The 137,660-nt window shown below is 40.2% G+C and overlaps 5 protein-coding genes across 8 annotated transcripts; 3 read left to right on the top strand and 2 right to left on the bottom strand.

Annotated features, from left to right (window-relative positions):
• Positions 1-11,634: 11,634 nt before the first annotated feature.
• Positions 11,635-21,864, bottom strand: LOC309716384 (transmembrane protein 47-like). Its single transcript, XM_082550153.1, has 3 exons — positions 21,525-21,864; positions 18,652-18,792; positions 11,635-12,443 (listed from the first exon to the last, which is right to left on the bottom strand). The coding sequence occupies exons 1-3, from the start codon at positions 21,739-21,741 to the stop codon at positions 12,262-12,264; spliced, it is 540 nt and encodes a 179-aa protein (XP_082406279.1). The 5' UTR covers positions 21,742-21,864; the 3' UTR covers positions 11,635-12,261.
• Positions 21,865-31,158: 9,294 nt separating this feature from the next.
• On the top strand, positions 31,159-56,613 carry LOC309716383 (neuronal migration protein doublecortin-like). The gene is made up of 7 exons (XM_082550152.1): positions 31,159-31,357; positions 35,121-35,546; positions 37,851-38,191; positions 48,318-48,420; positions 51,013-51,102; positions 53,342-53,439; positions 53,572-56,613. The coding sequence occupies exons 2-7, from the start codon at positions 35,183-35,185 to the stop codon at positions 53,626-53,628; spliced, it is 1,053 nt and encodes a 350-aa protein (XP_082406278.1). The 5' UTR covers positions 31,159-31,357; positions 35,121-35,182; the 3' UTR covers positions 53,629-56,613.
• A 4,238-nt stretch (positions 56,614-60,851) lies between these two features.
• On the top strand, positions 60,852-72,358 carry LOC309715075 (calpain-5-like). 2 transcript variants are annotated; one of them, XM_082547891.1, is made up of 13 exons: positions 60,852-61,107; positions 62,915-63,097; positions 63,245-63,376; positions 64,290-64,498; positions 64,621-64,813; positions 64,898-65,088; positions 66,508-66,585; positions 66,679-66,874; positions 66,969-67,091; positions 69,031-69,233; positions 69,658-69,779; positions 69,876-70,012; positions 70,500-72,358. In XM_082547891.1, the coding sequence occupies exons 2-13, from the start codon at positions 62,933-62,935 to the stop codon at positions 70,668-70,670; spliced, it is 1,920 nt and encodes a 639-aa protein (XP_082404017.1). In that variant the 5' UTR covers positions 60,852-61,107; positions 62,915-62,932; the 3' UTR covers positions 70,671-72,358. The 2 variants fall into 2 exon arrangements, with proteins under 2 accessions (XP_082404017.1, XP_082404018.1); XM_082547892.1 differs by lacking the exon at positions 60,852-61,107 and adding an exon at positions 61,916-61,949.
• LOC309715076 (serine/threonine-protein kinase PAK 3) lies at positions 71,265-121,680 on the bottom strand. 3 transcript variants are annotated; one of them, XM_082547894.1, is made up of 16 exons: positions 121,273-121,680; positions 86,957-87,150; positions 86,718-86,818; positions 84,214-84,367; positions 84,053-84,090; positions 81,136-81,198; positions 79,631-79,786; positions 79,375-79,549; positions 78,678-78,741; positions 77,617-77,665; positions 76,456-76,568; positions 75,572-75,689; positions 75,291-75,390; positions 74,912-75,108; positions 74,641-74,778; positions 71,265-73,972 (listed from the first exon to the last, which is right to left on the bottom strand). In XM_082547894.1, exons 2-16 carry the CDS (start codon positions 87,126-87,128, stop codon positions 73,883-73,885), a joined length of 1,728 nt encoding a protein of 575 aa, XP_082404020.1. In that variant the 5' UTR covers positions 87,129-87,150; positions 121,273-121,680; the 3' UTR covers positions 71,265-73,882. The 3 variants fall into 3 exon arrangements, with proteins under 3 accessions (XP_082404020.1, XP_082404019.1, XP_082404021.1); XM_082547893.1 differs by lacking the exon at positions 121,273-121,680 and adding an exon at positions 103,945-104,179; XM_082547895.1 differs by lacking the exons at positions 81,136-81,198; positions 121,273-121,680 and adding an exon at positions 103,945-104,179.
• A 740-nt stretch (positions 121,681-122,420) lies between these two features.
• On the top strand, positions 122,421-131,789 carry mepcea (methylphosphate capping enzyme a). The gene is made up of 4 exons (XM_082547890.1): positions 122,421-124,358; positions 126,939-127,157; positions 127,290-127,413; positions 127,524-131,789. The coding sequence occupies exons 1-4, from the start codon at positions 122,508-122,510 to the stop codon at positions 127,556-127,558; spliced, it is 2,229 nt and encodes a 742-aa protein (XP_082404016.1). The 5' UTR covers positions 122,421-122,507; the 3' UTR covers positions 127,559-131,789.
• The last annotated feature ends 5,871 nt before the right edge of the window (positions 131,790-137,660 follow it).

Below are 137,660 nucleotides of genomic sequence, written 5' to 3'. Positions count from 1 at the left end.
ACAAGGGTGAGGCTTCAGCTGAAACTGATAACATCAGCTCAACTTTCTGAACCTCATTCAACTTATCATGGGCCTCCCAGCAACGCCAAAGAACAAACAAGCATTCAGGTAGAACAATAAAATACTGTATGAACATTAATACAGTATACAGATAACCTTGTCTTTCCATCATCTGTGTCATCATGCATTCTTGGATATTCATTCATTTTTTAACTGCTTATCATGGGGGATAGATGGTGGTGGTGGTAATCCAACAGAAATAATGATAATAATCAATGTCGCATGTTTTGTACATGCTTGTGCAGTGTACTCTGTAAGCCAACCTCAGCATAGTCAACAACATACCACTCTTGTAATATAAATTATGAATATCTTAATTTTTTCATCATGTATCCATCACAGTTGTATCTGGAAAACAAAATAGGATTTGGGCAATAGGATGTAAGGTGGGTAAAATCTCCTGAGGGACCTGACGGAAAAGAATCATCGGAATGGTTTATACAACACATACCTTGTTATTTTTGTTTTAAACACTAAGGCAAATCTGTACCAGAAGAGCATTTTCCCCCAGCAAGCTTGCTGTGCAAAGAGTCTTTAGATTTGGTTTGAGTGGGTTTGTGTGGATGTAACAGTGGGAAAAGCACTGTAGAAAAATAAATAACCACACACTTCTAACTTTACCTCTATTTCTAGAAATGCTCTAATCATTTCTGTGCAAAAGGTATTTATTTGGATTTGATTGTTTTTTAACTTGAAATATTAATTTCAAGTCATAACTCATTCACTGTGCTTGTCAGTACTGTCATCTGTCTGTAGCTATTAGGACATTCCTGATGTTCTGAATGACTTGGCTGGTCGTGGTACTTCATTCCCACTCAGCTGAATCTGATTGATGTGTTAAAGTCAAGCAGGACACCAAATAGAGCAAAACCACTAAAATACCTCAAGATCATTGACGTGGCAACCTACACAAAACATAAAGGCGGGGGAATATTTTATTTCTGACATTTTACTTCCAGATGCTCCTCGTTACAGCTGTATAAAAAAAATAAACTAACTTGTTTGTTTTAGCTGTGCATGCACATAAAGTGCGTATACATAAAGCATATGTTTATGCATGAGGACTGCCCGGCCTGCTCAGACTGCCTATACTCCCCCAGCTCCCACATTGTGTTTTGATCTTTTGTTTGTTTTCATTTTCCTGTTTGTTCATGCGCCAATCTGATTTAATTTTATTTTTTTACCCATCCAAACAAAAAAAGGGCCTGGAGCCTATCCCAGCTGGGAAAGGGACTGGTCTACTGGAAGCTTTTGTTTAGTTAACAGAAATTATGATAGTGATCATGATGACTGAAAATTATTGCTGCAAGTTTTATAAACCACTTCTGCAGTGTAGTTGTTAAGTGAACCTCAGCAAACTCCACTTTTGTAATATTCCTATTTTGTAATATGAAAGTGCTGATGTGATTTTATCATCATATAATTATATGGCCCTTTCAAGAACAAAAGTCAGAAAGTGTTTCATAATCAAAACTAAACCAAAATCTTGGGAGGGCAGAATCTCAAAAGCTTAATCTCCTTTTTCTTTAACCTGGACCAAGATACAACCACCAAGTACTGAGCAGATGATTTCAGAGACGTAGTGATTACGAATTGATATAGTACTTTACTAATATAGGGAAACAGCTGACCTTGAATAGCCCTAAAATGATCAACGAAATCTTGAATTGAACACTGAACCTTATGGAGAGGCAGTGTCAGTTCAATTCATATTGTGGTAAATCACAACATGAGTCACCTCAAGGCGCTTTACACTGTAAACAAACCCTACAATAATACAAGAAATCCCCGACAGTCTATGACTCACTATGAGCAAGGACTTAGTGACAGTGAGAAGGAAGAAACCTGTTATGTGGGACCTTTCAGAAGACTGGGTGAGAAGCATTTGCAAGTGATCTGGGGATGATTTGCTCAGACAACAGAATAAAAAAATTAAAATAATGATGGTGGGATGAAGTGTAAGCATGTATTATGTTATGACCCAAGATCATGTGGGTTGTGTGTGCGCGTGTTTATGTGGCATGGAAGATTGGATAATGGATTGATCAATCAGTACTTAACCACCAAATGAGAGCCACCTGGCCCCTCTCTCATGGCCTCCACCACCCAACAGCCTGTGCTCGGGATTGTTATGCTGTGTGTCTCTGACACAAATTGGTATGTTATTAAGTATAAAATCATATGTAAACATTACTGTGTTAGGGTTGGTGTTAGTGTTAACCCTACAAACATAATGCATAAAAAAAAAAAAGCATACCTAAACTGTGAACACTGGGGATAGAGACACTGGATCTGGGAGAGCCGGAGGGAAGGTGACTCAGCATCCTGGCAATGAACAGGTGTAATTAGGGAAGTGGATACAGCTGGGAACACAACAGGGATAAATCAGGAATAACACTTAACAGAATGCAATGAGATGAAGTACTCTCACAATAAAACAATGGGTGACAGAACACGGAAACCATAAATAAGACAAGACTGACTAAACACAGACTTGACAGGAGAGGATGAAACACTGGGGGGAACTAAACTCTAAAGTAATTTGGAACATGGATGAGTACACAAAATAATACAGACATTACACAACCCAAATATCTCACATTAAATAAACAAAAAACTGGAAAGCCCGTAAAACTCAAGACTGGGTCAGCTGACCCGGGACCACGACAGCCTTCAGATGAACCATCGATCCAGGTGACAGACGTTACTATAAACGAGCGACTCAGGCGCATTTACAGTGTCCCAATCTTTAAAAATCCTCAGTCAAAAGAAAGGAATTAGCTTCTCACTCTAAATGAGCAAATCAAAATAGTCTTCCATCACTTCTGGACACTAGTGTGACTCACTGAGTTGAGCAACTCATATTCTAAAGGTCCACTGCAGAGGCCAAGTTTGAATCAGGCATTTCCTCTCTTTCCCCTGATCTTTCAGTCTGAATTTAATCTGGATCTTTTTATGGTTAAAGTTCTTGCCCTTTATTATTCACAAATATAACCATTGTCAGCAGGTACTTCGTGCATCACAGTAGACCTAATATTTCCTTCCCTTCTAGTCTCATTGACACAGCAACCTTGGACCCAGAGTAAGCATTTCTAAGAGCTTATCAAAAACAGGAGCGTTGGAATATACTGAATATAATGGGGAGGCATTTGTAGCAAAGCACAACATTAGCACAAGGTGTATGTGACAAATATGAAATCAGCGATAAGAAGTTTGGATTGACTGCCAAAAGGTTAACAGTACAAGAGTACATAACCCAGAATAAATATCAAAATATTGAAAAGCCCAAATAAATGCACTGAACATCAACCTGAAAATGGAAAAAGGTCTAAATAGGTGAGGAACAAGCACAGGAGCAAAGCACAAAAGACTTTTTATGCTGTCAGATTCCTCCCAGCAAACAGAGACCAGATATATTCAGCATCAGCTTTCAGCAGAAGCAGAAGTGTTACCAAAAAGAACCAAAATGTTACCAGTGATACATTTCAGCAATACAGGCATTCCCAGTGTTGCCTAAACCTTTATATTAATGAGACAAGGCTTTTGGTGCTTTTGCAAACTCACATTTACACAGACTAAATGTGACTTTGCTAATCTGTCAAATGCTGCCTGCACTCTCTTCAGGGGGCCTGACCATGTGCCCATGTTCACCACCATGCCATCCTAATAAAATGCAGCCCACACACCACTTTGTTCTCGGGCTGCATTACACTGTCTAACCAGCATGATGCTGTAAGAATATATGTTTTGACAGGGTTACAAAAACACAGATGCTGCTCTTCTTCTTGAAAGGGCAACCTGCCAAGAGCAAAACCACAATTTTTACCATCCCTATTTAGTCAACACAATCTTCCTTCCTTGGTAGGGGAAAAGAATCTGGTTTTGTTAATATTTTTTGCCTTAGATGCCCTGTACTGATTTTACTAAGTGAACACATGTTTAAATTCTAAAAATACAAGGGAAGGCCCAATTAGAGGAAGTACCCACAGCAATACTAATTTAAACATATATGCTACCTGCTTCAAGTAAGACCATATTCTTACACATTTGTGTGAGTTTGCATGTCTAAAAAGAACAAGTTGTTTACATTTTTCCCATCTAAATCCCCCAGTGTTTTATTTAGCATTTCTATAAGTTTATTCTCACCTTCCTCCAATGTTTCCTTACGTGGAATTACACACATGATAAGGTTTAGGCAATCTACCATGGGAGCTTTTAGAAGACTTCCATTTATCTGGTATTTTGACCGTGTCTCGGTCACTCAGAGCAGATGAATTGGCTCATGGCCTTGACTCCAGATGTTGCAATGATAGAACACAGCTGGATATCTATTTGACTGGTGCATCAGTGTTAACAAATAAGAGCACAACACAATTTATAATGAGAAAGAGGACTCATACGGTCAGTAATTGGATGTTCAAACTGCTTGAGGGAGGTACTAGATAGATATGAGTAGCAGTTATATTGTTATTGAGGTTTGTTATAATCTGGGCAACTTGGCCAATCTTTACGTGTGCAGAGAAATCTGCGTTTTAAGGAGAAGCACAGATTTCAGAAGACATTTTTTTTATAAAACTGCAATAAAGAAGCAATTCTGTAGAAAATAACCTCGTCTAACTTCCTACCTAAGATGCAAGCAATACTAAGCCATCTGTGTCTTCCTATATCAGACCAAGACGCAGACAGATCAGCTGGAACTGACAATGGAAACGTTTTTTGGACATACACCAGTCTCACCAGCCACAAAACACAAACTTTTATGCATAGGCACATGTTTGCAGACCCATTCCTCTGACTTGTACACAGCTTTCAGGTTTGAAAGTATGGGATGCTCCTGAATCCTGTAAAAATTGTGCTGGAACTTTCTCCTCAGTATCAAGTACCACAAATATGACAAATATGAGAATGAAGCATAACTCAAACTGATCTAAGATGTTTCTACTGGTTCAGCCAAATTAGCAAAATGCACATCTTTCCCTTTTCTTTTTGCAATTGATTTTTTTTTTCACTTACCTTTCTTATGGCAATAATTATAGATATCTGGATCATTACCTTCATAAGATTTCTGATCTGGTGACTAAGATTCTAATTTCAGTGCCATGTCTTTATATTTCTCACTAAAGACGTCATCAGTGAGAACAGCATCCTCAATGGGACATGTGCTCATTAATACAGTGAGATACAATAACAAAGAAAATCAAGATAAATGAATTGTTTAAAAGTTATGAATTAATTTGCATTTTCAGTAAGAAAATAAGTATTTGATCTCCTATCAATCAGCAAGATTGTTGGCTCCCAGGTGTACTTTATACAGGTAATGAGCTGACATTGAGCCTTCTCAACTTGTTACCTGTATAAAAGACAGCTGTGCATAGAAGCAATAAATCCATCTAGATTCCAAACTCTACACCAGGGGTCCCCAACTACAGGCCTCGAGGGCCAGTGTCCTGCAGGTTTTAGATCTCACCCTGGATCCACACACCTGAATCAAATGATTAGTTCATTGCCAAGCCTCTGGAGAACTGCAAGACATGTTAAGGAGGTAATTTAGCCATTTGAATCAGCTGTGTTGGATCAAGGACACATCTAAAAACTGCAGGACACCAGCCCTTGAGGCCTGGAGTTGGGGACCCCTGCTCTACACCATGGTCAAGACCGAAGAGTTGTCCAAGGATGTCAGGGACAAGACTGTGGACCTACACGAGGCTGGAATGGGCTACAGGACCATTGCCAAGCAGCTGGGTGAGAAAGTGACAACAGTTGGTGCAATAATTCACAAAAGAACCATAAAATAACTGCCAATCTCTCTCCTTCTGGAGCTCCACGCAAGATCTCACCTTGTGGTGTTTCAGTGATAATTACAATGCTGAGGAACCAGCCCAGAACTACTCAGGAGGAACTTGTCAATGTTCTCAAGGCAGCTGGGACCATAGTCATCAAGAAAACAGTTAGTAACACACTACCCCGTGAAATCCTGCAGTGCCTGCAAGGTCACTCTGCTCACGAACGCACATGTACAGGCCCGTTTGAAGTTTGCCACTGAACATATCAATGATTCAGAGGTAGACAGGCTGAAAGTGTTGTCAGACAAGATCAAAATTGAGCTATTTGGCATCAACTCAACTTGCCGTGTTTGGAGTAGGAGGAATGCTGCCTGTGACTCCAAGAACACCGTCAACATGGAGGTGGAGACATTATGCTTTGGGGGTGTTTTTCTGCCAAGAAGACAGGACAACTGCACCACATCAAAAGGAGGATGGATGAGCATTGAAAATGAGTCGTGAGCATGACAGTGATCCAAAACGCACAGCTAAGCCAAAAGATTGGCTCAAGAAGAAGCACATTACGGTCTTGGAGTGGCCAAGCCAGTCTCCAGATCCTAGTGTGTGTGTGTGTTTTGCCACCAAGTACTAAAACTCGTTTTGCAAAAGGGATCAAATACTTATTTTCTTCATGAAAATGTAAATTTATAACTTTTTAAAAATGCATTTTTCTGGATTTCTTTGTTTGTCCTGTCTCTCGCTGTTCAGATAAATCTACCATTGAAGTTATAGACTGATCATTTCTTTGTTAGTGGGCAAATGTACAAAATCAGCGGCGGTTCAAATATTTTTTTCCCTGACTGTAAAAGTTGAGGAGTGTATGAATAAATCCAGTGCAAGTTCCACATATTTGTCTGCCAATCCCCCTACATGAACTAACTCATATACCTGCATGAAAGCTGCCTTTCTGCTGATCTTTACAGTCCTCAGCTGATAAAGGAGAATAAGCCTGTTGTGCTTTACCTGTAAAGACAGGCTAAAGGATTAAAGTCTGTGCCTTTTGACCTTAAAAGAAACAAATGCATTGTTAAATGCAGCCTGCCTTTTCGACTCTTCTTAGCCTTTTTCCCTGACTTTTCTAAATGTGGAGTGCAGAGTGGAAGCGTGGCTAGTCAGTGTAATACTCCCTCAGCTCCCACATGGGTGTCTGATTTGTTTGTGTTTGCTTTAGTGGTTCACGTTGATAATCTGTCATATGCTAATCTCAGTGATTTTATTTATTATTTCTCTTACAGCTCATTAACTGGTGTTGGGAAGCGGTTTGATTTGATATATCAATGTCTTGATCTTTATTCATCTCTGTCACCCTCGTTATTTATCACATGAAAATGGTCTTTGTACTGTATCTGTAGCATGTGGCTCAACACCAAAACCCATTATGAAATAATCTCTTATGAAGTTCACCCAGCTCCCTCATGCGTTCAAGAGTACTGTATATGCTTTATGGTCTGATGGATCCTCAGCTCTTGTTGCCCTCTACTGCCCAGATAATCTGTAGCATATGCATTTCATAAATAAAATAAGTCTTTTTGGATGTTTCTCAGCTGACTCTCCTGTGAAACGTGGATAGACTGATTGTAAACAAATAGCTGAATTAAACTCTGTTAAGATTACGTGAGCATGGCATGTTTCTTGCCATACACTCGTGCAGATTTGCCTGAGAAAGACTGGAGTTGTGTTGAAAAACATGTCAAACATCTTAACACGCTCTGTTTAAATGATTACACCATTTTCTTGAATGTGTATACTATAGAACCCCAAAACGAATGAGTCTATAGCAGAAACTCAATTAAACGGAGAGCTTCAGCTGCAAGATATTTGCTTTCTTGTTGGGAAAATAACCATCTGGCTCCGGGCTGACCGCAGCTTTCAGTGTTTGATCCAACATTCAGTGACATCCACAAGGTCAGGTAGGCAGCTGGCTGCTTCCCATGGATAGCTGTGTCTCTGTTGTTTACTTACTTAGCTTGGTGGTAAAGTTCGGACTTCTTACACAGTCACAGTCTTAATGAGAGAATTAATACCGGTAGAGGAAAATATATTAAAGTGTGTCCATATGAAACATGTCTTTATTTTTGTGTACATGTGCACTGAAAGTGTGGACAACTACAAATGACATAACAGATGGTTTTCAGATACTTGAGCAATTGTTAAAGTTTGCCCCCATCCACAGTGACTGTTTATTTATTTACTATAGTCCTGGTGTTCTGTTGGCTTGTCTGCACCAGATTGTGTAATCATGTTTAGTGTTGGTTTTTGTGTTTTTCTGTGTCTTCTTATGTGATAGCAGGTGTTTCTCTTTGTTACTTGCTGATCCTACTTTTTTTTTTTTGTTGCTTTTCACATTTGCTCTTGTTTTCATTTCCTGTCTTGTTCACGGTGCTGTGATTGTTTTCACCTGTTCTTAAGTGTTTTCAGCTGATTCCAACTGTATCGTCTTATTCAATCAACCCTGTGCATGTTTCACATGCTGTTACTTTGTAGACTTTGCATTTGTCTTTTGCATCAAGCAATAAAACGCTTGAATTTTGCTCCCCGTTAACACCCTGCTGTGTCCTTTGCATCTGGGTTCAATGGGACCCAAAGAAGTTGCAGGGCAGCAGTGATAACAAGGAAAGATGAGAAATGCTCTTGGGTTAATGTGTAATTTTGGTGGAGCCAGTCTTAACAGAGGACTTGGAGGAGGGTAATGTATAGCCCGGCTGTTACAGTCCAGTCCATTTATCTGACTTACTAGTGCGCTGACCCTTGTTCACAAGGACTTCCACTGTTAAGGAACACATAAGCTGGACAACTTCAGGTTTGGATTTAAAATGTTCTCAGCTTTTTAGAACATCTGTGCATAATCAGTCGTATCAGTAAAACAAATTTCTTCCACAGGTACCAGGGGTGAATTTTTCATCTGTCCCCCAGGCTCAGTAACTGGAATCTGTCCCTGCGTGGTAAAAGTGTGCAGGGCCTGGCTGGTTACTGCACCGAGGGGCCAGGCTACTCTCCGCAGCCAGATTATCGTCAAGCAGATGCAAACAAATTCACACAAATAACAGTGATTTATGTCCCAATGGCTTTCATAAAGGACGTTTGCATGTGGGTATTTCTTGTTTTATTCATTTATTGGACTTTTTCCTTTTTTTTTTTTCTTTTTTTTTTATAAAAAAAAAGGAAAAACACTGTAAAATCTACTGCTATTTTTAAAAGCTTTGTAGCACATAGAGAAAATGGGGGGGGGGGGGGGGAGCTCACTATTACACCAGAATGTGCCTGAATGTGACCCTCCTCACTCTGCAGCACCTGACATGTTCGGCATGACCACTAGGTGGGGCAAGATGATTACTATTGAGGTGCTGGTTAAACATAATCCTCAAGAAAATGCAGCAAATATAGAGGAGACTTTGGTATCTGGCACTTACTCTTATTCTTGATATTTTTGGTTTCTTTTTTAGTGAAAATGTCAATTTACTTTGCAGAAACGTTTTATGCGAGAACAGCAACTGTGTGGGTGGAGTGCAAAGCATAAAGATCTACTGGCATTTCAACTTGAGACCTCTAACACGAGTGGGCAAACATTTCAGAACCTCCTCCTGCCAAAGAGATAGACGTGCATATTATGTGAAACAGCTGGGATATTGTGGGTGCATATCTAACATTAATGCTTAAAAGCATTCTTGTACCATAGAATTTTTTTTTTTTTTTTTTAGTGTCCTGAGTAAATATTTCACTTGCTCAGTGTCAAGAGTCTCTTTGCTCTGCTGGCTCTACAGCCAAAGGACTTTTCTTTAGTTAAAATTTACTTTTTAGCTAAAGAAAAAAAAAGAAAAAGGTTTTACATGCATCAGGGACATTAAACTAAAACTGGATCACACCTGACAGATATTTTGGTAAAACTTGGCGTGTCCCCTTTTAGCCTGACACATGACGCCTCACCTTTTAACCTGTGTAGCATATTTCAAAGATTCCTGGGAGGTAATGAGACGAGGAAAAATCTTCCACCCGTCACAGCTTACAGGGGCAAAATATCAGCTTCACACAATGCAATGATTTGAACCCTTTCCCCTTTAGAGTTGTTGATTCTTGTGTACACGCTGTCCACAGCTGGGGAGTTTTCACGCTTCTGCAGCTGTGGAAAAAATATTTATCAACTTTTCCGGAGTCCTTAGCAGCTGTTGCATTTTGTAATCTGTAGGGTAAACGAAGACTTCAGCAGGATGTTCCAAGTGTGGCAATACCTTCTGTTCCCAAACACCCTGAGAAATAACAGGACTTCTTAAACGTGCTTTTCATTAGCACTAATAAACATCTATGACTCGTGCACTGTCAGACACGTCGAATTAAAAATGTAAAAGATCAAAATATTAAGGTTTTAAGCACAAAAACACAGCTGAAAGCTTATTATTGTCCATTATAAGTAAAATAACAGAGCAGTGCAAAAGTCTCTTGCAAATGTATAGAAAATGCATGTCATGAATACAAATACAGGAGGACGTGCTGCCCATGTCTGCACCAGCACATAATGTCTTTACATACATGCAACCTGGTGTGAGGTTATTATAGTTAAAATAAAACTAAAAACCCAAACTAGATGTGGAAAAAACATTTCAACTAATTACAATAAAAACTAGAATTTTGTGATCTTGCAGACATCTTGCTTGATGAGGCATTCATGGGTTCACTGAGACAGTCAGCTGCCTTTAAAAAGTGTTTTTACTCTAATCTATGTGCTGATTTTCTTGAATTTGCACTCAGAAAAATCCCATTTGTGACCCTATATAACCACAAAGCAGCAATTGTGAGAAAAATGCAATTGAAATATATTTTTAAAAAGGGTTATTTATTCAAATAATTAATCATTAAGTTTATACCAAGTATATTTCCATTAATCTACCAATCAAGTACATTTCATTTGACCAGATTCCATTACATGTAACAGTTTACAATGGATACAATTAAATGGAAAATTTATATATTTTTAAATTAGTTCAATTTAGCAATTTTTTTGAGTACAAGTAACAAAGGAGACCATCCAGTACTCTGTCTTCTTTATTAGATTTCCTCCTGATTCTCCCAGTTTCTTTTTTCTGACTTTTGTGTTTTTCCTGCCTTTCAGCTTTGACATGATTATTTTAGCCACTGTGAGTAATAATAAAAATAACAATAATGAGAATGAATAAATAAATAAACAGTAAACATGAACAAGAGGAGCCCATAGAGAATTTATAGAGCTCGTCTTGTAAAAGCAAATGTGTTTGTCACAGCAGTGCATTCGGTTCTTAATTCTGATTCTGATTGCAGAAGCTGCCAGACAAGACATTAAGAAGGCTATTAAGAAACTAAATATTAGAAGAAATGTGAATGTTCGCTCTGAGATATCGCCTCCGTTCAATAATCACCGGAAAGACTAAAACAAACACAGAAACTAATAAAAACAAAACATTGAAACAATGAAAACTAAACTAAACAAGAAAATCTGCTCTGGGAACTAACTGAAACTAAACGGACTTAAAAACTAAAAACATAAAAATAAAAAAAATAAAAAACCCATCATAACTCTGAGCTGGTGCTGCCTCTTTAAACAGCCTGGGATGTTTTCCTTTGAGGAATGTGTCCTCTCGATAATGAAAGTGGTTTGCATTTTTGTCTCCCTGCTGTCCAGTCTAAAAAGGGGCGGTAAAAAAAGTGAGTCAAAGGTCAGCGTGTAAGCAGAGAGTGTCCGCATGTCACCTTTGATACTGAAAGCAACAATTTACACTCCAAATGCTCCCAAAACTACAATTATTTATTCAGAATTCTTCATGTAGAAATACTTTATACACATTTACATTTTTCCATTTGAGACAAACTGGTGTCATTAAAAGAAAAAAAAAATCAAAAGTATGAACACTCAATAGCATACGTCAAAGCTGAGTAATTTACAGTTACTAGATATGTTTCGGCTAACACACGAGAGGAAGTGAGGTTTTCACTGTTCCTATAAAGTGGGAAATCATGCCACAAATAAACTGACAACTAGCTTTTTATCCTCATGAAAAGCTACAAAAATAAAAGGAAACGTGATCAGTCAGTCCTATTAAATATTCACTGCACATCCAGGCCTGTGCTGAGAATCTGCTTTCCTCTCTAACAATAGAGATTCAGTGGAAACGTCCAGCGTTGGTGGCTCGAGCGTGTCCAGAAAGCTCTCTGCGCTTTAGCTTTACCACCTCGCCCCCGATACCGGTAGGGCTGGGGCAGTGTGGTGCAGGGGGGGGGGAGGGCAGTCTACTCCTACAGCCCTGGCCTATCTAAAAATAACGGCGAGAATAACACAGCAAGGGAAATGGACACGTAGGGTCTGTATTCTCCTCTTAAGTATTTCCAGCAGAGCAGAGAGGGCTGACAAAGTTCAGTACATTGCATCCTCGTATATGTCCGTCCGCAGGCAGAAGAGGATTCCTCCACCCAGCATGAAGATGGTGGCCCCCCAGCCGAGCCCATAGCCCCAGTTGAACTCGTGATAAGTCTGCAGGACCGTTCCATCGATGAACTTGATCGGGTAGAGAACCAGAGCACAGGCCTGCAGAACCACTGAAACCAGAGACAATCATGAGACACTGTTTGTTTAAAATCAAAATCGTCCATTTGTCCTTTGTCCAAGCAATTAATCAACAAACCCAGTAACTCCAACACCATTAAAATAATCACTGCTACAAGTAAAGCCTTTCAGATTAATCATCCATTTAATGTTTTCTACATCATTTTATAACATAACTAGCTCGTGCTTTCAGAAGGTGAAAGCCATTTAGTTCTCCCAAAATTCATGATTCAAGTCAAAAACGTGACATTAAAGGGCCTCCTCGAGGCGAAACACAAATCTGACAGCAAACAGATGGCTGTAAAGGCAAAAAGTTACTTGTGAAAAGAGGCTTAAGTGTAAGAAGTGAGGAGGCAGCTGGTATAGGTAAGCAGAGAATGGTTATATAAAGCGATTTTCTTCTCTGCCTTTCTGTTCCGTGAGGTGATCTCGTCACAATGAGCTGCCTAAGATTTAGCACGAACAACTATAAATGAATGTCTCCTGAGGAGCCATAGATGAAAACAATTATATGCAAACACATTCTGATTATTCCCCAATAAGCCTCGTCCTGTTTATAGACGAGGACGGAATTATCATAAAGCATAAATTTGTTCTGTCTGCACTCTATAACAGTATTATTTCACACACAAAAGCATCCTGAGGAAAAAAAATAACTTTTTACTGAGTCAAAGTCAGAGCTTGTTTTCTTTCAGTACAGTATAAAAACTTCAGCAAGGGTTTGAGCTGCCAGTGGAGAAAGCATCATGCCAAAAACAAAAGAAATCAATTTAGACTTGGGAAAAAGAATTGCTGATGTTCCCAAAGCAGGAGATGTATACACTAAGTTATCACAGAATGTCAAAAACTGGAGTGAGAAGCATCATCAAGAAATTCAAAGCGAGCTACAAAGTACCAAACAAGCCTAGCAGCCTAGGGAAAGAAAACTAGCGAGAGACGTGTCTAAAGACCCCAGAACAACTGCAAAGACATGTGAATGACTGAGCCAAATCAGGAAGTGTAGTCTTAAAGTAAAGACTGTTAGGCAGCAGACCAAGAAAATTCCTATTTTGCAAATTCAGGCTAGACTTAAATATGCCAAGGACAACCTGGAGAAAGATTAGATGAGATGGATGAGACAAAACTAGTGTTCTCTGGCCACAGAGATGGAAGGAAGAGGTGTACAACCCACACCATACTCTGTGGTGCAAGTATTATGCTAAGAGAGTGCTTCAGTGCATCTGGAATTGGGAATCTCATCAAGGTGGAAGGAATAAAAAAGGAGGATATGTGAAGATTTGGACAGAAAACCTCAAGCAGTCAGCAGCTAAACGGGGTCTGGGTGATCGCTTTGTTTTCTAACGCAACGACCCAAAACACACTTCACACTCCTGGTGAAGGACGACTTCCAGAAGATCAACATCAGAAGTCAAAGCCCTGACTTGAATCCTACTGAAAATCTGTGGAGTGAACTGAAGACCAAGGTCCATGACAGGACACCATCACATCTGGAGGAGAGATTCCCCAAAGAAGAATGGACTGGGATTGCTCAGCAGACGCGTGAGAGACACGCTGAAAACTACAGCTAACAACTGCAGGCTGTTATCCAGCAAAAAGGACACACAACTGACTGTTAGCATCAGGAGTGCTAATAATTTTGACCTTGGTAATGTTCGTTTATTTTAAGTGAAATTATTATTTTTTTCTTATGTGCAAAGTAAAATGATTTAAGCATCCACAGTAAAAGTAGGTTGTTTGGAAAAGCTGTTTTACTCTAATAATTCTGTCCTTTGTTTAAATGATTTGGCTGACGCGCAATCTAAGGAAAATATATCTAGCCTCAATCCGTGCATAACAAGAATTAGCTTTTTATAGCATTCACTTATCTTGCGAGGACCAAAAAGCGCTTTAAGAGAGGGGAAAAAAAGTGTGTTACAGCATTCATGGGCTTCTGTGTTTTCTATCTAGTTTGTCATCTCCATAAATAGACGCTTTTGAAGAGAACAATCTTTGTGTGACACCCCTCCCTGTGGGTTTCTTGCTCGCTGGAAGCTGGAAGCTTTTTGAAGTGGCCTGTCTTTAATTCCCCCAGAGTGATTGACGTTAACAGCAGATTCTGGCTTTTAAACTAAAACCAGTCTCCCAGCTCTCTCTCACACTCTCTCGTCTTTTTGGTGAAGCGTGGAACAATCATCTTTATTCTTTTCATCTCAATGACACACGAGGTATCACACGAGGAAACAGCTTCCAGGGCTGTGAATCATTTTTCCTTTGCATCGCGCAGGATGCAGAAGTCCAGGCGTCGGTGTTCAAAAGGGTACTGTGGCCTTCTCTCACAAACGACTCCAGTTCGTTTTCACGCATGCTAGGTGACGCCTGAGGAACGGTCTTTGTGCAAGTATGACTCCGCCTTTCCTTCCTATGGGAAGAAGCAATGGGTGTGAAGGAGGAATGGCTGTAGCCTGAGACTGCGGTGCTGCTGATGGAGCCCAGGCTGAGCTTGTTCCCTGCTGAGGTCATATTTCTGGACAGAAAGTAAATACCTCACAGTCACAGTCAAGCCAAGGGGTATTTAACAGTCCAGCCCTTCTGCTGTTGCTCCGTCGAGGACTGCGTGCCTGTGTGGCGGCCGTATTCTTGCAAGGCTCTTAAAGTAATTACACATAGGAAAGGATAACACAGCATTCCCCTGCTTTTCCGTCAGTGGCTAACAGTCAAAACCACAGCCATTAAGTCGACCACAGTGGTCCTTTGTGAGTGAGGTTTCAGATACAGAGCAAGACAAAGATCCCTTACAGTTTCCCTTCAGCAGCACACTGTTATCTAATGCTGTATTTAAAAGGCAATGCATACTGTTTGTACTTGCAACAGAAACCAGAAAACTTGCAACAGAAATACTTTAACAAATAAAGAAACACTTTCATTCAGAGTGTGTGACTTTGAAAGATGATACAAGTCTTGTTTCTACACTGAACATGAATCTGCTCCAGGCTCGGTTAGCTAATCACACAGACTGTAACAAGAGGAAACTGGTAACAGAATCCACCTACCAGCTCATTCGACACCCACACAGCAGCATACCTTACTGTTTCATGAAAGAAATGAACTCATTTTAAAATTGATGGCAGCAACAAGTCTCAAAAACGTTGGGACAGGAGCAACAAAAGCCTGGAAAAATAAGTGGAACTAAAAAAAGAAAAAGAAAAAAGGATGGGGTCCACCAATCTATAAGTGATGGAACAAATTTAGAAGAATATTCCTTAATCTACAACTGTTAAGAGTTTCAATACCTCTATGTCCACAGTACATTATTTCAAAAGATTCAAGAATCTGGGAAATCTCCATGCACAAGGGCAAATTCCAAAAAATTACTGGATGCCCGTAATAGTCGGGCCCACAGGCAGCACTGCATTAAAACAGGAATCATTCTGTCACGGAAATCACCGTCTGTTAACACAGTTCATCGTGCTATCCACAAAAGTAAAGAAGAAGCCATGTGAGCACGATCCAGAAACTCTGCCGTCTTCTCTGGGCCTAAGCTCATCTAAAACATACTGAGGCAAAGTGGAAAACTGATCTGAGATCAGACGAATCGGAAACTGGAATTCTTTTTGGAAAACTACAGGGAGTGCAGAATTATTAGGCAAGTTGTATTTTTGAGGAATAATTGTATTATTGAACAACAACCATGTTCTCAATGAACCCAAAAAACTCATTAATATCAAAGCTGAATGTTTTTGGAAGTAGTTTTTAGTTTGTTTTTAGTTTTAGCTATTTTAGGGGGATATCTGTGTGTGCAGGTGACTATTACTGTGCAGAATTATTAGGCAACTTAACAAAAAACAAATATATACCCATTTCAATTATTTATTTTTACCAGTGAAACCAATATAACATCTCCACATTCACAAATATACATTTCTGACATTCAAAAACAAAACAAAAACAAATCAGCGACCAATATAGCCACCTTTCTTTGCAAGGACACTCAAAAGCCTGCCATCCATGGATTCTGTCAGTGTTTTGATCTGTTCACCATCAACATTGCGTGCAGCAGCAACCACAGCCTCCCAGACACTGTTCAGAGAGGTGTACTGTTTTCCCTCCATGTAAATCTCACATTTGATGATGGACCACAGGTTCTCAATGGGGTTCAGATCAGGTGAACAAGGTGGCCATGTCATTAGTTTTTCTTCTTTTATACCCTTTCTTGCCAGCCACGCTGTGGAGTACTTGGACGCGTGTGATGGAGCATTGTCCTGCATGAAAATCATGTTTTTCTTGAAGGATGCAGACTTCTTCCTGTACCGCTGCTTGAAGAAGGTGTCTTCCAGAAACTGGCAGTAGGACTGGGAGTTGAGCTCGACTCCATCCTCAACCCGAAAAGGCTCCACAAGCTCATCTTTGATGATACCAGCCCAAACCAGTAATCCACCTCCACCTTGCTGGCGTCTGAGTCGGACTGGAGCTCTCTGCCCTTTACCAATCCAGCCATGGGCCCATCCATCTGGCCCATCAAGACTCACTCTCATTTCATCAGTCCATAAAACCTTAGAAAAACCAGTCTTGAGATATTTCTTGGCCCAGTCTTGACGTTTCAGCTTGTGTGTCTTGTTCAGTGGTGGTCGTCTTTCAGCCTTTCTTACCTTGGCCATGTCTCTGAGTATTGCACACCTTGTGCTTTTGGGCACTCCAGTGATGTTGCAGCTCTGAAATATGGCCAAACTGGTGGCAAGTGGCATCTTGGCAGCTGCACGCTTGACTTTTCTCAGTTCATGGGCAGTTATTTTGCGCCTTGGTTTTTCCACATGCTTCTTGCGACCCTGTTGACTATTTTGAATGAAACGCTTGATTGTTCGATGATCACGCTTCAGAAGCTTTGCAATTTTGAGACTGCTGCATCCCTCTGCAAGATATCTCACTATTTTTGACTTTTCTGAGCCTGTCAAGTCCTTCTTTTGACCCATTTTGCCAAAGGAAAGGACGTTGCCTAATAATTATGCACACCTGATATAGGGTGTTGATGTCATTAGACCACACCCCTTCTCATTACAGAGATGCACATCACCTAATATGCTTGATTGGTAGTAGGCTTTCGAGCCTATACAGCTTGGAGTAAGACAACATGCATGAAGAGGATGATGTGGACAAAATACTCATTTGCCTAATAATTCTGCACTCCCTGTATGGAGAAGAGATCTTGTCCATCTTGTTGACAGCAATCAGTCCAAAAGCATCTCTGATGGTATGGCTGCGTACATATTTAGAAAGACACCGTCGGCACTCAAAGCTCCCAGAATCCAATTTCAGACATGACCGGGACATCATTCCACTCAGCAGCGATAAACATAGCATTGTTCCAACTTTTTACAGACATATTGCCGCCATTACACTTAATTTTTCCTTTTTTTTTTTTTAAAAAAGGGACACTTTCTCAAATACGTTTCCTTTATTAAATAAAATAAAATAAAGATTTATGCTGTTTGCAAAACATAATTTTCTGTTTTTATTTACATTTACATTTTACAGCATCCAAGCTTTTTAGAATTGGGGTTGTAGATTTCTTAAAATGTGACAGTTATTACTTCAGGTTTGGTCTACAGGCACAGTGTAAAACTGTCTGCTCCTTATATAATTTTATTTCGCAAACTGGAAAACTTGAACTTGGCACGAGTGAAGTAGCAGAAAGTGGTTTGCGCTTCATCACCGTTTTGAAAGTAAAGTGAGCACAATCTTTGAGTCAGTCACTTTGGTGCCGTATACCATTTGGAGCAATATGCTCTGACCGCTCGTTTTAATTATACGCTTTTAATTTATATTCATTCTCATCAGTGTCACAGTTTATTTTTACCCTAAGGGCAATTCTTACAAAGCACGCAAGAAGCAGCAGTCCAACTACGAGGCAGTTATGGGCGAGGAGTCTGTGGTGGCTTTTTTTTGTTTTTTTCCTCTCAGTGACTTCACTTTGTTGGTAAGTCTGCAAATTCTGTGGCTGCCTTTTCTTGGCACATCAGCCTGCAGGTCTCCAGAGGCAATACCACAGAGAAAACAAGCTCAGCCTGCTAGGCTCACTCGCCTGTGTCTTTTGCATGCTTCTATTTAATGTGAGCAGTGGAGCACAAACACAGGCATATATGGAAACTGCTGAAACACTGGGTTATTAGCCAAACATTATAAAAAGTGAATGAATGAATAAATAAATATATGGGAAAGGTGACATACCTGCAGTGAAGAGGAATATTGCCACAGTGCGGTAGTGTTGTCTTTGCGTGCCCCTGCACAGGGAAATAACGGCCACCAAAAAGGCCACCAGAGTCGTGGCTGCACCGACACCTAGCAACACCAGGGTGGCGATCTGCCAGTCTGCAAGAACAGGACACATGCAGGTTAAAGAGGAGCATCCTACTCATCAACAAAAGCTCGATTCACAGTTGAGCACGGCTGAATTGAACCGCTGTGTTGACAAACACGAAACAAGAGCTAATCCTGCAGCGAGAACTGAATGACGCAGAGAGCCATCAGGCCCGCATCAGGAATGCAACCGTCAAGAACATAATTAGTGACTCAAAGTCCCTGTAATGAGAACAGATGCAAAAATCCAAGGCTGAATCTCATGTTAATGCACGTTATTTAATCTTAGTTGTCCTGCTGGTTGGCTACATTTTTGCCCTACTTTTCTAGCTGTTCATATTTGTGCATGTCATGTGGCAACCTCTGGAATTAAAAAAAAAAAATCAGGCCTGTGCAGAAATGTCAAGAACTGCATACAAATGGAGACAAATCAGCAGCCCTATGTTCAAATGTTAAACTTTGCAAGAAAAATAAAACTTTTTTTTTTTTTTTTGCAATCTGGTAAAAAAAAGAACACAAACACATCTGTTTTTTAAAACTAATATACAGCTTTGTGACAATTCTGCCATTTATTTTCTTTAATGCTCGTTTAACTTGCATTAAGGCTTCAAAGCAGGAGGTTGGCAGGTAGATGCTGTTACCTCCACCTGTCTGCAAACTCAGTCAGTGAAATGCATGGTTAATTCCATTCCAGGCACGTCCAGCTCCAGTTTTGATGGGTGAAATTCTAGTTTTCAATTGGTCTCTTTTTATGCCCAGTCATGTTACCGACCTGCTCCTAAGTAGCTGCAAAATGCCTGTGCTCCAACTTTCTTGAGATGTGCTGTTGATGTATCCATCATATAATAGTAAAATGTCTCAGTTTAAACATTCAATATGTTTATTATGGTCTACTGCAAATACAAATATGGGTTTCTGAAATCTGCAAACCATTACACTCATTTTTATTTATATTTTATGCAGGGTTCCAACTTTCTTGGAACTGAGTTTGTAATCAAAATTTTCCAAATACAGTCTATGGTTATGTATTATGTATATGTCTCCTTGGTCCTTGGAGGCTTTGGGTTATGAAACAGGAGTTTGTGATTGTGAATGCCAGCTTCTTCCAAATTCTTGCAGCCACAGTGGCTTTTTTAATGCCACATTTACTTAACATATTCCAAACAAACTGCTCCTGTTGGAAAAGTAAAACTAAAATCTTCCTGCGCGTCACATTCTTTCCTGGAAAGACCTCTACAGCACCAGGCTTTTAAAAGCAGCACGTGGCCTTTTTTGAATGGAGCTTAACTCTGTTCAAGCAAGTGTTGGTACAGAGACTGAAACCAGCAACACATTCAGGAGAAAATCTTTTGTCTGCTCGACCTTGATTGCGCATCCTCTCTTTGATCTCCCGCCCTACCTTAAACGACTTGGCTCGGAAAGAGAATTTGCATTTGGTTAACAAGCTCACCGCACAATTTTCGCTGGGTGTGTCTCTCCCTGAGCTTCTGGTTATTTGTCATAATGATGGTAAAAAGCTATGGTGAATTTTTCTATCAGGAACTGCCACTGTAGATGAAATTCAAGAACAAGGGTGAGAACCTTTGTACGTGCCTAATTAGTCTCTTTCGCCACTGGATGAACTGCACCTTTAACCTCAACACACCCATCCGCTCTTGTTTTAATGAGCTCTGCAGACACTCAGAGCAACAAACCCGCCTCCTATTCACCCCAACACATTCCACAATATCAAAGAGAGGTCAATCACACCAAGGGTGCATGTGCAAAGTCCTGTGAAAAATGATCAACAGCTAAAAATTTTAAATATTTTAAACATTTAAGCTACAAAATGAGGAAACTTAAATGGAACGGTCCAATTTTATCCTTGAAGTCTTCCTTTATTTATTTCAATAGTAACAGTGAGCGACTGTGTGTTTAATAAAGATGAAAGCTCCTGCTAATAGCCTTACTGTACAGGACAAAAGTCAACTGTTCCCAAATCTAGTAAATTTAATGCGGATTTGCTTCCCTGGGGGGAAAGGATGGGGGTCGGGGGACGTGGCTTTTCTGCCTGACAAAAGGCGACTTAGGGGGTCCTGGCTTGGTGAGGTCGATGAAGGGGAAGATGCTGAATGTGTCTCTCCAAATCCACTAAAAGCCTTCTGCTTGCTGGGGTGGGTTAACTCTTTGTGTGCCAGAGGGATTATGCATAGCTTTCTTGCATATAAACACTTTACCTAAGCACAGAGTTAAAGCATTAGAAAACAATGAGCACCAGCCCTTTGTTAAATAGTTCTCATCCAGCTGTCACAAAAATCAACAGTTAAAGCTTGGTCAGGTGTGGCTTTGTCACTGAGCATCACTGTGAGGCTGTCACGGTGAAACCACGTCATCGATCTGGAATGTAGAGAGGAAATTTATCAGCTGCGCGAGAAGTCTGAATGCCTCATCTATTGACCAGCAGCCAACTAAAACAAAGTCTGCCCAGGGGATGGTGGTCAGAGCTTGTAGTCAGACTGTTTGCGCAGTCCAGTATCCTCTTTGTTTATTTCAAAACAGGATATATCCTGTGCGCTATGACATAATTACAAACACCACATCACTAAAACCACCCTTCAGATCGAAAACGTGTTTATAGGATCAATCTGAGCTGTAAACAACAAAAAACTTGGTCGTGGGTTTTCAACCTCTTCAACAAACAAAACAGCATTCGGGCTCCAAGAGCAACAGCGCACTGTTAAACAAACAAAACACACTGTTCCTACCAGATGTGAGGGTGGAGAAGCAGCTCCACTGGGGCTCGTCCGTGGGATGCCGAGCCACCGATTGGGAGCACGACTCCCACAGAGACAGGGAGAAATGCTCCGCGGTGACCCAGGCTGGACTGAGTAGAGCCACCACGTCCAGACACAGCGCCAGGAAGACGCACAGCAGAGCGATGAGCTTGAAGGGTCGGAACACGTACACCTCGTTCACGGACATCTTCTCCTCACAGGGTACACGGCAGCACGTCGGTCACAGTTACTAAACTCGCTGGAAGTCTGCGTGCTTCCTCTCCCACCATAGCCCACACTGCTCCACGCGTGTCCAGCTGGAACAGTTTAACAGGAGACATCCGGTTGAATCCGTTTTTCAAAATAATCCATTTTATGGGTTTATATTATATTATATTATATTATATTATATTATATTATATTATATTATATTATATTATATTATATTATATTATATTATATTATATTATATTATTGGCAGTATTTTTGGTATAGTGATAACATTACATTATTATTTTCAGGTTACATTTACTGCTTTGTTAACTTTCTTTGTATAAATTAGGGGTGTCAAACATTAGGCCAAGGGCCCAGAATCGGCCCAGAAAAGACTCCATCCCGATCATCCGGAGTTTTGACTAAATTTTCGTATGTTTTACATATAAAAACATATAATAAAGACTCCACCAACTCATTGCCATTCATACTAAAAAACAAAGTAAGTAATGAACAATTAAATGACGAAAAAAATTGTTTTCTACTATCTACTCTAACATTTTTTTAAATTGAATTTCTATTTGTTTTGCTTTTATAGTTCATAGTAAAGAATATTCTCTGTGAATTAATTCATGGAAACAGCCCGAGCAATGAATCACCAAAATGTTTTTCTGTGATTTTAGACATTTATCATAGTTTTACTGGTCTGGCCCATGTAAGATCAAAGTTAGCTGCATATGGACTCAATCTAAAACAATTTTGGCATCCCTGGTGTAAATGATCGCAAAGAAAAAAGGTTGCAGTGTAAAGTGGAATGCCATTTATTTATTTGTCTTTTTAGCTATGAAAAAAATTAAGTAAAATAAAATAAAATCTCTAAATAAACAGACACACAAAGACAAAACCACATTTAACTGTTATTTGTTATTTGTCAGTTCGTGAACTCAGTACATAAATCCTATAGTATTCCTCCTGAGATACACGAGTGTCAGTGTCTGTGCTTTTATTTTGAAATGCAAGTCATCGTATTCAGACTTGTTTTAGATCTTTGTGGATTGGTTTGTTGTCAGGCGCCCAACAAGTTTGTAAAAATAAAGAAATTCTCAAAAGCAGTGGTCGAAAAAAGTATTTTCTTCTGTGTACACAATAGAAGGATTTAAATGCTGAAAAACACATTATACATATTATACAGCAAGGCGGAAGAAACGACATTATTAAAGCTCAGCTAAACTCAGTGAACACAGTAGGATAAAGTAGGTTTGTGTATAGAGTGACTAAACAGACTAAACAGTAACACAATGACACCTTCAAAGGGGCAGATTCTGATAAACATGCAGAGATTTCCTCCGCCTGAGTTTAGACAATAGTTGGGATTTAAAATAGTTTTTTAAATTATTTTTATTATTTTATAAATGTTTGTGTATATCTGCATTAGCTTTCGTGAATGGAAAGTACCTCAGATCACATTGCGAGCTGCCCCTTTTGGCATCGCCCATAAACCAAAGCAAATATTGTGATGTTTTAATAATCCAGCAGAGGGCACACATGCGACATTCTCTAGCAAAAACTATTTCTGCTCTCACCACTTTCATACACTTTGTGTTGTTGATTTTAGAAAGACCAACAGAGGGATTTTTATGCACAGGCTGACCACAGAAATCCTGTGTTTGTTGGGAATTGTTGTGACAGTGCAACAGAGGAACTGACTGTCAGCTTCTTTTTTTTTTGTTAATCCTGATTTGGCCTCTTCTAACACTCAGTGTGTAGGCTGAGCTCTCTGAAATTTTTTTAACCTCTTTTGTAAAACAATCCCTCAATGATCCATGTCTAAACGCATACGTTGTATATCGTCCATAAACAGCAGCAGATAAAAAAACAAACACCTAATAAATCCTTAAATTAAATGACAAGGGTAAAATGAGATTTAACTATACAGTATTAGAGAGGAACAAAACTCCCACACTCACAAATAAACAAAGAAACGAATGCAATGCAATGCAAAAAATAAGTACACATTTAAACAGTAAAAGATATCAGTGTGTGTTTGGTTTTAGAAATTAATGCCTGTATTTATTTTTGATATTATGTTTGATGTATTTAAGGCAATATTGTTTTACTGAGGCATTTATTTTCTCTGAAAGAAAAAGGATTGCTCCTCTATGCAGCATGATCATGTTGAGGTTCTTCTTCAGTCCATATGCCTTGTGATATATTTCCATCTTCTGGTGAACTGCATAACTGCAGGGTATGAACTCCAAGGTGAGGCCGTGCTTGCAGGAAGTTTTTCGGAATTAATAAGTTGAATAGTTCCAAAAGTTTGTCTAAAGATGGAGGTAAGACAGTGGAGGTGAGAGTGTTTTCACATATTGCCACTGTTACAGTGCTGGAGCAGGGTGCAATTATTCTAACAACTGCTTCCACTGTCACACCAACAAGAACAAGAACAAGAGATGCTTACTATCCTTACATGGTGCAGATAGCAAGTTAAAGTGACCGATTTACTTGATTCCACAAAAAATGCAAAAAAAGATAAAAGGAAAGGGAGTAGATGTGATTGAATTTTGTTGGACCTTCACACAGTTTTGGTTGAGCAAATTATTGACCAAAAAACTGTCAAACATCTGCCTCACATGATATCAGCAGTGCTAAACCAGTTGTTTTGACCTACTTTGGCAGCTTATACTTCCATTTCCTCTTTCTTTTTTCCACCTTGAATGTGACCTGCTCCATGAGAAAAATTGCAAGAAAAATGCAAAAAAAAAAAGCAAGAAAAATAGTTTTCTTGCAGCACTGATTACATTTGTGTATATATATTATCATGATAATTATTATCATTATTTTTGGTTTTTAACAGTTTTGCCACTTGAAGAAATGCATTACACACTTTCAACATCCAAGCCTGATTATTTATTTTGTACAAAAGACATAATGGATGTACAAATATTTTAAGTACATGATTTTTTTTCTCTAACTAAAGTTGCCTTGTGTAAAGTACAAACAAAACGGAGTACTTTGAATTACACCTCTGCTGCCTTCCTGCCCATTTGGGTTTAATTCTACCCCTATCATTTGTTGCCTGGATTACAGGTTTTCAGTGTATCTGACATAATGAGAGTTTCAGACTAATGCCACCCTTCTCAGTCCTAATGGCACTGCCAAGCTGCCAGCAGGGCATCTGAGTAGGGGGGATCTAGTATTAGGCATATCCATGGACAGAGCGTTGCTCGTTTCCTTTAAACGCCCCTCCTCCCCGACTGAACAGGCAGAGTGCTCTGTCATCCTCCTCCAAAAGCCCCTCATTAGAAAATCTGCCGAGCAGACAAAGCTACTTGAGACAGCACAATGGTGACTCCCCACATGGTGATTTAAATGAGCATAAAGGGAATCCAGGTCATGCATTTCTTTTTTGGATCCTCTCCCTAATTGTAACTTGTCCACCCAGCCACCCACCTATAAAAAAAATGTCTGTTTGGTCTAAATCCCGTTTTAAACCTTTAGGTATATTATATACACTCCCACAACATGGATGCACATCACATGGCTGTTCAACAGCCATGATAAAAATACACAAATCTAATAAATAAATGTTTAGATAAAATGAAAATTAGAAAAGGGGCAGACAGAGCATGGAGAAAAGAACACCCATGTCTCATTCAGCATGCTATATAAGTTATATTCATAACAATGTTAAAAGTGACTTTGAGTCTTAGAAAAAAATGCTTCTTTAACTGTTTGTCCCATGATGTCATCCTCTATTGCTCATCACTGTCTTCGTGGAGTGGCTGCAGCTGATTAGACTCAGAATAAGCCTCTCAGAGTTTTGCTGGGTATGAATAAGCTTCTATGGTAACTGACGAGGTCTCGTTTAATGATGCTGCCATTACTAAAGAAGTGCGTCCTGCTCATCTCTTTACCGTAACACCACCATTAAATCATCAGGAGTCCTGTTGGAGTCAGACCGTGGAAGCAGATGTGTATAAATTACTTCCCTTTAAATCGTCACGGGTCAGGGATTTTAACTCGGATACAGTCATTAGTTTATTCCTTTATTGTGTAGAGGATTTTCATTATGTTTGATTAAAATAATGCAGCAACAAATGAGATGAAGCAAAAAAAAAAAATTAAAAATTAAAATCTAAAAAACAAAAAAGGATAGAAAAAGTCAGGAGATCATCTGTGTCATAGTGATTCATCCTCCTGGAAACATGAATGTACACTTTTGTAGCAATTCAATCTACAGTTGTTCAGATTTGTCACTTTCAACCAAAATGAGGACTGGGATTTTTTACCTTCAGCATTTTTCATTCATCATTCAACTGCCTAAGTTCTTCATTTATAGGTCCAGGTGTTTATCCTGTGGCTAATCCCCCATGGATTATTCATCCCCTTTGGATTGTTTTCCTATTTCACTCATCACTGTCACTCCTGGTTAAATCTCAAGACTAATGACACATGGCAGCACACTAACGATTTCTGCCCATCACAACTATAAGAGCAGCAGGATTTCCTGAAAAGTACCCTGAACCCCAAACTCCTCAACTTGCATTTCCTCCTTTTTTTTTCTTTTTCTTTTCTGTCATCACAGTCAGATCCAGTTCATTTCAGAGCAGCTGGGTTTGAAGTGCCTTGCTCAAGGTCATGTTGACAGTTAATGCTGAGGGAGTCGACAGCATGTCTCCTTTACTTTATGCACTCAGATTTAGAAGCTTATCAGGGGATTTAAACTGATGGCTTTCCAGTTTCAAGTCTATAGTCAAGTCTGTTACTGTGAGTCAGCAAAACACTGTGAATGATTTATGAATAGGAAAGTTATAGATTAGTTAAATGTGCTGAACTGAGAAATGCACTGTCATCACTGTTGCATCACTGCAAGACATCAATCTACAATAAAGGTGGAGAGAGGACAAATGGGATCAATAAGATAAGAAGGATGTTTTTGCTTGATTAGTGTCATCGGTTGTCATCAGATGGGTGAAAATTTTGACTCGAGATCATCTCAGTAATTACTTTGCTGTAGTGTGTTACACCAGATGGAGTCATGCGGTGTCAGTGAATACTGCATTTCTTCTAAATGAAAGAGAAATCCAGTAACAGTAAGATCTGAGTCTAGTTTATGTTGTTGCTTGATGGCAGATTTATTCCTGGACACTACACTGTTTCTGTTCTGCATTCTGCATTCACCCTCAAGCTGTAGCCCCCCTGTGTTTTCTGGATACCCACCTGTCTCTCAGTGACTTGACCACTTTGGGCCTGGTCTGCCAGCTTGTGGACATCTGTTTACTTCCTCCTCCATCAGTCGTCATGGTTGCAACCCCCCCACTATCACCACCACACACCCCCACCCTTGCCATCGGCCCTTCTCCGCCCTTCTCTCGTGTTTCCCCCAGACACCAGCTGTGAACCACTTATGCTTATCCTGCAGTCAACCTCGTTCAGCCTTGTGATAAGGACAGCAAGGACAGGAGTGCTTCTGGCCAGTGTGCTTTGCTCTATGTTTGCTGACCCAGAAATATCTAAATAAGCACACTAAAATTCAATGTGACCATGTAGATGTATAAAAACAAATTAGATATCGGAAATTGTACCTGTGGTTAAATAGTAAAGAGATAAATATAGTCTTGAATTCTTCCTTGTTATTTGTTTACTACACTGGTGACCAACTAGAATGACCTTCAGAACTTTCTAGTTGCCATCCATATATCCTTTTTTTATGGATGCCATTTCATCTTTTTTTTTTTATTGTGTTGGGAGGTTTTGATCTCCATTTCTCTCCGGGAAAAACACTGATAAAATATGAGCAGACAACAAGAGAGAAGCTGTCAGATGTATTCAATGTGAAACACTTCCTCTTAACACTGGATTTAGTCATGTCACAGCAGCTTAAAACTCTTAAAACACTTAACACAATGCAGTGAAAAGGGAACCAAAGTGATTTGATTGTCAAAAAACAAATAACTGGATGGGATTTTCAATTCGATCTTCCCAATCAGCTAGTAAGTTGCATATGACCTATTAGGAGTAAAGGGAGAACAGAATGGGCCCAGGTATTGAACCCTGAGGGACGCCACATGAGGTGATGGCTGAAGATGACACACTGAAATAAAAATAATTCAAGGCAGGAGTGGTTTCTCCCACCCACTGATTTAACTTGTGAATTATTGAGCTTCAACACTGGAATCAAGTGTAAGATTAAGACGATGGAGCAACCTTGTGAATCAGACTCTAAACGAAGAAATCAACTGGAATTTTTCCAACATAGTATAACTTTGGGGCCCATTTTAAAAAAAATAATATTCAAGTCAGATAGAAAGACAGACATTGATTTAATAGCCAAAAAATGGAATTATGTGACCAGATTTGGAAAGTCGCTGAGTACATGTTCACTTTTGGCATGTGGCTCTGTGTGACACAGCACCCAGCTGAGAGCCAAAACCCCCAAATCTGCTTTCTCCCCATATGCCCACAACCGAATAAACCACCTCCTGCACTGCCGCTTTCTCCTCTGTCCCTTTTGTCAGACTGCAGGCAGTGGTCCACAGCCCTTGGGGAGCTCACTGAGGGAGGTGTGGCACAGCCAGTGATCAGAGTGAATTAGAGTTATGTGTGACATGCAAAGGAGAGGCTCCAGAATGTGACAACAGCTGAGTTTTAAAGTGAAGCTTTTTCTGCCTGAGGGGAGAGGAATAGACGACAAAGACACCGAAGTCTGCTGTGAGAAGAGTCAACTTCTTTTGTTGGCTCTTTAAAAAAACACAGAGACCTGTTATTCATTTGTCTTTTCATTTAACACAGTGGGATACTTAACAGTGTGTTTTTTTGCATCAATTTGAACATGGCTGCCACAGTATAAAAAAGGCCATCCTTATTTGCAGGCCTAATTAACATCCTGATGCCTTGAGCAGTTAAATTCCCACATGCAAACATGCACATGAATGTCTAATCGAGTCAGAATCTACATAAAAAGGCTGAAATCCGAATCTACAAAATTTGACTGTACTCTACAGTATGTTAAGCTGATTATGACTCGTTTTCTATCTACATCCAAAATCCAGTGCAAGTTAGATTGAAAGAATGCACTCAGTTGCCTTTTAAACTATAAAATGGAATAATATAACCCAAGATTTGATAACTCATGAGTAGAACAGGATTTGAAAAACAGAACTTTGAGACATTTAGGCTCATAAAGAAGAAAATATGGTGTAGGAGCGCTCAGACTGATTTTTAGCGAACCTGGAGGTGTTAAAAATTTAATGCTGTTCAGGCATTATTGGAAAAATGCCGTTCGTGGAACTCTATACGCTTGTTTTGTGGCCTACTTTTGAGCCCCAGAAGTCATCTCTGGTCCATAAATTTCAGAACAATGGTGCACATTTGTTATGTGAAGTTTGGCTCGATATTACATTTATTCCTGTTGGGAGTATTAAGTGACAACTCTAAAGCGCTGCAGCTCACCTTTCCCCTGTTTATGGTGTTAGCTATGAAGCCTCTACTAGGCCAACAGAGTTTTCAGTGATATTGATACGGCACCAACATAACTGGCACAAAGATTTAAAAATAAAATCATAGCAACTTTCATAGCCACAAGGGTTAAAACCGTTTACTTGCCAACTAATATCGTTGTGAAACAGAGTGGCTTTGCCCACTGTTCTTCCTTTGTGCAAAGAGAAACAGGATGAGCATTGCCAGATATACAAAATGACCTCGAGCAGGCCGCTAGTGTGAATGTACTGACCAAACAATCAGAAACAGAATACACGAGGGTGGCCTGAGAGGCTGACTCTAGTGTTCCCTGTGCTCACAGCCCAGCAAGTTGGAGCCTGATGGGAATTCGCTATAGAATACCAGGGTGAACCTGAGCACATGTGACAGACGTGAAAGGGTCTAGAGAAGCTGTGGAGAACGCTATGTCGCCTGTAACATCATTCAGCATGACCGGTTTGGTGGAGGTCAATGATGGTCTGGGGATGCATATCCATAGAGGGATGCACATAACTCTACAGGCTAGGCATCAGCATCCTGACTGCAATTAAACATCAGGATGAAATTCTTGGACCTATTTTCAGACTTTACAATGGTGCAGTCAGTTCTGGGTTTCTCCTGGTCCATAAAAAGGCAGGGCCTCAAGTGGTGAGAGTATCCAGACAGTTTCTAGAGGAGGAAGGAAATGACACCACTGACTGGTTTCCATGCTCACCTGACCTAAATCCAATAGAACACCTCTGGGACGTTATGGTTAGTTTGCCAAGAGGTTGCACCTTAGAGCTCAGTGATGCCCTGATCCAGATCCACGAGGAGATCGATTAGGATACCATCCATTGTGAACTTAGGAGCATGATGTTGCCAGGCATGCGTACATGACAATGTCAGGAAGGCCGTACAAACTCCCGAGTACCATTTTTGAGTTGTTGCAATGACATTTCTGCAATATGGAGTCGCCTTCTGCTCTATGCAATGTCTTTAAAATCAGCTCTCTGTAGGTTGATAATTTTCATTTCCATCAAACCACGTGGCATCCTTTCATTCCTAACACATTAACAAGTACACATCACTACAGATATGCAGCATGATTTTTCCCACTGAGATCAGCTGCGGTTTCAAAGTAATTTTTATTTATTTATTTATTTTTTGTTGTCGAGCAGCATTGTAACTGCTTTCTGCAGCACGAGTTCCTCTTTGTTTGACAGCATGATTTCTGTGTAACATTGCATCGCACAAACTGCCTCATAAGCAAAGTCAAACTTTTGTTCCATTAGGGTCAACGTACCCATTATCAGGTATTTTATTTTTCCTGTTTCCACTAGAGCAAACACGCAACTGAAAAGTAGAATTCAAGTCAGAAAACAATCACCTTCCATTGAAGCTGTGGGAAATGTTCACAATGCACATGTTCTGCAAGAAAGCAAGTTGGCTGAATGCAAGCTGCCCTTTTGAACATGGGCAGTCTTGATGTTTAATCAACTTCTGGGATACTAATATACAGTTCACCGACAATGAAATCCTCCTTTAGGAGAAGACACACACACACAAAAAGCCAAATACAATCACTGCGAGTTAGTCAAGCTTTTATCTGCTCCTGACAAAGAGCTCCACCAGACCAAAGGCATCAGACTGTGGTTTGTCTGAAAGGGACGCACTCGTGATGCCTTAGCTTCAGCTCTCACAGTTCACTCACAGAAAGCCACAATCTTCAAAATAAAACAAATAGCTGAAATTCTTACAGGAAAAAATTAAATAAAAAAGAATAAGTTTTCTTCTCCCATCTTAACAGAAAGATCTGCCTCACACATCACATGATAAAAGCCGCTTTCATCTTTCAACCATGACTTGTAAATAATCCCCACCTTTAATTCTTGCTCATTTGCTCGTTAGAACTACCTTTGGTGACCCTGATGGGAGCTCCACCCCAGCCCACACTGACTGGCACCTACAGTTTTTTTCCTCAGTGGGCGGGTCCACTGCTCTTTAGGACCCAGTGGCTGCTCGATTCAAGCAAGGAGTGACTCCGGCACTCAGACGGAAACAGACAAAGGCGAGGGGAGAGACGGCGTGCCGCTATCCTGCAGCATCGACTCACATCCACTCCCCCACACACTCCGCAATCAGCGACGCAGGTGAGTCCGCTACTGGGTGGGATAATCAGCAGACTTCAGTGATTTTTAAAGAAAGTATATATTACATTGCAGTGATTTTGACTCTCAGGGGGCAACTTTGAATATCACTGTATTATTTTATTTTTTTGCATTTTGGAAGGGGATTATATCAGGCTTTTTTTTTTTTTTTTTTTTTAGATTTAGGCTTGAGCAGGTGGATTGTGGCGTTCACACGCCCAACCCTCCCCTTTCATTTCAAGCAGAACTTGCATTTTAAGCTGCTGTCTCTGCCATGTGGCCACACGCCATCCATCATAAATGAAAAGAGTAGTGTCATGAAACTTTTCCTTTCGTGGCTCTTATTTTTCATTCTCTCTTTTTTAATACCTACCTTTCCGTGTGTTGGTGTGAGACATACCGCACGCAGATCAATTTTCCTGACGCGGACTGGAGAGTCATAATGTGGTGCTGGTTTGTCAGGAGTGTGTGTGGGTGTGGGTGGCTCAGTCAGGAACACAGAACCAGACAAATATATCAATGACACCACACAATGATACCGCAGTGCTGCCTGATGTCCAGGTTTGCGCTTAATTTGGAAGTGGGGAAAGCGCGCATATTTTTAACCAGATTTATTGATTGATAACGTCAAGTGTGTCAGCCACAAAGAGAGGTGATCTTTAAACAGTCGTGTCCGTGCAGATTAACACTAAAAAGCTGTGGGAGGATGTATTTTCTGGACTTGAGCAGGAGACTGAGCCGGCTGCAGCAGGAGCAGCAGCGATGGTGATGTCACTCTGAAGGCAGGCACCCCGTTTGAGACAATGGACTGTCCTAGTGGTTGCTTTTCTGGGGAAGGGTCACTGCTCGCTCTGCTTATTAGTGCAGCAGATGGGCTTGAAACCTGGCCTTTGTCAGCTAAGGAGCACCCAGTCCACAGAAGTCCCTCCCCTGTCAGTGTGCTTATCATAAAACACCAGTCAGCAGATCAGCCAAAGGTTAGCATGCTTGGTGGGGAAAGGGGGGTGTCGACCTGCCACATGGATGGGTGGTGATCTCTTCCACCCCCCGTTTGTCAGTATGGTTATACTATATACAGTGCTGTAATCATGTGGTACTAAAAGAGGCAGGATAGTGGAGGATTATGGGCTGTGACATTGTGTCATTCACCAGTTTGTGTGCATGTTTTGACTAATTGGTTTAGGCCTTCTTAACATTAGCACCAAGGCTGGATATATGTTTGCAATGAATATCACAGCACAACAGCTTGTTGTTAAAAGGTGGGGCCTCAAATTTTTATTGTTTTCCAAGCTGCTTCCTTTTTTTTTTTTTTTCTTTCTTTCTTCATTTTCATATAACCATGTTGGGTCTACTGAAAGCAGCGAACCGTGTTTTTTTTTGTACATCAGATGACTCGCATGTGAAGAAGGAAGTGAAAAGCTTAGTTTTAGTTTGAGAATTTTGCAAAACAATGACACCTAAAATTTCATATCCTCACTACATCCACTGAAACACTCCCTGATGATTTGGAGGACCTCCGCCTCATATTACGGCGCAAGATTGACTTTCAGTGGCAGAAGATGCCAAATGAATTCTGTCTTCAGTGACTTGAAAAATGTCAAAGTCAAATCTTGAGTTGTTAAAATGCCACTCGGAGTGGAGTTGTGTTCAAAGACCAGTGACCTTTCAGTCAATAATGACAAGTCCTGTGAGGATATCGGGGCCCGTAGAAGTGACAGAAATGTGACACTTCACATTTGTGCTATTCGGCTCGGTCTCGTCAAATATGTTTTTAAAAAGAATACTCTCCTTTAAAGTTTAAATTGGGGAGACATTGCTCATAGATCGGGGCTTTAAACTTTGCACTTCCCCTTTCATGTGAATGGGTGTGGGCGTTTGATGGGTGTCTGTGTGTCAGTTGTTGAAAAAGTATCAGTTTGAAGATGCTCTTCAATGAGTTTTTGTGGCTTTGGCAAGTTTATTTGTGGTCATCAGGTGGAAGATTAACTAGCAGACTACTACTTTTGCTATAAAACCTTGGGCAGTCAACCTCCATAGAATAAGCATTTTTTTTTTGAGTTGTTGAGCCGTATAATTTCCTTGTGATTCCGTTGATGTCATTGATATCTCAGATATCTAATAGGACAATATACAAGTTGACATCATCATTATTTCCAAAACCTTTTGTGTTAGTGGTTAGCTTACTGATTCATCACTTACTGATTCATCTGGCCAAGTGAGACAGCTGCACAGAGGTGTCTGTAGGCGGACTTCAGAAGAAGAGGGGGAGCTATCATGTGCTACATGCCACATAAAGCAGTGTGGTAACAGTCAGTGAGACGTACTGCTGCACACTCACTGCATCTGGAGTATTTTAGGGTCATACTATTTTATGTGTAGAAATTCAAAGAGTCTGCACTAACATTTTAAAAATCATTTTTAAAATGTTAATGCATGCGTGACAAAGTTTTAGTTTGACATGCAGGATTGATGACCAGCGGTTTTAGTACGTGTAGCTTTAAATGCACCGGTTGGCCACGCCTCTTTCAGGAAGAATGGTGTGCCGGCTGTTGCCATGGATACCTTGGCTAAAACAAGGCAGTACCAATATGGCTGCTATGCAATTAATTTAAGTGAATGTGAGAAAGCGTCCCGTTGCTGCTGTGTCTGAGTGACTATTTTCTGTGTAAATATAACCTGCAGCTGTCTCTGAATTATTTGCATTGTTTGTTTGTTTTTCCTTTTAGATATCATGATTAAATCAGGGTTTTAGCTGCGCACAGTGCCAGCTTTGGAAATGGCTTATAAATGACAGCTGGTTAACATGAAGCCTTAATGTGCTCCGTGTGTCATAATGATGTAATGCTCATTATGTTGTTTAACTACAAAAAAGGAAAATGATTTAAATGAGAGCAGCTTTATTGAAATAGTTGATGTGAGGACAGTCTAGGAGAGAAGAAAACGGAGGCAAACATTAGCCTGTTAGCTGTGCTCCCTGCTAACAGTGGGATAAATACAGGGGCATGAACGTTACTACCAAGATGTCATGCATTAATTTCTCAAATCCCATTTTGAAGCCTCAGCATTATTGTTTCCGCCTTGTTAACGAAGAATGTGTGGTTTCATAAGTCTGAAACATGGTATGACCAAGGTTCTTAAAAACTGACTTGACTTTTCTTCTTTTTTTTAATTTGGTATGACCCAAAATGAGTGTCTAACCCGTAAATTCATAGGAAAGTGTTGATGGAGGTCAAGTCAGAAAGCTGTTTTCTCAAGTCTTTTTGCAACAACAATTATCACCTGGTGGAATTCCGATCGGCATATTTTTCTTTTCTTAATTTCTTATAAAACATGTCCATGTTTTTATACTGACTTTATATTGGATACGTGTTTTATACTGCATAAATATCAGGGGAATTAAAAATAGCAAATCCACTGGGTGTTAAGTTCCTCAGATGCCATGAGTGGACACATACTCCTTGTCTTAGAAGCAAACAATTAACGGGCAGTGCCAGGGCAGCACTGTACAAATTTAACTTCAATGACTATTGGTTTCCAGTTTTAATATTAGCGATACAATTGGCTAATCATCTTAATCTCATTCCTGTGCCTAATCCTCACCTAGCTCTGGATTTTGGTTTATTTAGATGCAGATTTATGAATAAGTCACAATCATGGAATTAAATGTTGCTCTGAGTGAAATGTCATGAACATACGACCATTAACCATTAATACTACTGCAGTATCTGGTGATACATTACAAGCACTTGTTTCCTTCTTTCCCTAGACTCTCTGGAGCTGGTCACCACCCCAACACATCTGTCACGACCACCATAACTTTCAGTCATCATGGAGCTAGACTTTGGACATTTTGATGAGCGAGACAAGGCCTCTCGTACCCCGCGGGGCGGGCGTATGAATGGACTCCCCAGCCCTACTCACAGCGCCCATTGCAGCTTCTACCGCACACGCACTCTGCAGGCCCTCACCAATGAGAAGAAAGCCAAAAAGGTGCGCTTCTATCGCAACGGAGACCGCTTCTTCAAAGGCATCGTGTACGCTGTAGCCAACGACCGATTCCGCACCTTTGATGCCCTCCTGGCCGACTTGACGCGCTCGCTGTCCGACCACATCAATTTGCCACAGGGTGTGCGTTTCATCTTCACTATTGATGGTGCACGCAAGATCACAACCTTGGATGACCTAGAGGAAGGTAAAAATGTTCCAGCAGGACCAAGCAAATGTATGATTTAACACCATGAAATATTGGTGCATTGTAAGGTTTTAGTAAAGGTAGAACCGCTGTGAAAAGGTGGGCCCTCAAGATACCTGCCAGTTTCTTTGCTGAGAAGTATTAGAAACATAAAACTTGCAGTTTTTTGAGATTACAAGTCTAATCTGTTCAGTCTAGACTTCTCTAATCTCCCATATGATGTATTAAATTCTAGGCTAAAGAGTTGTGTTTATGCAGTTGACTGACATCGGTCTACTTTTTTGGTAGTTGGGCAGTTTTGTTTGACGGAAGTTGTTTAAAACATTTTTTTTTCTTTTGACAAAGGCAAAAAAACCGAGACAAATGGGGAAATGCAGTGAAAGAGCCAATCTGTTTTAAACATCCACATGCATGCTCTTTCATTTCTTAAATGTAAATTGTATTTTAGCATCTTGCTGTTGGGGAATTCCTGTTGCAGCTAATAAAGCTGAAAGTGGGTCTTCTGTCTTGATCTTAATGGGATTCAGTGTTGAGTTTAGACTCTCAGAGGGCTTCCTTCTGTACTTTAAAGTTGGATCTTTACACTCAGCATGAGAGAGCAGTTTGTTAATTGAAATCATTAGGATCTCATCATTGAAGAAACCACCAGCCACATTTCTTTATGCATATTTATTAAACCTTTCCCACAGTACCCATAGCAACAGTGAGAAGAAATCCAAATAAATTGAAGTTACACCTTTTTATGATTTTCGGATTTTTCTGATTCAGCAGTCACGATTATTATAGCTACTGTAAGAATCTGGGGAGCTGTTCAGCTTTCATTTCTGTCTGATAGCTGGAGTAGTGTAGACACCCTTAAGAGCAGCTGCCACCGTGATTGCTCTTGTTCCATTTGGCACCAGAACACCGACTAGGACAAGAAGTGATTCATTTGCCTCCAAAAATTTATGTAGTGAAAGTTGCCAAACATGGTGACTGAAGGAAATCTTCGCTCGACATCAAACCGGATGATCCATGTGTTGACCTGCTTGTCGCAAATTGCTGTTCCAGTCAAATTGTCGCTTATTTGCAGCAGCCTGAAGCTGAATTTGCGACATGGGATGTGTCAGAGGGATAATGCAATTTGAAAAGGGGGAAAGTCAGATGGATGAAGTGAGAGCAACGATATTAGTTAAATGCTGCTTAAACCCCAGTCCTGTCTCCCCCCCCCCCCCCCCCCCTTTCTTTTTTTTGAATGAGGGTTTCTCAGGTATAATATTTAGAAAGTAAAACATCCCAGATTTTTTTTTTTTTTTTTTTTTTCTCTTCTCCCCTCTTTCTCTCCACTCGCACACAGACTTGACTTTGCGAGATTCCTTTAAGGCTGCTGAGGGATGAGGTAGACAGGGTGAGTTTTGGGTAAAGCTGGAAGATAAACTGCAGCTTAATTTGTCTAAAATGAGGTGATCATCTCTGCCGCTTGAGCTGCTTAGGAAAGATAGGAGTGTGTGTGTGTATTATCTTTGTGTATATGTGTGTCGAGCAGGGGTGCAGAGTTAGCACTGTGGGTGGCGGGGCTATTTCATTGTGCTTCCTTTTGTGAGATATAATTAATTGTTCAATCTCCTCTGCACAGTGTAATCCCGTTTTGTTCCTCTTGTCTCTTCTGCAATTTCTCCACATTTGGCCTAATTGTTGCCTTCTGGATTGCCTCCTTTTTGCCAGATTTTTTTTTTCTTCCCCTCCCTCTGTCCCCCAGCAGCCTTTTGTCTTTAAAGTCTAGCTTGCAGTGAAAACTATGAACTGATGATGAATACAGCAGATATTTTAGGAAAATGTGGCAATCATTCGGTATATGAAGAGCAATCATTGACACATGGTTATTAAACAGTCTACATTTATCTTATTACCTCAGGTTTCAAAGCAAGGACTGATCCAAAGTGGTAAAGCATGAAACAAGTTTGTTTCCATACTGAGTGGAGAGGGGTTAATTCTAATGGTATTTGTCGTAATGGTGCTAACATCTCAGTAAAATGGGGTAAGTTTGTGGCAATCCAGTGATCCAAATTTTGCAAATATTCATGGCAACGCAGCCTGGTGGTTCAAAGCCTGTCTGTGAACTTCAAACAAGACCTCAGCAGCCATGCTAATGTCTATAAAGTGATTTTCAGTCATTTTAAAAACCTTTTCTTCCCTCCTACTAGTCTTGAAAGTTCCTGAAGGTTCAAATCTTTGAGTAGAGAGACGCTGCGGGACTCTCAGGTGCCAAAGTTGAATAATATGCGTGTTACGACACACTAACCCAATTTCTCTTTGACTCTGCAGGGGAAAGCTATGTTTGCGCATCAGAGAACTTCTACAAGAAAGTTGACTACACAAAGAACGTCAACCCCAACTGGTCTGTGAATGTAAAGGCCTCAGCAAGCCAGAAGAACATGCAGTCCTTAGCTGCCAAGGCTGCCGGTGAGTCCAGGGAGACCAAGGACTTTATTCGACCCAAGCTCGTAACGGTCATGCGTAGCGGCGTGAAGCCACGCAAAGCTGTCCGCTTCCTGCTCAATAAGAAGACCGCACACTCCTTTGAGCAGGTGCTCACTGACATCACGGAGGCCATTAAACTGGAGAGTGGCGTGGTTAAGAGGATCTACACTCTGGATGGCAAGCAGGTATTGTCACTTTACGCCGTGATATAAAGTTATTGGCTCACACGTGCTGCTGAAAATCTGACTTTACAGCATGTGATGTGCATATGAAAATGTCTAACCTGCTAAAATTCAAATGAACCATGCTGCGGATGGAGTTCTATGTCTGCATTTGTTTAATTTGGGATAGAGCCCTCTGTTTGAGAAATAAGTGAAATAAAGGCAGTACAGTACTGTATGTAAACGAAGTCTCACAATAGGAAAATTTGTGGTCGGATTGAGGACAGTGTGTCATTCATACATCTGCCCCCACACAGGCAGTGATGAACGGGATCAAGAGAAAGCAGGAAGCAGAATAATTAGCTTAGAAATGTAAAAAACCAGACAAAACGATCTTGTTGCCTCATCAGTGGTTTCCTTTTAACTCCAATGACTTTCAAAAGTGACACAAGATGCCCACAAAATCCTATTGTTCTGTCATAACCTCAGCCAACAATGACTTAGTCGCTCCATGAGAAATCCAAGCGTCTGTGGGAACAACCTTTGTATGACCTTTGCTGTCAGCAGTTTGTCTTCAGACTTTTTTTCTCTGATGCTACCTAGTCACCTGTGTTGTGGTCAGAGACATTAGAGTCTTGCCTGCCAACCTTTTGTTGCTCAGCTGGTTTTAGGCCACTGGTATTTCTGAGTCCCATCTGGCTTTGAAAAGCTTAAAAGTCCTGCGGAGTTCTGATGTCTTCCCACTATAGTGTGCAAAAAGGGCCCGGCCCTGTATTGTTGCCATTTTGTTCCCATTCGGAGGCAAACATTGTGACACCGAATGACCATTGTTCGAACAACCAGTCAAGACATCCTCTCGTGCTTGGAAGAATGATTCCAGAATGAAAGTGCTGACATTCATCTGTTCTAATTTTAAGATAAATGCTTGACATCCTTACTGGCCAAGAGGTTGCCTTATTTTCTGAATTTTTGTATTTTACCCGTTTGGTTAAATTTCTACCCTTACAGCACATGTGTAGGGTAAAAATGCAGGTATAGACAAACCTGCACAGTAACAGGATTACTAGTCTATCATCTCAAAGTCTGCAATGTTGGTCTTTTTATATGACTAGCTCAGTTTGTCAAACCAGGTAAAATTATCAGCCATTTGTTGATCTTGAACCCAACTGGCTGCCGATTGTGGGAGAATCCATTAGACTGGGACATGGTCACTGTACCAATATTATATTTAAGTCTATCTATTTCACATATATACTAGTTTACCGAGCTGCCGTTTTTAACGATATGAATTTACCTAAAACCAAGAAAAATGTCCGCATGAGACGCCCACACGCACATTTTAATATTGCCTAAAAGTCGTTCCCTGGGGATGCTATTGTTTACTCGACACACCAGCTAAGCTAAAAGGACATACCGGTAATATATTATTCATGCTCATACTTTATTGGGATACTTTTAAAGCGCAGCCGCAACCATACAGCATCACCCAGCTGTAAGGCTGTGGAAAGGTTTGAGATGATGCACTTAACTAATTCCTTAATATCAAGAGATGTCACTGTAAAGGTGTGTGTGTGTGTGTGGCATTACAAAAAAGGTTGGCTATGGAGAGGATTGTGCTTTCAGATTTGTCTGCAGAGGTGACCTTTTTGACTTTATTAAACCGTAATAGTATAACTGATCTTGCTTTTCTCATGATAACGTTACTCCTGTATACCTGTGAGTTCCAGACTAGTGTGAAGCGCTGCAAATTGGCAGATGCAGGGATGAGGAACGTGTGTGTGTGTGTGTGTGTGTGTGTGTGTGTGTGTGTGCGCGCGCATCTGTTCCTCAATCCTCTCTTTGATATGGTTAAATGTTTGCCTATTCTTAGGCGCAAACCCTCTTTTCCTGTCTTATTGATTACAAATGCATTACTGACTGGGGTATCTCTTACATGTTGAACTGCCTTTTTCTTTTTGTATTAATAATGCTGGAAAGCGATGCGTCTTGGAGGAGGGGAGGTGTTCTGAAATGATAGATGGGAGGCTATTTGATTTTAATGCTCTGTCCCTTGGGTGCAGTCTGGCCGCCCCGGGTCTTGTACTGGTTTTCTCCCGAAGCTCCTGCTGGAGATGGAAATCACCTTATCCCTCCCCTCCTCCCTCTTCCCTCACACACATGCGTAATGATAAATGAATTGTGGTCACACCATCAACAGCCATCATATTGCAGGCATTCCAATCAGTGCATATTGATTGTGCTGCCATCATGGTAGCTCTAGCTTTTTTTTTTTTTTTTTCACAATTCACGTCTGCTGATCTGTTGCTCCTGCCTGCGACTCCCCGTTTCACATTAATGCACAGAAATGTGAGAAACGCAGTGCACGTTATTATGGCGTCTTTGTGTGCAGAGGCACATTGCAGCTGCTCTGTGGTGGAGGTGATATGGTAGAAGCAATATTGATGCAGTGCCCACCCCTCCCTGACTCTGCGCCGATCCTCCTCTTCCCATTCCGCTGCGATAGCTGCTGGGACTGGTTGCTAGGAGACCACATCCCAGGCACAAAGAGAGCCCAGCTGGTGTGGACCGGTCTGTCAGATACCACATCCTGTAGTGGGTGTGAGAGTTTACTATCAAAGCAACCCTTTAGTATTGAAAATATTAAAAAAAAAAAAAGACCACATGTCATGTTTATTTTACCTGCTTGCATTCCATCATTGGGTGTGACTTGTGTGAGCACACTCTAGCGTGTGTGTATGTATGTGTGGTGTTTTTTTTTTTTTTGTTTTTTTTTTTAATCAGCTCTGCTGGTGCCCAAAATTTGAGAAGGCGTTGCAGGTTGTCTTCCTGGCATTTTTAAAATGGCTGCTTTTCATGCTTTGACGTTCCTCTTTTCCTTAATGGACTCTGCAGACAGCCCGCTCGCCCCTCTTTGCAAGTGCTGTGAACAAAATCACTCCCATTTTTCCCTCAAATGCTGCTGCTCTGCAGCCCAATCAGGAAGGGTGGGGCCAGTGGCTTCAGGATTACCATTCTTACAGCAAATTAGAATCATTTTATTTGCACTGATGGGGGGGCTAATTATTCCCTGAGTCTATGGAGGGGGAAAAAAAGTGCATTACTTCATTTGCCCTCACTGCTTCTACATCAGGTTGGAGAGCGTCTATCTAATTGCTGGCAGCCATTTTGTATTCTTTCCTCTTTGATAGAGGTGTCTGCAGAGGAGACTGGCTCTGATTTGCATTTAAGATTCACTGCTTGCTCATTTGAATTGCACTTAAGAAAAGGTTATCGTCTAACAGACGCCATAATCAAATATCATTTGTGAAACGTCTTGATGATGCATTGTGCTGCTGTGTCGTTTTGTCCTGGTGCATTATCACAAGTCTGGAGCAGAGCAGAGAGCTTTAACAGATTTGAGTGTTTAATATTAAGACTCGGGTTGGGATCTTTAGTTTTTAAGGTTTGCTAGAGATTAAGAGAAAGTAAGATGTGACTGAGGAAGTATTCAATTAAAAAATCCTCTTTTCTGAGGCTGCATTGCATTTATGACCGAATCAGTCACAGGCAGAAAATCAGCTTTTCTTTTTGCATTGACAGTAATTTCATGTTTTTTGTTTGTTTTTTCTTTTCTTTTTTTGTTTTAACATTTAAAATGAATTTGTTAAACAATCAGAGGGGGGGGATGGATGCTTCAGGCACAAGGTCGCGCTGTTATTGTCAGAGAACAAAAGATTCCAGTTCACTTTAGCGGTTAATAACTATGGTAACAAATTATTCACTGAATTAATAGACGGATGTATGCTCGGGTTCAAAGCTTCTTAACGACTAAAATACATCTGCTACCGGGCAAGAAAAGCCTGCTTTTCCCTGGTTATCAGTGCTCTAGCAGTGTCTGCTTTTGCCATACTGCAGAAGCAGTTGTCATGGCAATAAGCTCCACCGTGATGGATTCAGTTTGTGACAATGGTTGTAATGCGCTGAGTGTGCTCTTTACACTGGGTCTTACCTGCCCTGCCCTCTAGTCCTCATCCGTCAAAAGCTCACTGCATTTGCGTGCACGCAAATGCAGCTAAACTGAGTCAAGCAGACAGGCAGGGTGACGGAGGGGCGTGGTCCCTCGTGATGAAGCACTGCAAGCAGACATAGAGGGAATAAGCATACATGTACAAGCTTCTAACAGCCCCACTTTCATGCAATGAGCACCACATCAACAAGTGAGCATGACCTGGGGGAGAAGAGGAGGAAGCACTGTTTAATAATGTTAAGGCCACATCAGTCAGCTAAATGGAAAGCCTGCTTCCGTGGGGTCGAGAGGGGTGGGGTTAAAACGGCATCAGGCACCAGCTGGTCCCCATGACTGTGCAGATATCTGTGCCTAACTGGCTCATCTGTGCTCCAAATGCATCCAGAGCACCTACGATAACGCACAAGCAGTACGCTGGTGCATGAAGGTCATAGATGGGTCAGAAAGGCAACTGGTAGCAGTTTCCTGTAAAGCAATTACTGATGTCCAAATGCACCCCCCCCTTTTTTTTTTTTTTTTTTTTCTTTTTCAATTTACTAAATTTGTCCTGAAATTCTCAGTACCTGAGCTGCTGCTGTCCTAAAAGATAATCTGATGTGCTGCTTTTTTATACTTGTCTGAAATGAACAAACTGGAGAGTGTGTATTTTGGAGGAATATTCCACTCAGTGCAGAGGTACTGATATTGATCAGGTCTGTGTGCTCAGTGAAGAGACTGTGGGCGTTTTTACCCATAGGCTGAAAAAAGCAAGGTCCCTTTTTTTTTTTTTTTTTTTTTTTCCTCCTTAGGCTGATATGAGAATACTTTGCAGAGCACATCAGATGTGTGTAATCAGTTACGCACTACTCTATTCCAGTGTTTAACCTTCTGTTGACTCATTAAAGCTTATGTTCAGTCGTTACTGTTCGTAAGGTGAGTAGTGGTTAGTGAAATTGTTGGAATGCAGCACTGAGTAGCTTTACTTTTGCACTGACAGGAATTATTGTGACTATTTTTACAAATGGATGGATGCAAGTCTTTGTGAATCATTTCTGCTCAGACTGCAGCTGAATGGCCGAGCTGAAGTCAATATTAACCAGCTGTCCTTAAAAGAAAAAGGGGGGAAGACAAAGGATGCATAGCTTTGTTTGAAAATGCTCCCTGCTGCTTTGCACAAAGGCATTTTAGTTGCACCTGAAACAAGAATGTGTAGCATGCCATATGCTGGAAAGCTGAGGGTACAGACTACCTCCAGTTGTGGTAAAGGGTGGCTCTGATCCTGTGCAAGTACAGCACTTATTTTGCTATGTTATTAATATCAGTCGTGTTTTATGACAATGGCTAAAACTGTTATCCTACAGTGCTTTTTCCAAATAGTTTCATAGAGATCGTATTGTGCTGCACATATGGAGCCAAATTTCTCAAATTACCTCTGAGAGGTAAAACTACTGTTCACCCCAGGAGGTTTCTGTTTTGCAGAAATTAAGTACCGTGGTTCCACCCACTTCTTAATTGGCATTGGGGAACTGAAGACCATCATCCAGTTAAAGGGCGTTTGCCCTTGCCAAGTTGGGTTAAAGAAACTCTGAATAATTCAGTTGCTGTTATTGGAGGTTCCCTACATGCTTGCTGGTGGGTTTTGTTTTGTTTTTTTTCTTCCCTTTTTCCTGGGGGTCATGTGGACCTGACAGCTGGTGAGGCAGAGATTAGGGATGGGCTTGGTGGGACAGAGGGTGGAGGGCACCTGGAGTCTGTAAAGAGCCAGTTTTTCAGAAAAAATACGCCCATATCATCCCAGTAAATGCAGAGATGGGTACACTCACCCTGACATGTGCAGTACAAGCGTAATATGTATAAATGCAGTATGACAGCACTTTTGATCCATTTAAGTAAAATGGCATCAGGTCGGCTCATTGTCCTCCTCACGGACCCCTTTGCCAGATGGGTGAGGTTGACCTTTTCAGATCGAGGGAGGATGCTTCCTAACCTAAGCGCTCCCAAGCCGGCATGTGCCTTCCTCATAGGGCTGGGCGATATGACCCAAAATTCATATCTCGATATTTTTTAGCTGGATGGCGATATAAGATATATATCTCGATTTATTTATTTTTTTAAGCCATAAGTTAAGAACAAAAAGAGTTCTTAGTCACACTGTGTCCCAGATGTCACACGGGCACTTTTATTTACATACAGCGTAGATATTACTCAAAAATAAATTATCAGCATATATTAAATAATCATGGTCCATAAATAAAAGAAAACAATGTTGTTTTTGTGCATAACAAAAAGCTCACAATTGTGCAGTCAAAATGTAAACTAATAGACGCTGAGCATAATAACAAAGAGACAGATTTCACAGCTGCACCACGTCTCTGAACAGGTGCCATTTGTGGTCCTTATACACACACAGTACGTATCACTCCGCGAGGCTCCTCCTCTGTAGCCGTAATTCTCCGACAATCCATCAAGCGGTGCAGCTCCGTAGCTTAGCAAAGTCATATTAAAACATTTTTTGACAGATTGCTGAGCGCTGTGTACCACATAAAATCGGTTCGCGGTCAGTAAGCACAACCAGAATTCATACATAAGGCGCACTGTCGATTTTTGAGAAAAGGAAAGGATTTTAGCCCGTGCAGCCCCTCCTGGCTGCATGTCGTTAGCGCGGTTAGCTCGCTAACACGTTGACGCCATCCAGCCCCACGCACGGTAACTCGCTAACGGAGATTTTCCGCTTTCATCTTGTCATTGCCTGCAGGTGAAGCTATGGGGGAGGGGGAGTTGTGTTCAGTGAAGGAGAGGCGAGGCCGAGTAACGTTGCGTAGAGACAAAAGTGGACGAAAGAGAGGCAAACCTGCGGCTCCACAAGTATAATTATAACGTAACATAGACTATATCGATATAAACGATATTGTCACATCTTATATCTCGTATGAAAATATATCGATATTTTTTTTAAAAACTCGATATATCGCCCAGCCCTACTTCCTCATTCATGCCATGTTTCTAAATGGACTCTGACATTTTACATTTGATCTAATCACATGCAGAGCAGTTGTTTGTTTGTTTTTTTCCTCACAAATTTCTGCCAACTGTACAAACTTATCAGGCCAATTTTATGGCGTGTTAGTCACTATTAATACACAACAGGCTTGCTGACTTTGACGCAAGATGGAGGTTTGGGCAGAGTTTGACACTGTAATCATACAATGTGGATTTAGGACTTTGAAAACATTTAAAAGTCCAAAGCTCTTGATAGGAAATTTGGTGGGTTTTTGGGTGTTTTTTTTTTTTTTTACTATGGAAGCTTGAACGTAAGGCTAATTTCCTTTCAGCCTCTGATAAGAGAACGGGTGAGGAGTTTAGCTTTGGAAGCCAGTATGAGTTAAATTTCTTTGCAGCGGTACAATTGTTCAGACATTTCAATGTTTAATCCCATTCAGTATCTTTTGTTTTGAAGCATTCATACTGAATTCTCCCATCAGAGATTAGACATGTTGTTGGAAGTTAAAGTGGTCTTGCGTGCCAGGCAGCCAGAATCTTAAATTTAAGTAGTGATCTGTTAAAGAATAAAGTAGCAGACTATAGGATTAAAACATTATCCCTTTAATCATCTCTGTTCCTAAAGCTATTAAAAACATGCAGTAGCGTCTACCCACCCACGCTGTTTCGGCCCATTTTCATCTCCTTTCCTCCACCCACTCGCCTTAAGGGTAGAAAGAACACCTACTAATGCTTCCATATTATGATTAACTGTCAGGTGCCCTTCTTGCCATACAACAGTTTAACCTAATGAAAGTAGTATGTATGTATCCAATTTCCTGATAACGAACACTAAAGAGAACCCAAGTGTGTAGCCTGTAAATTAGCCCCAGCTGAAAAACCAATTAGGTTTTGATCCCTGGAGTCGAAGCACCATCTCTGTACCTCGGCAGGGCTCTGAAAGGCCTGTGATGGGGGGGGAAATATTGTGGGGCACAGAGGAGGGTACAGCTGTTGGATGCCACGCCAACAAGTCACCACCACACACTTTTAGCTTGTCTAGCAGGACGGAGAACCAACATTGCAGCTGCTGGGGTGGTGAGATCCCAAATTATCCAGAGCTCATAGTTTGAATGTGTATCACAGTGGCAACCCATGATGCATCTTGACCCTGGCATGGGCCCCAACATGGGGCTGTTTTTCAGCATGTGGATCTCTAAACAGTCTTGCGTTGGTGAAAACTGACGTGCTTTTAAATAAAAAAAAAAAGCAAATTCCATCTTTAAATAAAGGGCAAGTTATCTGTAGTTCACTTGTAGTAGTGCTTTGATCCTATAATTCTAAACGAGAAGGAAGAGATTTCAACAGGTGTTGAAAGGCAGAGTGGAAATTTGACTGATATGCTTTGTAACAGATCTCATCAGCACAAGAAAGAAGAGCAGTGTTTAGCTTGAATGGCTTTAATAGGCGTGTCTGAGCTGGTAACAGTCCGTATAATGGAGAACGGGGGAAAAGGTGTGGCACAAAGACATCTGTCCATACAGTAAGCCATATTGTGTCAACAGCTGCTTTAGAGTGAAAAGACCCCGGGGAAGGAAGTCGAATCATTTAAACATTACAGTAAAGGTGTAACATTATCATCTGTCTGGGGTTTTTTGTGCCTTTTGTGTTAATGTTTTGTTACATGAATCTAAAGGTATGTAAACAAGACGAGCAAAACACACAGGTCTGCTACAACCTGAAGATCGGAAGTTTTTATTTAGTGATTTCATTCACGTAAACGTGTGTGTGTGTGTGTGTGTGTGTGTGTGTGTGTATTTTCATTTAGCATATCTAACATACAGTGATAGACATTTGAGCTGGCAGTCCTCTTGGCAAACTCATAATCGTAGCTTCTATAGTAAGATTCTGATTTTCAGTTGGCCTTTTAAACGTTACTTTTGCTAGTGACATGCTCCTAACCTAGATCCGTCAGTCTTTTATTCAGATTAAAACACCTCCGCAACTGCCGGATTTGTGCAGATATTTCTGCTCCTTGGAGAAGAAAAATATGAAGGACTTGGTGGTCCCTGAAACTTTCCTTGTCACTAGAATCGGGTACAGATTTGCGTGTGGGGTTTTTTTTTTTTTTTTTTTTTTAAATATGTTGGATGGATTGCCATTATGGCATGTACTCCTATTAACTCCAGGATAAATGGAGGGAACAGGAGTACAATTGAGAATGTCTTTATATTTTATGTATGGGCAGTGGATCAATATTCAGTTGAACACATTGGTGCAATGAAAGGGGCTAAATGCCTGAGCCTCCATGCTTTCTCATTCTGCTGTACCTTTATTGCTAATTAACTAGGTTAGCATGCTAGCTGCTCTTAGTTTAGCTCAAAGCACTGTTGTGCCTGAGTGTGTTCAGTAAAGTATTTTCTATCGTCTGTGCGTTCGAATCAGTGTTTTCCTAGAGGACAGTATCACCCAGTTGACAGCTTTTTTTTTTTTTTTTTTTTTTTTTTTTTTGACATCACCTTTCCAGGAAGCTCCTGTATGTGGTCAACCATCAATGGTAATTGCGCAACAATATAGCAAAGCATGATATAAGATAAACATCATTAAAAGCACATTGAGTTATTTAAAAGGCTGATGGCTGACAGGACAAATTAGTTGGTCTGTGGCCACATCAAAGCAACTTAAACTCTTTAGACAGGCTGGCACGAATCAGCCACGACCATGGACGGTATAAAAGATACATGAGGGTACTCTTTCTATAGTACCTGATGACTTGGAACCACAACTATCGACATCTGGTCAATGTAGGGTTTTGGCTTTATTTTTCTGCCTTGGAATCTTGGTAGTCTTAGTCCTTGTCATAGATTGTAGAAAATATCTAGGCTTTCTTCAAAGGCCTAACCATATACACATGAGGAATGTTATTAAAGCCAAAGCCCATGGATTAGCAGCACACTTTGACTATACCTTGGAATCTGGGACTTGGTCCCAAAGTGAGGTTTTTAATGCCTTCTTTATTTTATAGTTCCTGCATGCTTTCCAATATCAGGTTTGGTATTGTGGAATTAATTTGGGATATTTGAGTCCACAGCCTCTTATGTTTGTAGTAAAACGGTAGAGCCAGTAGACTCTACTTTTATATTTTATATTCCAGTTTCTCAAATTTACTGTATTGTGTCTTAATAGGTCACCTGCCTCCAAGATTTCTTTGGCGATGATGACGTCTTCATTGCATGCGGACCAGAGAAATTCCGCTACGCACAGGACGACTTCTCTTTGGATGAGAATGGTTAGTAAGCATGATTGAATTGGTCTGTTTTGCATCCCATTATGGAATCAACTTAAGCGAGTAGCCACACACTGTAATGCAGCTTGTCGGAGGAGGGGTTGAACAGTTTATGATCTCCCTTTTTTTTTTTTTTTTTTAAAAAAAAGCCACAGTAGTGATCAGTTATCCAGACTCAAGTTTAAAATCCTGCTCCTGACATGTAAGGGCTTTGCTAATCAGCCCCCATCTTATCTTAAAGCCCTCATAGAACCATATCATCCCACTGGAGAACTTTGCTCTCAGACTGAAAGCTTACTTGTGGTTTCTCTAGTGTTTAAAAGTTAAGGCTGAAGGCTCTGCCTCCCATTTAAGGCCCCCTCTTCTGTGGAACCAGCTCCCACTTTGGATTCAAGAGACAAGACACGCTCTCTGTTCTTAAGATTAGGCTTCCTTTTGATAAAGGCTTATAGTTTGGGCTGGATCAGTGTTTTTATATCCTGTCTTCCTCCCCTCAGCCCTGACCAGTCATGGCCGATGGCTGCCCCTCCCTGAGCCTGGTTCTGGTGGAGATTTCTTCCTGTTAAAAGGAGTTTTTCCTTCCCACTGTTGCCAAATGCTTGCTCAAATGGGATCATTGGATTGTTGGGGTTTTCCCTCTAGTATTGTAGGGCTACTTTATAATATTTAGTTTACATGATAAAGCACCTTGAAGCGACTGCTGTTATGATTTGGTGCTATATAAATTAAAAAATACATTGAGACTGAACTATCATGCAGTAATATCAGCTGTATAGAGAGATGACCTGTAACTGCAAATGACGTTAACATATTTGTCCATGAATCCTCTGCACGGCTTCATTTGCACAATTTTATGACCAATTTCTAGAGTTGTTGTGCAAGATGGAATTAACGCTGCACATGAGCATCCAAAAAGTGTACTCTGTTTGGGTGTGTGTGTGTGTGTGTGTGTGTGTGTGTGTGTGTGTGTGTCTACAGAGATGAAGAAATGTATCCTTTTCATCAGGTTTTATTCATGTACAATGCTCTGTGGATGGAATTGTATATGTGTGAGGGAGGCTAAAAAGGAGGCTGAGAGAAGTCTTATCTGCACCCGGCAGCAGGGATGGGAAAAGGCAGGAAAAAGAAGAGCCATTAATCTGTCCTGTGACAGGTTTAGGCCAGCTGATCTGTTGGTGGTGATACTGCTGAGAAGTCAAGGAGAGAAAATATAAAGCCAACCCTCTGAGTTTCTCCCCGCAGACTTGAAATCCCTATTTTTAACAACCTACTTCCACCTAATGTGCTCTCCTCGAAACATTCAGTCTGCCTTTTTATGTTAACGCAGTGCTGATGCAGGGTTCATAACCATCATTATGTTACCTTCGTCTCTTTTCGTTTCTTGTAAGATTCTCGGCAGGATGGGGATGCCGGTTAGTTTATAATGATCTGCGTTCTTTTTCTAACTGTGTACTCCCCCCACTGAACTCGAGCTAAATCATTTCATTCAGCCTATAATAATCTTGGGGCCAATGCTAAATAAAATGGCTGAGTGGCTCAAGCAGGCATTTCTGAGTTGGCTTCAGTGGAGTTGATGAGACTGGCTTCTCTGTGATTCATCACGGTATGGATGGCTGTATCTATAACAAATTATAGAGATCAAGCAGACATTTTTTCAAATTTAAGAATCTGTACGGGCAAGAAAGACACACAACAAATATGCTATGAAATATTTCTTTAACATTTTCTGGGCTGGAGATGACCTTTGAAAGATCTACATGGGAAAAATATATTCAATCACATGATTACTGCTACCAAAATGGATTAATATCGCCCGAGTATTTTTATTTATTTTTTCACACTCCTTATGATAAATATGCCGACTGAAAGGAGTGCATGAGTACCTGCAGGTCTGTTTATGCAGTTGCAACATTAACAAAAGCCAAAAGGGACTCTAACAGACTCTATTCTGCTTTGAGACCACTGAGAAGATTTGACAAGCTGCTAGTCTGAGGTACTGTCAGATGCGTGGTGGCACACCTTGGAAACAATAGCACGTGAATGTGCGCCTGTACCCAACGGTGTGTGAAGGTTGAGAGAGAAGGAGACAAGACAGACGTGGCGAGATCTCAGGAGACGAAGGGAGGACAGATAGTATAATTAGCATCAAAAGTGGAAGAGAGGAGGAAGGGAGGGAAGAGAGCCTGACGGTACAAACAGAGGGGAAGATGCAGCGGGAGGAGTAGCAGTGTCTGGAGTCTGTCTACCCTGATTAATACAGTGACCCAGAATGGACTGCACATTCCTACATGCATGTTGTGTTTATTGTAACACCAAATTGTTGTTGGGGGGGAAGAAATGTATCATAATTGATTACACACAATTTTTAAAATGTGAGGTTGGCAACAAAGGAAAAAGCTGCTGGAGGAAAAAAAGGACGTAACAGAAATGAACACGTTGAACTCGAGGCATGAACGGTGGGTTCATGTGGGTTCATTTCAGACATTTTGAAAAACCTTCTACTGGGGAGTATGAGCAGCTCAATTATTCTGTTGGTAGGGGAAAAAATGTTATTCACTACTTTCTTTGTGCTTTTTATTTTCTCTCTCTTTACAGAATGCAGAGTGATGAAGGGACCCAAAGCTCAGCGAGGTTCAGCCAAGAGTCCTGGTCCAATCAAGCGCTGCAAGTCTCCTGCTGAATCGAGTGAGCCCGATACATCTCACCTACACTCTAGCCCTTCCCTTTTTTAAAAGCAGCCGACCACACCTTAGAAATCAAAGCTGGTGTAAAATTTAAAATAGGGTCTTTTCTGTTTAAGTGAATGAAACTACAAGATGATACTGTAGCAGATTCACGTAACTGATGTTGACCTTTGACTTAATCTGAAAGGAAAAATATGCCATGACATCATTAATCACACCTTTTTTTTCTTTAAATATTACCTGAATTTTATTCTGTGTAATTTTGATTAAAAGGCAGTAAATAGTTAAAAACTCAATCTCAGCATAAACTGGGGGCTTTTCTTTGTTGTGGGTCTTCTGAGCTTTAGTATAATCTTTCTGCTGTAGTTTCTTTAAAAGCATGAATAAAACATGAAAAGTAAACAAAGCCAATTTAAACAGCTTTGAGCTGTTTGTTTGACAATCAAGCACTTTTTAACATTTAATAATAACATCCAGGAGGCGAGAGAGCATGGAGGCTCTACAGCTGGTTCACGCTTAAATATTTCATGTGAGGAAAATCGTACCATCCGGGTTTACATAGCTTTACCATTCAGCGGCTGAATAGTTTTTATTAAAATCGTCGGCATGATTTAAAACGAGCAAACAAAACGACTTGAGGAATATGGAGTGCTTGCCCCTTCTTTTTTTTTTCTTTTTCTTCTTCTTCATGTACTGTTGCTGCATTACATAATAGGTGAGGTCTCCTGCTCTCTACAGGTTTCCTCAGTCATTTGACTGTCATGGATATTTATTGATCACCAATGGTAAATGTCTGGACTCCAACACAGCAGGTGGTGGGCCAGCATCGTGTGGAGGCAGTAAACTATTTACCCATTAAGCACATTTGTAATTCCCGTGAGGCATGAAAGGAAGTGCATATTTATGTCAGTTAATCAATAGTACTGATGAGTTTAATGAAATTAGATTTTCTATGCTTTGGAATGATTGTCGTTTATGCCGTTTGCTATGGCATAACAAGTCTTAACACCTTAATATATTCAAATGAAAAAGCCTTTAAACTAAAACAACCATATAAAACGGATGTTTCCACCCAACAACAGTAATGTTTTGAGTTATGCTTTGAATCCTTAATAGAAACGGATGTTTTAATGTTATGAAAAATTGAACAGTCTCAGGGATTTACTAGGGAATCTGTACACTTTAAAAACGGCGTGATCATAGCAAGACTCGCACTTTACAGAATTCGTGTCCTAATACGGCTCTTTTACAGCAGACTTGGGCAGTATTGAGGTATTACAGTATTTAGAAATCCCAGTACTGCTCTTTTTTTATTCATTTGAAATGGAGGATTAGTTTATTCTACCACCAACATCTCTGCTTTTTTTTTTTTTTCTGCTTCTTTTAACACACATACCATGACATACTGAATAGCAGTTTGTATTAGTGTGCGTTTGCCATTGTGCCAGCGTTAAAGTACACAATGACATGCAGTAATGTGCAATCAAAACAACCACACAATGCGAGGGGTTTTCTGCGGAAGCCGAATAAATATTCCAGATGTAGAAATCTGAGACCCAAACCGTGGCAGTGCGGGCAACTTTCCGTGTTCGTTTGATGTCTTTGGCCCTTTTCACAGCTGAGTGTCTCAAAAATCAGTACATCTAAACACGAGCAGCTCTCCCACACAGACTGAGCAGAGAGTGCAGTTATTTTATTTAAAGAGCCCAGGATAATGGGACTTGTGATTTCTCTGTTTGGCTGTGGGGTTTCTGTCGATCTGCCCGAGTGTTTAAACGAAGCCAGCGGCTTTACAATGAAGCTTTATCCACCTTGTGTTTCCAACAGTCACTGGCTTAAACTTAGACCGGCCATCTGGCTCACGCTCTTTTCATCTCTTATAGACAAAAAGTCTTTCAAGCCACTTAACACTCACGGCTACATCACATCACACTGCTCTTAGATATAAACGGTGTTCCACACACACAGAATCCTAGCAACGTCGCGGAGACACAGAGCGAGTGAATAAAACGTCACCTAACAAACAGAACTTGTCAGCCTCCTAAAACCTGGACCAGCAGGGTCCCTGTACATCACGGCCAAATGAGGCCACAGTTCAGGACTTGCTCTCCTTTTTGCTTCTCTTGCAAACTTTCTAATCCACTCTATGTTTACCTCTTCTACTTCTTTCCCCTCTCCTCCTCCCTTATCCCTCTTTGTCTTCCTCCCCACTCTCTTTACTTCTGCGTTGGCTCTCCCAGCCAACGGGACGGGCTCCAGCAGCCAGCTGTCCACCCCGATTTCCAAGCATTCCCCCACCTCCACCCCTACCAGTCCAGGCCTCAACAACAAGCAGAAGGTACCCTAACCTCTCCTCCTCTCCTGACCTTTCATCTTGTTGCCTGTTGTCTTTTTTGTGTTTTATTTATTTATTTTTTTGCTCTTTAGTTTGAGTTTACAAAAGTAATTGTGCTCCTCTGGATCTCCGCAGGATCTCTACCTGCCCCTATCTCTGGATGATGATGATTCTCTTGGTGAATCAATGTAGACTCCTGGCTCCTGCTGCCACCCTCCCCTCCAGTTTTATTTTTTTTTTCTTTGAGATCAGATACACAGAAGTTTTATACCTCTGCTGCTTTCCACCTTCACTCACAGTGCCACCTGTTTAGCATAACCCACTCTTTGTCTCTTTTTTTAAAGGCCTTAGCCAACAGGGCTACGACACCATTTGCTGCTTGAGAATGGCACAAACAGAACAGAGAAATCATTTTTCTTCTCACAATCAGCTCACTTTTTCCAGGTTTGCTTTTTCTATGTGGGATGGGCACTGTTTCTCAAAGGTTCTCACTGATCACTGTCATACAGATTTCATTATTGAAGGGAAAAAAATCATTTTGAATACATACATTTTTGATAAAGGACGCACCCTAACTTTTAAACATTTCAGTCACAGAATTCCAAGCAGCAAATGGGTATTTTTAGGGGTGTTGGTCAGAAATGACAAAACTTTTGTATCACTTATCGTATTTGTGATGTTCCTCCGTGTCCTTCTGCCCTCTAAGTGAAAGGTTTCTTGTCAGAGGAAGTCTGTTAAGCCAGTTTTAGTCTTTCTAACCTGCTGTAAATACTGTGTATAGCTATCCATCATAACATCTCGCCCAATGTCCATTGCTGTGCTTCCGTAATGTCACTACAATGTCTAGCATTCGCTTAACATGATACAGGGTACGGTCAAAGTAAAGTGGGACAAAAAAATACAATGAAGTCCCCTTGACAGAGGACGTGTGGGATGCAGTCCTGACTGCGCCTCCTTAATAACATTTCATATTGCCGGCTTGATATATGTAATAACGAAGATCTAAAACCCTCAACCTCACATTTTTTAATTGCTGTTCATCTCATCCAATCAGGCGCAGGGACGATTATGTAAAGAAAAGGCATCCCACGCCTCTTTAAGTTGGCCGGTCCTCTGTTTTGACCTTCTATACAGACAGTAGGCTTTACATGCTGCATAACAACCCCCCCCCCCCCCCCCCCCACCCTGTGTTTTTTAGATTGTCACAAGCGGCAGCACATGATGTTGTTTTGAAGGACCTAACTGTGCATAAAAACAACCAAAGGAAGATCCAACAGGCCCTTCTGAAGGAAGAAAAAAAGCCAATGCACATCCAGTATACAGTTTTTATCGACAGTCTGAAGAATCCCTTTTTAAAACCAGTTTATCACATCTTACAGTGTACTTATTAGAAGTGATTTCACAGCAAGTAGTGGTGACATTTTTATAGTTTGAAATGATAAATAAAAATAAAGGTCTCAAAGCCAAAGTATTCTTTTTTTTTTTTTTTTTTTTTTTTTTTTTGACCAAGACTTATAAAATAAAAAAGAAATAAAAAAAAAAAAAAAAAAAAAGGTGGGAGTATTTCATTTTAAGCAATTTAAAATAAAAATATTGTGGAAGAAGCACACCTGGAGTTTTATGCATGTTACTTTTGAAAAGCATCCAAATATGTCATGCTTAAATCATGCTCATCTGAGGCGGTTAGTTTTATCAGGGCGCTAACGGTAGTGGGATATCTCCCTTTTTCTTGCATGGCTCAGCATAGTTCTCCAATTAAGAGGGGAGGAGTGATGAAAACATAACAGTTGTCTAAATCGATGTGTGGGTTTTAAATTTTTATAAAGTTTAATTTATATTGAGGGTACTTGTGTAGGACTTATTTCCTAGTTTTCCTTGCTCACGTGAGCTCTAAACACCCCCCCCCCCCCAAGCTTTTGTGTGCAATCTTTTATTTCTGTCGCCATATTCCCTTTTTCGATCACTTGGACTCGCATCTCGTATGTCAAGCAAATCTACTGAAAGGGGGTTTTCTCAGATTTTTGCAGGGAATCGAGCCTGAGAAATCTCTAAATTGGACTATGGTGAAGCACAAAGCAGGGAGCTACTTATTCACCACAGCAACAGACACTTTACTGCCTACTTGCCAGCATTACAAGGTGTGACTACAACCAATTTCTCAATATACAGATGACGTGCTGCATATGTAGCATTCTTTTAAATTAATATCTATGCATTTGGAATCGAGAATGGTTTTTAAAAAAAAAAAAAAAAAATCAGTTTGGTTTTTCTTTCTGTACATGGCTTTTTTTTTTTCTTTTCTTTTTTTTTTTAAATAACCTTAACAAGAAACGAACAAAACCCCGACATTTCCGTGTAGTTATTCTATTGTGACAAAGCGGCACTCCCAAAGTTGCACATCTTTGGAGTGATTTGGTGCCTGCCCTGTAGATGAGCTTTAAATAGCAGCTTAGTGTTGCTTTAGCCCATTACAATCTGGTGCTGTGTCCTACACTCTTTCTCCTGCAGGGAGTGCTGTTAAACCAGCAAAACAGCTACTGTAACATTATCAGCTAATCAACAGCAGGGACACCTCACTTCACCAATTGTTTTTAATTTTTTTTGTACAAAAGACCCTGTTTGTTGTCAGTCTTCTCAAACACTTAGTTCTGTAAAACTTAACGTGCTAATACTGTTCTCGTCAGCTTGAGTTTTCTGCAGCTTAATACTTACAGCATACAAAACGCTTACCACAGTACTTTGGTTGACTTGTGTAAACCAGATGCCGCCATGTAAGATGGATGGTGCCTTTTTTTCCCCCCCCGTCTTTTCTTTCTTCTTTTTTTCTTTTTAAAATTAACATCTTTTGATAGAAAGTTAAACTGGGACATAACAGGCTTGTACTTTGTTAACGGCCATTTGTAAAAACATTTTTAAACGTCTTAAATGAGGAGACCTCCAAACACACTTTGTTTTGTAGAGACACAGGACTCTCGGTCGTGGTGTAAATATGCTCCCCTCCTGTTCGCTCTTTCATATGTATGCCTTTCTGATCGAATGAATGACTTTATTTTGTTTCTCTGAAATTTTACAATGTCCTTTTTAGTGGTATTTTGCAATGTCACAGTGGCTTGTTTCAGTGCTTCATTCAATGTATTAACCGGTATCCTTTTTGCAATTAAAAACGATTGTATTTCACCTTTCTGGTTGTTGAGTTTCTTTTTATTACTGTAACAGCAGAAAACTAATAGGAAATATGAAAAGTGGAGTGTGTGTGTGCTGGGAGACATAAAAATAAAGGACTAATGTAAAAATAGTAATTGTTCTCATTGTGGATCCCTCTCCATAAGCATTTTCATCACCATGGGAACAAGAAATGCCTTTCTCATTGTCAGCTGTGCCCTAATATATCAAACAGCTGATCAGCTGCCAGTAGTGTCAGGCTGGCAAGTTAGTATATGTGTTGTAGTCATCAAGATTTTTCAGAATTCGTGAGCTGGACAGAGTCAAATATTTGTGGAGAAAGAACCGGCCACTTCATTAGTTACACCTTCCTAGCGCTGGCTTCAATGCTCCTTTTGCCTTCAGAGCTGCCCTTTGTTCTCCATGGTACCGATCCAACAAGTTGGTCATCAGATTTTGTTCCATATTGACAATTGCTGCAGATTTGCAGCTTCATGTCTATGATGTGCATCTCCCGTTCTTCCACATCTCAAAGGTTTGGCGTGTTATCCTGTGGAAAGCAACCATCAGAAAATGGGCAAACTGTGATCATAAAGGGATGAACATGGTTAGCAACAGTACTTGGGTAGATTGTGGCAATTAAACAATACTTAAGAGTTCGTCAAGAAAATATCCTCCACACTGATGCTACAAGCTTGAACCATTGACACAAGGCTACGTTTTTTATGCTTATGCCAAATTCTGATCCCACCATCCAAATGCAAAGACTCATTAGACCAGGCAACATTTTCCAGTCTGTTGTCCAGTTTTGGTGAGCCTGTGCAAATTTTGTTGTAGTTTCAGTTCTTAAGAGTGTTGCCCGTGTGGTCTTTTGCTGCTGTAGACCATCTGATGCTTTTGGTGTGTTCAGAGACGCTCTTCTGAATACATCCTGGTTGGAACCAGTAGTTACCAGAGTTATTTTTACCTTCCAGTCAGCTCAAAGCAGTCTGGTTTCTGGCATCAACGAGGTATTGTCGCCTAGAGAACTGCTGCTCACTGGATATTTTTGTTTTATGATTATTATCTGTAAACCGTAGAGACGGTTATGAAGGATAATCCCAGTAGATCAGTTTCCGAAATGCTCAGAACAGCCTGTCTGGTATCAACAACTGAGCCACCTTCAAAGTCACTTAAATGACCCTTTTTCCTTAATTCTGATGCTTGGTGTGAACTTCAGGAGGTTATCTTGACTGTGTGCTCTGAGGAACTGCTATGTGATTGGCTGATTCAACATTTTCTTTAAGGAGCAATTGAACAGATGTGCCTAAGAAAATGGGCCAGGGAGTGCATGTCAGGTTTTAATAACTCTGAAATACTGGCCATAAATAAACAGTCTGGATTTATGCAAAAGTGACTGCTTCAGATTTTCACAGTTGGTACAAACATATCCCCATAATTGTCACTGTCATCAAGCGCCGTTTGTGCATTCATTATACTTGCAACAACACCCACTCACCCTTACGCCTATCTAAACTATGGAATTTAATGATAGTGCTGTACAATAATTGCTTAGTCACATAAGTGCATTTAATTTTTAATCCACACTATAAAACTATATTAAATATTAAAGGTTTTTAATGTAAAGCCATTACACCAGCTTCTGTCTGGATCATGACTACAGAATTTTTTTTTGTGCTGTGCTGGAGAACGTGGCCGCCTCCCAGCATCAAAGACTCTACAGTGGCGCTCTCTTCTGTAAGACTCAAGAATGGCACTACAAACACAGATTTTTAACAAAACCTGCTGAGATGCTGGCTGTCGTTTGTTGCCATATGAATCTCCTGCCATCTGCTGGCTGTTGTTTGCTCTAATGAAGTTAAAGGTTCATTCAAGAGGCACCCCACAAAAATAAACATTTGAATTCCACTCTGACTTTTAAATGGGCATGTTTCAGAACGAGGAGGAAGATCAACAGAAACGTATCATTTACACTATCTCACCTTTTAAAACGACTGTAAATGTTTGACAGGTTCTTTTTTTTTTCCTTAAAAAGAATGTTAAAAATGTAAAACCCGCAGAAAAGATTTTTGTGTAATGACTCTAAAACTTGCCAAAGAAGTGAAACTGCGTAATGTCACAAGATCCATCGGGGTTGTTCATTGTTCAGATCAGACTAAACAAGAAATCCTCTATTGTAAGCAGCTTCCTTAGTAAAGAAATTCAAATGTAGATATGTGCCTGGTTTGCGAAAAGGATGACTATTTATGGCATGTACTGTGGGGGTGGGGCTGATGGTGAGTGCTTTTGTAAAGACACAAAAATCTGCTCTTATAGTTTAAGCAGCTGTGATACTCTTCAGACTTCACAATATTACATTACTGGAAGCTGTAAAACACTGAAATATCTTCTGGAGCCACAGCAATAGGCTTGTAAATGTAAAGTTTAAAGTAAAAAGAGCCATTCTCAAGAGAACATGATTGCACTCGGCAAAAATTCAAAAAAACCTTTGCGCCACGTTTGTACTTTTATTACGGTTTTGAGATCGTTTCAGCAGGTCAGAGTCATCCTGAGAGGACTGTGACTATAGACCAAAGTATGTATGGAGCTCCGGTTTTGTTTGTTGATATTTTGAAGTGATCAAATCTACAACAGAATGGCTAAAAAAAAAGAAGAAAAGAAGCCCAGAAAAGAGTTGAGGCCACAGCAGACTGAGATGCTGCAGCAGGACCTTAAGAGTGATGTCCTGCAATGTTGTGAAGAGCCAGAATTCCTTCACAGTGACGTTAGAGACTGATAGTCATACAGAAAATAATACATCACTAATCCCTTCCATCATTCCCTTTGTTACACAGACTTAATTAAAATATAAGATGGGGGGGAAAGTGTCTAAATAAATGCTCCAAAGTTGAACAACACACAATATCCATATATTTTCTCTTTCAATATATACAAGATACTGAAAGCAAAAACAGTGCAGCTACCTTAGAGGGGGAGCTGTATAACAGGTAGGAATGATTTCCTGTAAGCTTCTGTAGTGCATTGCAATAGAATGAGTCGTTTGCAGAATGTGCTCCTGTGACCGTCCAGCACGTCACGGAGAGGGTGTGACGGTTTGTCCATCTTAGTTTGTAATTGGCATAACATCATCCTCTGTGACACCACAAAGGACACGTCATTTAGTAAAGCTTCACATCCATCCCTGCTTGAGGTGGTTCTACAAGCTGCTGAGTCATCGGGTGTACTTAAGTTTTCACAGAACCTGTGAAAACGTTCCAGAAAGGATTATTTCTCACTGGCTTTATTTTTCCAATTTTATGACACAATGTAAATATGATGTAGATAAAACAGATCAATTTAAATCTCTCCTTTAAGTGGTGATATGTAACTACACTTCTGTGATTACTCCACCCTCGCATGCGTGTTTTCTGTGGCAAACAAATGTTTATATCTGACGGTTATACATTCCCACGAGGAAGAGGGCTTTGACAGCGCTGACCTCGTGACTCATTTACTGAAGAAACCATGAGACGGCGCTCATTAAAATCTTCACTATTTAAGTTATGACAGCGTCGATCTGGCCCCCCGTTTCTACCACAGGAAGTGTTTCCTTCTTTTCAAACAATCTCATGTCATATGGTGTGTGTCTAGATATCACCCTGCTCACTGATACACTCATTCTCGTTATCTATCACATCAGAAACTCATGTTTGGTATTTTCTCATATCACAGCTAATCCAGATGATTTATTGTTATTTTGAAAATCTGTTCAGTTTCTTTTTTGGCCTGTCTCCTTTACTCCTTCGTGGATTTACCTTATTAATGTTGGCTCAGTTTTTCCTCAGTTTCGAGCCTGGATTTAGCCACTCAAGATTTTTCTCAGTCAGGGGAAGTCAAAGTGTTTCTTGTGCTTTTTAAGCCCAGAACACTCAGTGCCTGCCAGTTTGTCCTATTACCACAGTTCACTTAAAGTGCAAGGATAACATATGGCTTATTAGTTATGTTTATTCAATTAGACATGGTAAAAGTTAAAGAACAATAATGCAAGTTGTTGTTGTTTTTGTTTCTTAGCAGAGATATGCAACACTACATCACGGAGACACAGTGTTTGGATGTTTGTTAAATCTAAGTTTTAATGTTTAAGGAAAAAACAGGGCAGGTTCATACTTGCTGCACCTTAGTGGGGCTGGGTGGTAGTACCGAAAGTATTCAGTTTCAGTCTCCCACCGTCCCTCCCACCTTCCAATCACCATGTCAGCCTAACACCTCCTGCTGCAGAGGTGCTCGTCAGACCAGTTCTCAGGCACTGTGTTATGTGTTACTCTTTACGGAAGCGCTCGGTGCTACAAGTTAAAACTCAAGAAACGGCATCTAGTTCTGAAAAAAAGATAAACCAGATTGCACACTTTATGAAAGGACCGGACAACTTGCAGTGTCGAGTTTGGGACTGATCTTTAAACAGCTCTCACAGGAGCCCCCACGGGACGATTGGATGTGTTTGAGCCCATCACTGCAAGGACAAGACGACAGGTGAGTGTTGCTCTTAAGATTTTAAGCACTTAAGTGCTTTCAGTTTTAACATTCAACAAGTATATGTGGTTTACTGTGGATTCATGGGATTTACTGCATCTGGGTTTTTTTTTTGTTTTGTTTTTTTTGTTTTTTTTTTACTGAATGGCTCAGATTTATCTTTGTTTTGGCCAGCAGCCATTTTTACTGTGTAACACACTGATACCATTTAAAAGTAATTTTTATAACAATATAATAATTACATTTACCCAGGCACAAATCAGCATAAACTCAGACTATAAAATGCTTTAGTTTTTGGGGGGGTTTTGTGGTATGAAACTAAAACACTGAACTGTATCTCTAACAACACTGTCACGTGCCGGCAGATATGCCGGATATGGGGGGAATGTCAACTGCCATTCACTTATTATACAGATTAAAAGGACAGTATGAGACATAATCTTGCAAAGTGCTGTTGAGAAACAAATGTTTTCATCACGTAAACACTTATATTCCTTTAAAAAAAAAGAGTAAATGGAATAACCAACCAAAAATAGCCTGTCTGAGCGCTTTAGCCAAGAACTCTCAAACCGATAACAGTCACACAAGCACAAACTCACCAACAACTCTGTGTACTCCCTTACCCACAGACACAGAATGATTTATTCATCCATTTCAGAAATCTGGGAGTCATGACATCACAAAGTATTCGGGTCAAACAGTAAAATGCCAAGGCGATAAGATCCAGTGCAGTAAGAACAATAACAACCGGGGTGTGGCTCTCAGACACAGGCAAGTACAACACCTGGAAACTTCCTTGTTGTTGACCAGGAAGTTATAGGTGCACACCTGCCGTCTGAGAGGTATAGTGCAGATATGTTTTCTTGTCTTCAATGAGTTATCTGTAATGATTTTGAACTTTATAGAAAAATCTGAAAATTCTCATTCTTTACGTTTTGGAGTTAGCTCGATTCTTTCTGTCTGTCTGCTAGATCTGTGCACACTCTAAATCATTTTTCCTGTCCTGTCCTGCCCTGTTTTTTTTTTAACTTGTTTGATTTTATAAAGAAACAGTTACAAAGTGTTTCTTAATTCAATGCTTGTTGCTTCCAGTAAAGGATATTTGGTACACTGTGGTGTGTTATTCTTGGCAAAAATGAAATATCAAGCTTTATCAAAACTAATTATTTTGGCTCATGCTGACTAAACACAGCACTCAGAAGTTGACATGAGTGGGACGAAGAGTTCAAGAGTCATTCCCTGGAGAAAACAGCTGTGATGATGATCACTCCCTCTGTCACAAAGTAAAATGTAGCCTTAATATAATTAATATTATTCTCACAATACGTGCCAGTTTACATAAAGTCTTTTGGCCACAAATATTGTCACTGCTGTTGATCTTTGAATGATATGTGATGTATTTTTATTTACTTTCTCTTAAGATTTCAAACACTATTGATGGATCTAAATCAGTGTAAAACACTTGATTCAATCAGAAAACTGCAGCTCGTCAGATGATTAAAAATCCCTTTACATCAAATGTTTCATTTTTTTAATCTGTGTTCTAACTTTAAAGTTTTCATTTCCTGTTTTAGAATATAGTTAATAAGAAAGTTGCATATTGCTATGTAAACATCGTATGCTCATCAGTAAACCTAGACTGTCTCAAGGGACTTTGGGTCAAAGGTCAGTCTGCTATGATCTGGCAATGAAACAACGCTGAGATTTACGAGAACAGTTTCAGCTGGATTTGCCCAATAGCGATCAGCTTTGGGACCTCCTCCTTTATATAGTCTGAAAATGTCTGGTGTCTCTCATCGATCTGCAGCTGTGAGGCTTCAGCACGATGGTCTCCTCGGTGAAGCCGTACAAAAAACAGCACTACGCTGACCTGAAGAATGACTGCATCAGGAACAAGACGCTGTTTGAGGATCCAGAGTTTCCAGCCACCAACGCTTCACTCTATTATAACAAACCACCTCCTGGTAGGGTAAAGTGGAAACGACCTGCGGTAAGTGGCCAAGGCTAATATCCATCAAGCCACATGTTTGTTTTTAAGACAGCATGTAAGAAAAGGAAAAAACTAAACCTATAATTATACTTTTTTTCAATACTGTTAAAGTCTTAACAGTCTGTCATGTTATTTTCTCTGTTGTAGGAGATAAGTAAAAAACCTCATCTGTTTGTTGAGGGCATCAGCTCCCATGATTTGAACCAGGGAGTTGTGGGAAACTGCTGGTTTGTTGCAGCCTGCTCTTGTCTGGCCTTGAAGCCAAAGCTCTGGCAGAAGGTGTGTTAACTTTGTTGCTTTATTCTTAATGTGGGTGTCGAGGAGTTGGTGCGTTAAAGTTGATAACTGTACATTAATAAAACTTAAATACTGTAACTATAGCAGCAGGGTATTCGTTTCAGGAAGGAAGTTCTCCCATGGATATATTCAATATATCTGGCAGACAAACATATTATATTGTACTGTAACTTTGCTAATAACTAAGGGCAAAGGGACTATGAAACCTGAGAGATACAAAATTCAGCTATTTAGAAAATTGTCTGTGAAACTTGACTGTATTGGGTTTATCTTTTTTTCTTAAATAAAATACAAATCAAAGAAGAAGAGGGAAAAGAGGGAAACCTGAAGAGGAACTGGAGGGGCTTAGCGATGGAGAATAAATGTCAACCAAAAAGTTTTAGTCCTTTGTAGAAATCTTTCACCTTTTTTCCACATTTTAGTTGCAAGAAATGAGCAGAGGAAGAAAAACTGAAAGTGTGAGGATACATCAGCTATGCATTCTATGTCACTTATTTTGTCTTACCCACTCCACATTATATGTTCTCAAATCCCTGGGGTTGGTACAACTAGAGAACTTAATGGCCAATTCTTTATTACAGCGTTATGTATGTTCCATCCACTGCAAACGTTTGATTTTATAACACACATAAAACACTACAACACCTGCATTTATTGGTCATGAGATAATGTGAACTAAATAGGCATGCTTCCACTATACTGTGTAGAACTGCAGATCTTTTGTCTGAATTCTGCGTGCACTCAGCGCTTTATGAGCAAAGATGTAATTTAAAGGGTTTTGTTGAACTCGTTATAGTGTATACTAAACTATAGTATGTTTATGTTTTGGTGATTTTGTTCAAATCTATCTGTTGTGGGCACATTTCATTTTGCGTGATGTCGCATGCCAAATCAGGTGATTCCTGACTGGAAGGAGCAGGAGTGGGATGACAAACACCCCGAGAACTACGCAGGAATCTTCCACTTTCAGTTCTGGATCTTTGGTGAGTGGATCGACGTGGTGGTCGATGACCGACTCCCTACGATCAATGAAGAACTCATCTACTGCCACTCGAAAGACCCCAACGAATTCTGGAGTGCTCTGCTGGAAAAGGCCTATGCAAAGTCAGTATACTTTAAATAGCCTGATTGGGGGGGAGACTCTTACTTGGTTTAGTTTTAGGTCCCGTCTGCATTTATAATGCTTTGAACTAAACTTCTGCATTTCTTACACCATCTGTGCCCAGGCTCTCTGGCTGCTATCAGTCCCTTGAGGGCGGAAACACTGGTGATGCTGTGGTGGATTTCAGTGGAGCTGTATCTGAAGCCATCAGCCTAGAAGAAGGGCAATTTTATAAGGACCAAGGAAAACAAGACAAGCTTTTTGATGACCTGCTGAAGGTGTACGACCGAGGAGGAATCATAAGCTGCTCCATCAGGGTCTGTGCTGTTTCTGAATATACACGTCTTTGTGTTTTAAGCACTTTAAACATGCCGATAGTAATTGTTTGCAAAATATTACAGGCACAGCCTCATGAAATTGAGCTCAAGATGATAAACGGGCTCGTGAAAGGCCATGCGTACTCAGTAACTGCAGTGAAGAGGGTTCGTTTGGGTCATGGGCTGCTGGCCTACTTCAAGAATGAAACCATTCCTCTGATCCGTATGAGAAACCCCTGGGGTAAGATTGAATGGAAAGGAGCCTGGAGTGACAGGTGAGCAGGAAGCTTGTTATAGTTAATTTTGTCTTTGCTATGTGTTCTGATTTCAGCAGACACTGTGCCAAAAAAAGCCTTTTTAAATGGAACGCTGTCTGCCTTACAAACTTGTTTTTGTGTTTTTTGGATTCATATGGAAAACAGAGCCGTGGTTCGTTGGTTCAAATAGTTCAATCACATTTGATTTTATTTATGTAGCAAATCACAACAGATGCCTCAAGGCACTTTACATCAGAAGATGAAGAAGCCATAAAGACCCTAACAATCAGACCCAGCCTTATCTATATTCTGTTGAAATCTCCCAATTCTTTGAATCTTTGGGCTGAAGGAGGGACAATACTCGGTGTATCAATGCTCACAACCTGCTTTGGGACAACCTGCTTACAACCTTCTCTTCATGATTCAACAATTAAGCATGTCAAGAAAACAGTGTAACACATTCCCAGCAGATCAAGGATACAGAGTGATGCACATTTATCTAATGAACTAATATGTGAATATGTTCTGTTAACTCAAAAGTATAACGAGAACTAAACTACATACAGCTCACACACTCTATATTAAAGGGTATAATGTGATCTACAGCAGTATTCTAATTCAACTACTTTGATTACATATATAAGGTAACATATAATAACAGAATAATCTAACAATTCTTTATCAAAAAGGAAAGTTTCAATACTAATCTTAAAAGTAGAGAGGGTGTCTGTCTCTTGAGTCCAAACTGGGAGCTGGTTCCACAGTGGCGTGAAGGCTCCTCCTCCCATTTTACTTTTAAATACCTGAGAGACCCCAAGTAAGCCCCCAGTCTGAAAGCAAAGTGCTCTAATGGGGTATACACTAATGCAAGGTCTTTAGGATAAGATGGAGAATAATTATTCAAGCCTTATATAACAGGAGAAGATTAATTAATTGAATTAATTGATTCTTTATTTAACAGAGAACCAGTGAAGAGAAGCCAATGTGGGACAAATACACTCTCTAATTCTAGTCTGTGTCAGTACTCTCACTGCAGCATTTTGGATCAACTAAAGCATTTTTAGGGAGTTTTTGGGAGAGCCTGATAATAATGAATTACAATGACTGAGCCTAATAATGCCAAATAATGACTTCTTCATGGCAAAACCTCCATCTGTCTGTAAATTAAATTTGTAATGTAATTTAATGTTAGGGCAAGTTGTTGGCTAATACTCGGGGATGTTACAGCATTTTAGATTGAACTATTTACAGACTTTTACAGAGATCTATAAAAGGAGTTTCAGGTATTTTTATTTTTTCAGTGTTACAAAGTCTCTGTGGAAACTTTTGCTACTGGCTCAGACAGGCAATTGTCCAAAAATGAAAAAATGTCTTTTGATCTGTGCGCTGTTTGTAAGCGCATTAAACATTCTTCCTTGCTTTATTCTTGTTTGCCAGTTCTGAGGAATGGGCAAAGGTTGGTGACACAGAGAGGCATAAGCTTGGCATCACAGTGGAAGATGATGGAGAGTTCTGGTAAGTGATGAATTTCCTCAATCACAGCACTATTTCAGGACAGTTTATCCCACTTTTCCAGATTTTAATAATAGATTCTGTTCAAATCTTCAGGATGTCATTTACAGACTGGTGCAAGTTCTTCACTGATGCAGACGTGTGCCGTGTCATAAATACTTCATTGATTAGCGTCCATAAGACTTGGAATGAGTACGTGCACTTTGGCAGCTGGTCCAAAAATGCTGACCCACTTCTAAACCGCTGTGGGGGCTGTGCTAACCACAAACAGACATTCCTGCAGAACCCACAGGTACAGCAGGCTCTGGATGACCTCTCTCCTTACATTGCCTCTGTTCATGTATGTGTACACATCTGTGATGACTCCATTTCAACTTCTTTTGCAGTATTTATTTGATGTGACAAAGGAGACTGATGAGGTCCTCATCTCGTTGCAACAGAGAGACATGAAAATCCACAGACCTCAAGGTCACGGAGAAAACCTTACCATTGGCTTTGGCATCTTTAAGGTATCACAGTGTCATGTAACCCTTCCATATGTGGGAAAGACTGTGTTTGTGGGAGATGTGAAATGCTTAAAATATAGCCAAACATGTCATACTCATTTGTCAGAATAATGTCTGCTGTGTGTGCTGAGTTTGAGGGGACTTTCTTCACAGCTTCACAGCTATTGTAAATGTTTAAAGTCTAAAGAAAATGTGTCAAATTGTCTCAATATGCAGGACTAGAAATGAGGGATAATAATACGGTGCAGGCCCACATTTAGTGAACGGCTCATTATTCTTGTCTGGAATGAAAACATTAATCAAAGTTCAGTTTATTTTGGTCAAAAGCAAAGCCTTTTCACCCCATCCTGCATCACTTTGGTCAAAAAAAATCTGGCTTGAATTGACTTTCTCTTCTCATTTAATGACCAAACAGTGATAAGTTTGTTTTTTCCAACAACTTACACCCCTTGAGTGTTTTATCAGAACCAAAACAGACCATTTCAGCAGCCTGAACCATAAATGATTAAACACAAAAAGGTACCACATACTTTCTGTGATTGCTTCAGGCTGAAAAGCAGCGTGGAACCGAACACCAAACTCAAATCTTTGTGATGATTTCAGACGGCTCGGATGCCTGTGTTCTTGTGCAGCAGTGTGCAGGGATTATTTAGGACTCACGTGTTATGTCTGCTAAATCATAACCAGGCCAAAAAAAAGCTGAAAAGTATGAAATACATGGATACACTGAGTTCTGAAACAGACACAAGATACAATAAGTGCCGATCACTACAACCTGGGGTGTGTTTCAGAAACGGGTTTAAAACTTGATGTTGTCCTGCATGTTGCGATTAGATTGTCACCTTTAAATGAGACCATGAAACCCAGTGTGACAAAACTGACGGCCCATTTCCTGTAATGAGACTTTAGTTGACAGAGACATGGCAAAGTTCAGACACACACTGTGCACTATTATCACGCTGATAGAAGTGCTGCCAAAACTCTGGACAGGAATGAATATCAGCACCATAAAAAGCTTTTAATTAAAAAAAAAGAAAGAGAACAGAAACAGTCGTGTGCGGCGTGGCCCACTGTGGAAGTGAAATGTTAAATCTTTATTTAACCTTTCTCATGTATGTTTATCATACAAGTAATGTGTCCTCTTCCTTTATCGGGCACTTCCTCTAAACCACAGATGTTACGATTAGATTCCTGTCTGCTGTGTTTGTGGTGAAAAAAAAAATCACATTTAATGCCACTGTATTTTTTTTTTTCAAAAACAAGAAGAAATAAGACGATCAGTCAACACAGTAATGCGCGTGTTAAAATTCAATTATTGTTTCTATTTTGTGCCACCAGGAGGCAGAAAACTCTTTTCCACTTCTCTTTACTACGCCGTTTAAAGGCATCAATTAAAGTTTATGATGAACAAGAAGAACATGTATTCGTTGACTCTGGCACGAATTCAAATGTAGTTTAATTAAGTACAAAATTAGCAAAATGCAGTTTAAAAGTCATTTTTCTGCCCAGGTACTTTTTCGGATTGCTGCTATACTGATGCAGCTGACTGCGGTGGAGCGGAAGGTTTTGCTCCTTCATGCAGTAAAAAGTGCAGTTCATTAGAGTTCAAGTCACCTTTAAGTAAGATGGCTATAAATTAAACAGGGAAAAATGAAATTCTGCTACCCAGATTTGTTTGTATAGTAGACGTAATTTATGTAATCTTGTATATTTTTGCTACGTCGTATTATTTTGATCAATTGTTTTTGCAAGCTAAGCTTGCAGTCAAGCTCACCCTGTATGTCAAGCTGCATTCATTTTGAGCGTACTATATGCTTCTTAGGTGATATTTTCATGTGTCACTTGTAATCGCATTTCCTTTGAAATTTATTGAAGTAGCTCCAAACTGTGTTGCACAGGATTTTGGTAAATTATGCTCACAAAATATCAAATTCTTTTCTAGGTGGAGCTGAACAGGAAGTACCGTTTACATGACATCCTGACCCAAAAGTGTGTAAATACGTCAACCTACATCAATGCTCGGACAGTGTTCATGAGGATCAGTCTGACTCAGGGCCGATATGTCATCTTCCCCACCACCTTCCAGCCTTTTACGCTGGGCGATTTCATGCTCCGGGTTTTCACTGATGTGGAGTCCGGCTGCAGGTAGGACAGTGCCGTAGATGTGAGGTCAAGCCAACAACAGTGTGTAGCTGAGTTTGTCAGACAAAAATGTAATATCAATAACTCCAAAAATAACGCACTTATCTGGGAAAGTGACTGACATGGCAGCTGTTTGTACGTTTTTAGTCCAAGAAAACATTCAAATTAGTGTTTTGGGAAATAGGGACCATTTAAATGTGATTTACAGTAACTTCTATTGCTTTTCTTGGCCAAATATTTTATTTTGCCAGATTTTGTTTTGTTTCTTTTTGGCACAGCAACTCATAGTCACTCATTAATAATACAGGTCATCCACTCAGCCTTGTCTATGAATCATAGGTGTAATGTTACTGTTCCACTCTTTCAGTTTGCCTCTAGTAAGAACAAGGCCACATTGCCAACTCTTAACTCTTCTCTACTCTCACAGGGAGCTGACAGTGGACAAGCCTCAGGTAAAATGCTGGAGTTCAATCATTGGTTACCCACAAGCTGTGACTCATGTCTATGTACATTCAGCTGAGGGGCTGCAGAATCAGGACCGCACAGGAGGTTAGAAGACTTTCCACAAGTTAAACTTCCTGCTATAACACTTCTGTTCAGCGTGATGAGTCTTTAATCCACCAAATCTGGTTCTCTTTCACGCAGGTGCAGACCCCTACGTGATCATATCATGTGAGGGCAAGTCAGTCAAATCCACCATCCACAAGGACACCTTAAACCCAGAGTTTGCAACTAGCGGTGTTTTCTACAGGAAAAAGCTGAGCAAGCCCATAACTGTGCAGGTAATATGCAGTCTATCTCATTAGTCCTGCTTAATGGAATTATTCTCAGTGACTGGTGGAGCAAAGGGATTTCTCACCTCTGTCCGGTTGAAACTATGTCTCTCAGACATGTGTGCTTTTCAGAGATCAGCGTTATTTTAATCTCAAAGACTGTAAAGTTTTCATTAAAGAGTTTGTAAAAGGCTTCAAGAGCATAAGAAAACAAATTTCCCAGCTTTTAACAGTGAATAAACTTTCAATTTACCTGAAGTCTTACACACAATTCTGCATCAAATGTAAACTAAGTGCCGTCTCTGCTCATAAAAGCCAAAACAACAACAATACATTTTTTTTACACCACTAGCCTAATTTGCATATTGGACCAAGTCTCATCCTGCGTGTGCAAATCTTAAATTCCTAATCTGTTTAATGAGTGAAAACATTTGTTTTGCCATTACATTTTAGAGTGTGGAGATAAATATATTTCAAACTGACTGTTTCTCCTCAGGTGTGGAACAGCAACGCAGTGAAGGATGAATTTATGGGCCAAGTCGTGTTGTCCGGGTCAGTGAACGACCCCACCGAACCTCAGAGGCTTCAGCTCACAGATCAAAGACGGCAGATGCCCGGCACCATCGGCCTAAGGATCGTCACCTCGGTTCAGCTGACTGCCATATGACCGGAGAGAGGGCTGAATCCTTTCTCAGCTTTGACTTATTTGACAAGCATCAAAACCAGCAGCGGGATGCATTTGTATGAAGGTGAATTTATGTGAGCAGGGAATTATGGGACAAACTGAAAATCTCTCCCTTTTCGTTACTTTTGATCTTTTTTTTTTTTTAATTCATGCTTTTATAATTTATATATAAAGTTTTTATTTTGATGTGTTTGTAACCCCGATTATTCTGATACGACACTGTGAGAAACATGGCAGTATTTGTCCTTCAGGCCTCACAGTTACCAAGATCGCGGCCTGTACAGTCGCCTTTTTGCAGAGTAACGTGTTACATGCTACACCTGGTGTTACACGTATGCATTCCTCTTCCGTTTCTTTCCTCCAGCAGTTTACAATCATGGTTCGTTCTCATGAGTACTAAGAAAATCCTCAATGGAACAAAAATTAAAAGAAATCCTAAGACCAAACACTGCTACGACTCTGGTTTTCTTCCTCTTTTTATTTCAGTCCAGTTCCCAAACTGCAATATTTTGTTGTTTTTTTTTCCTTCAGTTTTTTTTTTTGTTTTTTGGACACTCAAGACACAGCCATGCACAATTCAAAGTTCAAAAAGTCTATTGCTTCAACCACAATTAAAAATAGTTTATCCAAAACCTCATTTCCCCTTCACTCATTTGTCCTTTTCCAAAGATGGGGGAAGGCCTGCTGAGGTATGCCAGATGGATCAGCAGTTTTACAAAGCTAGACAATAATAAGAGTAGTAGTAATAATAATCATAATAATAATAAAGATAATAATTTAAAAAGTAACATTTTTTGTCTTTGTTCCATTCTCTTGATAGACATTAATAGAGGAATTTTCACACCACGTGTACAGGTTTACACATTCAGAAGATAGGAATGTACAGGAGCAACCACAGAAAAGGGGGCACGTCAGCGGTGTCTCTCATCCCGAAATTCACCTTTGTGCTCATAGTTCAGACCTGTACATGGGGCAGAGGCCAGATGTCCCAGGGCTGGCGAAGCTTCCTAACAGGCCACCCACACCTACCACGCGCACTCACACACGCACACACACGCACACGCACAAACACTCAGCAGTGGTATTCAGGACAGACTGTGTGGGCCCGCACACAGAGTGCTGCATTCATCGGCTCTCTGTCCGGATGAAGGAGTGTCCTATAAAGCCCAAACAGGAGAGGTGGATCCAGGAGTGCAGAGACGGCGTTTGTGTGTTTGCTTTTCTCTCTTTTTTTCTCTTCTATTTCCAGGGTGCAAAACAATTATTGATACATACCACAGAGCAACCTGAATATTGTCGTTTTAAGTTACATAGTTATGAAAAAAAAGTGGGGGTTCCTGTCGTATTTACATACATACATACATATCCTAACAATCTTAACCTATCTGAAGATGACATACAGTGTATAGTTTGTTTTACATGCATGGATTCTGTTGCTTCCTCCTGTCTCACGTCACTCCATCTTCTGCACTGGACAGTGGAGGTACAATATGACTAAGCAGCTACCCTGCACCTCAAAGTCAAGGTGGACAACACGAGTGAGGCATCTTCTAGTGCAGATTGAGGTAGCCCCCTAACACACACACACTCACGCACGCACACACACACGGGGGGGGGCGGGGATGCTACATGGGAAATGTCCAATGAAGGCAGCAAATACAGACACAAAATCTAAACTTCTGTACAGAGGAGTGAGTTTAAGCAAACCCAGTATGGAAGGAATGATGGCGATCAATGTGAACCTCGGCTAGGGTTTTCAGCGCTATAGGGCAAGGTACAATCGTAAAATGGCACTCCCTGCTTCCTGCTTCACTCCCTTGATAACATCCCCCTCTTTTTGATCTGACGCACACCCACAAGGTGATAAAATGTAAATATCACGGAAAGAATTTGCATAACATCCAATTAAATGAGGGGGGAAAAAAGAATGAATGAGCAGCATCATAAGTACAAAAAGGAAGAAGGAAGGATGGAAGGAAGGAGGGAAGGAAGGAGGGGCAGCTGGTGGTCAGTGGCTCATTGGACACAACACATGCATTTGAAGTACTTTCCCTTTATGTCGTGTTTGTCAGTTTCAATTGGATAAAGATATTTTTTGTTCACAGCATTTGTTTGTTGGGTGTATTTTGACTAAGGACACTGTGATTCTTGGGGCATCCTTGGGTGTGATTGAGTGTGGTGCTGGACCTCCAACTTACTGTAGATGACCATCTTCTAGGATGAGTAAATGACAGATCTCCATAATATAAACATCTCAAGCACACAGCTCTGGCTCTGGCATCAGTGATCATGTGTGTCTGCAACAGGAAACAGCCAAAACTTCAGGCAACCGTCGCCAACTCCAACTCTTCACCGATATGAAATGGATTAATAAAGGGTGTTTAAAGCTGGCATAGGTCATGTGAAATTATTCCTGACTTTTTCCCCTGTAGTGGCACCCCTACTACACGCATTTACAAACACACACACAGACACACAGAAAATGCAAAAATATTCCACCTTGAGATGTGACAGTCTGCAGAGGAGTAGCTATGTTTTTTCCACAGAGCCGTAGTCATGCAGGCAAAGGCTGGGTCCAGAATCACGCTCTCACATCAGCCAGTCCCTGCAGGTGCAGGTGTGGCCCGATGGTGCACCATGAAGGGAAGGACTGGAGGAGGGATAATCAAGCCTAAAGCTTGCCAGGGAAGGAAATTCAGGCTCTTCAAGTTTAGTTTTTTTGTCTCTCCTCGTCGCTCTTGGAGCCTCTTCTTGAAAATGAGCACGCTTTCTTTTCAATTTTCTCATGGTTTTTTTTTTTCGGTTTGGGAAGCAACCGCCTCCCAAACAGGACGTACGACACAAAGAAATGTGCACAGTTTGTATACGCGCACGCAGGCCAACACACCCACACACTCACACACACTTGTGATAGACTGCTCTACATGTACAGAGTGCTGGAGGAGTAAACGGGGAGACAAGGTCTTTTCAGCAGCATGGGCCGAGACGCTGCAAGGCCAGATGTCCATCCTACATTTGAGGCCTGGGGGTCTTTTGTCCTTGTGCTGTCACTGTAAGTCACACAAACCCCTCCTTGTGCTGTCACTGTCACGTCACCCGCCCCCCATACACCCATACACCCAAGCCCCTGGATGTGATGAAAGCACTCATCGCAGGCGGGGCTCCAGCCTCGGGTGCGGACAGAGAGCACATCCTTAGCGACTGCTGTTCTTTATGGCTTCCTTTGCAGCTACAATCAGGGGCGTCAGGCTGGATAGAGGCTTTGCCAACTTGAGGAAAGAATGCTGAAAATGCAAAAAATCTTTTTTTAAAATGTACCTATGAATCCAAAGAGTGTTGCAATATCATAAAAATACAGTTATGATTATTAAAACAAGCATAAGAGTAGATTTAATATAGTACGCTTAGAATCATATTATTCTATTCAATTCAGTTTTGTTTATATAGCGCCAAATTACAACAACAGTTGCCTCAAGGCACTTTATATTGTAAGGTAGACCCTGCAATAATACATTCAGAGGAAAAAAACCCAACAATCATATGACCCCCTATGAGCAAGCACTTCGGCGACAGTGGGAAGGAAAAACTCCCTTTTAACAGGAAGAAACCTCCGGCAGAACCAGGCTCAGGGAGGGGCAGCCATATGCTGCGACCGGTTGGGGTGAGAGAAATTATTATTATCATTATCCAAGAATCATTATCCAGTTTCCAGGGTAACTAACAAAAGTTGATAACCTAGTACATGACCTGCCTATCCAAAAAGATAATTTTGTTAAAAGAACAAGATGATGAACGCCAAAATGCAACACTTTGAGCTCAATTTGGTTTTGTGCAGTAGTAAGAATTATGGCTCGTTTACACCACATCACTCACATAGTTGGATATATTCGTCAAAGTGCAGCAGATGGTAGCGTGTCTACATACTGTTTATTTCTCAAGTCTCTGTTTTTACCTGGAGCAACTCCTTGGCAGAACCTCTGCGGTCCACATCCATCTCCAGACAGCGGTTGAGGAAGTCTCTGAACACAGATGATAGTCTCTCTGGATTCTGCAGCTCTGGAGTCCCGTTGGTTGCGATCAGGTAGAGCGCCTGGAAAGATGATCGCAGTCAAACATGCAAGGACCGCAGAAAAAAGACATACGAATATTTTATCTCCACGTAAACTGTAAGAACCATAGACGGCTACTGAGCCTCCGTGTTGTGGCTGTGCTTTGTCTCTTACCCTGAGTGGATTCTCATTCAGATAAGGTGGTTCTCCCTCCACCATCTCTATCGCCATGATTCCCAGAGACCAGATGTCCACTTTCGGGCCGTACGCTTTCCGAGTCACCACCTCTGGTGCCATCCAGTAGGGCGTTCCCACCATCGTGCTGCGCTTGTTTTGCTCGGGAGTGATCTGAGCGCAGAAGCCGAAGTCGGCTGCAGGAAGTGAGAGAGAGGGAGACAGAGAGACGCAAGGGTGTTTTAACATTGAGTCGTGCATTTCTATTCTTTTTATTTGATCCCAGCAGTCTTTCATTTAACACAACACAGTGTCTCTAAACCTGATCATACTCCTCACCAAAGCCAAAGTTTATTGAATAAAATGAATAAATGCTTACTCAGCTTCACGGATCCATCCATCCCTAAGAGGATGTTGTCACTTTTTATATCTCTATGGATAACTTGATTGGAGTGTAGAAAGTCCAAAGCTTGCAGACACTGAAGAGAAAAAAAACCCATTACTAACTTCACCTACGAAAGAAAGTCCGTGTTCAGGAAAAATTTAGACGTAGACGGTCCTTTTCTCTAGGCTGGGTAAAATGCGTAAACTTGTCTACATGAGTCCACCTTAATATTAGGGTCATCTGGCAGTACTGCTGATCTAAACTTGGCTTCTTACCTCTCTGCAGACTGCTGCAATCTGGCCTTCGTCCATGCAGGTCTCAGTCACTACATCTGTCAGCGAGCCTCCAGCCAAATACTCCATCACCACCCAAAGCTCATCTCCTACCAGGTAACTAATAAAAGAGAAAGTGAGAAACACATATTTAATATTTCTTTGGCAAATCGAGTCTCAAGCCTTGCCCAGAAAATGAGATGACAGAGCAGTCTACGACAAGAAGCAAGAGCTAAAGCACGTTACCGCTAGCTGTGGACAAAGGGACATAAAGCAAAAGAAAAAAGGAGCCGAGTGGAACAGATGCTCGAAAGCTGCATGAGCTGAGTGCCCTTGCTGAATGCTTATACGGTTTTACAACACTAGGTGTCAGTAATGTCTTAAGATGAAATGAGACCACCATTTGAAGAAGAACAGCAAGAAAGAGGAGGAGATGAGGAAGAAAAGAAGGCTGAGAGGATTTTTCAATGTCATTAAGGTAACTATAATACACACTAGGCCAAAATCACTCTACAGTCAACTGCATCAACTTTGTTCTGATCACAGATCAGCTGCTACTGGCAAAGTTATATTTATACACTGGGTAAGTTTACTTGCAAACTTAAGTAATAACAGTAAATCCATATTAAATTGTAGTGTAATGTTTGGTTATTGGAACTAGCAACATATATGTAGTAAGCAGGTGACTGCATAGAACGTGAGGCTGGAATAAGAAGAAAAAATCTCCACTACGACTCTTCAGCTCATCAAGCTTTAACTGTGTCCAATGAAGAAATTAACAACTATAATTAATTACCATAATTAACTCATTACACCTACGGTGTAGATTTAACACAGAAGCATAAATCTTTCTACTTATTTCTGTGACTCTACAGGTGAAATCAAACCTGTCAAGGTAGTTCACTATGTTGGAGTTTTTGTTTTCCCTCATCACCAAGATCTCATTGATGATCAACTCTTTCTTGGGCTGCTGCTGCAAGTTCATCTGCTTAATGGCCACCTGAGAAAACAGACAAGATATACTGGGTGTACAATAAGTTCCCCGATGGCTCGGTAAGGAAAAAGAAACAATATACAGAATGTTAATGTTGTTAAATAAACTCCTCAAAAAATGAAAGGAACATTTCAAAAACAAAACGTCTTGCTGGATAAGGATGCCGCATCGTTTGACGGAAATGGAAATTATCAACTTAAAGACGGCTGAAATCAAAGATCCTGAAAATCAAAGTGAAACACTGATGCGGCAGGCTAATCTATTCTGCTGAACTGTCACTGCAGAAACTCAAAATGCTACTCAACAGTTTGTGTGCCCCCCACGTGCATGTATGCATGCCTGACAACACTGGGGCATACTCCTAATGAGACGAAGGTGTCCCGGGAGATCTCCCAGATCTGGACCAAGGCATCACTGAGTCTGAGGTACAACCTGGCAGCATTGAATGGGCTGAAACATAACATCCCAGAGGTGTTCAATTGGATTTAGGTCAGGCAAACGTGGGATCATTCATCTAGGTATTGCCTGCATACTCTTGCTGGGTTTTGTCGTGCACCAGGAGGCAACCAGGACCCACTGCACCAGCATAGGGTCTGACAATATAGTCTGTTTCTGATTGTTTTGGTCAGAGACATTCACGCTAGCATCCTTTTGGAGGTCATTTTGTAGATCTGGCAGTGCTCATCCTGTTCCTCCTTGCTCAAAGGAGCAGATACCGGTCCAGCTGTTAGGTTTGGGACTATCTACGGCCCTGTCCAGCTCGCCTACATCCTGGAACTGCCTATGTCCAGGAATCTCCTCCATGCTCTTAAGACTGTTAATAGCACATACTGATGTGTCATCCTGGGGGATTACCCGTGCAACCTATGAAGGGTTCAGGTATCACTTCATTCTAAATGCAACACTAGTGGGAAAAAAAACGTTAGAAAAGACGAGGAGGGAAAAATGTCAGTGGCCTCCACCTGTAAAACGATTCCTGTTTTGGGGGTTGATGCTGTACTCTGATTATAAAGAGTTCCTTTACATTTTTTGAGCAGTTTACAGTCTGTTATACCTCTTGGCCGGTTGCTATATCGATGGCAGTGTACACAGTCCCGGACGCTCTGCAAAACACAAGATCAAAATTACACCAGCACTGCAAATAGTGGTGACTTTTTACATTATTCAGAGACCTTCAGGATTAAAATATGAGGTGTGACAAAGAAGCCCCGAGGGCAGACTTGTATAAATCAGGTTTTACTTGCATTACATCAGACTGATCTCATGTTCAGAGTCACTATCTCCTGGACCTTTGCACTGTTGCATCAGCAGATGCTAACTGTAGTGTGTTAATATGACCAAATTTCCCTTTTCCTTTTCTTTTGATATGGAGAGAAGTCTCAAATTAAGTTGTATTCTAATGATGTTATGAAATTGTGAATTAACATAGAGGGGGAAAAGTCCACACTTCATGCCAGAGATGTTTTTTTTCTTCTTCTTAATGAGCTAGATTTCCTAATTTAAACCTTAGCAATGACAAGCACACACACTTGCTTCCAATAGCTGCTCAAAGGAATGGTATGCAGCCAATCTGTCCTTATTAGGAAGCATAACTTGTAATACAAGAAAAAACCTCCACTGTGAATTGAGGCTTTGTTTTTCCCCCTCTGTCTCTTGCTGTCAGCTACACCTGTACAACTCTGAATAATGAGGCACATTTTAAGTCAGCCTGACAAAGAATAAATATACAATCATCTACTGTTTAAATAAAAGCTTCCTGATCCAATATGGAAAAGGTGAGCGCGTCAGAGCCGATAACAGCAACACCACTTTTATCTGTGCATATGTACAGGGAGAGTGACAGAAAGCCACAGTGTTAAAAAGAACAAAAGACAAGGAGAGATAAAGGGAGAGACACAAAATGGCAGAGCTAATCTGGCTCTTGGCCTTTTCGGGATAGAGTTTTCATTTCCTCTCTACTTATTTTTCTTCCAGTAATTCAGCCAAGTTCCCCTCTGCCTCTGCCCCCCTGAAGTGGTCACTACAGCTCCCCATCTCCTGCAGAGGCTGGCTGTTCCTGAAATTGCTCTATTTCAGTAACTGTGACGGCTGGTTGATGATCATGGAAAGACTTACCCTTGTCCTATTTTCTCGAAGCGTGTGTACTTCTTTTTGGGATCCCCCACACTCACAATACTCCCTGAGACAGAGAGAAAGCAGATATATAATGATTGTCCTGTACTGTGTGTGTCAGTGCACGCTGTCAGGAGACGCTTCATCCAAACACACACAGGCACACAAAAAAGAAAAAAAGGAAATGTTTTTATGGCCTTTCATTTCAGGCAGACCCTGCACAGAGAGCTTATGTACACTCACATCTAATACACAGAGCTTTCTGGGTATTTCAGCTAAAGTTGCATTGCAGAGATGGGAGAAATCCACTATTCCATGTTCTTTTGAATTATTCTACCAAATATAGAGGTTGTGTACTAGATGTAATATATGGAAAACAGCTACTGGAAACCAAACATTCAGCCTCTCTTTTTAAATCAGTACAGCGCACAGCTCAGGCCACACACACTGACACAAATCGACACAGATACACATCAGAGCATTAGCTAGTGCCGAACACAAATGGTCACATCCTCAGAGTTGTTATAATGAATATACAGATTTTAACCTCAAAGGAGTTTATATTTTATATTTTTGTGCTTGACAATGACATTGAATGCGACTGATTTTGGGCAAATAGATGAGGCTGTCTTTCCTAAATTTATCCACAGAAGTGTGGAGAGGGCAGAGCGTAAGAACATGGAGCTGTAACTGTACATACTGAGTCTCTCCAGAATCTCCTCGTCCGTCATTTTGGACTTTTTCTTCTGCCGGTCGGTATGGCGATACATTGTGTTGGGCGTGTTCTCCGGCTGGACCTGTGACTCCGGTGGAGTCAGCACCTCTTTCACGGGGGTGGGAGGCTTTGGTGGATCCATGACGGAGCGCGTATAGATCTGCAAGAGAGGCAAGATATCAAAGGAGTTGCAGAGGTATCACAGCGCAACAATTCTGCAAAGCGCACGATGCCAACTAACAGATTTGGTGTGTTCCGGTCGAGGGGCAATGACCGGGGGCAGTTCATCGTCGTCGTCCTCTTCGTCTTCTTCTTCTTCCTCCTCCTCTTCCTCCTCATCCTCCTCCTCTGACACAGGCGGAGCAATCGGGGGTTCTGTTGTTGATGTTTTGGCACCCTGGAGGGTAGAGTTAGAAGTCAGTGTGGATGTATGTAGATGTATGTGCCAGTGAATGAAAGTAAGAGAATGAAAAGAAAAGTGCAGATTCTTAAACGTATCCATTGTTTTTTCCTTTTACAGTTTTTCTTTGTTACTGCTATTTGTGAACAGTCTGTAGACCCCAAACCAGCCAAAGTGCAGGATCTGATTCTTGGCCAGTTCAGGTTCAAAATGATTCTGTGCAACATACATACATAATCAGATTACTAAAGGCCAAAAGTACGCCGAGACTAATAAAGATAGCATTCAAAACTGATTTTAAGTTAGCTTGCGATTAGCATGAAGCCAAAACAATTTTCAGTGTCACTCACATGAAAGCAGCAAAAACAAATCAGGATTAATTGTCAGAAAAAAAAAAGTTAATAGCAAAGGAAAGAATAAGTCAGGTGTGAGCTAAAGAGAGAAGAGTGAGGTGGCATCCAGTGCAGTTTATCAGAAGCATTTGGAGTTGTGGGGACTGGTAAGGTGTGCCATGAGAATGAATTTTTTAAGTAACAAACTGTTAAATATTTGACTGTAAGAGATAGCATACTGCAGCAGTGTGCAGCATGGTGGTGAGCTGCAGACATACCGTTGATGTGGGAGTTACCTTTTAACAAGTGTGATTAATAAGCCCCAGACATATTTATTATGTCTAATGCTCAGCCTTTTCCCCCTCTAATCCAAAACTCTACTTGCCTTGGATCATCTTCCTCTTATGGAATGGAAACACTTCATCTATTTCAAGTCTTGTCATGCATAAATGAAGCAGTGCAGCTTAGTTCTAGTGATTAAAGGGAAAGGGTCTGGCTGAGGGAAAAGTCTCAGTCCTTCGTTCAGACATACTGGGCCTCTGACCTGCTCCAAAGTGGGCTGGGCCAAGACTGCAGTACAGGAAAGGCTGTCTGTCTAATTGTAAGCAGTTAGCCAGCAAGGGAGCCATGCGGTAATGTCTACAATGGTGATGAAGTTACAGGCAAATTACTGGATTAAATTTTCAGGAGTATGAGCTCATACATGCAGTTTGACAGTCATCACAACCCTCTGTGGCATGCGCCACTGCTCTGCTACACGATCCAGTCAAAAAAGAATTAACAGATGCTCTTTGTGGTAGATGACAAATATATCTGGAACATCAAAAACAAAAAGATCCAATCAATCCCCCGTGAAATCTCAGTGCAGAGAGTGATGATGCTTTCATAATGAAATATTGTGTGCATTTTGCATTAGCCAGATGGCATAGTCAATAGTAGGAGGTCAAATAGTTGAATTTAGCTTCAAGGCCAATGCAGAGATAAGTCATGTGGATAGTAATATGGAGGAGTTACCTTGTCAAATAATGCGCTGCAGGTTCTAAGGCTGACAGGAGGCCCAGATGACAGCAGCCGGTTCTGAATGTGAAGGTTGAAAATGGGAGGATTTACTCAAAACAAACCCACACATGTGTAAGACTATGTGAACTTTAGGAGAGGGTGGAGGGGGCAGAGGTGGACGTCATGTCCGTGCATTATATCCCACAGCCAGCAAGAGGAAAGGACATGATAGAGATATACTACGTCACCTGAGACCTGTCCATGGCACTGAAGTCCTGAACAATCTTTGTCTTTTTATTATTATTTTTTATGTTATATAACCATCATATTTGGACACTACAGTACTGACAATAACATTATCCTGAGCAGATGCATGTATGCGCCTAATGTCTGATTCTGTGATGAACCAACCTTTTCAACTAAAATGAGATCGCAGCTGAATGACACCCAGTCTAGTCAAGCACACGCACACACACAAGGCAGAGTGATGTGTCAAAAATATGTCTTTCCACTATATTTACTTTGAAACCCGAGAGTACTGTGTTTAAGTAAACGACTAGTACTTTTCGCAGTCATGTTGCACTAGCTGGCAGCCAGGAATGTCGATGGAGTTTGTAACTGTTGTAGATACTCGAGCATAATCACTACTCGCTGCTGATAAAAATCAAAGCCTCTGGGAAACTCTTCTCTCAATTAACCATCCACAGAATGCACGTTTTGTGTGAGCACAACCAAACTGCATGAAATATTATTCTTCTCATTTAAAAAAAAAAAAAAAAAGACCCATGCACCAACCATGCTGGATTTCAAAGTATCAGACGTTACAGTAACAACATCAATACACAAGTGATGAAAACAGCCAGTGCAATGTGAGATATAACCCACGCTCCTGTTATGAATGTAGTAACACGAACAGCGGTTTAGCGACAGGTATTTGTTGACAAACTCGTAATAAAAGGAAGCTAAGGTGAAGTGGCCTTATACCATATGACTCAACGGTTGGCTAACTGGGAGAGATTCCTAAAAAGCTCCAATAAAGAAGGAAAACCCAAACATGAATCACTTAAAGCAACAATTAAGAGCCAAGAAAACTGAGGACAGGCAATGTCTCCTGAGAATGTGTCAAATTATTTTGACTGTTTCATTTCACTAATGTAATTTCTATTAACAATTAAAAAAAAGCACAAAGTAATCATTGCTGCCAAAATAATCTCTGGGGTGTATCTAATGTCTCATAAAGGAGGACTCTGGGGATAACGTTTGGCACTTTAAATTCCTCGTGAATTTCTGCCTGACCAAATCTTGGATTTGGATGCAGCACGATGTCTGTACTGCCAAAATATGCAGCTATATATGTATGCTGAGCGAAAGTCAAGGTCAGGCAGACACCGCGGGCTCAAACTGAAGTTCAAAGAGCTCAAATGAAAATCTTAGATATAGACATTGAATAGGGTTTTTCTTTTATTTTATTATTATTATTATTATTATGGGTAGCAACCTCTACGTGCTAAAATATGAAACCAACATAGCAAAAGCTGCAGTTTCTCTAATCACCACTTGAGGCTGCAAAGTAAATTGCTGCACACTTCCACATTAAAATGCTCAACATTACAGCAGAAATAATTATGTTTACAACCTGGTACAAAAAAAGAAGCTGGATTTTTGTTTACGCCCAAAGTTAGGAGTGCAGCTGCTTTGACTGACAGTTAGATGGAGACAAAGGCTGTTGTAGCAATGTGCAGTTAGTCATTTTATTAGAGATTACTTCACAGTAATTAGAGGCATCTGTATCTGTGCAGTGCACCCATTTAAACATGGTCGCTTCTGGCTGTAGACAGAGCTGCTTACAGCAAACGCATATTTTTCTGCATAAAGTGATGTTGAAATAATATGAGGTACTGTAGCTGATGAGGACTTTCTTCAATAGAGGAGTTTTTGGCAACGTTCCTGTAATTCTGTTTCCTTAAGACTTAAAATTGGCACTATGACCGATAGCTGAGTCACCTCTGCATGCTGTTGAGCACTGTGACGGTCCAAGATTGAGATGCTTTAGAATAGCCTTACTGTGCTCACTCACACAATCTTTTAGATGGACTGCCACACCCATTTGCCCTTCACAGGCATACAGCTGTATCAAGCAATAGCTTTGCATGAAGAGATCCCAGCGTAGTTTGCCCGGGGCAGCAAATCCTACTAAACAGACTCGGATTCCACTTCTTCACCCAGCGTGCAGAAAGCATAGATTACTCTGGTCAAAGTCAGGAATGAGGTCAGCACAGCGGGAGTCCTTCTAGATGCAGTTGAAGCTCCGTCTATTTCAAAATCTGGTTAAGTCGATTGGAAAAATAAACAAAGCTCAGTGGTGGCTCTCGCAGCAGCCATCGTTTCTATGCGGGAGCTGCAAGAGTGTTTGTCATGTATGCAAAAATCAGGGAATTATGCCACATAGTGATGGCAGTAAGCCTCCAGAGGGGAACACGCACACTCTGTCCATTAGAGCGAGAAGGCTGTGTGAAGAGAACGTGCCTTAAAGTAACACGGTCTATTCTAGAAAATCCCAGAAAGAGACAGCGAGGGTGAAGTGATGAAGATTTACTGGGGTGTAGGTGGAGAGGCACATTAATACTCTGAGCATCAGGACAAAGAAATAAACCACCTAATATTGCAACTTACCTGTTAAATGATTACACTGTTCGATAAGTTATAAGAATTTATTTGCCTGCATCCATTAATCAGACATTTTTGAAAGCAATAAAATGTTGCAGAGATCGTGGCTCTGGCTATGGGTCAGAGATTTGATATACCATCGTAATAAGTCCAGGGATATGAAGAGAGCAACTGGCATAAACTCTGTTAGATTATGATTTCTAAATAAATTATTTAGTCATAGAAAACCACAAACAGTGACCAAAGAAGGTTTACAAGAACTCACCAGAGTGTTTGCTGCTATGTACCCATGTGCTGACTTGTCTGAAATGAAAAGAAGACATTTTTTTTAAAACAACATACTGAAAATCTTTTGTATTAGATGCAGATCTTTTAGCCTTTTATATTGCTAACTGACATTTTCCATGAGTATTTAGGTGAGATTACCTCCTGAAGTGAAGCTCATGTACTTCTGGTTGTTGACGGTCTCTTTGGAGTCATAAAACTTCAAGACGTCCAACACGGCCTGCGGGTTCTTCTTCTGCTCCAGCTTGGTGATGTTCGAGGTCTGTAAGAGCCGTGCCCACTGCTCTGGGATGCCCTTTACAAAGAGACAGAGGCCACAGGTTAAAGCATCTCGAGACAAAAGGATCAATCTGTGTCTGAGAGAAACACAAAATGTTTATGTAGGCTTTTCTCACATTTTTTAACGTCATGGTATATTTGATCACTAAAGCTCAGTGATCAACAATTTGAAACACATCGATTAAATAAAAAGATCCTTAATATTCCATGTAAATAAATATTCTTTATATTGCCAGTTAACAACAAAAATTGATTAGCTTTTTATAAGAAATGAATTTTAAAAGAAAGCCGCTAGCTTTATCCTTGTATTTAATTGGTTAGTATAAAAGCATTATTGCTTTCTTTACTCGGAGCATAAAATAATCTTTTGAGACAATTCTTTTTTATCTTTAATGGGAAGTGAATATCCGTCAACAATGGCTTTCTTTCATGTCAGCTTTGTAAACTCATGCACATTTTTACTATTAAAAGCAAATCAGCTGCTGGAGGAAAAAAGGCTGGCAATGGAGGTTAAAAAAAAGAAATCATACTTGGAGGGAGATCAAGGGAAAAATCGAGAGCGATGTACTTTATTCTCCCTGAAAACCCTGAAACAAGTAAAAGTGGCTGCTTCAAAACTCTTAAAAGAGCTCTGTGTGTCACAGGCACATAGCTTTTAAATGAACAAGGAACTATTTGTTACTGGTCCTGTGCTGCACATTTGGTAGTCAAATAGTCCCGAATATGTAATCCTTAGTGTAAGGACGTTTTTATAGGGTTGTGATGATAAGACGCAAACTTCCTACAATTATTTTTTAGTATAGGACAGACTAGACTAGACTTTGCATTAGTAGTTTATTCCCAGCACTGTCAAACTAGTCTAGGTTCAATATATGTATCTCTGTTATTATGAGTGAGTGGGTGTACGAATATGTTAATATGTTGTTTTTATCGTTTACTGCATCTTTTTAATACTTTTCCCATTAACGAGAATCTCACCAAAGATGCTAACCAAATGCAAAGAGTGCAATAAAAACAACTGTTGTACACACAGGAGTCCGCATGGTCCTGTGAAAAAATAAGTACACCCTTACTGCTTCCAAAAGAACTGTTATGCAGCCAGGTGCTGCTAATAAAGTGCACTTGATGAGCTGGTTATCAGCCAGTGTGAGCACATCTATAAAAAAACACAAGTTTTAGCAGTTTGCTGGTCTGGAGCATTCAAATGTGTGTTAACACAGCCCCACAATTTGGCAAATTCATCCCAAGGTCAGACCATACAAAAAATTAAGAGCTAGATCTTAGACTCTACAGGCCTCAGCATGTTAAATGTTAAAGTTTATGACAGTACAATCAGAAAAAGACTGAACAAGTATGGCTTGTTTGGAAAGGTTGCCAGGAGAAATCCTTTTCTCTTTAATAAGAACACGGCGGGATAGTTTAGGTTTACAAAGTACAAGACTTTGGGAACAATGTCCTTTGGACAAGGGAAACCAACGTGGAGATGCCTGGCCATAATGCACAGCACCACATTTGGGGCTTGTTTTTTAGTCATTAATTCGACTAAAAACTTCTCTGGTATAGCAAAAAATATTCTAGAGTCAAATGTGAGGCTGTCTGACAGAAACTGGGTCATGGCACAGGACAATGATCCCAAGCACAGCAATGAATCTACAAGAGAATGGCTGAAAAATAAAAAAATAAAAAAGGTGTCGCAGTGGCCAAGTCAAAGTCTAGACTTCAACCTGAATAAAATGCTTTTGCAGAACCTTAATAGAGCTGCGTTTAATTAAATGCTCGCAAACTTCAGTAAAATGAAGGAACATAAAGGAGAGTGGGCCAAAATTCCCCCACAATGATGTGAGAGACATACAATTACTTCACATTATTGCTATTACAGGTGGTTCCCCGAGTTATTGAATAATGTGGTGAACTTAGTTTTACCCAAGACTGTAGTTTTTACTGTTCAAAATTCACCACAGAGTAGTAAATTGTATTCATACATCTGTAAAGCTTTAAATAATTAGAATAATTACCTTTGCATTTAAAAATCTGTGCTGGAACTGCTCTACTGAATCACAAACTAGGTAATGCCAAAGACAGTCTATTGTCTTTGGCATTACCTGGACCTAAAATGTAATTTACCAGGAAACACTGAAGGAATCAAGTGCAGGTTTCACTTGATAGGTTCGAGTGATTGTCATTCGGGTCACTTGTATTACCAAACCTATGTGGAGGAAATTTAATTACTAGCTGACTCTATCAATTTAGGGAAATGTGAATTTTGAAATGTGTGCCTGTAAGTTTGCTTTCAAATGAGAGGTGAATTTTAGAAGCACATCTGTCCTCATTTATATGCCTGATCATCGGGTGAAAGCGATACTCACTGTGAATTCTCCTGTTACAGCATCAAAGCCAACATGAATGGTGTGTTCGAAGTCTGAGGGTAGGGATATCTCAGGACGTTCCTTCTCTTTCTTCTTGTTTGCTAAAGGAAATTGACAAAAATCTGCTTACAAGCTCATTTATGACATCTATTTTTTTTCTTTACACACAGGAAACAAGTAAACCATGTGATCCAATGTGCTGCTGAGCCTGAAGGCGACATGTTGAGAAGGATACTCACTCTTGTCTCCCCCGGGGAAGATGGAACGCAGGCGGACCTTCTTGTTTTTCTCTTCAGGAGCCATTGGAAGCGGTTTGGATGCGTGATTCACTGATGAAGAGTCTCGGGAACTACTGTTCATTCTCAAGGGGGGGGCTGGTGGTTTCTCTTCAATATCAACACTATCAGACATCTTTAGTAGCACTCACAATGCCCTGGGAAAGAGAGAAGGAGAGAGGTGTAGGAGCTCAGTGTGAAAAAGTCTATGTATAGATCAGTAAGAACTCAAACAGCAGCAGGTGATGAAAGCTACAAAAACCCTCTGCACTGATCTTAGCTTTGAATTTCACTTGCACTTAGCCCTATGCATAATACACAACAATGTTAAGTTTGCTAAACTGAGGAATACCATTTTTTATACACAAAAGCATTATTTCCATTTGTAGTACATATTAGGTGTTCTGGTTCACCAAGACCTGCTGTGTAAAAGGGAGCAGGTATCAGTAACACCAATGAGTAATGTCAATGAGTAAGTCAGATACAACATGAAAAGAAGGAGCTGGTGGGTTGCAAAGCGGTTTGCTGATGCACAGCACCCGTGGACAGGCTAAAATTGTAGGTCGTGTAGGCCATCGGCTCACACCCCATCTAATATGGACTGGCAGTGAGATCAGCTGATCTGCCAGGATTGTGGCTGCGCATGACTTCATGAAGAAGCTATGCCTGATTGATCTTTATTAAGGTCAGGAGCAAGCCATGGAGTTTAAGGGGCAGTTTTACAGTAGAAAAGCCACAGTAAAAAAAACAATCCATAGTGGTATTTTATATTAATATGTTCATGCAAATGGTGTGCACTTACATTTTTCTACCTCAGTGGTACTTAAAGCACTTTACAGTGCTATAGTGTTATAGTAACAGCTAAGCTGCCATGCAAGAAGTCCAACAGCCATCAGGAGTTTCAGTGTCTTGGTAAGCAAAACTTCGGTATGTGGAGTGATTGCGGGACCAAACCATCAGCCCTTCAAGTGATGGATAAGGTAACAATTATTAAAACTAATTGATTAATTTCTTGAGGGTTTAAGGAGTCACAATGTTTCTTGATATTTAAAAGTTCTATTTCTATATATTACAGCTATTTCTTATATTTTGTAGCTTTGTAATCTATTGTATTATTTCATTTAGTTCAGTCTGTTACTGTCCTTATTGTCTTGGAGCAACTGTAACCATATAATTTCCTTAAGGATTCTGATTATGTTTCTGATTTTCTCCCTTGTAAAAGAGATTTGATTTCAGGAGTACTTCCTGGTTAAATATAAGTAACAGTACTAGTACACTTAATTCTTCCTATGTGGACACGGCTGATATTTTGCACGGCAGATTTAAATCTAATTTAGATTTAAAGGTTGACTCAACAACCAAGAACTGATTCTCAGAGAATCTGGCAAGAGTAAATATTTCCATCACTCATGCTCTAATCTTCCATCTACCCATTGCATCTACACATCTTAGACTCCTTGAGTGCCGCACCCTGAGGCCAAGCCCATCATGTGATGTGCAGCACAGGCATCCCAGAAAGCAGGCCATCCATGTGGGCCGCCCCCTTGCTTGAGACCTACATAAGCGAACAAAGACACGCTCTCAAGCTTTTACACAGCGAGCCTTGCCTTTGACGAATCACACACGTGCCTTCGTGGTGGCCTTTACAATTGTACTTAACCATCTCCTCCTCCACTAGGCACAGTTTGATAGATCACGCTGCACTCTTCCCTAACGTCCCAAAAGAACTGGTTTGGAATAAAAGAACTTGATTAGTGGAACGATGCGACATGATAAGAAGCCACCGTTTCATCAGATTTTGACAGTTACCAGCGTTATTACACAATACCTCTGGCTATCTCCATCTGCTGCCTCAAATTCTTGTCTTGTTGTGAAAGGGATTTGTCAGTAATGTGTCATTTCATCATAAACCTGTTTGGGCAGGACACCAGAACCACAAATCAAGGCTTCTCAAAACATGCTCATTGTTTGTTTATTTAACTGTGCAGTAACTACCTCAGAAACATGTCAGATTAAGAACAAAAAACCCCACAAAAACAACATCATCATTAACTGTTTCCCTGTTAACTGCTGATTGAATGTAAACATCCAACGGATTCAGTAAACAGATTTCATTATTCCATTTAAACATTAAACATGTTCTTCCGTTGCATAACATTACCAATATGCTTTAATGTGTAAGGAATTGAGTTTATGACTCGTAAGAAACAAACTACAAAATATGTGAAAGTTTATATTACATTGAATAAAAGCTTGGAGATCAAACATGGATCTGAGATAAAAGCTGCCAACATAATCTTTATGTCTAATTAATTAGACAGCATTTGGTATTCTCCTCTGCTAGTGACGTGATAGCTCGCACTGCGATCTTTTCAATTAGATTAACTATTCAACAACGACTGCCGGAAATTATTTGGCGAATATCAGCCCATGCACACTGCTGGCATTCAATAGCAGCCCAGCTCGCTGTAGATGAATGTAGAGTTGAAATGTAAAACATGAACATGAACAAGAACTGAAAACAAGAAGCGTTCCACCACTGGAAGATAGGGATAAAAATAATATTGCAGCATCTTCCTTTAACAGAGGTTACATCAGTTGAATCCCTGAGAAACCTTTAAATCACCCTTTCCCAAGAATGATCTGTTAAAAAAAAAAAAAAAAGTGACTCACGGTTAACTGAAATTAGATTTTGATCTGGCTTAGCTAGAAGGCACCAACTATTTTTGAATAACCAGTCAGCTCCAGAGACATACTATGATTTTAAAACGCCACTATGTCGTTGCTATTATTTTAATACCGCATTTCAAAGATCTTATGAGATATATTGCTGGTGGGGGAGCACTATGCTGGCGCTTTCCATCCGAGACTCCAGACGACAACAAAAAACAGGTTTGCTAAGGTTGGAGTTTGGGCGTGTCACTGACAACAAAACCCAACAAAACTCTGCTATTTACAGAGGAAATTCACAATGTGGACACATTAAAGAAACAGGGCGTGTATACAGCACGGCTGTCCAGGCAATAAGGAAGACAAGGTTTGGTAACCTTTGTATGCAATCTGACACAATCAGCCAAATTTAGCTGAAGGATCGCAGGGATTATTAAGCTTTATGGCTTAATACTGTGGCACCAGGCTTACAGCGAGTGTGGAAATACTGTTGAACTTGACATCTAAACTTTTATTTAAGCTTTTGATTTTTTTCCTCCTCATATCCTTTTCTTTGCTTCTCAATCACAGTTACTGATCGTTTCTAAATGATCCATAACCAGACCGGCTGACTGTCTGTCATCTATCCTATTAAGAGAGTTCACGGGGTATAATTTTTTATAATCGGTGAAAAAGTGCAGCACTATAAGTGATTTAGTGTCACAAAGTGGCATCCAAGCTGTCTGTCTACCTTGTCTATGGATCATTGCAAAAACACAAACATCCCTGTCCTGTTAAGACTCACACAGCTGCGACTAAAGCCTCTGTTAATCCGTTAACATCATTTTTTTTTTGCTATCAGTTTTGCTTCGATAGAAGTCACACTGCTTTTACTGTCACGCACAGAAGTGGATTCAGTAACGTGCGCATTAAACAAGCGAGACCTGCCAACAGCGATGGGGCTCTAATCTGTCGAGTCAATATCTGGTCTGAAAACTTGGAGGGAAGAATCGGTGGTTACAACATCAAACAACGACAGGAGAGTTTGAACTTTTCAAACATAAAACTAATGAGTTCTTGAGGTTTAGTCGGGTTAGTTGTTCCCCCTTTTCAGACATGGATTTGTAAAACTGTTGGCTTCTAATAGCCATTCTGTTATTAAACAGAGGAGTAAGGAGCCATGACGCATGCGTGATGCATTGGGCTCACAATACATACAGTTACATGGACTTCTACCCAACAACTCATCCATCCGCTTATGCAATTCACAGTGGCAGGCTGCGGATGGAGCCTATCCCAGCTGTCAGAGGGCGAGAGGCTGGGTACACCCTACACAGTCCCCATCAGTGATATAAAAAAGTGTTGGTGAAACTATTTTAATAGTTACTTTGATCATCAGCATGGATGACACACAGTCACAGGAATGCATATTTATAGAAACAGCTGGAAGCAATACACTGACTTATTCCTTTTAATGTTTTGTCCAATTTCAGATTGCAGTCACTACTTATGTCTCATTAGCCTGACCCGTCACATACCTGCTGTAATGTAAAGGTTTAGTTAAAAAAAATATGTCACTGTAATAGATGTGAAGCTTTAGAGCGAGTGGGAGAAAGCAACATATATGGATGGAGTTAGGTGGCTTTGGAGAGGTCGGTGTGTCTCTGACGACTAAAACGCACATGAGCGGGGTCGTCTGCACTCTGATGATGACAATTTACGGAACAGCTGATGAATCTGTTCAGACTTTTTCCAGCACACAATAATAAACCAATTTAAAGGAACTTCTGCGAGCAGTTTGGGCAGAGTGATGTCACAAAAGTAAAAGTGGGTTTACTGTGGCAAATTTTCAGAGGTGCACGGTCACACGTGAAGCTGACATATTGTCAGATTATTAGAAACGAGTACCTGTCTGAAAGGGCTCCTTTGCTTCATCAATACTCGTGTCCTCCTCGAGAGCACACACCACTTATATAAAAACATTGAAGTGCTCATAAATATGATAACGTTAGGAAAGAACTGTCCTCAGAAAGCAACGTGGCTGAATGATGGCTAAAAAAAAAAATCCCCAAAACCCTCTTCGGGATGCTTCTGTTTATTTTAATGACAGGCAGTCGTGAGTGAGCACAACAAACAAAAACAGCAGCAGCAGCATCACAGTTAGATATTACAAATCTAAATGTGGTCTCTAATGCTGTATGGCTGTTTAGCTTATCACCTTCCTGCCGGCAGTTCTGCTGAACGGCTAAAGATGGCAGATTCATGAAGGCCCAGACATTACCGATTCTTCGCTCACATAAAACACTGACCTATTTACTGTGCAGACTGACAGGCAGGCAAGCAGTCAGTAAGTACACTGTCCCTGAAACAAGCAGCTACTATTTCTGAAACACACACAGCCCAGTCTCTTATACATCAAGTGTACAAATGACTTTTACCGATACTGAATTTACTGGTACGAGGCTGGACTACAACAGCAACGGGGAAAAAAGGATTGTAAGACAGATTTCCATCGTTTCACTTTTAATTGAGTCAAAATGCAGAAGAGGAGAACTGCAGCTGTAACAATGATCCATGACATGTTAATTTGACAGAAGTTACACCCCCAGCGTCATCCTTTTTGACTTGCTTTAGAAAAATGTGACATTTTGACAGCGATATACAAATGTGCAAGCCTCCTAAAAAGAAATAAGATAAAACACTAAACCCGCACAGACATTACTGGAGATGTTTTCACATTTCTCTTCTATAAAATATTGATATATCCATGAAGAGTAGGCATTTTCCTTGCTCTTTCAAACATTAATGCTGAATTTGAATGGCTAACCACAGGAAGAGGCTCTAATCTTGAGCCCATGGCAGCCCAGTAATGGCCCCACAGTGGGGGGAGGGCTCCATAAGCTCAGCTCTCCATGCCCCTGATTAGGACACGCTCTCTGGTTGACTTGGCTTCGGCTGTCCTTCTATGAAGGATGCTGATTACTTGGGATGGGATAGACAGCTTGAGGACGGTCAAAAGATAAGGAGGAAGGAGGGATACTTCGAAGCTGCACATCATCATTGTTATTTGCTCCATCTGTACAGAACTTTTACTCTGCATTTTATAAACACAGGGTCAGATAAATTTCACTTTACAGACGCACACAGTGTCACACAATAACAGCTGTCAACATGTAACTACACAAATGCCCGTCTCCCCCGTGGCTGGACCCTCAAGATCAGAAGAAAACCCGCAGTCATGTAGCCCGCTTCCATATGTCATCCCCTTGCATTTCAACTGGGGGGCAGGGGAAGCGATGTCTGACATTCATGTCTGTTAAAGAAGACTCGTGGTCAAACTAAATTAATGGCTGTTTTCATTTATCAATACAAGGCTGTGACTATGCTTTGAAACTTGGTGTACAATATTTCAGTAAATAGGTAAGTCAGAAAATCCTTATTTCTTCAGGCACTGACACTGACAGTTAAAAACCTATTTTTGGCAGTTCTTGGATTGTCATCCACATTAACACTTTCTGACAGTTTGTTGCAGACAGATGAGAAGCTTGGTGCCACTCCTATGTCTGAACAGGGACATGTGATAATGCAGTCAGCAGATTGTTTATCTCAACATAAGCACAGGAAGCAAAGGCACACAGCTACAGTCATGGTAAAAACACAGTACGGCATCTGTCAGTTCGAAGGTTTTACATATCAGGACCTAACAAATGATCCCATCCTAACCAGGTCTTAAAATAAGGTAAACGCAACTTGAAATGATGTGTGTAAGCACACTCTTCTAAAGCTTGCTTGTAGAACCAGTCTTTGAAAAAAAAGGGAGTTTGTTCATTAAGGTTTACAGGCACGTGCTTATACATAGCTCTATTAAGGGAGCATTTCAATCAGGTTGAGGTTTAGATTTTGACCGGTCCACTTTGATTCTTTTCCTTTTCAGCCATCATTTTGTACAGTTGCTAGTATTTGAGGGATCACTGGCCTATGTTATGACTCAACTCGAGCTAAGTTTTAGCTGTAAGGCTCTAGAATACTTTGGTAAAAAGTGTTCATGGACTCAGTGACTGCAAGGTACCGGGTTGATCTGATATCCTCGTGTTGGTGTTGTTCCCAGATCATCATACTAAATGTTGTTCCAGGATCAACATTGCAAGTGACCAATCAGAATGTTGTGACGTCATACTTTTGCGACTTCGGGAAAAACCGGCGTAAAACAAAAAACTGTAATAAAGCTGCGTGAAACCGCCTCTGTCCACCGATCAACGGACCCTGACCCTAACCGTAACCCTTTAATAAACAGTAAGCAGAATTGATATTGTCCTTGCAACATTGGAATTTCATAAATGCATGAATGGCTTGGCGCGCAAAAGAATAACGTCACAAAAATGTGATTGGTCACTTGCAATGTTGAACCTGGAACAACATTTTCATGATGGTCTGGGAACAACACCAACACGAGGATATCAGATCATCCAAGGTACCGTGTGGCTACAAAACAAGCTCAAATCATCACTGCTTCACCACCGTGCTTGAGAGCTGGCACGAGATGTTTGGATATAGCACAGTATCATGTTTGGTGAAATCAAACAGAGAATATAAGTGGTGACATCTGAAACAGTAAAGGTAAATATTCTTTTTTGTTCCATTTATTGATTTTTTGCACACACCGTTTCAGCATTTTGGCTTTTTACTGAATTTAGAATGACATGGTTGTATTAAAATGGATATATGATGTGTGATATGTAAAACCTTGGAATTGATAGTGGGTGCACTCTCTTAAAAGTAACAAAATGCGCACACAAGCACCTCTAAAGCTCGCAAATGTTCAAACTACAGCTCTTACTTTCTATTGTTCTGCATTAGTAAAGTGAATTTTACAATTTAATGTAATACTGTTCAACATTTAAAAGAAAAAGTAAAAGCATCAAAAGCACATCTAAAACTCATGACAGCGACTTGATTCCCGAGTCACAAAAGAAATTCTGACATTTCAACTTTTGTCAAATGAAGCTTCACTTCTTTGGTTTAAAGCTTCTACTGCAACACTCTGTAACTCTGCTTTGCATACAGCTCCAACGTCTGGTTCATGAAAGGGACAAGTCACAGCTGCCTCACACACTTTTATTGTAACAGGTGGCAGGTGAGACAGAGGTGTGCAAATTTATTCCTCGTTTCATGTTTCAGTGGGGGAAGTTTGGCTGTATGTAGAAAGATGTTGTCACACTTCTAATAGTCATGCCAATACAGTTAATATAAGTTCCATAATATAATAACCATACCTGATCAAGAGCCTGATGACAGGTTTACAACATATTCAAAAGTATGCCTCCCTGCACAAAGAGTGAGACTTCTTTCATTTGTTTATTTTTCCAGGGTAAAAAGAATCACATGTTTCACTGGAACAAACAAAAAAAACATCTATTTTTAGGGGATACACGCACCTTGGGGGAAAGCTATGAACATCTTTTAATCGTGTGAGTAAAAAGGCTTATACCCGCTCATAATATGCCAACTAGAGCATGATTACACAATATCAAAGGAAAAAGTAAATGAATGAAACAGCTTTCAAATACACTTTGAAATAGCACTTCAAATGTCCATTAACACAGAGATCTGAGGTCTGAAACACAGCTGATGCACATACAGTATATTTTTCTATCCAAGTAGCTTTTCTAAGACAGAACGTGGTGTTTTACTTCAATCCAGTGTTTGTAATAGAGCTCTCTGTTCCCTTCTTCTTCTTTTTTTAAAATGCACAGCACAGTTTGGAAATATCTCTGATCACTGACCTATTATTAGACACGAGCCAGAGTATGATCTTGTTTCATCCGATCATAGTCTACAAAACCACATGTATAGGAAAGAAATTATAAATATTAAACAAATTAAATGAAAATATTACACCCGGTCATTTATCAATTGTGGGAAATGCTACTTATATACATATGTATGTACAGAAAAAGAATAGCTCTTTAGTATGTCGAGTACTGTATGTCCTATTGTGCAGTTAAACTAAATGCAGCCTTGCACTTTGGCTTCCAGGAACTGTATCCTGTTCTAATGCTCGGGCGCATTCAAATTTGGGATGTTTGGGGTTTTCCTGACATGAACTCTTCCCTTCAGGTTCCTCTCACAATATATCTATTGGTAGAAGAACAAGAATTTCACGTATTCCTCTTTAGGAACAATCCAAACCACGTTGACCCAGATGCAGTAAAATCAGACCCAACCCATGTCACTAACACCACCAAGGTTGAGGTTCTTTTGCAGGAAATGCAACGTTTTCCTTTCGTTCCCATCTGTCGACAAAGGCTTTCCAATATGTTTCTGGCTTTCTCATGTGATCTTTAACAGACAGAAGATGAAAACCACTGTTCCTTTAGTGAAGTTCTGGGTTTTCTCCTTGCAACCCTGTCAGATATACCATTTAATCCAGTCTTCTCATCATAGTGGACTCAAATATGACCATTAGCTAACTTGAGAGAGGCTTTTAGTTGCTTAAAGATTACCCACGGTTTCTTAAATTAAACCACTCCTGTGGAGGGTAACAGTGGTCTTGAGTTTGAAAGCAGTTTTAATTTTTATTTTAGTGAGTTCAAATGTTTTTTTCACATCAAGTTTTAGCTTTCAGTTAACTATAATAACCTTGCTCCAAATGTTTTTTCTCTCCCCGAAGGGAGGGAGCATGCAATATGTTTGTCTCTCTGTCTGTTTGTTAGCAGTTTAGCATCCACAGTTTTCAAGATATCAAGTTCAAATTTTGTGTGACGGCAGATATTAATAACAGCTTGAGCTGATTAATTTTGGTGAAAATCTGATCAATGTCAAGGTCACACGAAATGTGACTGGTCTTGTTTTATTAAGTAACCCTGTTCAGACTGATGAAAATCAATAAATCTCACTTGTTGATGCCATGATTTATTCCTTTGATTGTTTTGAAGATCAGACTTAGATACATGTTTGTTTTAATTTAAAAACAGGCAGCACCCTAACACCTGATTCTACTTTTACCATCAAACTAACGGTCAACAGTCGACGTTTACTTGTTTAGTTTCTACTCGCATTTCATTTGTTTATGTGGCATGACTGAGACACGGCAGGACCACAGATTCGGTGTTAGAGCCATTCTATTTATTCTAGCTGCAGCTCTCGGCTGTCAGCTGCAAATCACACCACAAAAAACTAACACACAACAACACAATTATGTAGGTCAGTGGGCGTAATTGGGGATGCCGCGCAGGTGCATGAGCCCTCCCTGCACGGCACCGCAGACCACGCCCCACCACAGTTTAGTTGGGTTGTTTTGCTACTTTTCCGATATATGAAAGTTATGTTCACGGTTTGTGTCACATTTAGGCAGAAATGTAAAAATTTCCAAAGGATTCCCAACTTTGAACTGAAACTGTATCTAATCAGTGTAAATTAAATCACTATTAATTAAATTAATGTAAATTGGACAGTATGCGTATCATACATATCTGACTTTTTGCAAATGACAAGAATAAATTAAGCGTTCCAGTAGCTAAACCATTTAGATAAAAACTAAGAAGATAAAATCACTCAGTTTTGAGGTGCTTATATTTGTACACTGAAGAAATATTGCACAATATTCTCACCTATGCTGCTAAATTAGATTACTGCAATGAACCCTTTTGCTTGGCTGTTAAGTTTTACATTGATCTTGTCCCATTCCAATTAGCACAACACTGATTAGATTGCAAAGGCACGATGATATAACCTGCCTTATTTTCTCTTCAGTAGCCAATTTATTCCCTCGCATTCAAAGGATTCAGTGGTATTACCAAATATTATCCCTTTGGTTCACTTACTTTCAATTAAACAACACTCTCCTGACAGATTTGGGTACACCGATCCTCATATTTAAAACAAAGCAGAAACTGCAGGCTCATTTTACCCCCACAGTCTACACTCCAGCATGACTCTCATTTTACTGAGCACCATCCTTTCCCAAATTCCCCTGCTGGGGAGGCTTGAGAGCTCACTCTGTCATTTAATATTTAGTTCTGGCGAACCTGCTCGAGTGCTGTTCCCTCAAGTGTGTGTATGCACACACACACACACACACACACACACACACACACACACACACACACACACACACACACACACACACACACACACCATGTCATGTCTTAAACCTGCAGTGCTGCTTTTCTCATTGGCTGTAGATTTTTGTGTAAATATTGCAAAAAATATTAGGTTAGAAGACACTTTCTAAAATAATTGAATAAACTATAGTTACGAGTACTAGTGAACAGCCAGAGCTGACAAAATTACCGTTCCCTGTGTGTTATGACAGTTTGATGGCTCTCTCTGTATGAGCTGGAACAGAAGTACTTTTTAATTGAAGCAGTTTATCCTGTCAGGTGGTAAATTTCTATCAGATCTGAACTGCCAGCAGTATAAATGAGCTAAGCAGCATTGTTAACATGTGATAATTCCTTCCTGACAGAAAATTCTAACTGTATTCAAAGCACATTTCTATGACTAGTAGTTTATTTATGGGCATTTATGACATAACAGAGCAAACTGATCAATACTTTCCCTAACAGGATGAGCTTCCTCATTCCTCATATTCAAAAAAGCCTCTCTTAGCCCATCCTGACAGCCCACCTCCAGGTAAAATTGTGTTGTGGTCAGAGTCTGCTTTTCTTTGATGCATGAGCCTCACTTAGAGAATAGACTTAGCTTAGCAATAGACGAGTTTCTGATGACTGAAAATCGACATTTAAGACCTTTATCGTTATTGATTAACCATGAGGTTACATCGAAGCAAGCAAATCCTGCTTCAATAGGCAACTGTTTTTAATGTTTGCTCCAAATCCATCGGTTAACTTTGGATCAGTTTCTTTACACTGACAGAAAAATCAAACTCAAATGCTTCTGCTTATTGGTCTGATGTATCTACAGTGGGAGTAAGAAGGAATATTGATAGAAGAACTGTGTTCCGGACTAATTTATAAATCTGCTAGAGAAAAATTACTAGTAAAACCTCAGCTCAATTCTGCTAGTAGTACGAGAATAGAAAGTTCACCTGGCTACAGGAACCATTTAGCTCAAACTTGCCCAGTACAGCTGGCAATTGGATGGCATCCAGGTGAGATCATGTTCTCTCCATGAACAAATTTTTCCAGAGTTGAATGGGACAAGGGCGGAGAGCATCTCTTTTGAGAGGTTCCAGTCCAGGTCTTTTGATCTTCAACTGAGTGATTACTTCACACTTAGTAGTACACTCCAGGGCTGAAAGATTAAGCATGTGCTAAAAGTGCAGTATATCCAGCAACCACTTGAAGCCCACTGCAATTCAATAACAAATCCTAATACTTTCTTTTGTTAAAAATGACAAAACTACGGGAATGGCCTGATACAAAAAAATCCAACAACAATAAAACAGACAGAAGGTTAAGATTTAAATTTGGGGCTTGGCTACATTGGTTGAATGGGGACACTGATGTGGGCACCTGTCTTACCTCCACTAATTTGAGTCAGTGAACTGGATCTGTTAATCCAGCATTTTAAACATGATTATTAAACAAATATTATGGCTTACTGTGAGGTCCAGTCAAGGTTATAGATGCAGTTATTTAACCAAGCATGTAAAGGTTAGCTGCTAACTTAGCACTCCATCCCCTTTTCTAATTATGGTTACATCTGCTCTCAGAAAACCAAGATGATGATTTCCATAAAAGTAAAAGAAAACCTTCAAATGCCCAGTATAATATGTTCATCCTTAATAGAAGTATATCAGATCAACCTGAGAAAATGTTTTACTGTAAAAGCAATACGACAGATTTAAACAAAAATCTTGATTTGTTATGTTCTTAAATGTATAAACTGCAAAATACTCAAGATGTCTAAAACATTTTACAAATTGGTATGAGGTTGAGGTAGGAAACCCTCAAATCCTTGAACAGAGCAGATGGTTGTAATCCACTGTTTTATTTATATGAAATAAAAACACTATTAATAAAGATTCATGAATCTTTAAATGTAAATTATAACCTCAACATGAATTCCAAAAAGAATAACAAGAGGCAGCATTCACACACCTAGTTTTTCATTTTACAGGCTTATTACAGGTAAAAAGTCTCATGACTAACAGGTAATTTGTCTCAGTTTAGAATCAAACTATACTTTCATTTCTTTCTTCAAAGACTGCTGACCTGACTTTCTATACAACCCATAGCATGTCTAAGTACAGGTGAGCATCACATGTTTTATTATTGTCAGGTTTTAAAAAAAAGGTACCACAGGGTTTTATCCACTATTGTGGGATGGATGAGCTTTTCCGAGGGCCATCTGGAGGCAGAAAGGGGCATGATTTCCCTCCTAAGCCAGCTGGTGCACCTGCTCCGAGTACCACTGAAAGGGCTAAGATGTACCAATTGTAATGACTGAAGGAAAGAGTGGAAACAGTCTCCCCAAGTGCTTTCTTCTTTTTTTTTTTTATTCCAGCAAAGTATTCAAGGTCACTAAATAGTTTCCCCTGAAACTGTGCGAAGCGTTAAAAAGCTTTGTGGTGTGTTCTGTTTGTTCATCGCATAGCCTTACTGTTCTCTCACTACAGCCGACTGTGCTCTACTTTAATAACCTTTCCCCTGCTAAGTGCACAGAGCTACATTGTGGTTTTGCATAGGCAAACACTAGCATGGGACTAATATTTGTGTCAACAAGAGAATCAGCTGAGACACGCTCACTCTACTTCGATGCAACTGAGACCACAAACTGAAGCACTAGTAGTTCATCTGGAGGCAAAGCAGTGCGTCAACACTGCTCCAAGGTCTCCTCTACCTGAAGACACAAAGCTAAGATCATATGGACAAAAGCAAAACTTTTTCCATTAAAACTCTGCCCTGAATTTTCTTTGGCTCTCCAGATGTTTTCCAAACACACTAAGAATCTTTGATATACAATCATGAAAGATGGAGCAACTGTGAAGTTCTCTCATTAAGAAGCAAAGCACATACAACCAGAATAATAATAAGAAAAGGTCTGAAAAGTGAATTTCAAACGATCAGGGAGTTACATCTTATAAAAGAGGAGATTAAACAGTCACCTTGTGGTCACAGTATCTGCAGATCATCTAGAGTCCTTTCGTTCTCTGGAAACTATTCCTACTTGATGGCCTTTAATATTTTTCTGTTCATCTTCAGACTTATTCAAGCTCACTCACTTCTCCAACTCTCTGCAAACCCATGACAAAGAGAAACTTTTTAATCTGTTAACCCACCCCCAACCCTCTCACTCCCCCTGCAAAATTTGATCCCTATATTCTCCACAGCCGGCATCCATCTGGAATATCCATCTTACTGTTAAGGCATTAGAACTTAAATACATCTGAAATATCTATCATGAGGCTACATTTGCGGTGTGTATTTGAAACATTATAAACTGCAGGCAATATCTTTTTTTTTAATGAACGCAGCCAGACAAACAACACATAAACAGATAGAATAAGCTTGCTTGTATATTTGTCTAAGTAGCAACAGACATCAAGTAGGGAGATTACACAGGGAGCTGTGTCAATGTGTCAGTGTGTGAGTGTTTCCTCTGTCTCTCTCCATCCATCTCTCCTGCTTACTCCCCTCCCCTTTCGGAGACAAAATGGCCAGATGGCTTGCAATCCAACATGCTAATCCACAACACAGACTGTAGCTCTGACACACCTACCATAAGACCAGTGCTCCACTCTCAACATCTATACCCTTAAGCACACACACGCATGTATACACACACAGGGCCAGTACACTTTCAGCATGAGTCCCAAACGATAACTTCACTTAACAATAGCAGAATAACTCATTCAGACTAAGCCCTCAACAGATGGAGGCTTAGTTGTATGTGTTTTGTGTGTGTGTGTGTGTGTGTGTGTGTGTGTGTGTGTGTGTGTGTGTGTGTGTGTGTGTGTGTGTGTGTGTGTCCTGCTATCATATTTCAGGCAGGCCAGTTAGCAGGCTACAGGCCAAGATGAGGTTCTGTGTCTACTGCTTTTGTTAGCTGAGGTGAGGTAAGAGAAGCCGAGTGTGTTGGGTTACACTGAGCAATGGAAAACATGGGGAAACCCAGAAGAGCACATAATACACATGGAAACAAACTGGCTGCCATAGTTATGTTTTTTTTAAATAAAGGATCGTTTCAGTACACTAATGAAGTGCTGCTCCTATTGTGTTATTGATAAGATCACATTAAATAAAAACACTGCATTATTTTGGCTACTCGGGCCTGGGCAGATGAATCAATGAACATCACAAGTAAAAGAAAAGTACTAAAGTTACACAGTGGTCAGTTGGTCACAAGTGGGGAAATCATTTGCATTAAAGTCAAGCCACAATATGCTTCCATTTTGCCAGCAGAGTGCATGTTTACATAACAAACATATGCCCGAGTCTATAATTTCACTTAGATTTTCAGTTAAACTGAGCATACTTTGCACTCGTCAGAAAATTCAAGAGTATAACACTTTGAGTGGAGATATCTATTTTATATAAGAGGTGCGTAACCAACTCACAGAAAAAAGCTCATACAGGTAAGAACGCGCTCTGTTGATGGTAAACAGCTACACGCACAGATACAAAATGGAGAGCTATTAATTGCCCATTTGCGTGTAATAGACCTGTGTCGATAACGGTGCGATGAATATATAATGCAATGTGGCATGTGAAGCAGAGCATCTAAGACTGGTGTGAAGCACAGCCAAGAGATCAGTGGAGACGAATTTTCCAGCGACAGCTTCGCAGATCAGTTCGACAGAGGGATGCATAAATATTAAACACTTCTACTCTGATGGTATAGCAAAACCTGATTGTCTCGCCGCCTTCTGATTGTGACGCTGCATTGGATTACCACTCTGTATCCGGCCGTTTTTCTGGAAAGCTTGGAGCTGGGTGATGTGCTACACTGGGAAGAAAAATATTTAATAGACCAACCAGAGAGTTCTGGGCGTATATTGGATAAATTGTGATGGGGGGAAAAAAGCCAATGGTTCTGCCTTGGTGTTGAGGAGTTTATATAGTAGACACCTTAAATATTTTAATGCAAAAATGTAGTAAAAGATGTAGTTTAACTGCTTGAAATGCAGTCATATTTGCTTGAAGTGTGGACAGGAGGATTAGTGTGAAAGGGCATGCAAGACATCGATCTCAATGTAAAAGGCCAATGTTCATAGCGAGCAACAGCTTCAGTAACCCCTCCCCCAATCCACTTTATAATCATCTCACCCTCCCTAAATCACTGATATGACTCCCTAACATCTTCCTCTTTCACACTAAAGCCAGACAACAGGTCTCCCATCAGGCCCTGCTTCTCAAGGGATGACTGTGCTTCCTGGGAGAGGAATCTGTCCTTCCTCTACGTTGGCCGGGACGGCAAAATTAAAATCGGAGCAGGTGATGGAGAGGCACACATTCAGCTTTGTACTGTGGCCAATTCTTCCATCATCCTCTACCACCGAGAGCTGTAGAAGAATCTGAGGTAGAATAGCTCAGCTTTCACAGCACCGGCCCCCACCCCCACTCCGATCCCCAGTGAAGTCAGGTGACCAGATGTTGTATATCTCCCTGTCACCACAGCCGCCATGAAGCTGCTACACACATCCATGTTAAAGCGAGGAAGCGGAGGCACTTCACCGCTGTGTGGGTGAGAGATCACTGAAAGGCACAAATGGAAATACAACTCATTTCTTCTTGAAGCCCACTCTAGAGAGGCCATACGTGAGGCGGTGCAGAGATAACAAAAGAGCATCCATCAGCATATTAACCATCCATCCCCCCCCCACCCCACACACACACACCCACGTACCCTCCGAAGCATATACAGCTCACATCCATCCATAAGCCGCGGGTTTACAGACCCAAAATAGCGTTGCTTCTTTTTTGTTTCAGTGTTGCCGCTGCAGCTGCTGCATTTCTCCAGGACTGACTGACACACACACACACACACACAAACCCACAAGGCCTGTACAAATGCCACCATTGATTTTTGCACCCCTCCTTCAATAAAGATGCTATTTGTGAGGCAAAAGGGAGTGTACACAGAAACAATGTGATGCACAGGATGGTATATAATGATATAAAACATGCCCGTGCCATCTGATGCAGGCATCCATTTCCATCTCGCCCTCACTGAGAGACTGCTGATGAAACAGCTGCCTCCTTAGCAGGGCAGAATGCAGAGTGGAGGAAGAAAAAAAGGCTACAAAGCACCCCTACATACACAGCCCCCTCCTCCTCTCCTCCTTCCTCTGCCTCCCCCTTCCACATCCCTTATTGCACACACAGAGAGGGAATTACCTGAAATATGTCTTCACATTCTCTTGCTCAGGTTACGCCTTTGGGCCCGGAATAGTGGTAGATTCATCGCTGACCGTACAGTCCTAATGACAGTTTAAAGGCAGGATTGCCATTCTCTTGTCAGACCAGTTCCTGACCCTAAAAGCAAGCTTGTTCGGCAGGCTGGATGCTTTACTGGCTGCTCACTGTTCCCTAGCCCATGATGTCATCCACCCTGGTTTGCTGATTGGCTGAGGGGTTGAATATTAATGCAGGCAGCTGGTCCAGGGGAGGGGAAAGACAACAGGCAGACACAGTTGGTTTTCTGGTTAACAGCTCAAAGCTGCAGAGGGAGTATGATGGGAGGATGGCATTATGCTGCACATTAAGCTCAAGACTGTTTCTGTTGCAAACACGGAAGACACTAAACACGATGCTAACCTGAGCTGTGAGTACATGCCGCTGTAACTTCAAAAAACATCAGATTTAATAAGAACAGAACAGCTTAACACAGGTGAGTTCATATAAACAATCAGAACTGGCAAAGCCTCTCAAACATTTCTGCTAGAATAGCATCAAAGTCAGAGAGAATTAATTTGCAAGAAAAGTAGAGACTTTACAGTTAATTGTAAAAAGAAAACAAATGCATCCAAACATTTTTATTATCATTATTATTATTATTATTATAATAGAGCTCTCAATTTACCGGTCGATCTACGTCCCTACCCTCACCTATGGCCACGAGCTGTGGGTAGTGACCAAAAGAACGGATACAAGTGGCGGAAATGAGCTTCCTCCGAAGGGTGGCTGGCCTCTCCCTTAGAGCTAGGGTGAGAAGTTCAGCCATCTGGGAGGGGCTCAGAGTAGAGCCACTGCTCCTCCACATCGAAAGGAGCCAGCTGAGGTGGTTCGGGCATTTGACAAGGATGCCTCCTGGGCGCCTCCTGGGTGAGGTGTTCCGGGCACGTCCCACTGGAAGGAGGCCCCAGGGGCAGACCCAGGACACGCTGGAGAGATTATATCTCTCGGCTGGCCTGGGAACACCTTGGTGTTCCCCCGGATAAGCTGGAGGAGGTGGCTGGGGAGAGGGAGGTCTGGCCTTCTCTGCTTGGGCTGATGCCCCCGCGACCCAGCCTCGGACAAAGCGGAAGAAGATAGATGGATTGATTATTATATACTACAACTACTGCTACTTTCAGCCTAATGGGTTTTCTTTGTCTTGCTTATTTAACAAATTAGTTGCTGTTGCTATGCAAGGATAAACTACCTACTTTGCATGTTCCCCATGTTTTTTTAAAAAAAAAAACAAAAACAAAATAACATTTAATTTTCTGTATCAATGTTTATATATAAAGTTGCTTTTGTGGTTAGTGCTCTTATCATATCTATTTTAATGTAACTGAGAACATGTTTTAATGACAAATTAACATAACAGTGTTTGTTTTTTTTATATTAATATTTACCAACATTCATTTAGTTTGTTTGTTCCCCTACACCTTGAAATTTGAGATAAATCCACCAAACACTTGCAGGTAGTGAAACCGGAGTCTCTGAGTTCAAAAGCAGGCGAACACGACAACCAAAACTGTCGCTGCAGTTGCCCTAATTTGCCTATGATGTCATCCTTTTCCTCTATCTCACCTGTGATTGGCTGACTAGCACAGCATCTGCTCAGTCTCATGGCTAGTGCTTTTAGCTCAAGGTGGAGGCCTATCTGTGGCTCTGTGAATCATGGCTGGTTGTCCTGACAACCCCTGTAATGTCGATTCCTTGTCAGAGAGTAATATGGCTGTTCGGTGACGGTCTGTTCACTCAAATGGAGAACTGCAGGAAGATAATGCCCCCTTGCAGTGCTTTCATTCACATTTGAAGGTAGCTTTTAAGATTTTTTTTTTAAATAAACAGCAAATATATTTTCAAAGAAAACTAAAAAAAAAACAGCTTTGAATTATTTATTTAATAATTAGATTTTTTTTAGAATAATATTAGGTGTTAGTGTTTGGTAATAATCCTCAGGCTCTCAAATCTTGAGGATTTTACATTCAGGAATGATCTAGTGCACATTTATTTTCTGACAGTATACCTTTTATCTATTGCAGGCAAGTGTTTAGGATGAACTCATTAAACCCTGCCAATATAGAAAAGAAGGAAAAATGCTAATTTAGCTTAGCCACAAGAACATTTGAACTTGACAGGCGACTCCTGTTTCTTAACTGAGTGGTTTCGGCCCTGCTCCCACAACAAAACAACCTGGGTTGCATCGGAAATTAGTCAGGGGGATCGACTTACTAGGGAAACGCTTATAAAACCCTGCAGCCTGTTTTAACCACTTCTTCATTGATATAAATGACAAAACTTGTCATTAAGGTGACACTGAGGGCTGTAAAACGCTGTCTATATGGGGGAAAGTGTTAAAGCTGAAAATAATCTTTGCTCTTAAGGAAACAAAGGATAACTATACACTAAAAGGCAGATAGGCACACTTATAGAAAAGTGTTAAAATGACAATAAATCTGACAGCATAAGTAAAATGACAAAGCCTTTTCACCAAAGGAAAAAAATGTGTTTGAGGATACTGATTCTCAATCTAAAAAAAAGAAGGCCCTTTGTCTCCTGAAAAAATAAACAATCAAACAAAACAAAACCCAAACCGGGATGGCAACAATGATTAGAAAGGGCACAGACCTCCTACTAAAGCCGGTGTGCTTCTTTCACAGCCACATGCCCTTTAGAAATTCTGTACTCATACCTGCTACCCCATTATAAATCCCAATGGATAAGCATGCATGACATGTTTTAATTAGGATCAGCACAACAAATGGTAATAAGAACATTTTTTGGATTTACACACATTAAGCTTTTCTGCTTCCATCAAGAATTGTGCTGTATTTGTGTGTTGCCATTACTAATATATTTTCCATTCTCACTGCTGCAGTGAATCACGCAATACTTTTCTAAATATGTGCTCCTGTTTACTTAAACTTAGCTCAGCAATACACAAGGCAAATCATTTCCTAATGCTTGGCAGTAAAAACTCAGATCAGGAGCCGACAGGACAAGTCGCAGCTGAATCTCAGAGGAGCATGATTTACTAGTATCCATAGGCTCCTGTCAGTGATCAGGTTTATATAAAGAATCCTATAAATATCCTTGGACGCAGAGCGCATCTCTGTGGTGACATTTTGTAATAAGCCCTGTCTGAAATTTACTAGTGTTGTAGACAGAGAAAGATGAGTTTCTACATATATCTACATAGAATCTTGTCTAAAACATATACAGTGCAGTGAAAAACTATTTGCCCCCTTCCTGACTTACTCAAAGATAACCGACTAACCACACTTTTTGGAAAGCGGAGTTCAGTTTCGGTATCTTGATTACTGCAAGACAGAGTCTAATCAATAACTTACTTAAATGGAACCTGTCTGACAAAGAAGTAGACTCAATAACAGATAACTCAAGAACAGATAAGAAACACAGTCATTGATATCTATCAGTCTGGAAGGGGTTACAAAGCCAATTCAAAGGCTCCACCACTGTGAGAGCCATCACCCTCTTTAGCCTGACGCCATTAGCCATTTCCGGGTCCAAACTCCTCTTCAGTTCACAAAGTGAAACAACCACTGCAGCATCGTTGAGAGTTACATTCTTTCATCTCTAATAAAATGATCAGTGTGGCTGCTCTACCAGGTGTAACAATTAAGTTTAGCATCCAGGCATCCATTAAAAACAGGATTTATGAAGTTTAACGAAGTTAGCTCGCTAGTTTCGATGAACGCCAACTCCCCCCCCCAATAAAAGTTAATGTGAGAGTCCCTGAGTGGCAGACACAAATGGCAGTAAAAAGATGCTAAAAACAGACCAAACTTCGGTCGGGAGAACACCTGAGATGATCCATCCCCACATGAGAACCCAGAGCAACTTCTGAAGAACTACAAGCTTCATTTGTCAGAGTTCATGATTCAACACCAACAACAAAGAGACTGGGCAAAAATGGCACCCATCAGAGAGATTCAAGAAGAAAAAAAACCTCATCTCAAAAAGCCTCGTGTCACATTTGCGGGGCGACCGTGGCTCAGGGGGTTGGGAAGCGTATCTGTAACCGGAAGGTCGCCGGTTCGATCCCCGGGCTCTCTGTCCTGGTCGTTGTGTCCTTGGGCAAGACACTTTACCCTACCGCCTACTGGTGTTGGCCAGAGGGGCCGATGGCGCGATATGGCAGCCTCGCTTCTGTCAGTCTGCCCCAGGGCAGCTGTGGCTACAACCGTAGCTCGCCTCCACCAGTGTGTGAATGTGAGAGTGAATGAATAGTGGCATTGTAAAGCGCTTTGGGTGCCTTGAAAAGCGCTATATAAATCCACTCCATTATTATTATTATTAAAAATATTGTGATGATTCCCAAGACTTTGTGAAAATATTCTGAACTTTTCTGAAATGTTTAGGTCTCATTACATCTGGCATAAAACTAACACAGCATTTCATAAAAAAGATAAAAAAGATCCTAACAGTCAAACATGGTGGTGGTAGTGTAATGGTCTGGGGCTGGACCTGGAAAACTTGCCCTAACTGATGGAGACATGAATTCTGCTCTCTGCAAAAACATTTTCAAGAAGAATGTCTGGCCATCAGGGTTTGCCTTAATAATAATAATAATAATAATAATAATAATAATAATAATAATAATAATAATGGATTGGATTTTATATAGCGCTTTTCAAGGCACCCAAAGCGCTTTACAATACCACTATTCATTCACTCTCACTTCATACACTGGTGGAGGCAAGCTACAGCTGTAGCCACAGCTTCCCTGGGACAGACTGACAGAAACGAGGCTGCCATATCGCGCCATCGGCCCCTCTGGCCAACACCAGTAGGCGGTAGGGTGAAGTGTCTTGCCCAAGGACACAACGACCAAGACAGACAGAGCTGGGGATCGAACCGGCAACCTTCCGGTTACAAGATGAGCTTAATTAGAATATTGCATTTTATATTTACCCAGATTATCTTTGTAATATCAAACATTTAAGCATTAAATACGGCACAGCTTCTGTATCATGTGGTATAAGGCTCCGCCCTTGTCATTTGTTGAGCAGGAGGAGTGAGCGCTTGTTTTCATGCAGATTAAGTCCCGGATCAAAATGCGGTACAATCGTCGTCTTTTTTTTTTTAAATCGTTGTCATTTGGAAATGAGATCGCACATAAGTATGAATCGAGATCGCGATTTTCTAACGATTAATTGTGCAGCCCTACTACAGTATATTAATAAAGTAGGTTCTGACAAAAACAGAGCCACAAAGTGGTAATTTAAAGCATATTGCCAGCTTATTTCACTTCAGTGCTCTTTTTCCTCCATTTTTCCTCACATGTTAAAATATTTTTCCTTTAAACCAACTTCCAAACTGGCAAAATGAAGCCATTGTAGAAGTGCCAAGAACTAGAGTTAAACACTACATGAATAGACCTGTTAAAATACCCAGGTAAACACAAGATTTTAAAAAAATAATAATAATTTTTTATAACAAACTGGTACATTGCCTTCCCCTTCATAACAACTGTACTGTGTTTGTTCTTAATAACTTCTGCATATGGATTATGTTAATTCTCATAGCTAGGAGTGTAGCAGCCTTAACTGACAGCTGTGCTATCACACTGGTTTCCATACACTATTGCAGACTAAAATTTGAGTATTTTATTAGTCTGATATCTGACTCACAGATATATGAGCTTATGCACTGCACCTAAATGTTTTATAGATGCAGCTTTCCAGCATAAGTCTCCTTCCTCAAGTACACACGTATCTTTCATTTTGGAAAAGATCTCAAACCTCGGGAAATGCAAAACAAGAGCTACAGCAACAGGTGTCGATACTGTAGAGAATATTGGCCAATCAGAAGCTTATGAACAATAGCATACACAATCTGACATCAAAAAAGACATAAAAACATCAAAAGTGTGCACCTTTAAGTTATATTTATTGTTATCATCCAAATGTAATCAATGAAATGGAGATGGAAATCATCAACCTGGAAAAATCTTTCAAAAGCTTGATTTTCAGTCAACAAAATTGTTTATTTCTGGACAAAAATGCATAGAAAAAGTTATGTTTTCCAAATACCTTGTATGTGAATATGTAAAGGGCTCAATGTGCAATTTTTGCTTCAGCAGGAAATCTACGTATTAACTTACAGTGTAACTGGAAAGCCTTCTTTACCCTATGACGTAACCACCCATGTAATCTGACATGCATCTCCTGAGAAATATAACTATGTGTCGGGGTCCACACAGCCCATAATGCTTCTTATTGGTGTGGAAGGTTATGGCGTAAGGTCCTTTCCTCCCATCATCTCTAACCAGTCACAGCAGATGGCTGCCCCTGCCTGAGCCTGGTTCTGCTGGAGGTTTCTCCCACTTAAAAGGGAGTTTTTCCTTCCCCTTGTTGCCAAGTGCTTGCTCTCATTGGATGATTTAATTGGTGGGGTTCTCTCTCTATTATTGCAGTGTCTCTACCTTACCATATAAAGCACCTTGAGGCGAGCGCTGTTGTAATTTGGCACTACATAAATAAAACTGAAGTAGACTGAATTGAATTCATGGTGGGATCTCGATTACTGCGGAACATTATTAACAAACCTAGAATATACTTGTTTTCATGACATGTGACTCATTTCAAGGAAAATGTAGATTCATCTTCTAAGCCATACTTGTCGCGATGCAGTTTTGTTTGATGACGTGTCTTATCAGCAGGATACTGTATATATTTAACACCACATAGGCAAGTAACATTAAAGGAGTGAACTAGTTTTTCCAGTATCTTACACATACTGCTATAAAGAATTGTAAGATGTGGATTTATTATTTATTCTTTAAAGGTTTTTGCCTTCTGAGGAAAAGGAAATGCAAAGAAGCTTTCCAATCCTGTTCCACCTTTTTGATCTCAGGGTGAACCGCTCTGGTAACCAACTCTGTAAAGCCAGTGATCAACAAAAACATCACACATTTTGCAAGCATAACTGTCTGCAATATAAATGTGAAATGTCATCACGGCTTGTGTACAGCATTTCCTGAGGATTCTTCTTCATCAGTCCAAGAAGAATGAAGCCTTTCACTGGGCAAAATGGAAGGAAGACATTTGAGATGATGGGTTCTTTGGTTTGGAATCAAATAATCACAGCAGTGGTAAATCACTAGTGTATAAAACATATCAAATTATGGTTTAGATTATCACATTATGGTAGCGCTCACTGCGCCTTGGGAGAAGAGGTAGAGGGAATCTTCAGAGAGACTTTTAAGCCTCACAGGAAATATATATATATATATATATATATATATATAGCAGAGGTGTATGTAAAGAATGTAAAACCCCCAAAGACAACTTTGATTTCTTGTATGGGCATCAATAAATTATTTTAGCAACTACACAATACTAAAATAATTGTTAATGCTGATTAGGTTCATGTAGTTTAGGAACGCATACTTTCTTAGCATGCTTGTCTTTTGTTGTTTTCATTCACTAAATTTTAACATATCAAATTACCTCGTCTAAACCCTCCACTGTGCACTGTGTCATGTATAAGACACTCATCTGTGCAACAACCACAATCAGAATAAGTTTCTGTGTATGCTGGCGCAGCTGAGATTATCCCCCCAAAGGAACATAATTGAGGTCAGTGGGCCTCTATCCTGCTGATTATGACTAACCTATTGATAGGTTACGACAGGCGCTCATTAAGCCTGCTCATTTTTCAGAGTGAAAAATGCTGAACTGTAATGTAAGCACAGAGAGCAGAGCACAGTAATTACAGATTACAGCACGGTTTAATGTTGTGCACTTAACATAGCTGTTTTGCAATGATTTTAAATGCAGACTCTATTACGTTTTTCTCCCCCAACTGGTCTATTCAAAGATGATGCGAAGGCTGAAAGGGAGAATATATTCTGCTACTCTGTGTTTTGGATCATGGATGGTAGGCTGTGCCACACTGTTATCCATGTGGGTGGTGTGGCGCTGGTGTGAATGGAGGCTGGTCTTTCTGATATTTTGTGTAGAGTAGTGTGCGCTACTCTGAGAAGAGTAACACTTATGATGTGTTTAATGTAATGTAACAGCTATAAAATCAATTTGATACATTTGTTCTGATAAAAAAAAAAAAAAGGTAATAAATAGATGTTAGTGTTAAATAGTATGCACTCAGCACAGTCTCATTCTGCTGTTAAACACATTAACTTTTACCATTCAGGGTACTACAGCCTCTGATAGATGCAGTGTGGGAAATCTGGTCTTTTGGTGGAGTGGGTAGGTGTGGGGGGATTTGGGGTCTCAGTCTTTAAAACAAGGCTGCAGACTGTTCAGTATTACAGTGGTATGTAACAAGCTTGGGCTTAGCAAAACACTTTTAAATGACTAAAATTCTGATATAATAAGTCATCAGTGTAATTCATTTAAAATGGCATGGTGTTACATCACATTTTTAAACACAATGAAAAAAGAAATTCTGCCTAAAGGCCACAAGATTACCTTATGAAAATGCATATTAGTCTTGCACTGTTTGGATCCCTTTGTAACCCAATTATAACAAAGGAAGGCTGTAAACGACGGTTTAAAAATCATAACACTAAACCACTCTTGTACATTATTTCACTGTTATTGCAGCATAGAGGTGCAGGTTTATCATTCGGTGTAGCATTGTGAAATCACACTCAAACAAAACACTGACCAAGGACATCAGCTCTGATGCTGCCAAGACGAGGCTCAGGGACACACCTTTGAATTTAAAACAGGTGTGAGGAGGCAAATGAAAGACCTCTGGGAGTCAGTTAGTGTGTGTGTGCATGCGCGTGTGTGTCTAGAAACAAGCTATTTTTTCGTGGCAGCTGTAATGCCACTGTAACCACAGTCTATCAGATCATACTGTGTCCTCTTGTCTTGTTTTGGGGCGATCTGGCTGATCTAGTCCTCCCTATCCATATGCATCAGACTTTCTTGGACAAATACACACTCTGCAGGCTGTCTCCCCTCATGGTTATTCACAAACTACGAGTGTGCAAACAGGGTGCCCATATTTCACGTCACCTTTACTGACATTTCTGTGTTGCATAAACCCCGCTGCACGCTTGAACTCTGCCCACTTGCCTGTCCTCGATCAAGCCTTCTGTCAATATTAATCAGTGCATAGCAGCTTTGCATACGCGCACCTATCAACTCTCAAAGGGCAACGCAGCACAAAAGTACTATCCATGACAACACTGGTCTGAAAAAAAGCCCCTCCCACTGACAGCTGGCTTATTGTGTGCAGTCGCTCTGAAGCGGCCTTGTTTCCCTTTGCTTGGACAGTTCAATAACTAATCTCAATGCAGCCAGCAGCATGTAGCTTTGAAAATGAGGAGGGCATGCCCAATGGAAAGTCATAATCTGCTTGTCAGTGTAGTGTCAGTTTACTGGTAAGCTAGCTTGTCAGTTCACGAGGATTCTTAGATGGGTTACTGTGCACACCTCATTATAGCTGCATAATACTTAATAGAAAGACAAGATGAGAATTTTTTTTTTACTGAATTTATGACGAAAGGGCATGTTCCTCCAAATTTTCCTTGCGTGAGAATGTGAAGGCCCCCCAAAAGACTTTTCTTTTAACTTTAAAGTTCAACAGTGTGCTGTTTTAGGGAGAAAATTTTGAAAATATTTACCTAATTTGACTTTTGAATATTTTGCAACTTACCCATCCTTTAATCTTTTAGACTCTAGAAAATAATTAGTTTTATTTAAATCAAAAGGTTATCATGTCCGGTTATTATTCCTGAAATTTCAAATGACATTTTGATATGTCACTCTATTATTCCCACTACAATAATGGACTTAAGAAAGGGCAGTTTGGTCCTTGAGTTCATTCATCCATCTGTCACATCTCAGACACCCAATTTCATCTAAGCTCAGTGGGGATGATGCATGTCACCAAAGCTTTACTAATTAGCTCAAGGAGGTCACAGCATCCACCTCCTTTGGTTGAATGCATGAAGAATATACTGCAGAATATGTTATCTTATTTTGGTGGACAGCGACTTGAAAGAAAATACATTTTCTGTGTCATTATTCTGCTATGTGCAAAAATCTTGAGCAATTCCTCATTCTTTATATTTTTAGCTAAGCTTTCAGTAGTTTTTCTTTGGACAGGTAAAACAATATTGAAGCCGTTCACACTTACCTGACCTTTCTTTACAAACACCCAAAAATGCACCTAAATCAACGCAATGTAGCAAAGAACTAATTTTAAATGGCATCTTTAGGTACTTTGTTACCAGCAGCCTGTTGCAAAGACAAATAATACACACTGAATGAACAATGTCAAAGGTTGAGCAGTTTGACAGGCATAAAATAGCATTTTGCACCAACAAGACAACTACCAAAGAGCTATTAGATAATAACTTGCAGTATATGGGCATGGTGTGCAACTTGATTGCCAATAGCTTCATTTTCAGCATGACATTCATTCCAAACACACTGCCAATGCAATAAAAAGCATACATGGTTAAAGAAATTACAAGAAAGCTTGCCTAAGAGAGTTACAAATAAAGACTTTCATAACAAACATTTACTGTAAAGCTTGTTAGAATAGTGCAAACTCTGTTTTTGCCTTATGTGCTGTATCTCCATGCATGTTTGCATGTGTTCTGCATTTTCCTTGCAAAATATAGAGAGATGGCTCAGTACTTTGGCACAATACTGTACCTTGTTTTTATTTATTGTTCATGCGGTCCTATACTTTTTTTTTTTTTTGCAATGCACAATTTAAATGTAGCAAAAACTAAAATCGTATTTCAATTTGAATCATTAAAACTGTGCTCATCACTCTGCCAACATTGAATGAATTGTGCATCAAATTTATAGTTGTTAGCTAAGTCAAGACATGAGTCATAATACCTCCAATATATCTTATGACAGCGACACTTACAATAGCATGCTGACCTGTCAGTGATCCCTTGGTCAACGGTTACTTACAATGACATCACACACAAAATCTGAACACGCAGAGCAAACAGTGGATGTTCCTGAACACAAAGCATCAAGGCTCGTACTCTTGATGTACAGCCTATTGGGCCACAAGAACCATGTGTAGTCACCACTTTCTGCTTGGACACACACTAACAATTGGACACGTCTGGAGTGCTGGGGCCCAGACCCTGAGGAAGGACAGATGGTGCCCGGGATTGAGGACCGCACCCTCATTAGCATGAGAAAAGAGAAAGACAGAGGCGGGGGAACAGGTACCCTCTCTTCTGTTTTCCACTTCTATAAAGATTAGAGGCTGGGGGTGACTCATTTACCCAGCAGACTCTAAGGCACTGCTTTGGAACCCAATTATAAGAGGATACTGTCAACTCTAAGGGAAAGAACATCAAGCGTTAGGCTCCTGTTTCTATTTAGTGCGGCTTAAATCAAAAAAGTTTTCTTAACTATATTGAAGCATTCTAGTTTATTATTATATTAGCCTCCCAGAACACCTAAATAAAGAGATTTGTGATATTAAAAAGATTACTGTACATTTTCAGTGAGATAATCAAAACACAATTATTTTCAAATATATTGCGATTCTAAGTTTAAATGTCAATAAAATGTTTTAATATAATGTATCTCACAAATTCAAACTTTTACAGATTTTTTTTTGAGCGATAATAGCGTCTTCCAACATTTCACTAGAGGCATCGTTTACCTGAAGACTAAAGTTGCCACAGCAGCAGTGTCGGAGCCTCTCTGTGGCTGGAATGAGGCCGTTCTGTTGTTTAGACTCATTAGTCATACCAACCGCAATCTGAGAATTTCTCATGACTACAAAACTACCTTCTCAAAAGCAATGCCTTCCTTTATCTGCTAAAAGCTAAAAGGTAACATTTAGGATTCAATGTTTCTGCAGAGCAACAACAGTAACTGCAACATGTTAAGCCAGAAGAAGAACTTATGTTGGGTCTGTGTTTCCACAAGCCCCGCTAATTCTAGAGATTTATTCATCATGAAAAAAACAAGACAGTCGATCGATCGATTATTTGCGCAAGGGAGGCCTCGTCTGTGTCCACCACGAAAATGACCCCCAGATCTGACCTCCTCCTGCTACCTTTTATTGAGAGACAGTTCACACAAAACACGTCAGAACAAAGCCACGCCCCCTTGGTTCTAAGACAAAGCATTTTATGTATATGTGTGAACTTCTGTAAGAGTGTGTGTGTGTGTGTGTGTGTGTGTGTGTGTGTGTGTGTGTGTGTGTGTGTGTGTGTGTGTGTCAGACCTCCTGCTGACCAAAGGGTCGTAAACCCAGGAAGTTTACATCAAAAGAAACAGATCTTTCAGATAGGATGTATCTACAATAAAACCTCCCCCAGCACAGAGTGGTTGGAGAGGTGGTCAGGATCAAAGGAATGGCTTTGATCCTACTGCTTGAACTAAGACTGTACAAATTTAAGAAACACTTATATAAAAGAAATCCTACCAAGGTGAATATCTGCAGTCCATGGTGTACTCTCAGCATAGTATCAAAATCATGTTTTGTCTCCCCCTTCTGGATAATTAGAGGACAGCATCTTCAGTAAATCCCAAATACTATAGCACCACCCTCAGCACAGCATCTCTTTATCTTTTATTCTAAGGTACAAAATACAAAAGATTGGGAGACTATGGATCCTGGTTTCCACCTCTGAAAAAAATAAAAACAAAAATAAAACAAATAAACTGCAATCTATAAGTAAAATTTATTATCTCAAAATTTCAACATACTAACTGAAACATCTTGGGAAATATAGAAAATAAGGAATAGAACGTGGAATTTGCTGTCATTAAATACTTTTTTTTTCAGTGGCAGAAACAAGCTGCCAAGGAGACAGAAGTATATGCTGTTAAAAGAAATTATGAAGATGGACTGGGTGGGTTCTATTTTTGCACCTAGAGAAACTTTATAACTAATTTTGTAAATAAACTGCACTAAATAATGAGCTTACACAAATATATATTGCACATTAATAAGCACAATAATATTGGTATTAATATGATATATCAGTCTTTATCGCCGGGGGAAGGAAAAGGAGTTTACTGAGCAGGCCAGGTCAAATTAAACATGTTTTACAACTTGTCTTGGCTTCATTTTACCATAGCTTACTTTACAGTTAATTTGTATCATAGAAAAAAAAACTAGCTAAAAAAAAAATACAGGATATAAAGCATGCCATGTCGAGAGATTCACTTTAGGGTTGGACCATTAACTGTCATTTTAAGAGAGTAGGTTATCTTCCAAAAGGTTTTAAAAACAAGATACAGGAAATTCCAGTACCTCTTGCCCCTGCTTAAAAATGATAACAAAGGAGACTCCAATCCAGCCCACTCAGTTTATAAAAAGTGAAGGAGTGCTTTTTGAACTTTTAATTGTATTTTCATACCTTTTACTTGATCCATCCATACAACATCAAAGTACACTGACGTTTTCTATGAGTTAGTATAAACTTCATATTTTAATTTATACTAACAGGACAGTCTGAGCGGCCATAACACAATGAGGTTTAGTTCAGTTCACACTTATTTTTTATGCCAGAGGGGCCGATGGCGTGATATGGCAGCCTTGCTTCTGTCAGTCTGCCCCAGGGCAGCTGTGGCTACAATTGTAGCTGCCTCCACCAGTGTGTGAATGTGAGAGTGAATGAATAGTGGAATTGTAAAGCACTTTGGGTGCCTAGAAAAGCACTATATAAATGCAATCCATTATTATTATTATTATTTATATTTAAAGTTTAAGTTCTAATGTTTCTGTTTCAATGACAGACAAAGCTTACATTTACTGAAAATCTATCATTTTCAGTAAATGTTTCCTTGTCACCACCAAACATCAAGTTTTCCGTGTCTTGAAATTTTGATAATTATAACTCAAAGGTGATGGAAGTGAAAAGAAGCTGCCTGTACACTGCACACAATTTGTAGCTGATGCAGAGGTTTATAAAAAGGCTCAGTGTAGACCAGGGGTGTTGAACAAAAGGCCCAGAATCAGAAATCTTTGAAAAATGTGAAGAAGAGCATACATTGCGGACTTTTAAGTCTACTTTCAAAAAATGTAAAGCTTGTCTGACTGATTAATGTCCTCCCCCTGAGTCTTTAGTACATCAAGATAATAGATTATTAAATGACAAAAAAAAGCTTGTTTCTTTTTTTCCTCTCCACACAACGCACAATCGACAGACGGATTGGTGCAGCGGCTGCAGTGATGCGGACGCTGTACAGGTCTGTTGTGGTGAAGCTGAGTGTAAAAGCGAAGCTCTCAATTTACCGGTCGATCTACGCCCCTACCCTCACCTATGGTCACGAGCTGTGGGTAGTGACCAAAAGAACGAGATCGTGAATACAAGTGGCAGAAATGGGTTTTCTCCGAAGGGTGGCTGGCCTCTCCCTTAGAGATAGGGTTAGAGGTCCGGCCATTTGGGAGGGGCTCAGAGTAGAGCCGCTGCTCCTCCACATCAAAAGGAGCCAGTTATGGTGGTTCGGGCATCTGAAAAGGATGCCCCCTAGGCGCCTTCTGGGCGAGGTTTTACGGGCATGTCCCACCAGGAGGAGGCCCCGGGGCAGACCCAGGACACGCTGGAGAGATTATATCTCTCGGCTGGCCTGGGAACGCCTTGGCGTTTCCCCGGATAAGCTGGAGGAGGTGGCTGGGGAGAGGGAGGTCTGGCCTTCTCTGCTTGGGCTGCTGCCCTCGCGACCTGGCCCCGGATAAGTGGAAAAAAATGGATGGATAACGCACAATACAAATGTCTGTTTTTTTTTATTATTTGTGGGTTAAAAAAAAACTTTCTCCATTAAAAGTCTGGACAATGAGCTGCCAGAACTTTTTCTGTAATTTTACACATTTATGTTTTACAATTTAAGCCCCAAAGGTTCATGTTGACAAATTTCTTTAATTAAATAGAGTGGCATTTCTCTACCATGCAATACAACTGAGATGTGCTGTTGAAATTGCACTTCATTTTTTCATATACTGAAATATGGCAGGAATGAAATGTGCATCTAAACTTATTTCCACTGACAGAAAGGGCCTTTTTACTGACATGCGCTATATTTGACCTCACATGTAAAATGAGTTTGAAAACCCTGCTCTAAACACTGGTCAAGATAGCAATTATGACACACTTTACAGGGCTTTCTTGTAAAGTGTGTCACTTAAATTAACTTTGAAGTTAGAATCAAAGCTATAGTACCAAAATTCAAAAGAGTTAACCCAAGTCCTTCACAATCAGTTAAGAACAAGAGAAAGCAATAGGGAAACAAATATAGATAAATTTGAATCAAATACAGATAAATGAGAAGACAACAAATTAACATTAAAAACATAAAACAGGCCTGATGGTACTCAAACTGAACTCGAATTAAAAGCCAAAGTAAAAAAGTTTTAAGATGCGATTTAAAAGACTGAACAGACTCTGAAGTACGAATATCCTCTGGCAGATTAATCCAGAGTCTGGGTGCTGCTACTGCGAAGGCCCGATCTCCTCTATGCTTCAATCTAGACCTCGGTTGTGCTAAAAGCATCTAGTTAGATGATCTCAGCACTCTTTTGGGGTCATACATGTTGAGGGGTTTGTTTAAATAACTAGGCGCCATATTATTTAAAACTTTAAAAGTAAACGAATCTTAGAATCAATACGATACTTGTAAATTTGCGAAAACTGGAGTGATGTGTTCATACATTCTAAAACCTGTTAAAAGACTCACAGCAGCATTTTGGACGAACTGCAAGCGATGGAGAGATGAGTGTTGAAGACCCAAATAGAGAGAATTGCAGTAGTCCAGTCTGGAGGTGATGAAGGCATGAATAAGTGTTTCTAGGTCTCTTGGAGGAAGATAAAGCTTAGCTTTGGCAATTTCACATAACTGATAAAAACTTGTTTTCACAAGTGTGGACACTTGCTTCTCTAATTTAAAAGAGCTATCTAAAAACACTCCGAGATTCCTTACAGTGTGAGAAAGATGAGAAGCAAGAGGACCGAGGGTGTCAGTTAACTTGTTCAAAGGGGCATGAGTTCCAAATACCATAACTTCAGTCGTATTTTCATTTAGTGTGAGAAATTTCTGTGTTAACCAGTCTTTAACATCATGCAGACAGTTAAGCAAAGGCTGTAGTGGGACAGAGACATCCAGTTTCAAAACTAAAAGCAAAAATAAGTTCACACCCTATGAAGGTATGCATGTACCTACAATGGGTGTGATTATGCCTGCATATATAGTGTGAGCTCTCATCACACTATATACCTTCATGTTACATAGGCTACTCTGTACTAAAAAGGGTACAAATGTGTGCGTGTGATGTTTAGGGATTATAACTACAGGGATTGTTTGGCTACTGCTTCTTGAATATTAGTGAATATTGGTGCTAAGTAGAGCACACTTTGATCTTAAATGAGCTGAACCAGTGAAACTCCCCTTTCTGTCACTGTATAAAAAGTTCCACTACATACTTAATGTTTGAAATATTTTAATACTAGGGGAAAAAAGGGCAGTTTCAACAATACATTGCAGTTTTTCTGATTAAGGCTTAAATTGTAAGAAATAAGTGCGTAAAATGAGAGAAAAATTGCACAAACTAAAATGTTGAAACAAAAACATTTTTGTCAATGTTTTGGATGCCTTTTATTTATACTATTAACCCACTATAAAAAAAAATCATACATTTCTACAGTAGATAGCGAAAAACTGGAACCTTATTTTTTTTTTAATTGTTTGTGTATTGTTTACTTTGTTGTAGCATAAATGGCCATGTGGGAAGGAGACGCTGTAGAAGTTGTTAAAATTCAGTTAAATATAAATAGTTTATGTCCTCCTTCACATTTTCCATCCAGTGGGCTGCTTTTGCCGACTGATTCTGGCCCACAGTCCTCATGTGTGATACCCCTGACATGCATAATCAGAAACGTGCATTTGCAAAAGTGCATTGAGCACATCAGTTAGGAAAGGACATACAAAAGGAAACTGTGAGGTTGCTGCTTTACAAAACTTTATAAAACCCTAATGTGCAGGCTATGCAGTACTCAGGCTACCATTAAGGCCTACTTTAATATTAGTCTACTAGGGCTGTAAGGGTGTATGCATTAAAGTCTGACTTTAGGACTATACAAATTAGTCGAATAATCGAGTAGCAACAAAGAAACTAATCTCAACTAGCTGAATTGATAGTCAGGGTAGTAAACCAAGGCGGGAAAGCTCTATGTTCACTTTTGAGTGTCCCTCAGCCCTCCTGTTTTGTTAAGTTGTTCCCTTTTATATATTGTCTAATAAATGAATTAAATTTAAGCTGCTAATCAATCAATAACAAAACTATCATCAGCTCTAATGTTACCTGCAGTAGGAGGCTCATTATAATATCGTAGAGGGGAGTTCTCCTCACCGCCTCGCAGCCACCAGTCAGAGATCTCCGCCCCAGTCATCTTGGGCTACAGCTCGGAGCCCGGATGCGCCGCCATGCCGCCTCTGTCAGCGAATGGAATAATTTATTCACCAACCTGCCTCACACTGGCCCACTAGGAGTTGACTGAAGAAGTCGATGAGACAGTTTCGTGGCCACCGGAGCCTTTGCTGCCTACAGGCTAGTGCAGGATACCCGTGCCGTGCCTGCTCGCTTGTTTGCGTAGCTTAGCACTGTTGTGTCGCTGTAGGGACACTTGTGCTAGCTGCGCTAACGTTAGCTCAAGCGGAGAGAGTGCGGGGTAGTGACAGTCCGGCCGGAGGCGGGGAGAGTCGCGAGCTGCGAGGTGAGACTGTTATATTTTGATGGTGGTTGCTACCCTGTTGACTACGCGTGGCCATCTGTTAAATGGTATCACTTTCGTGAGTGTGACTCACGATTTTAGTGGGGTTCGGGCAGCAGCATATCGAGGTGGGTACTTTGGTGCTTGTCTGGTAGCGCTTTCTGGCCGGAGTAGACCGTAACGTTTACTCGACGTTTCAATCTTCTTGGCCCGCGATAGAGAAGCTAAGAGCTAGCTTGCTAACTGGGTAACAGTGCTAGACGGGGACTCCTAAACTTTTCAGGTCAGCAACCCCTGTGTAGACACGCTTCAGATACCACATTACAGATGTGATAAGGGTGTGAGCCAAGAGATTCTCTGTATCTAAAAAGATGAATTTTGTGTATCGTTATTAGGAAATCACAGTGGAATGTAAAGGGTTATTTTTTTTAACTCCCACCACATAGGTATAAATACAGATACAGGGGCCCTTGGATGTGCAAGTGCCTGGACATCCCAGGATGGCTTGAGCATATTTTTGTTGTAATATTAGCCAACTTATGTTACTTTACTTAACAGGTGTGTGTGTGTGTGTGTGTGTGTGTGTGTGTGTAATGACAACAATAAGGAGGCATCATGTTTAAAGCAATTTTGTTCACCATATCTAAAAGAATGTTAAGTTTATGACATGAGTTTTCCTTCCTGTAACTTCTCTGTCTCTTTTGTTTCTCAGGTTCAGAAAATTACTCCCCCCCCCCCCCCCCCCCCCCCCAAAAAAAACCCCCAAAACAAAACAACAACAACAAAAAACTTTCTATGTCTTCATCAGCTCTGAAAATCAAAAGAGATGTCTGTTGATGAAGATACTGCAAAAATGGGCAGTCCACAGCCTAGCTCGACGTCATCTCTGCAGCTCACGGATTGTCCTGGAGGTTACGGTGGTGTGTCTGTGATGATGGAGGGAACTGCAGCTACCCCTGACTTTGCAGCTGCTTGCCCTCTTCTGGGCACTGCTGCCTCGCCAAAACACACCAGCACAACTGATGCGCTCACCCTCGCAGACAATGCTGGACAGAGAGCCAGAGGGAACGAGAATAGCATCAATCGCAGAAATAGCTTTCATCATTCCAAACAACAACAACAACAACAACAACAACAACAACAACAACAACAGCAGCAGCAACAACAAACGAAGCTAACAAAGCGGCGCTACACTGCAAATTCTAGTTTCAAGCATCCTTCATCTGGCAAACGGAGACGAAGGGCCAACTCTGAGAGCGATTCTGTCCTGCCCACCAACTTCCTCTTGGGTGGGAACATTTTTGACCCACTGAATCTCAACAGCCTGCTGGATGAGGAGGTCAACAAGGCGCTGAATGCAGAGACTCCCAAATCCTCTCCGCTGCCAGCAAAAAGTCGAGACCCTGTGGAGATACTCATCCCCAGGGACATCACAGATCCACTGAACCTGAACAGTGGGATAGCTGACAGCAGCTTTTTGGCTTCTCCCTTCAAGAGTGGAGGAAGGAAGAGACACCGCAACAGGCACCATGGGGGAGGAGGAGGTGGTGGAGGTGGGAGTGGTGGCGGTATTGGGATTTCAGCCACACAAATTAACCTCTCAGAATCAGGAAAAAGTGAAGTTAAAACAGGTCCTTCTGTACCTCTTCAAGGTACCTTAGCCTCATGTTCTGCACTAGAATCCAACAACGAATCCGGTAGTGTTTCTAGTGTCATGGCAGAGTCCCACGAGCACACAGATTGCAGCTCAGCAAGCTGCAAGGAGGAAATGCCACCTGCATCCATGGAGGATTCCACTTCAGGGGCACCATACCAGCACACAAGTAGACGCAAGCGAAGGCGCAACTCGGGCAAACTGGAGCCCCCTGTCACCCATTCTACTCCGATTGGCAAGTCGGGACCTGGAGACAGGCATTTTGGTGCAGGGGGAGCAAGAAATTCCTTTCACACACCAAAATCTGGTTCCAAAATAGGCCCTGGAATACGCCAGCACCAGCAGCCCCACTCTCATACAAAGGAACAGCAGAAGAAGTTCCAGTATGGGAATTACAACAAGTATTATGGATACCGCAACCCGGGCTGCAGTGAAGACCCTCGTTTACGTTTGCTTCGTCCCGAGTGGTTTAGAGGTAAAGAAGTACTGGATTTGGGGTGCAACTCAGGCCATGTAACGCTCTATATCGCCAAAATGCTAAGACCCGCCCGCATATTGGGCCTTGACATTGACAGTGGTCTGATACATGCAGCTCGTAAAAACATAAGACATTATCTGTCTGAGCTGCAGACCCAAGAGGCCAGGCGAGCAATGCAGGGCAAAAAGACTAGTAAACAGGAGGAGACAAATGGAAACGCGAGTCACACAGGCACAGAAAAAGAGCACAACGAAGTCGAGAGCAGGGACGAAAATGGGAAACCAGTGAAAGCAGAAAGTGGCCCTGCAGATGATGGAAATGACAATGAGTCGTGTCACACGGATGAGATGGAGACCCAGAGGCAGGGCAGCAAAACAGAGGAAATGGAGCAAGAAGACTGTGATTCACCCCCCGCTGATCACTCTGAGAGCTGCTCTTTTCCTGTATCCCTACGGATCTCCAGGGGTCCCATTGCTGCACCCCCGCTAACACAAACATCCACGGTGCAGCCTGGGGAGTTCCCTTCAAATGTGTCCTTCATCAAGGTAAGAGAGGATTTTTTTTATTTATTTTTTCCCTTTTGGGAATATGGCTCAGATTTCTGTGTTGCTGCATATTTTAAGCCTAGATGGCAAATTCAAAAAAATTAGACACTGTGTCCTGCTTTATAACGTAATGTTAGGGTAACTGAATAAAATGTAAAAATGCACAAAAAGGTGTGTGCATTATGAGAACTGACCAGCCTCTCAAGAGAACTTGATGCAAGTTGTGCACACACTTCCTCTCACTGTGAATTTTTGTTTTTCTTCCCCACTATAAAACAGTTATATATATATTATATCTAAAAAAAAAAACTGACCTTTGCATTTTATTGTCACATTAGTTGAGCCGTGGCTAAATATTAAAAGGTATTATGATGAATCCATACAGTAATTGGTTGTAAAATTTATTTGCATAACACTTATCAAAACCAGCGTTGTAAAATGCTTCCCAAAAAACAGAGTAAATGAACTAACTAGGAGGAAATAAAAAAAAAAAAAAAAAAACCAAACAAAAACAATGTACAGTACGAGTTAAAAGTTTGGACACACCTTCTCATTTAATGGTTTTGCTTTATTTTCATGACTCTTTACTTTGCGGATTCTAACTGAAGCCATCAAAACTATAAATTAACTCGTATGGATGTTGTAAATGTTGTAAACAAATAATGTGAAATAACTCAAAACATGTTTTATGTTTTAGATTCTTCAAAATAGCCACACTTTGCTTTGATTACTGCTTTGCACACTCTTGGAATTCCCTCGATGAGCTTCATGAAGCTAGTGCACAACCCCAATGATGGTCCCAACCCCATTAAGAAGGAACGAAATTCCACAAGTAATCCTGACAAGGCACACCTGTGAAGTGAAAACCATTTCACGTGACTACATCATGAAGCTCACTGAGAGAAGGCCAAGGGTTTGCAGTGCTGTCAACAAAGCAAAGGGAGGCTACTTTGAGGAATTTGAGGAATTTATCTTTTTTTTTCTTTGCTACATAATTCCATATATTTTGCTTCATATATCTGATGACCTCAGTATGTCTCTACAGTGTTGAAAGTAGTAAAAATCAAGAAAAACCATTTTATATATTTTTTGTTATATGTTAACCCTGCATTATTACTTTGGTGTGTGTGTGTGTGTGTGTGTGTGTGTGTGTGTGTGTGTGTGTGTGTGTGTGTGTGTGTGTGTGTGTCAGTCAAACTATAGGCTCCCTGAGTTTTAGGTAACTGGTGATTTTGAACTAATAGGTAAAAACGGCAAAGAGCAATTTAATATTGTGATATAATAAATATTATAGGTTCCATTAAAGTGTCTGAAATCAACTGTGTTTAAGCCACACTTGCTTTTGCACTCTGCAGTCCTTTTATATGTATTTGTTGAATGGAAAAGGGGAAAAATACATAGTTTCCAAAGGAAATTGATAACTGCCTCTTCTGTGATAGTGGAATTGGATATTGATGGCACACCAAAATAATGAAGTTGTAGATTAACAATTAAAAAAAATAAAAAAGGCAGAAAAGGTGTTGTAATTGCAGGACAGTCTGAGCAGTGAGCTATCAGAACTTTTTTTTCTGTAATTTTACATTTATTTATTCATGCTAACAGATTTCTTTAATTTACTACAGCAATGTTTCTTCTTATTGTGTAGAAAAACTGAGATGTGTTGTTAAAAGTGTGTTTCTTTTTCTTATATTAAGATATCGCTGGGATTTTAAATGTCTTTACATTACCAGTAGGAGGGAGTGTTACTAGTCCAGCCCACTTAAAATCAAAGTGGGGTGCATGTGGCTGACAATGTAAAAAGATTTTATCAGTTTTATCAGGATGTCAGGTTATTAATGTGTTCTTCTACTTTTATCTTTTAATGCTGGTTGAAGATTAGCACTACTACTACTTTCTGCCAGTGGAGGTGCATTGCTTTATACCAGACACTGGTAAAATGAATGGAAATATATTTTAGGGCAGTACCCTTCTGAGATTTTGATGAATTTTTCTTAGTTACTAATCGGAACATTTAAATATTAAAAACTAAGCTTCATCTTTGAGAGAATTTTTTTTTTTTTTTTTTTTTTAAAGAATGTTCTCAAATGTGGGCAGTGGGTTTATTTTACGGCATTAACAGTGTACTAAACACTGTAGATTTTGGCTTTTCTGTGACCCACAAAGGGTCACAGGAAAATACATATATATATTATCAGTGTTCAAAATAGTGACTATTCCCATAATGCTGTTCCCCATTTCCTCAGTCAGATCTACTGCTTTTTCAGGGCTACTGATCTAAAATAAATAAATAAGTAAAATATCAAAGATAGCACTGACCAAATAGCCATGTTCGAAACCCCAGATCAGGACTTTATAAATGAATGATGTCATGACGGCTGTTTCCATCTTTTATATACAGTTTTTGATTTTTGACCAAAACTCAACAGGTAGAAATGTGAGATTGAGATTCTAGTTTGGGAGGTTAATCAGTTTCCAATTTCTCAGCAGTGACCAGCTTCAAAAGAAGTCTGTATTGGATCCATGAAATTGAATTGCACAAGAAGGGCCTATTTTTCTCACCTCATCTCTTCTCTCCTTTAGGCTAATTATGTACTGGAGAGCGATAATCTTCTTTTGACACAGCGACCAGAATATGATGTGATTCTTTGTTTGAGCGTCACTAAATGGGTCCACCTGAACTGGGGGGACAGTGGCCTCAAGCGGCTCTTTAAGAGGGTCTACAGACATCTCCGTCATGGGGGCCTTTTCATCCTGGAGCCACAGCCCTGGGAGTCCTACGTGAGGAGAAAGAAGCTAACTGTAAGAACCTGAGATGACATGGTTGACGTTTGTATTGCTGGAAGACTGTCTGAATATAAATCGGTCATTTAAAAAACCTGGTTGATTGGCTGAAATATAACAAATGTTCCCTTTTTTCCCCTTGCCTGACAGGATAATATTAGCAGGAATTATCACAGCATCCGTCTCAAACCTGACCTGTTTTCGTCATATCTTACAACTGAAGTGGGCTTCACCAGTTTTGAATACATTGGGCCCCCCAAGTGTTCAGTAAGAGGTAACTACACAATGATTTGTCAAAGCAGATATATTCTCAGGATTGTATCCAGCATTGTAGTTTGCTGCCATGTTCATCTTTATTTATTTATTTATCTATCATCCTGACAGGTTTTCAGAGGCCAATCTATGTATTTCACAAATGACTGCGCCTGCCTTGAACATCATTGAATGTGAGTAGCCTAAACCACCATCATACATTCAAGCCAGCCATCTACACTGGACTACAAGGAACAATCTGAAACCTTGAAACCGTTACTCCGGCGTTTGATGCTGAAGATGAATAACAGAAAGGAAAATGGGACCAAAAGTGGAATGACATTTTTTTTTAAGGATTCAGACTGTCAAAGAGAAAGATGTTAAAGTCCTCTGTGACTAGAAAATATTAAAAGTGTGGAGTAAACTCTGATAGGACTCCATGGGTAACCTGGAACAAAACTCCTAGTTTGGCCTGAGTGTGGAAGAGGTGTTCATCTGCTCAGATTTCCATGGTGGTCCATCTAGTGGTATTGATGCCCCCAGTTTGATCCATGGCCATAACTTGGGTTGGAATATCTTGGGCCATATCTTTACTTTCAGGAAGTTATTCTGTGCCACCATATTTCTATATCTTTTACATATTAGGATTGGACGATGGGAAGTCTTATCCAATTGGTCGCAATCACCATTTTTAACAGGTGATAGATGTTATATTCATCAACTGTATGTCGCGTAAGCAAAGCTGCACTATAATGCATACAATGCCATTGAAGAGATGATATTAAATCTTTTGAAAAGTAAAGTGTTTTATGCTGTGCAAGACACTGCGCACAATACTTGTGAATGTAGCCCCCCCACTGTAACTACTGAAGACTTAGAAATCCTGCCTTACCTGTTAAATATATGTTTAAACCCTTGAATGCTCTTGCGGCAACCATATAAGCGCACATTTGTTTGTGATGATTAAAACAGTTACACACGGTCAGTCACTGAGACAGTTTAACACTAATGGCCTATGTGTTTGTCCCATCTTCCAAACCTAATGCGCACCATGTTCTTTGCCTTGTTTTTTTAATTAGCTAAATTTTGCTGAATTCTCTTTCATACATGTTAAATAGTGCTCAAAATTTCTTCATGTTTTGAATACGACGTCAGAAAAAGCACCTACATCACACAAAGACCTTAACAAGTGGAAAGTGGGGTGTCTGAATAAATAGAAATATAATGAGGCACAGTGGGGAAAGGTTTGCTAAACAGCCAAAATAGCATCCAGTTAAATTTGAACTGAGATGGTGGGACATCCATGTTATTATTCAGCCCACAAGGACTATTTTAAGTAGATCTGTAGCAGGCAGCCATCTTTTTTTTCTTATATTTTTTCTTAAACAGTTAAGCCATAGCCATACCTTATCTGCTGTCTCCAGTGTCCTTCATGAGGTGCTGACTGATACAACTGAGCGTAAAATTGAGGCAAAGGCGATTTGAGGCCCTGTGGTGTCATCAGTCCTGTATAAATCAGAGACATTCTATTTTGTGGGTCTGTTCTCATGCTCATCCAGTAGTCCCTTGAGCCCCGTGTTGATTTCTAGTTATTCTATACATGTAAGCATAAACAAAAAATACTGGAAAATGAATTGTTGCTTTAATATTGTTTTTATTTTGTTGTATTTTTTTTTTAAACCAAATTTCAGTATGACTATGCTTTTTGTTTTGACAAACTTCCATTTTTTCTGTATTTTATTTATTTTATTTTATTTTTTTCCTGTCATTCTGTTGGGGCAGATCACACCCTCACTGCTTTTAATCTTTGACCAATAAGGCCTGTTCAGTGTTTCCCAGAGATCTGGGTTCTGTTTGTGATGGTGTTGGGGATGGGTGTCGGGTGGCAGCGTTCAAAAGAAGCTACACACATTTTGTCAATGTGCTTCTCAGTAAATATTTTAACTGACCAAGCATCTCCGGACAAATAAATAGCAGACCATCTCCAGTGAATTCATTGTCTTATAAATGAGCCTTTGACCGCCACTGGTCCTTGCTAGCTTGCAGTGGATATCTGGACAACAGTGACTACTTTCCTCATCCCCACCTAGACAGTGTTGATGGAGCCTGAGAGGATCAAGCAGCTGAATGATATGAAAGGACATTAAAACAGAGACTTGGCTATCAAGTCAGGTGGAAAGGAAATACAAGAAGGCAGTGGCTAGCTAGTTTACTTGTAACTTGGCTTTTAAAATTAGACTGTTGACGATTAATTTGTAATCTGAGTATTAAAAGCTGGTGATCTCTTGAGTGGGGAAAAAAACAATAATAGCTAAAAAGAGTCCTCAAATATACTTCATTGACCTGCCCAAGTAATAACTAGGTGTGAGAAACACTGGAGGTACAGGTATTCCTTGTGTTTGCTTTTTTAATTGGTTTCCACTGAGCCCACCCATCTGCAACCTTTCGTTGGAAGAGGCTGGCACAGAAAATCTTCCTTTCATGTGGCTGGTTCCGTTACGGGTGCGATAGTGCAGGCGATGATGGACGATATGTTTCCAATGTAAATAAGTTTGCAGATTTTGTTCATAATGGCCTGAGTCGTTTATACAGTGTTTTATGGTTTTCTTTTGTTCTTTTATAATGTTTGCTGCCAATTTACAAGTGAGTCATAGTCCTTTTTTTTTTTTTTTTTTTTTTTTGTCTGGGGGAAAAAAAAAGACCGGTAGCTTTGTATCTACAAAAAAGTATGTACGTTGCAAAGTTCAAATTTTTATTTTGCATTGTTCTGCCCTGGCAGGCACATTTATTGTTAGGCAAGTTGTTTGTTTGTTTGTTTGTTTGTTTTTTCTTTTTTTTTCTTTCTTTTTTTATAAATTGTTTGAAAGATCGTTTGTCGGTGCACTCTCTCATTTCACTTCATTTGCCATGTTGTAGACGTTTAAGGTTCTTCATAATAGAAAGTTTACTATTTTTCTTTCTCCCAACAAATTCTCCAGAAAAAGTTGTCAAAGTATAAATTGAGCAAGCAGAATACATTGTGAATTTCTGCACAATTTAGCCTCAAGCTCAGTTGGCATATCAGACAGAACACCAGATCACACCTTTCTCCTGTGCTAAGACAATCGGACTCTCAGGCCCACTGCTGTACTTTCAAGGGCATTTTGCTTTATGCATTATCAACAGCTGTTTTCCTTCTGGCAATCAGCATTTTAGTAGAACAACAAATTGTTATACGCCTAGGTTGTGCTTTGCCACCTATGTTTTAATATTGCACCTTACCGTCTTAGCAGTGGTGTCTTACAGATTTTAACCCAGTATGCCTGACTTGTACATCCAGGCATCCAAGTGAGAGCATGTCTTTGCTGGAAGTATGAAGTTACATGTTGTCATATACAGTGCTGTATAAAATTTCAGAATCCCCTTGAGGTTTTGCACAATTTGTATTAATTCCTTCTTCTGGTTGGTTAATGACATTAAATCATACCAAAAATCCGGAATAAGAGAAGTTCAGTTTTACTAGCTTAAAACTTATAGTGCTCAGATCTCTTATTCAGGTTATAGTAGTAAACAAAGACTGCCTTTTGCTTTGTTCTAGTGGGCAAAAGAAAATCCTCTTAATTGGAATACTTTATTAAATCTTCACTGTATTAAAGCAAAGAAAACCAGAATAGTTTAATAATAAATGTAATAGGATCTTTAAAAAGTAAAAACAAGTGAAACTGAATTAAAGTCTTTTTTTTTTTTTAATGCACATTTAACCCAATGAGTGACATATGTGTGAACTTGACATGTGTTCTTGGTTTTGTGAGATGCATTATTACAGATGATCTATTAATCGTCCTCTGCAAAACCCACTTGTGGATGCAACAAACACTATGCTTACACTGTCTTTTGCTGTAACTGCAGTAAAATTGTGGTGCTAATTAATGTCTACATCATATGTATCTGAGCATTGTAAGATTTGAGCAATTCATTAATTTAAATTAGCAACAAATTTAAAAAATCTCTGACCCAGCTGTAAATTATTGCTTTTAATTTATTAGGAGTTACAGCGTGTAATCAAAAACTAAATACACTAGGTTAGATTCTAGGTAAAAGTTGATATATAGCCAAAGCATAATTTTTGACTGCAACATTGTATTACCTCAAGGGGAATGAATTTTTTTTTTTTCATGGCACTAAAATTCACCTAAATGCTGAATTTGCACTGATATGAAACATGGTAATGAAAGTAGTTTAGTACATTTTTTTGCAGTTGATGTTTTACATGTACCTTCATAGAATCAGTTTTCTGGAAAAACTGATCAGTATAACCCCCTCTGTCAGGGAATGTTTTACATTTCATGCCTCTGAACAACAAGCTATATCTGAATGTTTCTGTGTTTAACATTTTAACTGATTAAACTTTGTTCCAGATTTGTTGGTTCAGTATTTGCTTATGAGGTATTAAATATGGAGAGGGTTTTTTTTTCCACATCTGTTTACTTTTTTTTACAAAGGTTTCTTTGATTAAACATCAAAACTTTCACACTGGTTGTGGTCTACCCATAAGGTTTCTTACACTGAAACAGCCTTCACAGCCTTTCTAAAGGCGTAGTGGCATTGAAGAAAGTAACATGTTAAAGGGAAGTTGTGCACTTTCTACCAGATCAAAGTTATTAGATTCACTAGAAAGGTTATTTACCAGTATGTTGGAGCTATATAACCACAAGAATAATAGTGTCATGATAGCTGTGATATCAAATACATTCCCAAACAATCAACTAATATTCACCATGGTATTTGAGTAACTGGAGAAGTAAATAACAGTCATAAACACAAACGGTCAAAGCTTTTACTGTTTCCAATAAGACTGAAAAGGGGGAAAAAGAAGAAGAGTGAAACTCATACCCAGGAGTTACTAATCAGATGCACTTGATTAATTGATCATCAGGAAGTGTGAGCACCTCTATAATAACACACGTTATTGGTTTACTGGCCTTGATCTTTAGGTGTGTGTGTGTGTTAACACACTGCTGTTGTTTGCTGTGAAAATCCCAGCAAATTCATCCTAAAGTTAGACTGTAAATCCTCAGAGAAAACTGCATAAAATCCAAGAGCTACATCTAGGACTCTACAGGCCTCAGTTAACATGTTAAACTAGGAATAGAATAACTTTATTATTTACATTCTTTGAAAATTGCCTTTGGTCTGCCAAGCCATAAACAAATCAATCAAATCACTTCACATCAACACACATTCATACATACCCACACATAAAACGTTGATACAACAAGAATAAAAACACCTTTGACCACTTTTTTTGTTAGTTAGAGGAATCCTTGCTGTTGTCCCGAGGGCATTAATTCAAAGTCAGAATCAAGAGGGTGTTCAGGGTCAGCAACAATAGACCAGGCTTTCCTCCAAACAGTCTGATGATACAGCTTATCCAATTAAATTTGTTGTCGACCAGTAAGTTTTAGAGATGGACCAATCCGATATTACATATCGGTATCAGTCCGATACTGGCCTAAATTACTGGATCGGATATCAGAGAGAAATAAAAAATGTAATCCGATCCATTAAATATCATGAAATCACTTCACAAAACTTGTGACATGGCGTAACTCGGCTCATAACCTTAGCAGTAGGAGCAGTAAGCATCACGTGATAGAGCGGCTGTGGCTCGCCAGACTTGTCGGTGGTCTGTTTGAGCATTTGGAGCCTCGCTACCAACCCGGCATTTCATCTCCGACAAAGTTATCCCAGAGAGAAGTAAAGCAAGTGTGTAAGTTCATCTCTGAATGTTAGTAAATCATTCCCGTTAAGCTTAACAACCGATATATGGAGCCACTGCCTCTTCTCTCTCCCTCCCTCTCCTGCTGCTACTTCAATCATGAAACTGATTAATGATCAGCCGATCGGCTTTTCTGTCATGACTCCGTCTCTCTTGTTTGTTTTTGGCCCACTTTGCACCAGAAAGATGAAACCAGCGGCTGAACAACAGCAGCACGTTTAAGCTTGATAAGCTGTTGTTAGAATTTATTTAATATTACTTTCTACACCAGGATCCTTTTCCACGCAACTGACGGCTGGTAACAGTGCAGGGGCGGATCTAGCAAAGTTTAGCCAGGGGGGCCGATAGGGCATTAACAGGGAAAAGGGGGCAAAAGACATACTTTTCTTTCTTATTCTCATTTAAAATAATTAAATAATAAGTATTAAATAATTATCTGAATCTTACACCCAAAGTTTTAATTTTATGTAAAATGAATAGAAGTTCATTACTGTATATAGTAACTATTAAGTCTAATATACCCTAGTAAGCTATAGTACTTTTTCCTTTGGTAAAGGTACCATCTGTGTAGTCTGCAATTCTGTTGAAGAAAGATGTTGAATCTATTTAATATTTCTTGGAAAATAATTGATTTCTGTGCATTTTTTTTCCACACTGCATCAAATTAAGGTTGATTACGTCGATTAAGCATCATGAGGTGGAGCGTGAGGGGTGGTTCCCTATTTTTTTTTTTGTTGTTGCTGGGAGTTGGAACCCTATTAGTTAGGTTGCTTAATATTTACGCTAAGTACTCTTTAAAATACCAGAATAGGGAGGATGGTGTAGGCTTAAGTTTATTAGACTGATCAGTATTGCTGAATTATGAAATATTTTGGGTGCAGTGTATTTTTTGCATACAGGTATAACAGAATAGCCTTAGTGTTGTTGTTGTTGTTTTAAAATTTGAGTATGAACTTATACAAAATGCAGCAAGATATTAAAAAAACAGTTTTATTGATTAAAAAACACTATATCTGTTACGTTCCCCTGAGGGGTCTAGGTGGTGAGGGGGAAGTAACAAAAAGTGTCCGGGTCAGAAAAAGGAGTCAAGGAGGCAAAAGGGTTAAATTAAAGAGTTTTATTAAAGTAGCTCAACTAAAAGAGACGGACAAGCCGCTATCACCATTTAAGGAAAACAAACAAGACTCAACCGTTGGTCAATACAGTAAAAAAATCAAAGTCAAAAAGAGAGCAGCTCACTAGCTGCAACCACACAAATGGCACTCTGGCCCAGAGCTCACCTTTCCCTGGGCTTAAATACTTTTACACAGCTGACTCACATCAGTCAGGATATCAGGATTCATATCGGTATTGGCAGATATCCAAATTTATGGTATCGGTATCGGTGGTATCGTGCCATCTCTAGTAAGTTTTCCAGCAGTTTGTTCTTAATTGCCACAGTCAGGCTGAAATATTGATTTTAAGGATGCTTTCAATCAAACTGACATAAAGTCTGTCTAAAACTTTGTGGCCAACTCCAAAGTCGCTTAACATCCTATAAAGAAACTGTGATTCTTTGATTATTTTCTTGCAAACTGAGTCAACATTAATCACAGAGTTAAACTTGTCATCAATATATGTTCCCAAATACTTCAAGCTATTAATGACTTCTGCAGACTGACCAGAAAGTGAAAGACCTGTTACGGTGCATGTGTAATAAGACCAGCTCTTTTGTTTTGTTGTTATTAATAAACAAATGACGTGATTTACACCATTTTTCCAACATATGTACCTGAAAGAAATAGTTAATGTTAGAGTTCCTATAAAAGAGATCAACAATAGCAGTATCATCAGGATATTAAAGTTCATGGCAATTAGAAAAAGACTGAACAAGTATGGCTTGTGTGGAAGGGTTGCTGGGGGAAAGCATATTCCCTCCAGAAAAACATGACATCAGAGGCTTAGGTTTGCAAAATTGCATCTGAACCAACCACAAGATAAAAACCAAAGTGCAGATGTTTAGCCATAACGCACCAGGCAATGCTTGGCAAAAAACCCAAACATAGGATATCAGAAGCCTCATAGCAATTATCAAGCACGGTGGTGGATAGGTGAGGATGTGGGCTTGTTTTGCAAGGACTATGCATCCAAGCATAGCAGCAAAACTACAACAGAACGGCTGAAAAAAGTCCAGATCTCGACCCAACTGAAATGAGAGCTTTGCATTAACAAATACCAACAAACCTCAATGAACTGAAGCTGCTCTAAAGAGGAGTGGCTCAAAAATTCTTTCACAATGATGTCAGCGTCTGATAAAGTCAGCAGAAAACAAGTTATTACTTCAGCTTATTGCTGCTAAAGGTGCTTCTGCAAGCTACTGAATTATGTGATGTAATTAGTCTTTCATAGGACTCCATTGAGTCCTGTGTTCTCATTCTTCATATTTAGCAATGCTGCAATTTAGTTCACGCACTCTCTGATCAGCATTCCCGCACTGACTACTCTTTGAGTAATTCTGTGAGTTTCTTCTTAACTGCATATTGTTTAAACTTCATTTCACTTTAATCATTAATGAAACAGCACCTGCATGCTTAAATAAAACAAACCAAGACTGGCACCAATAACCATACCGTGTTCAAAGTCACTTTCTTCCCTCATTCTGATGCTCAGGTTCTCTTGACCATGTCTGCATACCTAGATGCAATTAGTTGCTTCCATGTGATTGGCTAATTAACAAGCAGTTGAACTGGCCTATCCAACAAAGTTGCCAGTGAGTGTTATATTCATGTTGTTAAAAATAAATGTATTTCAACTTCAAAGACACTGCAGGAATTTGAATTGTTAAAATCAGATTTCAGCTCTCTGACTTCTTCACTACATTGCTCATTCCTCCCATTATCACGTGATTAATGAGTGTCAGTTTTTTGTTTTGTTTTTAAAAAAACAAGTGTCAGGTTTTTAAAAGTACCTCAATACTCCCAGCAGTCCATTGTGAAACACAACTTTCTGTTTTAAGCTGTTGTTGTCAGCTTTATGAAGACAGACGGACGTATAAACAGGTCTGGCTGGGGGGTGGGTTCCCTTTTGTAGTTTGATCACGCTGTGCTGTCTGAATAGTTCACCCCAGATGACAATGCAGGGCACAATACAGTGGCTCATGTTTACAAATATCATCCATGCCTTTAACACCTAAAACCCCAAAGCAGTTATTGACCACCTTCGGATCATGGCTCATTTGACTCTACATCATGACCATATGGATAAGTTAATGTTTCAATCAGCTAGTTGCTAAATATCAGTGTTGCAAAATATATGATGGCAGCCTTTTTGCAGTGGATTAGTGGTGAGTGCTTAAACATAACAGTTTAACGTTTTCGTAAAATGAAATCGATAATGAAAACCACAGAGCCAATCAGCAAGAACATCTGACCTTACGATCAGAGAGAGGCAGATAACATGACAATGAATTTGCTTTGCAGTCGTGACTGGTGGATCCTGACATTGCCTGTCTGTTCTAGACAATGTTGTCCAGACAGACAGAATGGTGAGATAACATAAACACAGACAAGAGACATAACACTTCATTCACAAAAGCTCTATTCCATCCATCACAGCTATTTGGGTCAGTCACTTGACCATTATTGTCTCCTGTCAGTACAGGGCTGGGGTGACAGCATGCCAGACTCAACCCAGACTGCTTTCTATGCTTTTATTTTCCCAAGGTCAAGCCAAGTTGGCGTAATTGGTGGAATATGGAAATTAATTGTATATTTTAAATGGTTTTCAGATGTAAATTATGTTTAGACTGACTGGGAGCATCCCAACTTAATGGCATCAACAAACCAAACATCAGCACATTTATTTTAATGCATTTATTGTCAACACTGCAGACCAGAGAGGTAAAGGTGACAGCTCAAACAGTTCTGTTGTAAAGAATGCGAGGTACATGGCAGATACACACCTAAGAGCTGCAAATGAGCTTTGTCTAGCTACAGAAAGTCCACTTCAAAAGCACTCATTGTCAGATCCCACAGGATGCTGGGAGGCCAAGAGGGGTCGAATGACAGTAAAGTTGTCATAGTTTCATCCAGGAGCGTTACTATGACCACAGCTGCCTGTACTGAATATGTCAGAACTGATGATGTGATAACTTTCAGGCAGCATTAGGCAAGTGGAGCGCTGCTAGTATCTCATAGCACAGCACCTGGAAAAATAGAAGAGTAAAACTTCAGTTAAACTTGCAATTAGAGATAATTTCTTATGGGTTTGTACCTTTAGCAAAAGCACTATAACAATCGTTCCACGCCTACCTGTATCTTCGGGGGCAGCCGTGATGACCAACAATGTATTCTTGAGCATAGCAGAACCGTCTGCAGAGTCCTCTATACCCACAAGTCCAGTACTGCGTTTCTGGATCAGTTCCTGTAGATAATTATTTAAAAATGACATTCCAGCATCCCTGATGAATGTTGGCTTACTGGCATTTCCATAAGCTATGGTGGCAACGAATCCTTCAGATATTTACAGCACCT

Source organism: Aulonocara stuartgranti (assembly GCF_965226115.1).
Source record: "Aulonocara stuartgranti genome assembly, chromosome: 10".
NCBI classification, from domain to species: Eukaryota; Metazoa; Chordata; class Actinopteri; order Cichliformes; family Cichlidae; genus Aulonocara; species Aulonocara stuartgranti.
Note: the sequence above shows the minus strand (reverse complement) of the source record. Positions and strands in the feature narration are given on the sequence as shown.

Excerpts from the sequence above, each read along its gene's own strand:
- LOC309715076 (XM_082547894.1), bottom strand. The coding sequence starts at position 87,128 with ATGTCTGATAGTGTTGATATTGAAGAGAAACCACCAGCCCCCCCCTTG. Across the intron at positions 86,819-86,956 it reads CTTCCCCGGGGGAGACAAGA|CAAACAAGAAGAAAGAGAAG; the intron begins GTGAGTATCCTT and ends AATTTCCTTTAG. Across the intron at positions 84,091-84,213 it reads CATGAGCTTCACTTCAGGAG|ACAAGTCAGCACATGGGTAC; the intron begins GTAATCTCACCT and ends TTTTCATTTCAG.
- LOC309716383 (XM_082550152.1), top strand. The coding sequence starts at position 35,183 with ATGGAGCTAGACTTTGGACATTTTGATGAGCGAGACAAGGCCTCTCGT. Across the intron at positions 35,547-37,850 it reads CTTGGATGACCTAGAGGAAG|GGGAAAGCTATGTTTGCGCA; the intron begins GTAAAAATGTTC and ends TTGACTCTGCAG. Across the intron at positions 48,421-51,012 it reads CTTCTCTTTGGATGAGAATG|AATGCAGAGTGATGAAGGGA; the intron begins GTTAGTAAGCAT and ends CTCTCTTTACAG.
- LOC309715075 (XM_082547891.1), top strand. The coding sequence starts at position 62,933 with ATGGTCTCCTCGGTGAAGCCGTACAAAAAACAGCACTACGCTGACCTG. Across the intron at positions 65,089-66,507 it reads AAAGGAGCCTGGAGTGACAG|TTCTGAGGAATGGGCAAAGG; the intron begins GTGAGCAGGAAG and ends CTTGTTTGCCAG. Across the intron at positions 69,780-69,875 it reads GAATCAGGACCGCACAGGAG|GTGCAGACCCCTACGTGATC; the intron begins GTTAGAAGACTT and ends TCTTTCACGCAG.
- mepcea (XM_082547890.1), top strand. The coding sequence starts at position 122,508 with ATGTCTGTTGATGAAGATACTGCAAAAATGGGCAGTCCACAGCCTAGC. Across the intron at positions 127,158-127,289 it reads TGAGGAGAAAGAAGCTAACT|GATAATATTAGCAGGAATTA; the intron begins GTAAGAACCTGA and ends CTTGCCTGACAG. Across the intron at positions 127,414-127,523 it reads CCCCAAGTGTTCAGTAAGAG|GTTTTCAGAGGCCAATCTAT; the intron begins GTAACTACACAA and ends TCATCCTGACAG.
- LOC309716384 (XM_082550153.1), bottom strand. The coding sequence starts at position 21,741 with ATGTCCGTGAACGAGGTGTACGTGTTCCGACCCTTCAAGCTCATCGCT. Across the intron at positions 18,793-21,524 it reads CTTCTCCACCCTCACATCTG|ACTGGCAGATCGCCACCCTG; the intron begins GTAGGAACAGTG and ends CTGTTCTTGCAG. Across the intron at positions 12,444-18,651 it reads AATATTCCTCTTCACTGCAG|TGGTTCTGCAGGCCTGTGCT; the intron begins GTATGTCACCTT and ends CTCTGGTTTCAG.